This window comes from Aphelocoma coerulescens, unplaced genomic scaffold (assembly GCF_041296385.1).
Source record: "Aphelocoma coerulescens isolate FSJ_1873_10779 unplaced genomic scaffold, UR_Acoe_1.0 HiC_scaffold_274, whole genome shotgun sequence".
Taxonomy (NCBI): domain Eukaryota; kingdom Metazoa; phylum Chordata; class Aves; order Passeriformes; family Corvidae; genus Aphelocoma; species Aphelocoma coerulescens.
The window spans coordinates 3,171-146,046 of record NW_027183618.1 but is presented as its reverse complement, the minus strand read 5'-3'; the positions used below and the strand labels follow the sequence as shown (position 1 = coordinate 146,046).

Below are 142,876 nucleotides of genomic sequence, written 5' to 3'. Positions count from 1 at the left end.
TTTGGGGAATTTTGGGGGCTTTTGGGGGGGATTTTGGGGGATTTTTGCATGAATTTGGGGGATTTTGGGGGATTGGGGGAATTTTGGGAGAATTTTCGGGGATTTTGGGGCGAATTTTGGGGGGATTTTGGGGATTTGGGGAGAATTTTGGAAGGATTTTGGGGAATTATGGGGGAATATTTTGGGGATTTTTGGTGGATTTTGGGGGAATTCGGGGGATTTTGGGGGGATTTTGGGGGAATTTGGGGGAATTTGGGGGAATTTGGGGATTTTTGGGGATTTTGAGGAATTTTTTGGGGATTTTTGGGACAATTCAGGGGCTTTTTTGGAGAATTTTGGGGGATTTTCGGTGATTTTTGGGGGATTTTGGGAGATTTTTGAGGATTTTTGGGAAATTTTTGGGGATTTTGGGATAATTTGGGGAAATTTAGGGGAATTTTGGGGAATTTAGGGGAATTTTTGGGGATTTTGGGAGAATTTTGGGGATTTGGGGGGAATTTAGGGGAATTTAGGGGAATTTTTGGGGAATTTGGAGGATTTTTGGGGAATTTAGGGGAATTTTGGGGGATTTGGGGGATTTTGGGGGATTTGGGGGAATTTTGGGGGAATTTTGGGGGAATTTAGGGGGAATTTGGGGGATTTTTGGGGATTTTTGGAAAATTTTTAGGGAATTTTAGGGGAATTTTGGGGGTTTTTGGGAATTTTGGGGGATTTTTGGGAGAATTTAGGGGCTTTTTTGGAGAATTTTGGGGGATTTTCGGTGATTTTTTGGGGATTTTGGGGGAATTTTGGGGGAATTTTGGGAATTTTGGGGGAATTTTGGGGAATTTTGGGAATTTGGGAGATTTTGGGGGATTTTTGGGGAATTTTGGGGGCTTTTGGGGGGATTTGGGGGGATTTGGGGGGATTTTTGCATGAATTTGGGGGATTTTGGGGAATTTTGGGAGAATTTGGGGGGAATTTTTTGGCATTTTGGGGATTTTGGGGGAATTTGGGGGAATTTAGGGGGAATTTGGGGGATTTTTGGGGAATTTAGGGAAATTTTGGGGATTTTTTTGGAATTTTGGGGGATTTTGGGGAATTTGGGGGAAATTTTGGGGAATTTGGGGGGAATTTTGGGGGACTTTTGGGAAATTTTGGGGGATTTGGGGTGGAATTTTGGGAGATTTCGGGGGATTTTGGGGGATTTGGGGGAATTTTGGGGAATTCTGAGGGATTTTTGGGGGATTTTGGGGGAATTTTGGGCGAATTTTGTGGGAATTTGGGAGATTTTTGGGGATTTGGGGGGATTTTTGGGTGAATTTGGGGGGGTTTTGGCAGAATTTTGGGGGAATTTTGGGGGAATTTAGGAGAATTTGGGGAATTTTAGGGGGGATTTTTGGGGGAATTTGGGGGATTTTGGGGATCCTGGGGGAATTTGGGGGATTTGGGGTGGAATTTTGGGAGATTTTGGGGGATTTTGGGGGAATTTTGGGGGATTTTTTAGGGATTTTGGGGGGAATATTGGGGATTTTGGGGGAATTTTGGGAGGTTTTTGGGAAATTAGGAGAACTATGGGGGATTTTGGGGGGAGTTTAAGGGAATTTTTAAGGAATTTGAGGAAATTTTGGAGACTTTGGGGAATTTGGGGGGAATTTAGGGGATTTTGATGAAATTTTGGGGATTTTGGGGGATTTTTGGACAATTTTGGGGGAATTTGGGGGATTTTGGGAGAATTTTAGGGGAATTTGGGGGATTTGGGGGAATTTTGGGGGATTTTTGGGGATTTTGGGGGAATTTAGGGAATTTTTGGGGGAATTTAGGGGCATTTTTGGGGAATGTTGTGGGATTTTAGGGGAATTTTGGGGGAATTCAGGGGATTTTGAGGAAATTTTGGGATTTTGGGGGAATTTGAGAGGATTTGGGGGGATTTAAGGAGGGTTTTGGGGGGAAATTGGGGGGATTTTGGGGGTTTTTGGGGATTTTTGGGGGATTTAAGGGGTTTTGGGGGATTATTGGGGGAATTTGGGGGATTTTGGGGTGAATTTTGGGGGAATTTTGGTTTTTTTGGGGGGGATTTTGGGGAATTTTGAGCGAATTTGGGGGAATTTTGGAGGATTTTAGGGGCATTTTGGGGGAATTTTGGGAGAATTTTCAGGAGGTTTTGGGGGGAATTTTGGGGGGAATTTTGGGGGTTTTTGGGGTGAATTTTGGGGAATTTTGGGGGATTTTGAGCAAATTTTGAGGAAATTTTGAGGGATTTTGTGGGAATTTGTGGGAATTTTGGGGGATTTGAGGGATTTTGGGTTTTTTTGGGGGGATTTTGGGCGATTTTAGGAGGTTTTTGGGGGATTTGGGGGATTTTGGGGTGAATTTGGGGGATTTTAGGGTCATTATTGGGGGAATTTGGGGGTTTTTGGGGGGAATTTTTTTGGATTTTGGGGTGAATTTTTGGGGGATTTAAGGAGGTTTTTGGGGTGAATTTTTGGGGGATTTTTGGGGGATTTTGGGTTTTTTTGGGGGGAATTTGGGGGTTTTGGGAGAATTTGGGGGATTTTGGGGGAAATTTGGGGAATTTTGGGGGATTTTAGGGTCATTATTGGGGGGAATTTGGGGGATTTTTGGGGGTTTTTGGGCTGAATTTTGGGGGAATTTTGGGGGATTTTAGGAGGTTTTTGGGGGGAATTTTGGGGGATTTTTGGGGGAATTTGTGGGATTTTAGGGGAATTTTGGGGGAATTTGGGGTTTTTTTGGGGGGGAATTTTGGGGGATTTGGGGGTTTTTTGGGGGGGATTTTAGGGGAAATGGGGAGAATTTTGGGGGAATTTGGGGGAAATTCGGGGCTTTTGGGGGGGAATTTTTTTGGATTTTGGGGGGAATTTTGGGGGGATTTAAGGAGGTTTTTGGGGGGAATTTGGGGGACTTTTGGGATGAATTTTTGGGGGAATTTTGGGGGGAATTTGGGGGTTTTGGGGGGAATTTGGGGGATTTTGGGGTGAATTTTGGGGGAATTTTGGGGGATTTTAGGAGGTTTGGGGGGGGAATTTTGGGGGTTTTTGGGGTTAATTTTGGGGGACTAAGATGTCAATTTTTGGGGGAATTTTGGGGGATTTTGGGTTTTTTTGGGGGGAATTTGGGGGTTTTTGGGGTGAATTTTGGGGGATTTTTGGGGGAATTTGTGGGATTTTGGGGGAATTTTGGGGGAATTTGGGGTTTTTTTGGGGGGGAATTTTGGGGGTTTTTGGGGTTTTTTGGGGGGATTTTAGGGGAATTGGGGAGAATTTTGGGGGAATTTGGGGGAAATTTGGGGCTTTTGGGAGGGAATTTTTTTGGATTTTGGGGGGAATTTTGGGGGGATTTAAGGAGGTTTTTGGGGGGGAATTTTGGGGGTTTTAGGGGTGAATTTTGGGGTGATTTTGGGGGATTTTAGGAGGTTTTTGGGGGGAATTTTAGGGGAATTTTTGGGGTGAATTTTGGGGGATTTTGGGGGATTTTGGGGGATTTTGGGGGGAATTTGGGGTAAATTTTGGGGGAATTTGGGGGTTTTGGGGTGAATTTGGGGGATTTTAGGAGGTTTTTGGGGGGGAATTTTGGGGGTTTTTGGGGTTAATTTTGGGGGATTTAGGGGTGAATTTTTGGGGATTTTGGGTTTTTTGGGGGGGAATTTGGGGGTTTTGGGGGGAATTTTGGGGGAATTTTGGGGGATTTTGGGTTTTTTTGGGGGGAATTTGGGGGTTTTGGGGGGAATTTTGGGGGAATTTTGGGGGATTTTAGGAGGTTTTGGGGGGGATTTTGGGGGTTTTTGGGGTTAATTTTGGGGGATTTAGGGGTGAATTTTTGGGGGAATTTTGGGGGATTTTGGGTTTTTTTGGGGGGAATTTGGGGGTTTTGGGGGGAATTTTGGGGGAATTTGGGGGATTTTAGGAGGTTTTTGGGGGAATTTGTGGGATTTTGGGGTGAATTTTTGGGGGAATTTTGGGGGATTTTGGGGGAATTTTGGGGGAATTTTAGGAGGTTTTTGGGGGTTTTTGGGGTGAATTTTGGGGGATTTTGGGTTTTTTGGGGGGATTTTGGGGAATTTTGAGCGAATTTGGGGGAATTTTGGGGGATTTTAGGGGCATTTGGGGGGAATTTTGGGGGATTTCAGGAGGTTTTTGGGGGGAATTTTTGGGGGATTTTAGGAGGTTTTTGGGGGGAATTTTGGGGGTTTTTGGGGTTAATTTTGGGGGATTTAGGGGTGAATTTTTGGGGGAATTTTGGGGGATTTTGGGTTTTTTGGGGGGGAATTTGGGGGTTTTGGGGGGAATTTTGGGGGAATTTGGGGGATTTTAGGAGGTTTTTGGGGGAATTTGTGGGATTTTGGGGTGAATTTTTGGGGGAATTTTGGGGGATTTTGGGGGAATTTTAGGAGGCTTTTGGGGGTTTTTGGGGTGAATTTTGGGGGATTTTGGGTTTTTTGGGGGGATTTTGGGGAATTTTGAGCGAATTTGGGGGAATTTTGGGGGATTTTAGGGGCATTTGGGGGGAATTTTGGGGGATTTCAGGAGGTTTTTGGGGGGAATTTTTGGGGGATTTAAGGAGGTTTTTGGAGGGGAATTTTGGGGGATTTTGGGGTGAATTTTGAGGTGAATTTTGGGGGATTTGGGGATTTTGGGGTCCCCCCTCACCTGGTCCAGGTAGAGCCGGACTCTTTTGGGGTCCCCCTCGATGCAGGCTCGGTGCAGGGGGGTCTCACCCCGCTCGTTCCGACGGTTCCACTGCTGGAATTTCGGGAATTTTGGGGGATTTCGGGAATTTTGGGGAATTTCAGGGGGTGAGGAATTTGGGAAGAGACCCCAAAGCGTTTTTGGGGGGCTCCTGAGCCGTTTTTGGGGGGATAAAGGGGATCTCAAAGCCATTTTTGGGGGTTTTTGGGGGCTCCTGACCCGTTTTTGGGGTTTTTGGGGGGCTCCTGACTCATTTTTGGGGTTTTTGGGGTGACTCCAACCCATTTTTGGGGGGTCCTGACCCATTTTTTGGAGTTTTTGGGGTGACTCCAACCTATTTTTGGGATTTTTTGGGGGCTCCAAATACATTTTTGGGATTTTTGGGGTGACTCCAACCCATTTTTGGGGGGTCCTGACCCATTTTTTGGAGTTTTTGGGGTGACTCCAACCCAATTTTGGGGTTTTTGGGGGACTCCTGACCCATTTTTGGGATTTTTGGGGTGATCTCAGCCCATTTTTGGGAGTTTTGGGGGGTCCTGACCCATTTTTTGGGGGTTTTAGGGTGACTCCAACCCAGTTTTGGGGTTTTTGGGGGGGTTACTGACCCATTTTTGGGGAATTTGGGGACTCCTGACCCTTTTTGGAGTTTTTGGGGTGACCCCCAACTCATTTTTGCGGTTTTTGGGGACTCTTGACCCATTTTTGGGGTTTTTGGGGTGACTCCAACCCATTTTTTTGGGATTTGGGATGACCCCAACAAATTTTTGGGGTGTTTTGGGTTGATCCCAACCCATTTTTGGAGGGAAAAGGGGACCCCAAACCCATTTTTGGGGTTTTTGGGGGCTCCTGACCCAATTTTGGGGTGACCCCAACCCATTTTTGGGGCTTTTGGGAGAATCCCTGACCCATTTTTGGGGTTTTTGGGGTGACTCCAACCCATTTTTGGGGTGACTCCAACCCATTTTTGGGAGGTCCTGACCCGTTTTTGGGGTGATCTCAGCCCATTTTTGGGGGTTTCTGGGGACTCCTGACCCATTTTTGGGGGGATTTTGGGGTCTCCTAACTCATTTTTTGGAGTTTTTTGGGTGACTCCAACCCATTTTTGGGGTTTTTTGGGGGCTCCAAATCAGTTTTTGGGGTTTTTGGGGACTCCTGACCCATTTTTGGGGTTTTTTGGGGGACTCCTGACCCATTTTTGGGGTTTTTGGGGTGACTCCAACCCATTTTTGGGATTTTTTGGGGGCTCCAAATCCATTTTTGGGGTTTTTGGGGTGACTCCAACCCATTTTTGGGGGGTCCTGACCCATTTTTGGGGGATTTTTGGGGTGACCTCAGCCCATTTTGGGGCGTTTGGGGCTCCTGACCCATTTTTTGGAGTTTTTGGGGTGACTCCAACCCATTTTTGGGGGGGTCCTGACCCATTTTTGGGGTTTTTGGGGTGATCTCAGCCCATTTTTGGGGTTTTTGGGTTTTTGGGACCCGTTTTGGGGGGATTTTGGGGTCTCCTAACTAATTTTTTGGAGTTTTTGGGGTGACTCCAGCTCATTTTTGGGGGTTTTGGGGGGGCTCCTGACCCATTTTTGGGGCTTTTGGGGGCTCCTGATCCATTTTTGGGTTGTTTTTGGGGTGACTCCAACTCATTTTTGGGGTTTTTGGGGACTCCTGACCCATTTTTGGGTTTTTTTGGGGTGACTCCAACCCATTTTTGGCGTGACCCCAACCCATTTTTGGGGTTTTTGGGGTGACTCCAACCCATTTTTGGGGGGTCCTGACCCATTTTTGGGGTTTTTGGGGGCTCCTGACCCGTTTTTGGGGGGATTTTGGGGTCTCCTAACTCATTTTTTGGAGTTTTTGGGGTGATTCCAACCCATTTTTGGGGGGTTTTGGGGGGCTCCTGACCCGTTTTTGGGGTTTTTGGGGGCTCCTAACCCATTTTTTGGAGTTTTTGGGGTGACTCCAACCCATTTTTGGGGTGACCTCAACCCATTTTTGGGGTTTTTGGGGTGACTCCAACCCATTTTTGGCGTGACCCCAACCCATTTTTGGGGTTTTTGGGGTGACTCCAACCCATTTTTGGGGGGTCCTGACCCATTTTTGGGGGTTTTTGGGGGCTCCTGACCCGTTTTTGGGGGGATTTTGGGGTCTCCTAACTCATTTTTTGGAGTTTTTGGGGTGATTCCAACCCATTTTTGGGGTTTTTGGGGACTCCTGACCCTTTTTGGGGTTTTTGGGGTGATCTCAGCCCATTTTTGGGGACTCCTGACCCATTTTGGGGTTTTTGGGGGGCTCCTGACCCATTTTTGGGGTTTTTGGGGTGACTCCAACCCATTTTTGGGGGGTCCTGACCCATTTTTTGGAGTTTTTGGGGTGACCTCAACCCAATTTTGGGGTTTTTGGGGGGTTACTGACCCATTTTTGGGGGGATTTTGGGGTCTCCTAACTCATTTTTTGGAGTTTTTGGGGTGACTCCAACCCATTTTTGGGGGCATTTTGGGGTGTCCTGACTCAATCCTGGGGGATTGGAGGGGTCCTGAGCCCCTTTTTGGGGGATTTTGGGGGGATTTTGGGGGAATTTTTGGGGTCCCCCCAAACCTTGTTGCTCCGGCGCCTCCCGGGGATGCTCTGATCCATTTTTAGGGGAATTTGGGGGCTCCTGACCCATTTTTGGGGTGTTTGGGGTGACCCCAACCCATTTTTTTGGGATTTGGGGTGACCCCAACAAATTTTTGGGGTGTTTTGGGTTGATCCCAACCCATTTTTGGAGGGAAAAGGGGACCCCAAACCCATTTTTGGGGTTTTTGGGGGCTCCTGACCCAATTTTGGGGTGACCCCAACCCAATTTTGGGGTTTTTGGGAGAATCCCTGACCCATTTTTGGGGTTTTTGGGGTGACTCCAACCCATTTTTGGGGGGTCCTGACCCATTTTTGGGGTTTTTGGGGTGATCTCAGCCCATTTTTGGGGGTTTTTGGGGGCTCCTGACCCGTTTTTGGGGGGATTTTGGGGTCTCCTAACTCATTTTTTGGAGTTTTTGGGGTGACTCCAGCTCATTTTTGGGGTTTTTTGGGGGGCTCCTGACCCATTTTTGGGGAATTTGGGGGCTCCTGACCCATTTTTGGGGTGTTTGGGGTGACCCCAACCCATTTTTTTGGGATTTGGGGTGACCCCAACAAATTTTTGGGGTGTTTTGGGTTGATCCCAACCCATTTTTGGAGGGAAAAGGGGACCCCAAACCCATTTTTGGGGTTTTTGGGAGAATCCCTGACCCATTTTTGGGGTTTTTGGGGTGACTCCAACCCATTTTTGGGGGGGTCCTGACCCATTTTTGGGGTTTTTGGGGTGATCTCAGCCCATTTTTGGGGGTTTTGGGGGCTCCTGACCCGTTTTTGGGGTTTTTGGGGTGATCTCAGCCCATTTTTGGGGGTTTTTGGGGGCTCCTGACCCGTTTTTGGGGGGATTTTGGGGTCTCCTAACTCATTTTTTGGAGTTTTTGGGGTGACTCCAGCTCATTTTTGGGGTTTTTTGGGGGGCTCCTGACCCATTTTGGGGTTTTTGGGAGAATCCCTGACCCATTTTTGGGGTTTTTGGGGTGACTCCAACCCATTTTTGGGGGGTCCTGACCCGTTTTTGGGGTTTTTGGGGTGATCTCAGCCCATTTTTGGGGGTTTTTGGGGGCTCCTGACCCGTTTTTGGGGGGATTTTGGGGTCTCCTAACTCATTTTTTGGGGATTTTGGGGTGACTCCAGCTCATTTTTGGGGTTTTTTGGGGGCTCCTGACCCATTTTATGGTTTTTGGGGGCTCCTGACCCATTTTGGGGGTTTTTGGGGTGATCTCAGCCCATTTTTGGGGTTTTTGGGGAGCTCCTGACCCATTTTTGGGGTTTTTGGGGGCTCCTAACCCATTTTTTGGAGTTTTTGGGGTGACTCCAACCCATTTTTGGGGGGGTCCTGACCCATTTTTGGGGTTTTTGGGGTGATCTCAGCCCATTTTTGGGGGTTTTGGGGGCTCCTGACCCGTTTTTGGGGTGATCTCAGCCCATTTTTGGGGGTTTTTGGGGGCTCCTGACCCGTTTTTGGAGGGATTTTGGGGTCTCCTAACTCATTTTTTGGAGTTTTTTGGGGGAGTCCTGACCCTTTTTTGGGGTTTTTGGGGTGATCTCAGCCCATTTTTGGGGGTTTTTGGGGACTCCTGACCCTCTTTCGGGTTTTTGGGGTGACTCCAACCCATTTTTGGGGGGTCCTGACCCATTTTTGGGGTTTTTGGGGTGATCTCAGCCCATTTTTGGGGGTTTTTGGGGGCTCCTGACCCGTTTTTGGGGGGATTTTGGGGTCTCCTAACTCATTTTTTGGGGATTTTGGGGTGACTCCAGCTCATTTTTGGGGTTTTTTGGGGGCTCCTGACCCATTTTATGGTTTTTGGGGGCTCCTGACCCATTTTTGGGGTTTTTGGGGTGATCTCAGCCCATTTTTGGGGTTTTTTGGGGGGCTCCTGACCCATTTTTGGGGTTTTTGGGGGCTCCTAACCCATTTTTTGGAGTTTTTGGGGTGACCTCCAACCCATTTTTGGGGTGACCCCAACCCATTTTTGGAGTTTTTGGGGTGCTCCTGACCCGTTTTTGGGGGGATTTTGGGGGCTCCTGACCCATTTTTGGGGTTTTTGGGGTGACCCCAACCCATTTTTGGAGTTTTTGGGGTGCTCCTGACCCGTTTTTGGGGGGATTTTGGGGTCTCCTGACTCATTTTTTGGAGTTTTTGGGGTGACTCCAACTCATTTTGGGGTTTTTTGGGGGGCTCCTGACCCATTTTTGGGGTTTTTGGGGGCTCCTGATCCATTTTTGGGTTGTTTTTGGGGTGACTCCAACTCATTTTTGGGGTTTTTGGGGACTCCTGACCCATTTTTGGGTTTTTTTGGGGTGACTCCAACCCATTTTTGGCGTGACCCCAACCCATTTTTGGGGTTTTTGGGGTGATCCCAACCCATTTTTGGGGTTTTTGGGGTGCTCCTGACCCGTTTTTGGGGGGATTTTGGGGGGATTTGGGGGGGATTTTTGGGGTCCCCCCCAAACCTTGTTGCTCCGGCGCCTCCCGGGGACGCTCTTGGGGTACCCCTCGAGATCCTCGTCCTCGTCCTCTGCAAAAAGAGACCCCAAAACCCCTCAGAGACCCCAAAACCACCCCAAAACGCCCCAAAATCCCAATCAAAACCAGCCCAAAATCCCGCCCAGGGGTCCCCAAATCCCCTCCAGGGACCCCAAAATTTCACTCAGGGTCCCCAAAATCCCGCCCAGGGTCCCCAAAATCCCATCCAGGGACCCCAAAATTTCACTAAAACCCCCCCAAAATTCCCCAAATTTCCAAAAACCCCCCAAAATTCCCCTTAAATCCCACTAAAACCCCCCCAAAACCCCCAAAATTCCCCTTAAACCCCCCGAAATCCTCCCCAAATTCCCCTTAAATCCCACTAAAACCCCCCCAAAATTCCCCAAATTTCCAAAAACCCCCCAAAATCCCCCTTAAATCCCACTAAAACCCCCCCAAATCCTCCCCAAACCCCCCAAAATTCCCCTAAAATCCCCCCAAATCCCCAAAATCCCCCTTAAACCCCACTAAAACCCCCCAAAATTCCCAAAAATTCCCCAAAATCCTCCAAAATCCCCCTAAAATCCTCTAAAATCCCCCAAAATTCCCCCAAAATCCCCCAAAAAATCCCCTAGTTACCTGAAAATCCTCTAAAATCCCCCAAAATCCCCACAAAAATTCCCAAAAATCCTCTAAAATTCCCCCAAAATCCCCAAAACCCCCCCAAAGCCCCTAAAATCCTCCAAAACCCCCCAAAACCTCTCAAAATTCCCCTAAAATCCTCCAAAATCCCCCCAAAAATACCCCAAAATCCCCCAAAAATCCCCCTTAAACCCCACTAAAACCCCCCCAAACCCCCCCCAAATCCCCCCAAAATTCCCCAGAAATCCTCCAAAAATCCCCCAAAATCTCCTAAAATCCTCCAAAATCCCTCAAAACCCCCCCAAAATCCCCCTTAAACCCCACTAAAACCCCCCAAAATTCCCCAAAATTCCCCTTAAACCCCTCTAAAACCCCCCCAAATTCCCCTAAAATCCTCCCAAATCCCCCTTAAACCCCACTAAAACCCCCCCAAATCCCCAAAATTCCCCTTAACCCCCCCCAAATCCTCCCCAAATTCCCCAAAACCCCCCAAAATTCCCCTTCAATCCCCCCAAATCCTCCCCAAATTCCCCAAAATTCCCCTTCAATCCCCCTAAATCCCCCAAAATTCCCCTTAAACCCCACTAAAACCCCCCCAACCCCCCCAAAATTCCCCCAAAAATCCCCCAAAATCTCCTAAAATCCTCCAAAATCCCTCAAAATTCCCCCCAAAATCCCCCTTAAACCCCACTAAAACCCCCCCAAATCCCCAAAATTCCCCTTAACCCCCCCCAAATCCTCCCCAAATTCCCCAAAATTCCCCTTAAATCCCCCCAAAACCCCCCCAAATCCCCCTAAAACCCCACTAAAACCCCCCCAAATCCCCCCCAAACCCCCCAAAATTCTCCTAAATTCCCCCAAATCCCCCAAAATTCCCCTTAAACCCCACTAAAACCCCCCCACCTCCCCCCCAAATCCCCCAAAAATTCCCCAAAATTCCCCAGAAATCCTCCAAAAATCCCCCAAAAAATCCCCCAAAATCTCCTAAAATCCTCCAAAATCCCTCAAAATCCCCCCAAAATCCCCCCCCAATCCCCCTTAAACCCCACTAAAACCCCCCAAAATTCCCCAAAATTCCCCTTAAACCCCTCTAAAACCCCCCCAAATTCCCCTAAAATCCTCCCAAATCCCCCTTAAATCCCACTAAACCCCCCCAAAACCCCCAAAATTCCCCTTAAACCCCCCCAAATCCTCCCCAAATCCTCCCCAAATTCCCCAAAATTCCCCTTCAATCCCCCCAAATCCTCCCCAAATTCCCCAAAATTCCCCTTCAATCGCCCTAAATCCCCCAAAATTCCCCTTAAACCCCACTAAAACCCCCCCAAACCCCCCCAAATCCCCCAAAAATCCCCCAAAATCCCCCCAAAAACCCCCAAAAATCCCCCAAAATCCCCCAAAAATCCCCCAAAATCTCCTAAAAATCCCCCAAAATCTCCTAAAATCCTCCAAAATCCCCCTTAAACCCCACTAAAACCCCCCCAAATTCCCCAAAATCCCCCCCAAAATTCCCAAATCCCGCTCACCGCTCTCCGACAGCTCCGATTCTTCCTCTTCCTCTTCTTCCTCTTCCTCTTCTTCCTCTTCTTCCTCCTCTTCTTCCTCCTCCTCCCCCTCCCCCCCGAGGAGTTTTTGGGTCTCCTCGGCCCCCTCGGGGTCCCCGGCCCGGAGCTGCTGAGCCCGGAGGCGCCTCAGGACCTGGCGCTGGAAAATCGGGAATTTGGGGAATTTTGGGGAATTTTGGGGAATTTTGGGGAATTTCGGGAATTTTGGAATTTCGGACTCGAGGGAACGGGGAATGGCCCCGGAAAAATCCCCCCAAAAATTCACCCAGGAAGGCCAAAAAGAGCCCCAGAAAGGTCAAAATCACCTAAAAGGGCACCCAAAATTTGTCCAAGATCACCTAAAATTCACCCCAAATCCACCAAATTCACCCCAAATCCACCAAATTCATCCCAAAATTTGTCCCACATCACCTAAAATCAACCCAAATTGCCCAAATTCACCCCAAAATCTGTCCCAGATCACCTAAAATCCACCCCAAATCCACCAAATTCACCCCAAAATCTGTCCCAGATCACCTAAAATTCACCCAAATCGCCCAAATTCACCCGAAATCCACCCAAATCCACCCCAAATCCACCAAATTCACCCCAAATCCCTCAAAATCTACCCAAAATCTGTCCCAGATCACCTAAAATTCACCCCAAATCACCCAAATTCACCCGAAATCCACCCAAATCCACCCCAAATCCACCAAATTCACCCCAAAATCTGTCCCAGATCACCTGAAATTAACCCAAAATCACCCAAATTCACCCCAAAATTTGTCCAAGATCACCTAAAATTCACCCCAAATCACCCAAATTCACCCGAAATCCACCAAATTCACCCCAAATCACCCCAAAATCCACCCCAAATCCCTCAAAATCTACCCAAAATCTGTCCCAGATCACCTAAAATTCACCCAAATCACCCAAATTCACCCCAAAATCTGTCCCAGATCACCTAAAATCAACCCAAATCACCCAAATTCACCCGAAATCCACCAAATTTACTGCAAATCACCCAAATTCACCCCAAAATCTGTCCCAGATCACCTAAAATTCACCCAAATCGCCCAAATTCACCCCAAATCCACCCAAATCCACCCGAAATCCACCAAATTCACCCCAAAATCTGTCCCAGATCACCTGAAATCAACCCAAATTGCCCAAATTCACCCGAAATCCACCAAATTCACCCCAAATCCACCAAATTCACCCCAAAATCTGTCCCAGATCACCTGAAATTCAACCCAAATCGCCCAAATTCACCCCAAAATCTGTCCCAGATCACCTAAAATCAACCCAAATCACCCAAATTCACCCGAAATCCACCAAATTCACCCCAAAATCTGTCCCAGATCACCTAAAATTCACCCAAATCGCCCAAATTCACCCAAAATCCACCCAAATCCACCCCAAATCCACCAAATTCACCCCAAAATCTGTCCCAGATCACCTGAAATCAACCCAAATCACCCAAATCCACCCCAAATCCACCAAATTCACCCCAAATCACCCCAAAATCCACCCCAAATCCCTCAAAATCTACTCAAAATCTGTCCCAGATCACCTAAAATCCACCCCAAATCTACCAAATTCACCCGAAATCCACCAAATTCACTGCAAATCACCCAAATTCACCCCAAAATCTGTCCCAGATCACCTAAAATCAACCCAAATCACCCAAATTCACCCGAAATCTACCAAATTCACCCCAAATCCACCAAATTCACCCCAAATCACCCCAAAATCCACCCCAAATCCCTCAAAATCTACCCAAAATCTGTCCCAGATCACCTAAAATCAACCCAAATCACCCAAATTCACCCGAAATCCACCCAAATCCACCCCAAATCCACCAAATTCACCCCAAAATCTGTCCCAGATCACCTAAAATCAACCCAAATTGCCCAAATTCACCCCAAAATCTGTCCCAGATCACCTGAAATCAACCCAAATCACCCAAATTCACCCGAAATCCACCAAATTCACTGCAAATCACCCAAATTCACCCCAAAATCTGTCCCAGATCATCTGAAATTCACCCCAAATCCACCAAATTCACGCGAAACCCACCAAATTCACCCGAAATCCACCAAATTCACCCCAAATCACCCCAAAATCCACCCCAAATCCCTCAAATTCACCCCAAAATCTGTCCCAGATCAACTAAAATCAACCCAAATCACCCAAATTCACCCGAAATCCACCCAAATCCACCCCAAATCCACCAAATTCACCCGAAATCCACCAAATTCACCCCAAAATCTGTCCCAGATCACCTAAAATCAACCCAAATCACCCAAATTCACCCGAAATCCACCAAATTCACCCCAAAATCTGTCCCAGATCACCTAAAATTCACCCCAAATCACCCAAATTCCCCTAAAATCCTCCAAAATCCCCCCAGCAATCCCCCCAAAAATCCCCTAAATCCCAAAATCCCTTAAAATCCCCCCCAAATCCCCCTAAAATCTCTAAAATCCCCCAAAATACCCCCCCAATCCCCCAAAATTCCCCCCAAATCCCCCAAAAATCCCCCAAAATTCACCCAAAATCCCCCAAAAATCCCCCAACAATCCCCCAAACCCCCCCAAAGCCCCAAAAATCCTCCAAATCCCCCCAAAAATCCCCGAAAATCCCCTAAAATCCCCCCAAAATCCCTCAAAATTCCCCTAAAATCCCCCCAAAATTCCCCGAAAATCTCTAAAATCCCCAAACATCCCTCAAAATTCCCCCAAAATCTTTAAAATCCCCAAAAATCCTCCCAAAAAACCCAAAAAATCCCCAAAATTCCCAGAAAATCCTCCAAAATCCACCAAATTTCCCTCAAAATTCCCTTAAACCCCCTCAAAAAGTCCCCAAAAAATCCCCCAAAATCCCCTAAAATCCTCCAAAATCCCCCCAAAATCCTTTAAAATTCCCCAAAATCCCCCCCAAATCCCCCAAAACCCCCCAAAAGCCCCGAAAATCCTCCAAATCCCCCTAAAAATCCTCCCAAAAATCCCCCAAAATCCCCCAACAATCCCCCCAAAAACCCCTGAAAATCCTCCAAAAATCCCCAAAATCCCCCAAAATCCCCCCAAAATCCCTCAAAATCTCCTAAAATCCTCCAAAATTCCTCAAAATTCCCCCCAAAATCCCCCAAAATCCCCTGAAAATCTCTAAAATCCCTAAAACCCCCCTAAAATCCCCCCCAAATCACCTAAAAATCCCCGAAAATCCTCCAAAATCCCCCCAAAAATCCCCTAAAATCCTCTAAAATTCCCCCAAAATCCTCTAAAATGCCCCAAAGGCCCTAAAATCCCCCCAAAATCCCCTAAATTCCCCCCAAAATCCCCCAAAAATCCCTGAAAATCCTCCAAAATCCCCCAAAATCCCCCCCAAATCCCTCAAAATCCCCCAAAAATCCTCCAACATCCCCTAAAAATCCCTCAAAATCGCCCCAAAATCTCCTAAAATCCCCCAAATCCCCTAAAATCCTCGAAAATCCCCCAAAAACCCCCTAAAAATCCCCCAAAATCCCAAAAAAATCCTCCAAAATCCCCTAATAATCCCCCAAAACTCCCCCAAAATCCCCTAAAAATCCTCCAAAATCCCCAAAAAATCCCCAAAAATCCCCCCAAAATCCCCGAAAATCTCTTAAACCCCAAAAATCCTCCCAAAAATCCCCAAAAATCCCCAAAAATCCCTGAAAATCCTCCAAAATTCCCCCAAAATCCCCAAAAAATCCCTCAAAATTCCCCCAAAATCCCCAAAACTCCCTCAAAATCCACCAAAAATCCCTAAAATCCCTCAAAAATCCTCAAAAAATCCCCTAAAAATCCCCCAAAAATCCCTGAAAATCCTCTAAAATTCCCCCAAAATCCCCTAAAATCCCCTAAAAATCCTCCAAAATCTCCTAAAAATCCCACCAAAATCCCCCCCAAATCCCCTAAAAATCCCCGAAAATCCCCCAAAAATCCTCCAAAATCCCCTAAAAATCCCCGAAAATCCTCTAAAAATCCCCCAAAAATCCCTGAAAATCCCCGAAAATCCCCCAAAAATCCATGAAAATCCCCTAAAAATCCTCCAAAATCCTCCAAAATCCCCAAAAAATCCCCAAAAATCCTCCAAAATCCCCAAAAAATCCTCCAAATCCCCAAAAAATCCTCCAAAATCCCCTAAAAATCCCTAAAAATCCCCTAAAAATCCCCCAAAATCCCCTAAAAATCCTCCAACATCCCCTAAAAATCCCTCAAAATCCCCTAAAATCCTCCAAAATCCCCTAAAATCCTCCAAAATCCCCAAAAAATCCCTGAAAATCCCCTAAAAATCCCCCAAAATCCCCTAAAAATCCCCGAAAATCCCCCAAAAATTCCCCAAAAATTCCCCAAAAATCCCCCAAAATCCCCCAAAAATCCCCTAAAATCCCCCTAAAATCCCCCAAAATCCTCCAAAATCCCCTAAAATCCTCCAAAATCCCCTAAAATCCTCCAAAATCCTCCAAAATCCCCAAAAATCCTCCCAAAATCCTCCAAAATCCCCTAAAAATCCCTAAAAATCCCCTAAAAATCCTCCAAAATCCCCAAAAAATCCTCCAAAATCCCCAAAAATCCTCCAAAATCCCCTAAAAATCCCCCAAAATCCCCAAAAAATCCCTGAAAATCCCCAAAAATCCTCCAAAATCCCCAAAAATCCTCCAAAATCCCCAAAAAATCCCTGAAAATCCCCAAAAAATCCCCCAAAATCCCCAAAAAATCCCCCAAAATCCCCTAAAAATCCCCCAAAATCCCCAAAAAATCCCCCAAAATCCCCTAAAAATCCCCCAAAATCCCCTAAAAATCCCCCAAAATCCCCTAAAAATCCTCCAAAATCCCCAAAAATCCTCCAAAATCCCCAAAAAATCCCTGAAAACCCCCTAAAAATCCCCCAAAAATCCCTGAAAATCCCCCAAAATCCCCTAAAAATCCTCCAAAATCCCCCAAAAATCCCTGAAAATCCCCCAAAAATCCTCCAAAATCCCCAAAAAATCCTCCAAATCCCCCAAAAATTCCCCAAAATCCCCAGAAAATCCTCCAAAATCCCCCCAAAATCCTCCAAAATCCCCTAAAAATCCCTGAAAATCCCCTAAAATCCTCCAAAATCCCCCAAAATCCCCCAAAAATCCCCGAAAATCCCCCAAAAATCCTCCAAAATCCCCAAAAAATCCCTGAAAATCCCCTAAAAATCCTCCAAAATCCCCAAAAAATCCTCCAAAATCCCCTAAAAATCCCTAAAAATCCCCTAAAAATCCCCCAAAATCCCCTAAAAATCCTCCAACATCCCCTAAAAATCCCTCAAAATCCCCTAAAATCCCCCCAAAATCCCCTAAAATCCTCCAAAATCCCCCAAAAATCCTCCAAAATCCCCAAAAAATCCCCGAAAATCCCCAAAAAATCCCTCAAAATCCCCTAAAAATCCCCAAAAATCCCCAAAAAATCCCCAAAAATCCCCTAAACATCCCTAAAAATCCCCTAAAAATCCCTCAAAATCGCCCCAAAATCTCCAAAAACCCCCGAAATTCCCCAAACGGCCCCGAAACGCCGGCGTTGCCCACCTGGAGCGGGGCGTGGCCGGCGGCGCGGGCGCAGCCCAGGGCGCTCCGGAGCGGGGCCAGCAGCTGCCCCGGGGCCGAGCCCAAATCCTCCAGGCTCAGAGCCACGTTCAGCCACGTGCGGCACTCCTGGCACCGGGAATGGCACCGGGAATGGCACCGGGAATGAGGGAATGGCACCGGGAATGGCACCGGGAATGAGGGAGGGAATGAGGGAATGGCACCGGGAATGAGGGAATGGCACCGGGAATGGCACCGGGAATGGGGGAGGGAATGAGGGAATGGCACCGGGAATGGCACCGGGAATGAGGGAGGGAATGAGGGAATGGCACTGGGAATGGCACCGGGAATGGCACCGGGAATGGCACCGGGAATGGCACTGGGAATGAGGGAGGGAATGAGGGAATGGCACTGGGAATGAGGGAATGGCACCGGGAATGGCACTGGGAATGAGGGAATGGCACCGGGAATGGCACCGGGAATGGCACCAGGAATGGCACCGGGAATGAGGGAATGGCACCAGAAATGGCACCGGGAATGGCACCGGGAATGGCACCGGGAATGGCACCGGGAATGAGGGAGGGAATGAGGGAATGGCACCGGGAATGAGGGAATGGCACCGGGAATGGCACCGGGAATGAGGGAGGGAATGAGGGAATGGCACCGGGAATGGCACCGGGAATGGCACCGGGAATGGCACCGGGAATGGCACCGGGAATGAGGGAGGGAATCCGGGAATGGCACCGGGAATGAGGGAATGGCACCGGGAATGGCACTGGGAATGAGAGAGGGAATCTGGGAATGGCACCGGGAATGGCACCGGGAATGGCATCGGGAATGGCACCGGGAATGAGGGAGGGAATCCGGGAATGGCACCAGGAATGAGGGAATGGCACCGGGAATGGCACTGGGAATGAGAGAGGGAATCTGGGAATGGCACCGGGAATGGCACCGGGAACGGCACCGGGAATGGCACCGGGAATGGGGGAATGGCACCAGGAATGGCACCGGGAATGAGGGAATGGCACCGGGAATGGCACCGGGAATGAGGGAGGGAATGAGGGAATGGCACCAGGAATGGCACCGGGAATGGCACCGGGAATGGCACCGGGAATGAGGGAGGGAATGAGGGAATGGCACCGGGAATGGCACCGGGAATGAGAGAGGGAATCTGGGAATGGCACCGGGAATGGCACCGGGAACGTCACCGGGAATGGCACCAGGAATGGCACCGGGAATGAGGGAATGGCACCGGGAATGGCACCGGGAGTGGGGGAATGGCACCAGGAATGGCACCGGGAATGGCACCGGGAATGAGGGAGGGAATGAGGGAATGGCACCGGGAATGGCACCGGGAATGAGGGAATGGCACCGGGAATGGCACCGGGAATGGCACCGGGAACGGGGGAATGGCACCGGGAATGGCACTGGGAATGAGAGAGGGAATCTGGGAATGGCACTGGGAATGGCACCGGGAATGGCACCGGGAATGGCACCGGGAATGGGGGAATGGCACCAGGAATGGCACCGGGAATGAGGGAATGGCACCGGGAATGAGGGAATGGCACCGGGAATGGCACTGGGAATGGGGGAGGGAATGAGGGAATGGCACCGGGAATGGGGGAGGGAATGAGGGAATGGCACCGGGAATGGCACCGGGAGTGGCACCGGGAATGAGGGAGGGAATGAGGGAATGGCACTGGGAATGAGGGAATGGCACCGGGAATGGCACTGGGAATGAGGGAATGGCACCGGGAATGGCACCGGGAATGGCACCAGGAATGGCACCGGGAATGAGGGAATGGCACCGGAAATGGCACCGGGAATGGCACCGGGAATGGCACCGGGAATGAGGGAGGGAATGAGGGAATGGCACCGGGAATGGCACCGGGAATGAGGGAATGGCACCGGGAATGGCACCGGGAGTGGGGGAATGGCACCAGGAATGGCACCGGGAATGGCACCGGGAATGAGGGAGGGAATGAGGGAATGGCACCGGGAATGGCACCGGGAATGAGGGAATGGCACCAGGAATTCGGGAATGGCACCGGGAATGGCACCGGGAATGGGGGAATGGCACCAGGAATGGCACCGGGAATGAGAGAGGGAATGAGGGAATGGCAGCGGGAATGGCAGCGGGAATGAGGGAGGGAATGAGGGAATGGCACCGGGAATGGCACCGGGAATGGCACCGGGAATGAGAGAGGGAATCTGGGAATGGCACCGGGAATGGCACCGGGAATGGCACCGGGAATGAGGGAATGGGGAATGGGAATGGGATCAGGGCTGGGATTTGGGATCTGGATTTGGGCTCAGGGATTTGGGATTTGGGCTCAGGATTTGGGATTTGGGCTCAGGATCAGGGATTTGGGCTCAGGCTCCGGGATTTGGGCTCAGGATTTGGGATTTGGGCTCAGGGATTTGGGCTCAGGATTTGGGATTTGGGCTCAGGGATTTGGGCTCAGGGATTTGGGCTCAGGATCAGGGATTTGGGATTTGGGCTCAGAGCTGGGATCTGGGCTCAGGATTTGGGATCTGGATTTGGGCTCAGGGGTTTGGGCTCAGGATCAGGGATTTGGGCTCAGGATTTGGGCTCAGGATTTGGGCTCAGGATCAGGGATTTGGGCTCAGGATTTGGGATTTGGGCTCAGGATTTGGGATTTGGGCTCAGGATCAGGGATTTGGGCTCAGGATCAGGGATTTGGGCTCAGGATTTGGGCTCAGGGTTTGGGCTCAGGGGTTTGGGCTCAGGATTTGGGCTCAGGATTTGGGCTCCGGATTTGGGATTTGGGCTCAGGATTTGGGCTCAGGGATTTGGGCTCAGGATTTGGGCTCAGAGCTGGGATTTGGGCTCAGGGATTTGGGCTCAGAGCTGGGATTTGGGCTCAGGATCAGGGATTTGGGATCAGGATTTGGGATTTGGGCTCAGGGATTTGGGCTCAGAGCTGGGATTTGGGATTTGGGCTCAGGATTTGGGCTCAGGGATTTGGGATTTGGGCTCAGGATTTGGGCTCAGGGATTTGGGCTCAGGATCAGGGATTTGGGATCAGGGATTTGGGATCAGGATTTGGGATCTGGATTTGGGCTCAGGGATTTGGGATCAGGGATTTGGGCTCAGGATCTGGGATTTGGGCTCAGGATCAGGGATTTGGGATCAGGATTTGGGCTCAGGATCAGGGATTTGGGCTCAGGATTTGGGCTCAGGGATTTGGGCTCAGGATTTGGGCTCAGAGCTGGGATTTGGGATCAGGATTTGGGATCAGGATTTGGGCTCAGGGATTTGGGCTCAGGATTTGGATCAGGGTTTGGGCTCAGGATCAGGGATTTGGGCTCAGAGCTGGGATTTGGGATTTGGGATCAGGATTTGGGCTCAGGATTTGGATCAGGATTTGGGCTCAGGGATTTGGGCTCAGGGATTTGGGCTCAGGATCAGGGATTTGGGATTTGGGCTCAGGATTTGGGCTCAGGATTTGGGATTTGGGCTCAGGATTTGGGCTCAGGATTTGGGATTTGGGCTCAGGATTTGGGCTCAGGATTTGGGATTTGGGCTCAGGATTTGGGATTTGGGCTCAGGGATTTGGGCTCAGGATCAGGGATTTGGGATCAGGGATTTGGGATTTGGGCTCAGGATTTGGGATCAGGGATTTGGGCTCAGGATCTGGGATTTGGGCTCAGGATTTGGGCTCAGGGATTTGGGCTCAGGGATTTGGGATTTGGGCTCAGGATTTGGGATTTGGGCTCAGGATCAGGGATTTGGGCTCAGGATTTGGGCTCAGGATCAGGGATTTGGGATTTGGGCTCAGAGCTGGGATTTGGGCTCAGGATCAGGGATTTGGGCTCAGGGATTTGGGCTCAGGATTTGGGCTTTGGGCTCAGGATTTGGGCTCAGGGATTTGGGATCAGGATCTGGGATTTGGGATTTGGGCTCAGAGCTGGGATCTGGGCTCAGGATTTGGGCTCAGGATTTGGGCTCAGGATTTGGGATTTGGGCTCAGAGCTGGGATTTGGGCTCAGGATTTGGGATTTGGGCTCAGGATTTGGGATCTGCATTTGGGCTCAGGGATTTGGGCTCAGGATTTGGGCTCAGGGATTTGGGCTCAGGGATTTGGGCTCAGGATTTGGATTTGGGATTTGGGCTCAGGATTTGGGATTTGGTCTCAGGATCAGGGATTTGGGATCAGGGATTTGGGCTCAGGATCTGGGCTTTGGGCTCAGGATTTGGGCTCAGGGATTTGGGCTCAGGATTTGGGCTTTGGGCTCAGGATTTGGGATTTGGGCTCAGGCTCAGGGATTTGGGCTCAGATCAGGGATTTGGGCTCAGGGATTTGGGATTTGGGCTCAGGATTTGGGCTCAGGATCAGGGATTTGGGCTCAGGATCAGGGATTTGGGCTCAGGGATTTGGGATTTGGGCTCAGGGTTTGGGATTTGGGCTCAGGATCAGGGATTTGGGATTTGGGCTCAGAGCTGGGATTTGGGCTCAGGGATTTGGGATTTGGGCTCAGGATTTGGGATTTGGGCTCAGGATTTGGGCTCAGGATTTGGGATTTGGGCTCAGGATTTGGGCTCAGGATTTGGGATCTGGGCTCAGGATTTGGGCTCAGGATTTGGGATTTGGGCTCAGGGATTTGGGTTTTGGGCTCAGGATTTGAGCTCAGGATTTGAGCTCAGGATTTGGGCTCAGGATTTGGGCTCAGGGATTTGGGCTCAGAGCTGGGATTTGGGCTCAGGATTTGGGCTTTGGGCTCAGGATTTGGGATTTGGGCTCAGGATCAGGGATTTGGGATTTGGGCTCAGGATCTGGGATTTGGGATCAGGATTTGGGCTTTGGGCTCAGGATTTGGGCTTTGGGCTCAGGGATTTGGACTCCGGATTTGGGATTTGGGATTTGGGCTCAGGGATTTGGGCTCAGGATTTGGGCTTTGGGCTCAGGATTTGGGCTTTGGGCTCAGGATCAGGGATTTGGGATTTGGGCTCAGGATTTGGGATTTAGGCTCAGGATTTGGGCTTTGGGCTCAGGATTTGGGATTTAGGCTCAGGATTTGGGCTCAGGATTTGGGATTTGGGCTCCGGGATTTGGGATTTGGGCTCAGGATTTGGGATTTGGGCTCCGGGATTTGGGCTTTGGGCTCAGGATTTGGGATTTGGGCTCAGGCTCAGGGCTTTGGGCTCAGGATTTGGGCTCAGGATCAGGGATTTGGGATTTGGGCTCAGGGATTTGGGCTCAGGATTTGGGATTTGGGCTCAGGATTTGGGATTTGGGCTCAGGATTTGGGCTCAGGATTTGGGCTCAGGATCAGGGATTTGGGCTCAGGATCTGGGATTTGGGCTCAGGGATTTGGGCTCAGAGCTGGGATTTGGGATTTGGGCTCAGGATTTGAGCTCAGGATTTGAGCTCAGGATTTGGGCTCAGGATCAGGGATTTGGGATTTGGGCTCAGGATTTGGGCTCAGGGATTTGGGCTCAGGATCAGGGATTTGGGCTCAGGGATTTGGGCTCAGAGCTGGGATTTGGGCTCAGGATCAGGGATTTGGGATCAGGATTTGGGATTTGGGCTCAGGGATTTGGGCTCAGAGCTGGGATTTGGGATTTGGGCTCAGGATTTGGGCTCAGGATCAGGGATTTGGGATTTGGGCTCAGGATTTGGGATTTGGGCTCCGGGATTTGGGATTTGGGCTCAGGATTTGGGCTTTGGGCTCAGGATTTGGGATTTGGGCTCAGGCTCAGGGCTTTGGGCTCAGGATTTGAGCTCAGGATTTGGGATTTGGGATTTGGGCTCAGGATTTGGGATTTGGGATTTGGGCTCGGGATTTGGGGCCGCACTCCCACCTCCAGGGGCTCCCCGCTGCGCAGCTGCAGCTCCCTCTGGAAGTGCTCCAGGGCCCGGCGGTGCTGGCCCAGGTCCCGGAAGGTCGTGGCCAGCGAGACGTGGATCAGGGCCAGCTCCCGCCTGGGGGCTCCCAGGGACTCGGCCAGGGCCAGCTGGGAGGGAAAATCCCGGGAAAATGGGGAAATTGGGGAAAAAAAAGGGAAATAGGGGGAAAAAAAGGCAACGTTAAAAAAAAAACCCTAAAGGTAGAAACACCAAAAGGACCCGAAATACCCCAAAAATGTGATGAGGATGGGGGGGAAGGCAGGGAAATCCTCCTTAAGAATCTCCACAAAAATCCCCCCAAAAATCCCAAAAAATCCCTGCAAAAATCCTGGAAAAGTTCCCCAAAAGTCCTGGAAAAAAAACCCAAAATGTCCCAAAAAATCCCCCCAAAAATCCAGGAAAACTTCCAAAAAAATCCTGAAAAAATCTCCCAAAAAGCCCCCCAAAAATCAAAAAAAAACCTCAAAAAATGCCCAAAAAATCCCCCCCAAAAAAACCAAAAAATCCCCCCAAAAATCCTGAAAAAATCCCCCCAAGAAATCCCCACAAAAATCCCAAAAAATCCCCCCCCAAATCCTGGAAAAGTTCCCAAAAAATCCTGAAAAAATCCCCCAAAAAATCCCCCCAAAAATCCCCCCAAAAATCCTGGAAAAGTTCCCAAAAAATCCTGAAAAAATCCCCCAAAAATCCCCCCAAAAATCCCAAAATATCCCCACAAAAATTCTGGAAAAGTTCCCAAAAAATCCTGAAAAAATCCTGAAAAAATCCCCCCAAAAATCCTGGAAAAGTTCCCCAAAAAATCCTGAGAAAATCTCCCAAAATCCCCCCAAAAATTCCCCCCAAAATCCCCCCAAAAATCCAGGAAAACTTCCAAAAAAATCCTGAAAAAATCCCCCAAAAAGTCCCCCCAAAAAATCCCCCCAAAAATCCCCCCAAAAATCCTGAAAAACACCTGAAAAAATCCCCCCAAAAATCCTGGAAAAGTTCCAAAAAAATGCTGAAAAAAAAAACCAAACAAAAATCCCCCCCAAAATAAAAAAAAATCCCCAAAAAATCCCCCCAAAAAACCCAAAAAATCCCCCCAAAAATCCTGAAAAAATCCCCCAAAAAGTCCCCCCAAAAATCCTGGAAAATTTCCTAAAAAATCCTGAAAAAATCCCCCAAAAATCCCCCCAAAAATCCCAAAAAATCCCCACAAAAATTCTGGAAAAGTTCCCAAAAAATCCTGAAAAAATCCTGAAAAAATCCCCCCAAAAATCCTGGAAAAGTTCCCAAAAAATGCTGAAAAAAATCTCCCAAAATCCCCGAAAAAAAACCCCCAAAAATCCCCAAAAATCCCCCCAAAAATGCAGGAAAACTTCCAAAAAAATCCTGAAAAAATCCCCCAAAAAGTCCCCCCAAAATCCCAAAAAATCCCCCCAAAATTCTGGAAAAGTTCCCAAAAAATCCTGAAAAAATCACCCAAAAATCAAAAAAAACCCTCAAAAAATGCCCAAAAAATCCCCCCCAAAAAACCCAAAAAAACCCCCCAAAAATCCTGAAAAAATCCCCCCAAGAAATCCCCCCAAAAATCCCAAAAAATCCCCCCCAAAATCCTGGAAAAGTTCCCAAAAAATCCTGAAAAAAATCACCCAAAAATCCCCACAAAAATCCCCCCAAAAATCCCAAAAAATCCCCACAAAAATCCACGAAAACTTCCCAAAAAATCCTGAAAAAATCCCCCCAAAAATCCCCGAAAAAATCCCAAAAATCCCCTCCAAAATAAAAAATAATCCCCAAAAAATCCCCCAAAAAAACCCAAAAAATCCCCCCAAAAATCCTGAAAAAATCCCCCAAAAAGTCCCCCCCAAGAATCCCAAAAAATCCCCCCAAAAATCCTGGAAAAGTTCCCAAAAATCCTGAAAAAATCCCCCAAAAATCCAAAAAATTCCCTAAAAAGTTCGAAAAAATCCCCCAAAAATGCACAAAACATACGAAAAAAATCCCCCAAAAAATTTTTAAACATCCCCTAAAAAATCAAAAAAAAAATCCCCAAAAGTCCCCAAAAAATTCGAAAAAATTCCCCCAAAATCCCCAAAAAATTCGAAAAAAATCCCCCCAAAAAATCTCAAAAAACCTCCCAAAAATTCGAAAAAAATCCCCCAAAATCCCCCCAAAAATTCAAAAAAATCCCCCAAAAATTCCCGCAAAAATCCCCTAAAAATCCCCCCAGAAATCCCCCAAAAATTAAAAAAAAAAATTTTAAAAAAATCCCCCCAAAAATAAAAAAAAATCCCTAAAAATTCCAAAAAAATCCCCCAAAAATTCCCGCGAAAATCCCCTAAAAATCCCCCCAAAAATCCCCCAAAAATTCAAAAAAAAAATTTTAAAAAAATCCCCCCAAAAATAAAAAAAATCCCTAAAAATTCCAAAAAAATCCCCCCAAAATTCCCGCGAAAATCCCCTAAAAATCCCCCCAAAAATCCCCCAAAAATTCGAAAAAAAACCCTCAAAAAATCCCCCCAAACATAAAAAAATTCCCCAAAAATCCCCCCAAAATTCCAAAAAAATCCCCCCCCCAAAATTCCCGCAAAAATCCCCTAAAAATCCCCCAAAAAATCGAAAAAAAAAAAAAAATCTCAAAAAATTCCCCCCCCAAAAAATCCCCCCCAAATCCCCAAAAAATTCGAAAAAAAACCCAAAAAATCTCAAAAAATCCCCCAAAAATAAAAAAAACCCTCAAAGAATCCACAAAAAAAAACCTCCAAAAATCCGCCAAAAAATAAAAAAAAACCTCAAAAAATCCGCCAAAAAATAAAAAAAACCCTCAAAAAATCCGCCAAAAAATCCAAAAAAATCCCCCAAAAATTCGAAAAAAATCCCCAAGAAATCCCCAAAAAACCCCCCAAAATGCCCAAATCCCCAAAATTCCCCCAAAAACCCCCCAAAAAACCCGAAAATCCCCCAAAAATCCCCTCGGTCCCCGCCGTCCCTCACACCTGCCGCTGGTAGTAGTGCGCCGCCTGCTGGAAGAGGCCGAGCCGGGCGAGGCTGTCCCCGAGGCGCTCGCACAGCGACGCCGCCCGAGCCGAGTCCGCCCGAGCCGAGTCCGCCCGAGCCGAGTCCGCCCGAGCCGAGTCTTCCCGAGCCGAGTCCTCCCGAGCCGAGTCTTCCCGAGCCGAGTCCGGCCGAGCCGAGTCCGCCCGAGCCGAGTCCGGCCGAGCCGAGTCCGCCCGAGCCGAATCCGCCCGAGCCGAGTCTTCCCGAGCCGAGTCCTCCCGAGCCGAGTCTTCCCGAGCCGAGTCCGGCCGAGCCGAGTCCGGCCGAGCCGAGTCCTCCCGAGCCGAGTCCGCCCGAGCCGGGTCCTCCCGAGCCGAGTCCGGCCGAGCCGAGTCCTCCCGAGCCGGGTCCGCCCGAGCCGAGTCCGCCCGAGCCGAGTCCGCCCGAGCCGGGTCCGCCCGAGCCGAGTCCGGCCGAGCCGGGTCCGCCCGAGCCGAGTCCGCCCGAGCCGAGTCCGCCCGAGCCGGGTCCGCCCGAGCCGAGTCCGCCCGAGCCGAGTCCGCCCGAGCCGAGTCCTCCCGAGCCCAGTCCGCCCGAGCCGGGTCCTCCCGAGCCGGGTCCGCCCGAGCCGGGTCCGGCCGAGCCGAGTCCGGCCGAGCCGAGTCCGGCCGAGCCGAGTCCTCCCGAGCCGAGTCCGCCCGAGCCGAGTCCGGCCGAGCCGGGTCCGCCCGAGCCGAGTCCGGCCGAGCCGGGTCCGCCCGAGCCGAGTCCGGCCGAGCCGGGTCCGGCCGAGCCGAGTCCGGCCGAGCCGAGTCCGGCCGAGCCGAGTCCGCCCGAGCCGAGTCCGCCCGAGCCGAGTCCGGCCGAGCCGGGTCCGCCCGAGCCGAGTCCGCCCGAGCCGAGTCCGCCCGAGCCGGGTCCTCCTCGGAGTCGCCGGAGAGAGCCGAGAGACAGCGGCAGATGCGGGAGGCTGAGGGGGAGAGTGAGGGGACACTCAGTGAGGGACACTCGGTGAGGGACACTCGGTGAGGGACACTCGGTGAGTGGGGTCACAGTGAGGGGACACACAGTGAGGGACACTCGGTGAGTGGGGTCACAGTGAGGGAAACTCGGGGGCGGAGAGAGCGGACAGACGGTGGGAAACGCGGGAGGCTGAGGGAGAGTGAGGGGACACTCAGTGAGGGATACTCGGTGAGTGGGGTCACAGTGAGGGACACTCAGGGACAGAGAGCCGAGAGAGAGCGGGAAACGCCGGAGGCTGAGGGAGAGAGTGAGGGGACACTCGGTGAGGGACACTCAGTGAGGGACACTCAGGGATGGAGAGAGCAGAGAGAGAGCGGGAAACGGGGGAGGCTGAGGGAGAGAGTGAGGGGACACTCAGTGAGGGGACACTCGGTGAGGGACACTCGGTGAGTGGGGTCACAGTGAGGGACACAGAGAGGGACACTCGGTGAGTGGGGTCACAGTGAGGGGACACTCAGTGAGGGACACTCGGTGAGTGGGGTCACAGTGAGGGAAACTCGGGGGCGGAGAGAGCGGACAGACGGTGGGAAACGCGGGAGGCTGAGGGAGAGTGAGGGGACACTCAATGAGGGATACTCGGTGAGTGGGGTCACAGTGAGGGAAACTCGAGGATAGAGAGAGCAGAGAGAGAGCGGGAAACGCGGGAGGCTGAGGGGGAGAGTGAGGGGACACTCAGTGAGGGACACTCAGTGAGGGACACTCGGTGAGGGACACTCGGTGAGTGGGGTCACAGTGAGGGACACTCAGGGACAGAGAGCAGAGAGAGAGCGGGAAACGCCGGAGGCTGAGGGAGAGAGTGAAGGGACACTCAGTGAGGGACACTCAGGGATGGAGAGAGCAGAGAGAGCGGGAAACAGGGGAGGCTGAGGGGGAGAGAGTGAGGGGACACTCGGTGAGGGACACTGAGTGAGGGACACTCGGTGAGGGACACTCGGTGAGTGGGGTCACAGTGAGGGGACACTCAGGGATGGAGAGCAGAGAGAGCGGGAAACGCCAGAGGCTGAGGGAGAGTGAGGGGACACTCGGTGAGTGGGGTCACAGGGACACTCAGGGAGGGACACTCGGTGAGTGGGGTCACAGTGAGGGACACACAGTGAGGGACACTCAGTGAGTGGGGTCACAGGGACACTCAGGGAGGGACACTCGGTGAGCGACACTCGGTGAGTGGGGTCACAGTGAGGGACACTCAGGGAGGGACACTTGGGGCCATTTGGTGCCCCTGAGGTGCCACTTGGGGCAATTTGGTGCCACCCCGGGGCCATTTGGGGCTGTTTGCTGCCATTTGGGGCCATTTGGTGCCACCCAGGTGCCATTTGGTGCCACTTGGGGCCATTTGGTGCCCCTGAAGTCCCATTTGGTGCCACCCTGGTGCCATTTGGTGCCCCTAAGGTGCCACTTGGGGCAATTTGGTGCCACCCCGGTGCCACTTGGGGCTGTTTGCTGCCATTTGGGGCCATTTGGTGCCCCCCAGGTGCCTTTTGGGGCCATTTGATGCCATTTGGGGCCACCCGGGTGCCATTTGGTGCCCCTGAGGTGCCATTTGGTGCCACCCCGGTGTCACTTGGGGCTGTTTGGTGCCACTTGGTGCCCCCCAGGTGCCATTTGGTGCCCCTGAGATGCCATTTGGTGCCCCCCAGGTGCCATTTGGTGCCCCTGAGGTGCCACCTGGGGCCACTGAGGTGCCTTTTGGTGCCACCCAGGTGCCATTTGGTCCCATTTGGTGCCCCCCAGGTACCATTTGGGGCCATTTGGTGCCACCTAGGTGCCTTTTGGGGCCATTTGGTGCCATTTGGTGCCACCCCGGTGCCACTTGGGGCCATGTGGTGCCACCCGGGTGCCATTTGGGGCCATTTGATGCCACCCAGGAGCCCCTGAGGTGCCATTTGGTGCCCCTGAGGGGCCATTTGGTGCCACCCGGGTGCCATTTGGTGCCCTGTGGTGCCATTTGGTGCCACTTGGTGCCACCTGGGTGCCACTTGGTGCCCCCCTGGTGCCACCCAGGTGCCATTTGGTGCCACTTGGTGCCACCCGGGTGCCACTTAGTGCCACCCAGGTGCCATTTGGCCACATTTGGAGCCCCCCTGGTGCCATTTGGTGCCCCTGAGGTGCCACTTGGTGCCATTTGGTGCCACTTAGTGCCACCCAGGGGCCATTTGGTGCCACTTGGTGCCACTCAGGTGCCATTTGGTGCCATTTGATGCCACCCAGGTGCCACTTGGTGCCCCTGAGGTGCCATTTGGTGCCCCTGGGGTGCCATTTGGTGCCCCTGAGGTGCCATTTGGTGCCACTTAGTGCCACCCAGGTGCCATTTGGGGCCATTTGGTGCCACCCAGGTGCAATTTGGGGCTGTTTGGTACCACCTGGATGCCATTTGGTGCCCCTGAGGTGCCACTTGGTGCCGTTTGGTGCCACTTGGGGCCGTTTGGTGCCATTTGGTGCCACCCAGGAGCCCCTGAGGTGCCACTTGGTGCCACGTGGTGCCATTTGGTGCCACTTGGTGCCATGTGGTGCCATTTGGTGCCACTTGGTGCCCCTGAGGTGCCATTTGGTGCCACTTGGGGCCATTTGGTGCCACTTGGGGCCGTTTGGTGCCATTTGGTGCCACTTGGTGCCACTCAGGTGCCATTTGGTGCCACCCAGGAGCCCCTGAGGTGCCACTTGGGGCCATTTGGTGCCATTTGGTGCCACTTGAGGCCATTTGGTGCCCCTGAGGTGCCACTTGGTGCCACTGAGGTGCCACTTGGTGCCACTTAGTGCCACTCAGGTGCCATTTGGTGCCACTTGGTGCCACTCAGGTGCCATTTGGAGCCACCCAGGTGCCATTTGGTGCTACCTGGGTGCCACTTGTGGCCATTTGGTGCTGTTTGGTGCCATTTGGAGCCCCTGAGGTGCCATTTGGTGCCATTTGGTGCCCCTGAGGTGCCATTTGGTGCCACTCAGGTGCCATTTGGTGCCACTTGGTGCCCCTGAGGTGCCATTTGGTGCCACTTAGTGCCACTCAGGTGCCATTTGGGGCCATCTGGTGCCACTTGGTGCCCCTGAGGTGCCATTTGGTGCCCCTGAGGTGCCATTTGGTGCCACTTGGTGCCCCTGAGGTGCCATTTGGTGCCACTCAGGTGCCATTTGGTGCCACTTGGTGCCACCTAGGTGCCATTTGGTGCCACTTGGTGCCCCTGAGGTGCCATCTGGTGCCACTTAGTGCCACTCAGCTGCCATTTGGTGTCCCCCAGGTGCCATTTGGCCGCACTTGGTGCCCCTGAGGTGCCACTCAGGTGCCATTTGGTGCCACTTGGTGCCCCCCAGGTGCCATTTGGTGCCCCTGAGGTGCCCCCCCGGGTGCCCCCTGGGCCGGTGCCCGCGGTGCCCGGGGGCCACTGACCGTGCCGGAGGCTGTGCCGCAGCTGGCGGCTCTGGGGGTGCCCGGGGGTGCCCAGGGCCAGTGCCCGGCGCAGCGCCCGCCTGGCGGCTCCGAAGTCACCCAGGGCCAGGAACACCTGGAAAAGGAGCCCGGAATGGGCGGGAAATTCCCCAAATTCCAGAGGGAAAGGCCCAAATCCACCCCAAATTCACCCCAAATTCACCCAAAATCTACCCAAAATCCACCCACATTCATCCAAATTTACCAAAAGTCATCCAAATTCACCCCAAATCACCCAAAATCCACCCCAAATTCACCCCAAATCACCCAAAATCCACCCCAAATTCACCCCAAATTCACACAAAATCTACCCAAAATCCACCCCAAATTCAGCCAAAATCGCCCAAAATCACCCAAATTCACCCAAATTTACCAAAAGTCATCCAAATTCACCCCAAATCCACCCAAATTTACCCAAATTCATCTAAATTCACCCAAATTCACCAAAATTCACACAAAATCCACCCAAATTCACCCAAATTTACCAAAATTCATCCAAATCCACCCAAATTTACCAAAATTCATCCAAATTCACACAAAATTCATCCAAATTCACCCAAAATTCACCCAAATTCACACGAAATCACCCAAAATCACCCAAAAACCACCCAAATTCGCCAAAATTCATCCAAATCCACCCAAATCCACCCAAATCCAACCAAATTCACCCAAAATTCACCCAAAATCACCCAAATTCACACAAAATCACCCAAATTCACACAAAATCACCCCAAATCCACCCCAAATTCACCCAAATTTACCAAAATTCAACCAAATTCACCCAAATCCACCCCAAATCCACCCAAATTTACCCAAATTCACCAAAAGTCATCCAAATTCACCCAAAATTCACCCAAATTCACACAAAATCCACCCAAAATTCACCCAAATTCACCCAAATTTACCAAACTTCATCCAAATTCACCCAAATCCACCCACATCCACCCACATTCACCCAAAATCCACCCACATTCACCCATATTTACCAAAATTCATCCAAATCCACCCAAATTCACCCAAATTGACACAAAATCACCCCAAAACCACCCAAAATCCACCCAAATTTACCAAAATTCAACCAAATTCACCCAAATCCACCCAAATTCACCCAAATTTCCAAAATTCATCCAAATTCACCCAAATTCACACAAAATCCACCCAAATTCACACAAATCAATCCAAATTCACCCCAAATCCGCCCCAAATCACACAAAATCACCCCAAATCCACCCAAATTCACCCATATTTACCAAAAGTCATCCAAATTCACCCCAAATCACCCAAAATCCACCCCAAATTCACCCAAAATCTACCCAAAATCACCCAAATTCACACAAAATCACCCCAAATCCACCCAAAATCCACCCAAATTTACCAAAATTCAACCAAATTCACCCAAATTTATCCAAATTCACACAAAATCCACCCAAATTTACCAAAATTCATCCAAATTCACCAAAATCCACCCAAATTTACCCAAATTCATCCAAAATCACCCCAAATTCATCCAAATTTACCAAAATTCACCCAAAATCACCCAAAATTACCAAAATTCACCCAAAATCCACCCAAATTTACCAAAATTCATCTAAATTCACCCAAAATCACCCAAATTCATCCAAATCCACCCAAATCCACCCAAATTCACCCAAATTCACACAAAATCACCCCAAAACCACCCAAAATCCACCCAAATTTACCAAAAGTCAACCAAATTCACACCAAATCCACCCCAAATCCACCCAAATTTACCAAAAGTCATCTAAATTCACCCAAATTCACCAAAAGTCACCCAAATTCACCCAAATTCACCCAAATTTACCAAAAGTCATCCAAATTCACCCAAAATCACCCAAAATCCACCCCAAATTCACCCAAAATCACACAAAATCCACCCAAAATCCACCCAAATTCACCCATATTTACCAAAAGTCATCCAAATTCACCCAAATTCACCAAAAGTCATCCAAATTCACCCAAATTCACACAAAATCACCCCAAATCCACCCCAAATCCACCCAAATTTACCAAAATTCACCCAAATTCACCCAAATCCACCCAAAATCCACCCAAATTCACCCAAATTTACCAAAAGTCATCTAAATTCACCCAAAATTCATCCAAATTCACCCAAAATTCATCCAAATTCATCCAAAATTCACCCAAAATCCACCCAAATTTACCAAAATTCACCCAAATTCACCCAAATCCACCCAAATTTACCAAAAGTCATCCAAAGTCACCCAAATTCACCCCAAATCCACCCAAATTTACCAAAATTCATCCAAATTCACCCAAATTCACACAAAATCACCCAAATTCACCCAAATTCACCCAAGTTCATCCAAATCCACCCAAATTTACCCAAATTTACCAAAATTCACCCAAATTCACCCAAATTTACCAAAAATCATCCAAAATCCAACCGAAATCCACCCAAATTCACCCAAAATTCACCCAAAATTCACCCAAATTCACCCAATATCACACAAAATCACCCAAAATTAACCCAAATTTACCAAAATTCATCCACACACAAAATCACCCCAAATTCACCCAAAATCCACCCAAATTCACACAAGTTCACCCCAAATTCACCCAAAATCACACAAAATCACCCAAAATCCACCCCAAATTCACCCAAATTTACCAAAATTCATCCAAATTCACCCAAATTCACCCAAATTTACCAAAATTCATCCAAAATCCAACGAAATCCACCCAAATTCACCCAAAATCCACCCAAATTCACCCAAAATCACCCAAAATCCACCCAAAATTCACCCAAATTCACCAAAATTCATCCAAATTCACCCAAATTCACCCAAAATCCACCCAAATTCACCCAAAATCACACAAAATCACCCAAAATTCACCCAAATTCATCCAAATCCACCAAAATTCATCCAAAATCCACCCAAATTCATCCAAATCCACCCAAAATCACCCAAATTCATCCAAATTCACCCAAATTTACCAAAATCCATCCAAATTCACCCAAATCCACCCAAATTCACCCAAAATCCACCCCAAATCACCCAAATTCCACCCAAAATCCACCAAAATTCATCCAAATCCACCCAAATTTACCAAAAGTCACCCAAATTCACCCAAATTCACACGAAATCACCCCAAATCCACCCAAATCCACCCAAATTTACCAAAATTCACCCAAATTCACCCAAATCCACCCAAAATCCACCCAAATTCACCCAAATTTACCAAAAGTCATCCAAAGTCACCCAAATTCACCCCAAATCCACCCAAATTTACCAAAATTCATCCAAATTCACCCAAATTCACACAAAATCACCCAAATTCACCCAAATTCACCCAAGTTCATCCAAATCCACCCAAATTTACCCAAATTTACCAAAATTCATCCAAATTCACCCAAATTTACCAAAATTCATCCAAAATCCAACCGAAATCCACCCAAATTCACCCAAAATTCACCCAAAATCCACCCAAATTCACCCAAAATCACACAAAATCACCCAAAATTCACCCAAATTTACCAAAATTCATCCACACACAGAATCACCCCAAATTCACCCAAAATCCACCCAAATTCACCCAAGTTCACCCCAAATTCACCCAAAATCACACAAAATCACCCAAAATCCACCCCAAATTCACCCAAATTTACCAAAATTCATCCAAATTCACCCAAATTCACCCAAAATCCACCCAAATTCACCCAAAATCACACAAAATCACCCAAAATTCACCCAAATTCATCCAAATCCACCAAAATTCATCCAAAATCCACCCAAATTCACCCAAATCCACCCAAAATCACCCAAATTCATCCAAATTCACCCAAATTTACCAAAATCCATCCAAATTCACCCAAATCCACCCAAATTTACCAAAATCCACCCAAACTCACACAAAATCCACCCAAATTCACACAAAATCCACCCAAAATCCACCCAAATTCACCCAAATTTACCAAATTTCATCCAAATTCACCCAAAATTCATCCAAAATTCACCCAAATTCATCCAAATTCCACCCAAATCCACCCCAAATTCCCCCAAATTCACCCAAATTCTCCAAATTCGTCCAAATCCACCGAAATTTACCAAAATTCACCCAAATTCACCCAAAATCCACCCAAATTTACCAAAATTCATCCAATTTCACCCTAAATCCACCCAAGTCCACCCAAATCCCCCCAAATTTACCAAAATTCACCCCAAATCCACCCAAATTTACCAAAATACACCCAAATTCCCCAAATTCATCCAAATCCACCCAAATTCACCCCAAATCCACCCAAAATCACACAAAATCACCCAAATTCACCCAAATCCACCCAAAATCCCCCCAAATTCACCCAAAATTCACTCAAATGTACCCAAAGTCATCCAAAATCCACCCAAATTCACACAAATCCACCCAAAATCTACCCAAAATCACCCAAATTCACACAAAATCACCCCAAATCCACCCAAATTTACCAAAATTCATCCAAATTCACCCAAAATCCACCCATATTCACCCAAAATCACCCAAATTCACACAAAATCACCCAAAATCCACCCAAATTTACCAAAATTCATCCAAATTCACCCAAAATCCACCCATATTCACCCAAATTTACCAAAAGTCATCCAAATTCATCCAAATCAATCCAAATTCACCCCAAATCGCCCAAATTCCACCCAAAATCCACCCAAAAGTCATCCAAATCCACCCAAATCCACCCAAATTTACCAAAAGTCATCCAAATTCACCCAAATTCACCAAAATTCACCCAAAATCACTCAAAATCCATCCAAATTCACCCCAAATCCACCCAAATTTACCAAAATTCATCTAAATTCACCCAAAATCACCCAAAATTCACCCAAATTCACCCAAATTCATCCAAATTCCACCCAAATTCACCCCAATCCACCCCAAATCACCCAAAATCCACCCAAATTCACTCAAAATCCCCCAAAATCCACCCAAAAATCCCCAAAATTCCCCGAAAATCCCCCCAAAATCCCGGAAACCTCCCTGGAATCGCCTCCCGGACCCGCCCGAGCGCGGCCCCGCTCCGCCCTCCGGGGCAACCCCGGCCCCGCCCCCGCTCGCCCCCCGCGGGCCCCGCTCGCCCCCCGCAGCTCCCGCTCTCCAGGGTAGCCCCGGTCCCTCCCCCGCTCGCCCCCCGCAGGCGCCGCTCGCCCCCCGCAGGCCCCGCTCGCCCCCCGCAGGCTCCGCTCGCCCCCCGCAGGCCCCGCTCGCCCCCCGCAGCTCCCGCTCTCCAGGGTAGCCCCGGTCCCTCCCCCGCTCGCCCCCCGCAGCTCCCGCTCGCCCCCCGCAGCTCCCGCTCGCCCCCCGCAGCTCTCGCTCTCCAGGGCAACCCCGGTCCCTCCCCCGCTCGCCCCCCGCAGCTCGCGCTCTCCAGAGCGGCCCCGCTCCCGCCGCTCTCCATGGCGAGCCCGGCCCCGGTCCCGCTGGCCCCCCGCAGGTCCCACTCGCTCTCCAGGGTAGCCCCGCTCCCAGCCCCGCTCTCGGTGACCAGCCCGGCCCCGGTCCCACTCGCCCCCCGCAGGCCCCACTCGCCCCCCGCAGCAGAATCCCCTCCCGTACCTGCCCGAGCGCGGCGCAGCTCTCGCTCTCTGGGGCAACCCCGGTCCCTCCCCCGCTCGCCCCCCGCAGCTCGCGCTCTCCAGAGCGGCCCCGCTCCCAGCCCCGCTCTCCATGGCGAGCCCGGCCCCGGTCCCGCTGGCCCCCCGCAGCTCCCACTCGCTCTCCAGGGTAGCCCCGCTCCCAGCCCCGCTCTCGGTGACCAGCCCGGCCCCGTGGCCGCTCGCCCCCCGCAGGCCCCGCTCGCCCCCCACAGCAGAATCCCCTCCCGTACCTGCCCGAGCGCGGCGCAGCTCTCGCTCTCCAGGGTAGCCCCGGCCCCGCCCCCGCTCGCCCCCCGCAGGCCCCGCTCGCCCCCCACAGGTCCCCACTCGCCCCCCGCAGCTCCCGCTCGCCCCCCGCAGCTCTCGCTCCCCTCCCGTACCTGCCCGAGCGCGGCGCAGCTCTCGCTCTCCAGGGTGGCCCCGCTGGCCCCGCTGTCGGTGGCCAGCCCGGCCCCGGTCCCACTCGCCCCCCGCAGGTCCCGCTCGCCCCCCGCAGGTCCCGCTCGCCCCCCGCAGCAGAGTCCCCTCCCGTACCTGCCCGAGCGCGGCGCAGCTCTCGCTCTCTGGGGCAACCCCGGTCCCTCCCCCGCTCGCCCCCCGCAGCTCGCGCTCTCCAGAGCGGCCCCGCTCCCGCCGCTCTCCGTGGCGAGCCCGGCCCCGGTCCCGCTGGCCCCCCGCAGCTCCCACTCGCTCTCCAGGGTAGCCCCGCTCCCAGCCCCGCTGTCGGTGGCCAGCCCGGCCCCGTCCCCGCTCGCCCCCCGCAGCTCTCGCGCTCCAGGGCAGCCCCGCTGGCCCCGCTCCCCAGGGCGAGCCCGGCCCCGTGGCCGCTCGCCCCCCGCAGGCCCCGCTCGCCCCCCACAGCAGAGTCCCCTCCCATACCTGCCCGAGCGCGGCGCAGCTCTCGCTCTCCAGGGTAGCCCCGCTCCCAGCCCCGCTCTCCGTGGCCAGCCCGGCCCCGTGGCCGCTCGCCCCCCGCAGGCCCCCGCTCGCCCCCCGCAGCTCTCGCTCTCCAGGGTAGCCCTGCTCCCAGCCCCGCTCTCCGTGGCCAGCCCGGCCCCGGTCCCGCTCGCCCCCCGCAGCTCTCGCTCCCCTCCCGTACCTGCCCGAGCGCGGCGCAGCTCTCGCTCTCCAGGGTAGCCCCGCTCCCGGCCCCGCTGTCGGTGGCCAGCCCGGCCCCGGTCCCGTTCGCCCCCCGCAGTTCCCGCTCGCCCCCCGCAGGCCCCGCTCGCCCCCCACAGCAGAGTCCCCTCCCGTACCTGCCCGAGCGCGGCGCAGCTCTCGCTCTCCAGGGCGGCCCCGCTCCCGGCCCCGCTGTCGGTGGCCAGCCCGGCCCCGTGGCCGCTCGCCCGCCGCAGTCGCCGCGCGCAGTCCCGCGCGCGCTCGAGGCTCCGCAGCGCCCCCCGGAGGTCGCGGCCGCGCTGCTGCAGCAGCCCCAGGTTGAAATGGGCCCGGAACTGATCCTCCAGCAGCTGCCACTGCCTGGGGGGAAGGGAAACAGCGCGACACCCGCAGTGGGATTGGGGATTAAAGGGATTTGGGGATTAAAGGGATTGGGGATTTGGGATTTGGGGATTGGGGATTGGGGATTTGGGATTTGGGGGATTGGGGATTGGGGTTGGGGGGATTGGGGATTGAGGGGATTGGAGATTTGGGATTTTGGATTTGGGGGATTTGGGATTGAGGGGATTTAGGGGATTGGGGATTTAGGGGATTTGGGATTGGGGTTGGGGATTTGGGATTGGGGGATTTGGGATTGGGGATTTGGGATTGAAGGGATTGAGGATTTGGGATTGAGGGGATTGGGGATTGGGGGGATTGGGGATTTGGGATTGTGGATTTGGGGATTTGGGATTGGGGATTTGGGATTGAGGGGATTGGGGGGAATTGGGGATTTGGGATTGGGGATTTGGGATTGAGGGGATTGGGGATTTGGGGATGGGGGATTTGGGGATGGGGGATTTGGGATTGAGGGGATTGGGGGGATTGGGGATTTGGGATTGGGGATTTGGGATTGGGGATTTGGGATTGAGGGGATTGGGGATTTTGGATTGGGATTGAGGGGATTGGGATTTGGGATTGGGGATTTGGGATTGAGGGGATTGGGGGGATTGGGGATTTAGGATTGGGGGGATTGGGGATTTGGGATTGGGATCGAGGGGATTGGGGATTTGGGATTGAGGGGATTTGGGATTGGGGATTTAGGGGATTTGGGGATTGAAGATTTGGGATTGGGGATTTAGGATTGAAGGGATTGGGGATTTGGGATGGAGGGGATTGGGGATGGAGGGGATTGGGGATTGAGGGGATTGGGGATTGGGGATTTGGGATTTGGGGGATTGGGGATTGAGGGGATTGGGGATTGGGGATTTGGGATTTGGGGGATTGGGGATTGAGGGGATTGGGGATTTTGGATTGGGATTGAGGGGATTGGGATTTGGGATTGGAGATTTGGGATTGAGGGGATTGGGGATTTGGGATTGGGAGGCTTTGGGATTGGGGATTTGGGATTGAGGGGATTGGGGGATTGGGATTGAGATTGAGGGGATTTGGGATTGGGGATTAAAGGGATTGGGGATTTGGGATTGAGGGGATTTGGGGATTTGGGATTGGGAATTTGGGATTGAGGGGATTGGGGATTTGGGGATTTAGGATTGAAGGGATTGGGGATTGAGGGATTTTGGGATTGGGGATTTGAGGATTGGGGGCATTGGGATTGAGGGGATTGAGGGGATTGGGGATTGGGATTGGGGATTGGGGATTGGGGATTTGGGGGATTTGGGATTGAGGGGATTGGGGATTTGGAGATTGAGGGGATTGGGGATTTGGGATTGGGGATTTGGGATTGAGGGGATTGGGGGGATTGGGGATTTAGGATTGAAGGGATTGGGGATTGGGATTGGGGTTTGGGATGGGGGATTTGGGATTGAGGGGATTTGGGACTGAGATTGGGGATTGGGAATTGGGATTGAGGGGACTGGGATTTGGGATTGAAGATTTGGGATTTGGGGATTGAGGGGATTGGGGATTTGGGGATTGAGGGGATTTGGGATTGGGGATTTAGGGGATTTGGGGATTGGGGATTTGGGATTGGGGATTTAGGATTGAAGGGATTGAGGATTTGGGATTGAGGGGATTGGGGATTGAGGGGATTGGGGATTTTGGATTGGGATTTGGGATTGAGGGGATTGGGATTGGGGATTTGGGATTTGGGGATTGAGGGGATTGGGGATTTGGGGATTGGGGGAATTGGGGATTTGGGGATTGGGGGAATTGGGATTGAGGGGATTTGGGATTGAGGGGATTGGGGATTTGGGATTGGGGATTTAGGATTGAAGGGATTGGGGATATGGGATTGAGGGGATTTGGGATTGGGGATTTGGGGATTGAGGGGATTGGGGGATTGGGGATTTGGGATTGGGGATTTGGGATTGGGGATTTGGGATTGAGGGGATTTGGGGATGGGAGATTTGGGATTGAGGGGATTGGGGGATTGGGGATTTGGGGATTGGGGATTGAGATTGAGGGGATTTGGGATTAGGGATTTAGGATTGAAGGGATTGGGGATTTGGGATTGAGGGGATTTGGGATTGGGGATTTGGGGATTGAGGGGATTGGGGGGATTGGGGATTTGGGATTGGGGATTTGGGATTGAGGGACTGGGATTGAGATTGAGGGGATTTGGGGACTGGGGATTTAGGATTGAAGGGATTGGGGATTTAGGATTGGGGTTGGGGATTTGGGATTGAGGGATTGGGATTGAGATTGAGGGGATTTGGGGATTGGGGATTTAGGATTGAAGGGATTGGGGATTTGGGATTGGGGTTGGGGATTTGGGATTGAGGGATTGGGATTGAGATTGAGGGGATTTGGGGATTGGGGATTTAGGATTGAAGGGATTGGGGATTTGGGGATTTGGGATTTGGGATTGGGGATTTGGGGATGGGGGATTTGGGAATTTGGGGATTTGGGGATTTGGGGATGGGGGATTTGGGATTGAGGGGATTGGGGATTGAGGGGATTGGGGATTTGGGATTGCGAGGCTTTGGGATTGAGGGGATTTGGGATTAAGGGGATGGGGGGGATTGGGATTGAGGAATTTGGGATTGAGGGGATTGGGGATTTGGGATTGGGGATTTGGGATTGGGATTGAGGGGACTGAGGGGATTTGGGATTGAGAGGATTTGGGATTGAGGGGATTTGGGATTGGGGATTTGGGATCGAAGGGATTGGAGATTGAGGGGATTGGGGATTGGGAATTTGGGGGATTTGGGATTGAGGGGATTGGGATTTGGGATTGGAGATTTGGGATTTGGGGATTGAGGGTATTGGGGTATTTTGGACTCCAAAATCCAATCCCGAACTCCTCAAATCCAATCCCAGATTCCCAAATCCAATCCCAGATTCCCAAATTCCAATCCCAGATTCCCAAATCCCCTCCCAGACTCCCAAATTCCAATCCAACATTCCCAAATCCAAATCCCAGATCCCCAAATCCCGGCATTCCCACATTCCCAAACCCCGGCATTCCCAAATCCCAGTGTTCCCAGCATTCCCACATTCCCAAATCCCGGAATTCCCGGAATTCCCGCTCACTCCGCCAGGCGGCCGCTCTTCCCCAGCAGCTCCCAAATCCCAAATCCATTCCCAAATCCCGGAATTCCCGGAATTCCCGCTCACTCCGCCAGGCGGCCGCTCTTCCCCAGCAGCTCCCAAATCCCAAATCCATTCCCAAATCCCGGAATTCCCGGAATTCCCGCTCACTCCGCCAGGCGGCCGCTCTTCCCCAGCAGCTCCCAAATCCCAAATCCATTCCCAAATCCCGGAATTCCCGGAATTCCCGCTCACTCCACCAGGCGGCCGCTCTTCCCCAGCAGCTCCCAAATCCCAAATCCATTCCCAAATCCCGGAATTCCCGGAATTCCCGCTCACTCCGCCAGGCGGCCGCTCTTCCCCAGCAGCTCCCAAATCCCAAATCCATTCCCAAATCCCGGAATTCCCGGAATTCCCGCTCACTCCGCCAGGCGGCCGCTCTTCCCCAGCAGCTCCCAAATCCCAAATCCATTCCCAAATCCCGGAATTCCCGGAATTCCCGCTCACTCCGCCAGGCGGCCGCTCTTCCCCAGCAGCTCCCAAATCCCAAATCCATTCCCAAATCCCGGAATTCCCGGAATTCCCGCTCACTCCGCCAGGCGGCCGCTCTTCCCCAGCAGCTCCCAAATCCCAAATCCCGGAATTCCCGGAATTCCCGCTCACTCTGCCAGGTGGCCGCTCTTTCCCAGCAGCTCCCAAATCCCGACATTCCCAAATCCCGGAATTCCCGGAATTCCCGCTCACTCCGCCAGGCGGCCGCTCTTCCCCAGCAGCTCCCAAATCCCAAATCCATTCCCAAATCCCGGAATTCCCGGAATTCCCGCTCACTCCGCCGGGCGGCCGCTCTTCCCCAGCAGCTCCCAAATCCCAAATCCATTCCCAAATCCCGGAATTCCCGGAATTCCCGCTCACTCCGCCAGGCGGCCGCTCTTCCCCAGCAGCTCCCAAATCCCAAATCCATTCCCAAATCCCGGAATTCCCGGAATTCCCGCTCACTCCGCCAGGTGGCCGCTCTTCCCCAGCAGCTCCCGGCAGCGATTCCCGGGATCTCCCAGCGAGTCCAGCACCAGCCCCAGGTTGAGGAAGAGGCGGCTCCGCATGGCGGCCACTTCCCGGCCCGGCAGCAGCCCTGGGAATGTCGGGAGAGGGGGTTGGGAATGATGGGAATGCGGGAATTTGGGGAATTCGGGGAATACTGGGAATACTGGGAATACTGGGAATGGAGAATGGGGGATGGGGATGGGGAATGGGGGATGGGAATGGGGAGTTGGGGGAATTGGGAATGCGGGAGTTGGGAAGAGAATGCGGGAATTGGGAATGCTGGGAATTGGGGCAGGAATCCCAAATCCCCCTCTCCCACCCCATTCCCAGACCCCAAATTCCCAAATCCCACCATTCCCAAATCCCTCCCCACCCCTCTCCCACCATTCCCAGACCCCAAATTCCCAAATCGCCCATTCCCAAATCCCCAAATCCCATTCCCAGAGCCCAAATCCCATTCCCAGAATCCCCAAATCCCACTCCCAGACCCCAAATTCCATTCCCAAATCCCCAAATCCCATTCCCAGAGCCCAAATTCCCAAATCCCACCATTCCCAAATCCCTCCCCACCCCTCTCCCACCATTCCCAGAGCCCAAATTCCCAAATCCCACCATTCCCAAATCCCTCCCCACCCCTCTCCCACCATTCCCAGACCCCAAATTCCCAAATCGCCCATTCCCAAATCCCCAAATCCCATTCCCAGAGCCCAAATCCCATTCCCAGAATCCCCAAATCCCACTCCCAGACCCCAAATTCCATTCCCAAATCCCCAAATCCCATTCCCAGACCCCAAATTCCCAAATCCCACCATTCCCAAATCCCTCCCCACCCCTCTCCCACCATTCCCAGACCCCAAATTCCCAAATCCCACCATTCCCAAATCCCTCCCCACCCCTCTCCCACCATTCCCAGATCCCCAAATCCCATTCCCAGACCCCAACCCCAATTCCCACCATTCCCAAATCCCTCCCCACCCCTCTCCCACCATTCCCAGATCCCCAAATCCCATTCCCAGACCCCAACCCCAATTCCCACCATTCCCAAATCCCTCCCCACCCCTCTCCCACCATTCCCAGACCCCAAATTCCCAAATCCCACCATTCCCAAATCCCTCCCCACCCCTCTCCCACCATTCCCAGACCCCAAATTCCCAAATTGCCCATTCCCAGATCCCCAAATCCCATTCCCAAATCCCTCCCCACCCCTCTCCCACCATTCCCAGATCCCCAAATCCCATTCCCAGACCCCAAATTCCATTCCCAAATCCCTCCCCGCCCCTCTCCCACCATTCCCAGAATCCCCAAATCCCATTCCCAGACCCCAATCCCCATTTCCCACCACTCCCAAATCCCTCCCCACCCCTCTCCCACCATTCCCAGATCCCAAATCCCCAATTCCCACCATTCCCAAATCCCTCCCCACCCCTCTCCCACCATTCCCAGACCCCCAAATCCATTCCCAGACCCCCAAATCCCATTCCCAAATCCCTCCCCACCCCTCTCCCACCATTCCCAGATCCCAAATCCCCAATTCCCACCATTCCCAAATCCCTCCCCACCCCTCTCCCACCATTCCCAGACCCCCAAATCCCATTCCCAGACCCCCAAATCCATTCCCAAATCCCCAAATCCCACTCCCAGACCCCAAATCCCATTCCCAGACCCCAACCCCACTTCCCACCATTCCCAAATACCTCCCCACCCCTCTCCCACCATTCCCAGATCCCCAAATGCCATTCCCAGATCCCCAAATCCATTCCCAAATCCCCAAATCCCATTCTCAGACACCCAAATCCCATTCCCAGACCCCAATCCCCATTTCCCACCATTCCCAAATCCCTCCCCACCCCTCTCCCACCATTCCCAAATCCCCAAATCCCATTCCCAGACCCCAAATTCCAAAATCCCACCATTCCCAAATCCCTCCCCACCCCTCTCCCACCATTCCCAGACCCCCAAATCCATTCCCAGATCCCCAAATTCCATTCCCAAATCCCCAAATCCCATTCCCAGAGCCCAAATTCCCCAATCCCACCATTCCCAGATCCCTCCCCACCCCTCTCCCACCATTCCCAGACCCCAAATTCCCAAATCCCACCATTCCCAAATCCCTCCCCACCCCTCTCCCACCATTCCCAGACCCCAAATTCCCAAACTGCCCATTCCCAGATCCCCAAATCCCATTCCCAAATCCCTCCCCACCCCTCTCCCACCATTCCCAGATCCCCAAATCCCATTCCCAAATCCCCAAATCCCATTCCCAAATCCCTCCCCGCCCCTCTCCCACCATTCCCAGATCCCCAAATCCATTCCCAGATCCCCAAATCCCATTCCCAGACCCCAAATTCCATTCCCAAATCCCTCCCCGCCCCTCTCCCACCATTCCTAGATCCCCAAATCCCATCCCAAATTCCATTCCCAAATCCCTCCCCGCCCCTCTCCCACCATTCCTAGATCCCCAAATCCCATTCCCAGATCCCCAAATCCCATTCCCAGACCCCAATCCCCAATTCCCACCATTCCCAAATCCCTCCCCACCCCTCTCCCACCATTCCCAGATCCCCAAATCCCATTCCCAGACCCCAAATCCCATTCCCAGACCCCAAACCCCAATTCCCACCATTCCCAAATCCCTCCCCACCCCTCTCCCACCATTCTCAGATCCCCAAATCCCATTCCCAGACCCCAAATCCCATTCCCAGACCCCAATCCCCAATTCCCACCATTCCCAAATCCCTCCCCACCCCTCTCCCACCATTCCCAGACCCCAAATTCCCAAACTGCCCATTCCCAGATCCCCAAATCCCATTCCCAAATCCCTCCCCACCCCTCTCCCACCATTCCCAGATCCCCAAATCCATTCCCAGATCCCCAAATCCCATTCCCAGACCCCAAATCCCATTCCCAAATCCCTCCCCGCCCCTCTCCCACCATTCCCAAATCCCCAAATCCCATTCCCAAATCCCCAAATCCCATTCCCAGACCCCAAATCCCATTCCCAGACCCCAAATCCCCAATTCCCACCATTCCCAAATCCCTCCCCGCCCCTCTCCCACCATTCCCAGATCCCCAAATATCATTCCCAGACCCCAAATTACATTCCCAGACCCCAAATCCCATTCCCAGACCCCAACCCCAATTCCCACCATTCCCAAATCCCTCCCCGCCCCTCTCCCACCATTCCCACCCCCATTCCCGAATTCCCCAAAATCCCCCTTCCCACCTTCCAGCTGCGTGTCCACGATGTCCAGGCTGGTCTGGAAAGCCTCCAGGGCCTGGCGCAGCGCGGCCACTCCGGAGCCTTGGGATCCCTGGGGATCCTGGGGATCCTGGGGATCCGGCGGAGCCTCGGGATCCTCGGCCATGAACATGAAGGTGCGGCCGATGGTGGCCCAGGCTCGCTGCTGCTCCGCCGGATCGGCCAAATCCTGAGCCAGGGAAAGGTGCTGCCGCTGGTGCTGAGGTGGGAAAAGGGCCCGGAGAGAGGGGGGAGAGGGAGAGGGAGAGAGGGAGAGAGGGAGAGAGGGAGAGAGGGGAGGGAAAGCGGGAGAGAGGAGGGAAAGAGGGAGAGAGGGAGAGAGGGAGAGAGGGAGAGGGAAAGGTCGGGAAAGAGGGAGGAGGGAGATGTCGGGAAAAGCGGGAGAGAGAGGAGGGAAAGAGGGAGAGAGGGAGAGAGAGGGGGGAGAGGGAGAGAGGGAGAGAGAGGAGAGAGGGGAGGGAAAGAGGGAGAGAAGGAAAGGGAAATGTCGGGAAACAGGGAGAGGGAGATGTCGGGAAAAGCGGGAGAGAGAGGAGGGAAAGAGGGAGAGAGAGGAGGGAAAGAGGGAGAGAGGGAGGGAAATGTTGGGAAAGACGAGGAAAAGTGGAAGAGAGAGGAGGGAAATGTTGGGAAAGAGGGAGAGGGAAATGTTGGGAAAGAGGAGGAAAAGCGGGAGAGAGAGGAGGGAAAGAGGGAGAGATTGGAGGGAAAGAGGGAGAGAGAGAGGAAAATGTGGGGGAAGAGGAGGGAGAGGGAGAGAGAGAGGAAAAGTGGGAGAGAGAGGAGGGAAAGCGGGAGAGAGAAGAGGGAAATGTCGGGAAAGAGGAGGAAAAGCAGGAGAGAGAGGGAGGAAAAGAGGGAGAGAGAGGAGGGAAAGTGGGAGAGAGAGAAGGGAAAGTGGGAGAGAGAGGAGGGAAAGTGGGAGAGAGAGGGAGGGAAATGTTGGGAAAGACGAGGAAAAGTGGAAGAGAGAGGAGGGAAATGTTGGGAAAGAGGGAGAGGGAAATGTTGGGAAAGAGGAGGAAAAGCGGGAGAGAGAGGAGGGAAAGAGGGAGAGAGAGGAGGGAAAGAGGGAGAGAGGGAGGGAAATGTTGGGAAAGACGAGGAAAAGTGGGAGAGAGAGGAGGGAAATGTTGGGAAAGAGGGAGAGAGAGGGAGGAAAAGAGGGAGAGAGGGAGGAAAAGAGGGAGAGAGAGGGAGGGAAATGTCAGGAAAGAGGGAGACGGAAATGTCGGGAAAGAGGAGGAAAAGCGGGAGAGAGAGGAGGGAAAGGGGGAGAGAGAGGAGGGAAAGAGGGAGAGGGGGAGGAAAAGCGGGAGAGAGAGGGAGGAAAATGTGGGGAAAGAGGGAGAGAGAGAGAAGGGAAAAAGGGAGAGAGGGAGAGGGAAATGTCGGGAAAGAGGGAGGAGGGAGATGTCAGGAAAAGCGGGAGAGAGAGGAGGGAAAGTGGGAGAGAGGGAGGGAAATGTTGGGAAAGACGAGGAAAAGTGGGAGAGAGAGGAGGGAAATGTTGGGAAAGAGGGAGAGAGAGGAGGAAAAGTGGGAGAGAGAGGGAGGAAAAGAGGGAGAGAGGGAGGGAAAGAGGGAGAGAGGGAGGGAAAGCAGGAGAGAGAGGGAGGGAAATGTGGGGAAAGAGGGAGAGAGAGGGGGAAATGTCAGGAAAGAGGGAGGAGGGAGATGTCGGGAAAGAGGGAGAGGGAGATGTCGGGAAAGAGAGGAGGGAAAGAGGGAGAGAGGGAGAGGGAAATGTCAGGAAAGAGGAGGAAAAGTGGGAGAGAGAGGAAGGAAAGTGGGAGAGGGAGGAGGGAAATGTTGGGGAAGAGGGAGAGGGAAATGTCGGGAAAGAGGAGGAAAAGTGGGAGAGAGAGGAGGAAAAGAGGGAGAGAGAGAGGGAAAGAGGGAGAGGGGGAGGAAAAGCGGGAGAGAGAGGGAGGAAAATGTGGGGAAAGAGGGAGAGAGAGGAGGGAAATGTCGGGAAAGAGGGAGAGAGAGAAGGGAAAGAGGGAGAGAGGGAGAGGGAAATGTTGGGAGAGAGGGAGAGGGAAATGTCGGGAAAGAGGGAGGAGGGAGATGTCGGGAGAAGCGGGAGAGAGAGGAGGGAAAGATGGAGGGGGGAGGAAAAGTGGGAGAGAGAGGAGGGAAAACGGGAGAGAGAGGAGGGAAAGTGGGAGAGAGAGGGAGAGAAATGTTGGGAAAGAGGCAGAAAAGTGGGAGAGAGAGGAGGGAAAGAGGGAGAGAGGGAGAGAGAAACGTCGGGAAAGAGAAGGAAAAGCGGGAGAGAGAGAAGGGAGAGGGAGAGAGAGAAATGTTGGGGTAGAGAGGGAGGAAAATGTGGGGAAAGAGGAGGAAAAGCGGGAGAGGGGAGGAAAAGCAGGAGAGAGGGAGGGAAAGAGGGAGAGAGGAGGGAAAGAGGGAGAGGGGGAGGAAAGGCGGGAGAGAGAGGAGGGAAAGCAGGAGAAGGGGAAGGAAAAGCAGGAGGGGGGAGGAAAAGCGGGAGAGAGGGAGGAAAGAGGGAGAGAGAGGGAGGAAAGAGGGAGAGAGGGAGAGGGAAATGTCGGGAAAGAGGAGGAAAAGTGGGAGAGAGGAGGGAAAAGTGGGAGAGAGGAAGGAAAGTGGGAGAGAGAGGGAGGGAAAGTGGGAGAGAGGGAGGAATGGAGGGAGAGAGGGAGGGAAATGTTGGGAAAGAGGGAGGAAAAGTGGGAGAGAGAGGAAAAGTGGGAGAGAGGGAGAGGGAGATGTTGGGAAAGAGGGAGAGAGAGGAGGGAAAGAGGGAGAGATGGAAAAACGGGAGAGAGAGGAAAAGTGGGAGGGAGAGGAGGGAAAGTGGGAGAAAGCGGGAGGGAAATGTCGGGAAAGAGGAGGAAAAGCAGGAGAGAGAGGGAGGGAAAGAGTGAGAGAGAGGAGGAAAAGAGGGAGAGAGGGAGGGAAATGTCGGGAAAGAGGGAGAGGGAGAGGTCGGGAAAGAGGAGGAAAAGTGGGAGAGAGAGGAGGGAAAGCAGGAGAGAGGGAAGAAAAGTGGGAGAGAGAGGGAGGGAAATGTCGGGAAAGAGGGAGAGGGAAACGTTGGGAAAGAGGGAGAGAGAGGAGGAAAAGCGGGAGAGATGGAAAAACGGGAGAGAGAGGAAAAGTGGGAGGGAGAGGGAGGAAAAGAGGGAGAGAGGGAGGGAAATGTCGGGAAAGAGGGAGAGGGAAATGTGGGGAAAGAGGAGGAAAAGCAGGAGAGAGAGGGAGGGAAAGAAGGAGAGAGAGAGGAGGAAAAGCAGGAGAGAGAGGGAGGAAAAGAGGGAGAGAGAGGGAGGGAAAGAGGGAGAGAGAGGGAGGGAAATGTCGGGAAAGAGGGAGAGGGAAAGGTCAGGAAAGAGGAGGAAAAGCAGGAGAGAGGGAGGGAAAGCGGGAGAGGGACGAGGGAAATGTTGGGGAAGAGGGAAAGGGAAAGGTCGGGAAGGAGGAGGAAAAGCGGGAGAGAGAGGAAGGAAAGAGGGAGGGGGGAGGAAAAGCGGGAGAGAGAGGGAGGAAAATGTGGGGAAAAAGGGAGAGAGAGAAGGGAAAGAGGGAGAGAGGGAGAGGGAAATGTTGGGAGAGAGGGAGAGAGAGAAGGGAAAGAGGGAGAGAGGGAGAGGGAAATGTTGGGAGAGAGGGAGAGGGAAATGTTGGGAAAGAGGGAGGAGGGAGATGTCGGGAAAAGCGGGAGAGAGAGGAGGGAAAGTGGGAGAGAGAGGACGGAAAACGGGAGAGAGAGGAGGGAAAGTGGGAGAGAGAGGGAGAGAAATGTTGGGAAAGAGGCAGAAAAGTGGGAGAGAGAGGAGGGAAAGAGGGAGAGAGGAAGGAAAGAGGGAGAGGGGGAGGAAAGGCGGGAGAGAGAGGAGGGAAAGAGGGAGAGAGGGAGAGAGAAACGTCGGGAAAGAGAAGGAAAAGCGGGAGAGAGAGGAGGGAGAGAGGGAGAGAGAAATGTTGGGGTAGAGAGGGAGGAAAATGTGGGGAAAGAGGAGGAAAAGCGGGAGAGGGGGAGGAAAAGCAGGAGAGAGGGAGGGAAAGAGGGAGAGAGGAGGGAAAGAGGGAGAGGGGGAGGAAAGGCGGGAGAGAGAGGGAGGAAAGAGGGAGAGAGAGGGAGGAAAGAGGGAGAGAGAAATGTCGGGAAAGAGGAGGAAAAGTGGGAGAGAGAGGAGGGAAAAGTGGGAGAGAGGAAGGAAAGTTGGGAGAGAGAGGGAGGGAAAGTGGGAGAGAGAGGGAGGAATGGAGGGAGAGAGGGAGGGAAATGTTGGGAAAGAGGGAGGAAAAGTGGGAGAGAGAGGCAAAGTGGGAGAGAGGGAGGGGGAGATGTCGGCAAAGAGGGAGAGAGAGGAGGGAAAGAGGGAGAGATGGAAAAACGAGAGAGAGAGGAAAAGTGGGAGGGAGAGGAGGGAAAGTGGGAGAAAGCGGGAGGAAAATGTGGGGAAAGAGGAGGAAAAGCAGGAGAGAGAGGGAGGGAAAGAGTGAGAGAGAGGAGGGAAAGAGGGAGAGTGGGAGGAGGGAAATGTCGGGAAAGAGGGAGAAGGAAATGTCGGGAAAGAGGAGGAAAAGCAGGAGAGAGAGGAGGGAAAGAGGGAGAGAGGGAGGAAAGTGGGAGAGAGGGAGAGGAAAGAGGGAGAGAGGGAGGGAAATGTCGGGAAAGAGGGAGAGGGAAATGTGGGGAAAGAGGAGGAAAAGCAGGAGAGAGAGGGAGGGAAAGAAGGAGAGAGAGAGGAGGAAAAGCAGGAGAGAGAGGGAGGAAAAGAGGGAGAGAGAGGGAGGGAAAGAGGGAGAGAGAGGGAGGGAAATGTCGGGAAAGAGGGAGAGAGAAAGGTCGGGAAAGAGGGAGAGGGAAAGGTCGGGAAAGAGGAGGAAAAGCGGGAGAGAGGGAGGGAAAGTGGGAGAGGGACGAGGGAAATGTTGGGGAAGAGGGAAAGGGAAAGGTCGGGAAGGAGGAGGAAAAGTGGGAGAGAGAGGGAGGGAAATGTCGGGAAAGAGGGAGAGGGAAATGTCGGGAAAGAGGAGGAAAAGCGGGAGAGAGAGGAGGGAAAGAGGGAGAGAGGGAGGAAAGTGGGAGAGAGGGAGAGGGAGAGAGAGGAGGAAAAGCAGGAGAGAGGGAGGAAAGTGGGAGAGAGGGAGGGAAATGTCGGGAAAGAGGGAGAGGGAAATGTCGGGAAAGAGGAGGAAAAGCAGGAGAGAGGGGAGGGAAAGTGGGAGAGGGACGAGGGAAATGTTGGGGAAGAGGGAAAGGGAAAGGTCGGGAAGGAGGAGGAAAAGTGGGAGAGAGAGGGAGGGAAATGTCGGGAAAGAGGGAGAGGGAAATGTCGGGAAAGAGGAGGAAAAGCGGGAGAGAGAGGAGGGAAAGAGGGAGAGAGGGAGGAAAGTGGGAGAGAGGGAGAGGGAGAGAGAGGAGGAAAAGCAGGAGAGAGGGAGGAAAGTGGGAGAGAGAGGGAGGAAAGAGGGAGAGAGGGAGGGAAACGTCGGGAAAGAGGGAGAGGGAAAGGTCGGGAAAGAGGAGAAAAAGCAGGAGAGAGAGGAGGGAAAGTGGGAGAGGGACGAGGGAAATGTTGGGAAAGAGGAGGAAAAGTGGGAGAGAGAGGGAGGGAAAGAGGGAGAGAGAGGGAGGGAAATGTCAGGAAAGAGGAAAAAACATCAAGAACCAACAAAACCCGGGAGAATCCACCCCAAAAATCCCCAGGGAAAAGGGGCAAAGTCCCAGGGAGGCGGCTCTGAAGGGATTCCGGACTGGCCGAGATTCCTGGATCCCAAAATCCCGGCCCAGGTTCCAAAATCCAATCCCAGATTTCCAAATCCAGTCCCAGACTCCCCAAATCCAATCCCAGATTCCCAAAATCCAATCCCAAAAACCCCAAATCCAATCCCAGATTCCCAAATCCCATCCCAGATTTCCAAATCCGGTCCCAGACTCCCCAAATCCAATCCCAGATTCCCAAAATCCAATCCCAAAAACCCCAAATCCAATCCCAGATCCCAAAATCCAGTCCCAGGTTCCCAAATCCAGTCCCAGACTCCCCAGATCCAATCCCAGATCCCCAAAATCCAATCCCAGGTTCCAAAATCCAATCCCAGATTCCCAAAATCCTGTCCCAGGTTCCCTAAATCCAATCCCAGATTCCCCAAATCCAATCCCAGGTCCCCAAAATCAATTCCAGATTCTCAAAATCCATTCCCAGACTCCCCAAATCCAATCCCAGATTCCCGAAATCCATTCCCAGATTCCCAGATCCAATCCCAAAAACCCCAAATCCAATCCCAGACTCCCCAATTCCAATCCCAGATTCCCAAAATCCCATCCCAGGTTCCCCAAATCCAATCCTATATCCCCAAAATCCTCTCCCAGATCCTCAAATCCACTCCCAGATTCCCAAAATCTGCTCCCAAAAACCCCAAATCCAATCCCAGATTCCCAAATCCAATCCCAGATCCCCCAAATCCAATCCCAGATTCCCAAATCCAATCCCAGATTCCCCAAATCCAATCCCAGGTTCCCAAATCCAATCCCAGGTCCCCAAAATCAATTCCAGATTCCCAAAATCCATTCCCAGACTCCCCAAATCCAATCCCAGATCCTCAAATCCAATCCCAGATTCCCAAAATCTGCTCCCAAAAACCCCAAATCCAATCCCAGATTCCCAAAATCCAATCCCAGATTCCCCAAATCCAATCCCAGGTTCCAAAATCAATGCCCAGATTCCCAAAATCCATTCTCAGAACTCCCCAAATCCAATCCCAGATCCCCAAAATCTGCTCCCAGATCCTCAAATCCCATCCCAGATTCCCAAAATCCAATCCCAGATTCCCCCAAATCCAATCCCAGATCCCAAAATCCAGTCCCAGGTTCCCAAATCCAGTCCCAGACTCCCCAGATCCAATCCCAGATCCCCAAAATCCAATCCCAGATTCCCCAAAATCCAATCCCAGGTTCCAAAATCCAATCCCAGATTCCCAAAATCCATTCCCAGATTCCCAAATCCAATCCCAGATTCCCCAAAATCCCGTCCCAGGTTCCCAAATCCAATCCCAGATTTCCAAATCCAGTCCCAGACTCCCCAAATCCAATCCCAGATTCCCAAAATCCAATCCCAAAAACCCCAAATCCAATCCCAGATCCCAAAATCCAGTCCCAGGTTCCCAAATCCAGTCCCAGACTCCCCAGATCCAATCCCAGATCCCCAAAATCCAATCCCAGATTCCCCAAAATCCAATCCCAGATCCCCAAAATCCAATCCCAGATTCCCCAAAATCCAATCCCAGGTTCCCTAAATCCAATCCCAGATCCCAAAATCCCGTCCCAGGTTCCCAAATCCAATCCCAGATTCCCCAAATCCAATCCCAGGATCCCAAATCCAATCCCAGGTCCCCAAAATCAATTCCAGATTCCCAAAATCCATTCCCAGACTCCCCAAATCCAATCCCAGATCCTCAAATCCAATCCCAGATTCCCGAAATCCATTCCCAGATTCCCAGATCCAATCCCAAAAACCCCAAATCCAATCCCAGACTCCCCAATTCCAATCCCAGATTCCCAAAATCCCATCCCAGGTTCCCCAAATCCAATCCCATATCCCCAAAATCCTCTCCCAGATCCTCAAATCCACTCCCAGATTCCCAAAATCCGCTCCCAAAAACCCCAAATCCAATCCCAGATTCCCAAAATCCAATCCCAGATTCCCCAAATCCAATCCCAGGTTCCAAAATCAATGCCCAGATTCCCAAAATCCATTCTCAGAACCCCCCAAATCCAATCCCAGATCCCCAAAATCTGCTCCCAGATCCTCAAATCCCATCCCAGATTCCCAAAATCCATTCCCAGACTCCCCAAATCCAATCCCAGATTCCCAAATCCAGTCCCAAACTCCCCAAATCCAATCCCAGGTTCCAAAATCAAATCCCAGATTCCCAAAATCCATTCCCAGACTCCCCAGATCCAATCCCAGACTCCCAAAATCCAGTCCCAGATTCCCAGATCCAATCCCAAAAACCCCAGAACCAATCCCAGATTCCCAAAATCCAATCCCAGATCCTCAAATCCAATCCCAGATTCCCAAAATCTGCTCCCAAAAACCCCAAATCCAATCCCAGATTCCCAAAATCCCGTCCCAGGTTCCCCAAATCCAATCCCAGGTTCCCAAATCCAATCCCAGACCCCCCAAAATCCAATCCCAGGTTCCAAAATCCAATCCCAGGTCCCCAAAATCGTCTCCCAGATTCCCAAATCCAGTCCCAAACTCCCCAAATCCAATCCCAGGTTTCAAAATCAATTCCCAGATTCCCAAAATCCATTCTCAGACTCCCCAAATCCTCTCCAAATCCCCCCAAATCCCCTCCCAATCTCCCCAAACCCCATCCCAATCCCCCAAATTCCCCCCCAATCCCCCAAATCCCCTCCCAATCCCCCCAAATCCCATCCCAAACTTCCCAAATCCATTCCCAGTTCCCCAAAATCCATTCCCAATTCCCCCAAATCCCCTCCCAATCCTCCAAAATCCCCTCCAGTCCCCCAAACCCCATCCCAATCCCCCCAATCCCCTCCCAGTCCCCCAAAATCCCTTCCCAGACTTCCCAAATCCCCTCCCAATCCCCCCAAATCCCCTCCCAGTCCCCCCAAATCCCCTCCCAATCCCCCCAAATTCATTCCCAGTCCCCCAAATCCATTCCCAATCCCCCCAAATCCCATCCCAATCCCCTCCCACCCCCTCCAACCCCACTCCCAACCTCTCCAAACTTCTCCCAGCTTCCCCAAAATCCTTCCCCAAACCCCTCTGTCCCCTCACCTCGAGGGCAGCCTGGAACCTGCCGAGCTCGGCCAGGCGCCCCCAAATCCCCTCCCAAACCCCAAAATCCCATCCCAATCCCCCCAAATCCCATCCCAGTCCCCCCAAATCCTCTCCCAGTCCCCCCAAACCCCATCCCAATCCCCCCCAAATCCATTCCCAGTCCCCCAAATTCCATCCCAGTCCCCCCAAATCCCCTCCCAGACCCCCAAATCCCATCCCAGACTTTCCAAATCCCATCCCAGTCCCCCCAAATCCCCTCCCAATCCCCCCAAATCCATTCCCAGTCCCCCAAATCCCCTCCCAATCCCCCCAAATCCCCTCCCAATCCCCAAAATCCCCTCCCAATCCCCCCAAATCCATTCCCAGTCCCCCCAAATCCCCTCCCAATCCCCCAAATCCCCTCCCAGTCCCCCCAAATCCCCTCCTAATCCCCCCAAATCCCCTCCCAATCCCCCAAATCCCCTCCCAATCCTCCCAAATCCCCTCCCAGTCCCCCCAAATCCATTCCCAGTCCCCCCAAATCCCCTCCCAATCCCCCCAAATCCATTCCCAATCCCCCCAAATCCCCTCCCAGTCCCCCCAAATCCATTCCCAATCCCCCCAAATCCCCTCCAGTCCCCCCAAATCCCATCCCAGACTTCCCAAATCCCCTCCCAATCCCCCCAAATCCCCTCCCAGTCCCCCCAAATCCCCTCCCAATCCCCCCAAATTCATTCCCAGTCCCCCAAATCCATTCCCAATCCCCCCAAATCCCCTCCCAATCCCCCCAACTCCCCTCCCAGTCCCCCCAAATCCATTCCCAATCCCCCCAAACCCCTTTATCCCCCCCTCTGTCCCCTCACCTCGAGGGCAGCCTGGAACCTGCCGAGCTCGGCCAGGCGCTCCCCGATTTTCCGATGGGCCACGGCGCATCCCAAGGGATCCCCGGCCCCTTCCAGCAGCCTCAGCTCTTCCCGGTGCTCCTCCAGAGCCTCCTCGTAGCGCCCTGGAGGAGGGGAGAGCGTTCCAGGAATATTCCAGAGGGGGTTTTTTTGGGTTTTTTTCCAAGGATTTCAGGGATTTGGGACTCACCGTGAGAGGCCAGAAGCTCGCCCAGGCGGTTGCAGGCGGCGGCTGCGTCGGCGGCGTTGCGGAGGCGCCGGGATTTTTCCTTGGATTTTTGGAGGTCTGGGATGAGGGGGGGAAGGGAGAAGGGAGAGTTGGGAAAAATTGGGAATTTCTATTTTTTTGGGGGTTTTTTGTTTTTTTTTTTGTTTTTTTTTTTTTTGGTGGGGTTGCGGAAAGAGGTTTTAGGGAGGAGGGGGGGTTGGGATGCGGGAGATGCTTCCAAAGATCTGAGGAATCTCCTCAAGGATTCCCCCCACCAAGGAGCTGAGGGATCTTTTGAAGGATCCAGGGAATCTCCCCAGAGGTCCAAGAGCCCCCCCAAGGACCCAAAAAAATCCCAAGGATCCAGGGAATTCCCCCAAGGATTCAGGGAATCCCTTGAAGGATCCAGGGAATCACCCCAGGGATCCAGGGAATTCCCCCAAGGATCCAGGGAATCCCCTCAGGGATCCAAGAACTTTCCTGAAGGATCCAGGGAATCCTCCCAGGGATCCAGGGGATCTTCCCAAGGGTGCCAGGAGCCTCCTGAGCATCCCTGGGAATTCCCCCAAGGATCCAAGGATTCCCCAAGGATCCAGGAAATCACCACAAGGATCCCAGGGAATCCCCTCCCCCCCCCCCCCCAAGGATCCAAGGAATCCCCCAAAGGACCCCAAAATCCCCACAAGGATCCAGGGAATCCCCTCAAGGATCCAAGGAGCCCTCCAGGACTTCAGGAATCTCCTGAAGGATCCAGGAAATCACTGAAAGATCCAGGGAATCCCCCCCAAGGATCCAAGGAATCCCTTAAGGTTCCAGGGAATCCAATAAAGATCCAGGGAATTCCCCCATAGGAATTCAGGGAGTCCCCCAAAGGATCCAAGGAATCCCTTGAAGGATCCAAGGAATCCCCTCAAGGACCCCCCCAAGGAGCTGAGGGATCTTTTGAAGGATCCAGGGAATCTCCCCAGAGATCCAAGAACCCCCCAAGGACCCCAAAAAATCCCAAGGATCCAGGGAATCCCCCAAGGAATCCCTTAAGGTTCCAGGGAATCCAATAAAGATCCAGGGAATTCCCCCAAAGGAATTCAGGGAGTCCCCCCCAAGGATCCAAGGAATCCCTTGAAGGATCCAAGGAATCCCCTCAAGGACCCCCCCAAGGACCTGAGGGATCTTTTGAAGGATCCAGGGAATCCCCCCAGAGATCCAAGAACCCCCCCATGGACACCAAAAAATCCCAAGGATCCAGGGAATCCCCTCAAGGATCCAAGGAAACCCCAAAAGGATCCAGGAAATCTTCCCAAGGGTCCTGGGAATTCCCCCAAAAATCCAAGGAATCCCCGAGGATCCAGGAAAGCCCCACAAGGATCCCAGGGAATCTCCTCAGGGATCCAAAAAACCCCGTAAGGATCAAGGGGATTCCCTCAAAGGATCCAGAGAATTCCCACAAGGATCCAAGAACTTCCCCCAAGGATCCAGGGAATTCCCAAAAGGATCCAGGGAATCCCCTCAAGGATCCAAGGAGCCCCCCAGGGACTCCCCAAAACCCCCTTAAGGATCCAAGGAATCCCTCAAGGATCCTGGGAATCATCCCAAGGGTCCCAGGAGCCTCCCAAGGATCCAGGGAATCATCCCAAGGATCCAGGGAATCCCTTGAAGGATCCAGGAAATCCCCACAAGGATCCAGGGAATCCCCTCAAGGATCCAAGGAGCCCCCCAAGGACCCCAGAAACTCCCAAAGGATCCAGGGAATCCCCTCAAGGATCCAGGGAATCCCTTTAAGGATCCAAGAACCCTCCCAGGACCTGGACGATCCCTTTAAGGATCCAAGGAATCCCCTCAAGGATCCCCCCAAGGACCTGAGGGATCTTTTGAAGGATCCAGGGAATCCCCCCAGAGATCCAAGAACCCCCCCAAGGACCCCAAAAAATCCCAAGGATCCAGGGAATCATCCCAAGGATTCAGGGAATCCCTTGAAGGATCCAGGGAATCCCCCCAGGGATCCAGGGAATTCCCCCAAGGATCCAGGGAATCCCCTCAGGGATCCAAGAACTTTCCTGAAGGATCCAGGGAATCCTCCCAGGGATCCAGGGGATCTTCCCAAGGGTGCCAGGAGCCTCCTGAGCATCCCTGGGAATTCCCCCAAGGATCCAAGGATTCCCCAAGGATCCAGGAAATCACCACAAGGATCCCAGGGAATCCCCTCCCCCCCCCCCCCAAGGATCCAAGGAATCCCCCAAAGGACCCCAAAATCCCCACAAGGATCCAGGGAATCCCCTCAAGGATCCAAGGAGCCCTCCAGGACTTCAGGAATCTCCTGAAGGATCCAGGAAATCACTGAAAGATCCAGGGAATCCCCCCCAAGGATCCAAGGAATCCCTTAAGGTTCCAGGGAATCCAATAAAGATCCAGGGAATTCCCCCATAGGAATTCAGGGAGTCCCCCAAAGGATCCAAGGAATCCCTTGAAGGATCCAAGGAATCCCCTCAAGGACCCCCCCAAGGAGCTGAGGGATCTTTTGAAGGATCCAGGGAATCTCCCCAGAGATCCAAGAACCCCCCAAGGACCCCAAAAAATCCCAAGGATCCAGGGAATCCCCCAAGGAATCCCTTAAGGTTCCAGGGAATCCAATAAAGATCCAGGGAATTCCCCCCAAAGGAATTCAGGGAGTCCCCCCGAAGGATCCAAGGAATCCCCTCAAGGACCCCCCCAAGGAGCTGAGGGATCTTTTGAAGGATCCAGGGAATCTCCCCAGAGGTCCAAGAACCCCCCCATGGACCCCAAAAAATCCCAAGGATCCAGGGAATCCCCCAAGGAATCCCTTAAGGTTTCAGGGAATCCAATAAAGATCCAGGGAATTCCCCCCAAAGGAATTCAGGGAGTCCCCCGAAGGATCCAAGGAATCCCCTCAAGGACCCCCCCAAGGAGCTGAGGGATCTTTTGAAGGATCCAGGGAATCTCCCCAGAGGTCCAAGAACCCCCCCATGGACCCCAAAAAATCCCAAGGATCCAGGGAATCCCCCAAGGAATCCCTTAAGGTTCCAGGGAATCCAATAAAGATCCAGGGAATTCCCCCCAAAGGAATTCAGGGAGTCCCCCCGAAGGATCCAAGGAATCCCCTCAAGGACCCCCCCAAGGACCTGAGGGATCTTTTGAAGGATCCAGGGAATCTCCCCAGAGGTCCAAGAACCCCCCCATGGACCCCAAAAAATCCCAAGGATCCAGGGAATCCCCCAAGGAATCCCTTAAGGTTCCAGGGAATCCAATAAAGATCCAGGGAATTCCCCCAAAGGAATTCAGGGAGTCCCCCCGAAGGATCCAAGGAATCCCCTCAAGGATCCCCCCAAGGAGCTGAGGGATCTTTTGAAGGATCCAGGGAATCTCCCCAGAGGTCCAAGAACCCCCCCATGGACCCCAAAAAATCCCAAGGATCCAGGGAATCCCCCAAGGAATCCCTTAAGGTTCCAGGGAATCCAATAAAGATCCAGGGAATTCCCCCCAAAGGAATTCAGGGAGTCCCCCGAAGGATCCAAGGAATCCCTTGAAGGATCCAAGGAATCCCCTCAAGGACCCCCCCAAGGACCTGAGGAATCTTTTGAAGGATCCAGGGAATCTCCCCAGAGGTCCAAGAACCCCCCCATGGATACCAAAAAATCCCAAGGATCCAGGGAATCCCCCAAGGAATCCCTTAAGGTTTCAGGGAATCCAATAAAGATCCAGGGAATTCCCCCCAAAGGAATTCAGGGAGTCCCCCGAAGGATCCAAGGAATCCCTTGAAGGATCCAAGGAATCCCCTCAAGGACCCCCCCAAGGAGCTGAGGGATCTTTTGAAGGATCCAGGGAATCTCCCCAGAGGTCCAAGAACCCCCCCATGGACCCCAAAAAATCCCAAGGATCCAGGGAATCCCCCAAGGAATCCCTTAAGGTTCCAGGGAATCCAATAAAGATCCAGGGAATTCCCCCCAAAGGAATTCAGGGAGTCCCCCCGAAGGATCCAAGGAATCCCCTCAAGGACCCCCCCAAGGAGCTGAGGGATCTTTTGAAGGATCCAGGGAATCTCCCCAGAGGTCCAAGAGCCCCCCCAAGGACCCCAAAAAATCCCAAGGATCCAGGGAATCCCCCAAGGAATCCCTTAAGGTTTCAGGGAATCCAATAAAGATCCAGGGAATTCCCCCCAAAGGAATTCAGGGAGTCCCCCCCAAGGATCCAAGGAATCCCTTGAAGGATCCAAGGAATCCCCTCAAGGATCCCCCCAAGGACCTGAGGAATCTTTTGAAGGATCCAGGGAATCCCCCCAGAGATCCAAGAACCCCCCCATGGACACCAAAAAATCCCAAGGATCCAGGGAATCCCCTCAAGGATCCAAGGAAACCCCAAAAGGATCCAGGAAATCTTCCCAAGGGTCCTGGGAATTCCCCCAAAAATCCAAGGAATCCCCGAGGATCCAGGAAAGCCCCACAAGGATCCCAGGGAATCTCCTCAGGGATCCAAAAAACCCCGTAAGGATCAAGGGGATTCCCTCAAAGGATCCAGAGAATTCCCACAAGGATCCAAGAACTTCCCCCAAGGATCCAGGGAATTCCCAAAAGGATCCAGGGAATCCCCTTAAGGATCCAAGGAGCCCCCCAGGGACTCCCCAAAAACCCCTTAAGGATCCAAGGAATCCCTCAAGGATCCTGGGAATCATCCCAAGGGTCCCAGGAGCCTCCCAAGGATCCAGGGAATCATCCCAAGGATCCAGGGAATCCCTTGAAGGATCCAGGAAATCCCCACAAGGATCCAGGGAATCCCCTCAAGGATCCAAGGAGCCCCCCAAGGACCCCAGAAACTCCCAAAGGATCCAGGGAATCCCCTCAAGGATCCAGGGAATCCCTTTAAGGATCCAAGAACCCTCCCAGGACCTGGACGATCCCTTTAAGGATCCAAGGAATCCCCTCAAGGATCCCCCCAAGGACCTGAGGGATCTTTTGAAGGATCCAGGGAATCCCCCCAGAGATCCAAGAACCCCCCCAAGGACCCCAAAAAATCCCAAGGATCCAGGGAATCATCCCAAGGATTCAGGGAATCCCTTGAAGGATCCAGGGAATCCCCCCAGGGATCCAGGGAATTCCCCCAAGGATCCAGGGAATCCCCTCAGGGATCCAAGAACTTTCCTGAAGGATCCAGGGAATCCTCCCAGGGATCCAGGGGATCTTCCCAAGGGTGCCAGGAGCCTCCTGAGCATCCCTGGGAATTCCCCCAAGGATCCAAGGATTCCCCAAGGATCCAGGAAATCACCACAAGGATCCCAGGGAATCCCCTCCCCCCCCCACCAAGGATCCAAGGATTCCCCAAAGGACCCCAAAATCCCCACAAGGATCCAGGGAATCCCCTCAAGGATCCAAGGAGCCCTCCAGGACTTCAGGAATCTCCTGAAGGATCCAGGAAATCACTGAAAGATCCAGGGAATCCCCCCCAAGGATCCAAGGAATCCCTTAAGGTTCCAGGGAATCCAATAAAGATCCAGGGAATTCCCCCCAAAGGAATTCAGGGAGTCCCCCCCAAGGATCCAAGGAATCCCTTGAAGGATCCAAGGAATCCCCTCAAGGACCCCCCCAAGGAGCTGAGGAATCTTTTGAAGGATCCAGGGAATCCCCCCAGAGATCCAAGAACCCCCCATGGACACCAAAAAATCCCAAGGATCCAGGGAATCCCCTCAAGGATCCAAGGAAACCCCAAAAGGATCCAGGAAATCTTCCCAAGGGTCCTGGGAATTCCCCCAAAAATCCAAGGAATCCCCGAGGATCCAGGAAAGCCCCACAAGGATCCCAGGGAATCTCCTCAGGGATCCAAAAAACCCCGTAAGGATCAAGGGGATTCCCTCAAAGGATCCAGAGAATTCCCACAAGGATCCAAGAACTTCCCCCAAGGATCCAGGGAATTCCCAAAAGGATCCAGGGAATCCCCTCAAGGATCCAAGGAGCCCCCCAGGGACTCCCCAAAAACCCCTTAAGGATCCAAGGAATCCCTCAAGGATCCTGGGAATCATCCCAAGGGTCCCAGGAGCCTCCCAAGGATCCAGGGAATTCCCCCAAGGATTCAGGGAATCCCTTGAAGGATCCAGGAAATCCCCACAAGGATCCAGGGAATCCCCCCAAGGATCCAAGGAGCCCCCCAAGGACCCCAGAAACTCCCAAAGGATCCAGGGAATCCCCTCAAGGATCCAGGGAATCCCTTTAAGGATCCAAGAACCCTCCCAGGACCTGGATGATCCCTTTAAGGATCCAGGGAATCCCTCTCAAGGATCCAGGGAATCATCCCAAGGATTCAGAGAATTCCTTTAAAGATCCAGGAAATCCCTCCAAGGATCCTGGAAATCCCCCGGGGATCCAGGGAATCCCTTTAAGGATCCAAGAACCCTCCCAGGACCTGGAGAATCCCTTTAAGGATCCAGGGAATCCCCTCAAGGATCCAGGGAATCCCCCCCAGGACCCAAAAAAACCCCTTAAGGATCCAGGGAATCCCCTCAAGGATCCAGGGAATCCCCCCCAGGACCCAAAAAAACCCCTTAAGGATCCAGGGAATCCCCCCCAGTGATCCAGAGAATTCCCAAAAGGATCCAGGGAATCCCTTTAAGGATCCAAGAACCCTCCCAGGACCTGGAGGATCCCTTTAAGGATCCAGAGAATCCCCTCAAGGATCCAGGGAATCCCCCTCAAGGATCCAGGGAATCATCCCAAGGATTCAGAGAATTCCTTTAAAGATCCAGGAAATCCCTCCAAGGATCCTGGAAATCCCCCGGGGATCCAGGGAATCCCTTTAAGGATCCAAGAACCCTCCCAGGACCTGGAGAATCCCTTTAAGGATCCAGGGAATCCCCTCAAGGATCCAGGGAATCCCCCCCAGGACCCAAAAAAAACCCCCCTTAAGGATCCAGGGAATCCCCTCAAGGATCCAGGGAATCCCCCCCAGGACCCAAAAAAACCCCTTAAGGATCCAGGGAATCCCCCCCAGGGATCCAGAGAATTCCCCAAAGGATCCAGGGAATCCCTTTAAGGATCCAAGAACCCTCCCAGGACCTGGAGAATCCCTTTAAGGATCCAGGGAATCCCCTCAAGGATCCAGGGAATCCCCCCCAGGACCCAAAAAAACCCCTTAAGGATCCAGGGAATCCCCCCCAGGGATCCAGAGAATTCCCAAAAGGATCCAGGGAATCCCTTTAAGGATCCAAGAACCCTCCCAGGACCTGGAGGATCCCTTTAAGGATCCAGGGAATCCCCTTAAGGATCCAGGGAATCCCCCCCAGGACCCAAAAAAACCCCTTAAGGATCCAGGGAATCCCCCCCAGGGATCCAGGGAATCCCCCCAGGGATCCAGGGAATCCCTTTAAGGATCCAAGAACCTTCCCAGGACCTGGAGGATCCCTTTAAGGATCCAGGGAATTCCCAAAAGGATCCAGGGAATCCCCCCCAGGACCCAAAAAAAAACCCCTTAAGGATCCAGGGAATCCCCCCCAGGGATCCAGGGAATCCCCTCAGGGATCCAGGGAATCCCTTTAAGGATCCAAGAACCCTCCCAGGACCTGGAGGATCCCTTTAAGGATCCAGGGAATCCCCTTAAGGATCCAGGGAATCCCCCCCAGGACCCAAAAAAACCCCTTAAGGATCCAGGGAATCCCCCCCAGGGATCCAGGGAATCCCCCCAGGGATCCAGGGAATCCCTTTAAGGATCCAAGAACCTTCCCAGGACCTGGAGGATCCCTTTAAGGATCCAGGGAATTCCCTCAAGGATCCAGGGAATCCCTCTCAAGGATCTAGGGAATCATCCCAAGGATTCAGGGAATTCCTTTAAAGATCCAGGAAATCCCTCCAAGGATCCTGGAAATCCCCCAGGGATCCAGGAAATCCCTTTAAAGATCCAAGAACCCTCCCAGGACCTGGAGGATCCCTTTAAGGATCCAGGGAATCCCCTCAAGGATCCAGGGAATCCCTGAGGGACTCAAGAAGAGCGGGATGGGAGGAATTCGGGGGGATTTGGAGGAGATCAGGACACGGGGAAGGGGCTGAGGGAGAATTTGGGATGAATCTGAGATGGAAAAACGGAGGGAGAACCTGAGGGGGGAGGGGAATTTGAGGGGAAAACTGGGGGGGATTTAAACTCCCCTTGGATTAAAATTTGGGGGGGAATTCGATCTTCTGAGGGGGAAAAAAAGGAGATTTTGGGGGGGATTTGAGCCCCTCTGGAGGGGTTTGAGGGATCCTTGGGGGGATTTGAGCTTCTGAGGGGGGAAAAAAAAGGAGAATTTGGGGATTGAGGGGGATGGGGGGGGGGTGTGAATACTTTGAGCGCCTCTGGGGCTATTTGAGCCCGTGAGGGGGAATTTGAGTCCCTATGAGGGGTTTGAGGACTCCCAGGAGGGTTTGAAGACCCGAACCCAGAGTGAGGATTAAAACTCCTGTGAGGGGAATTGGAGCCCATGGCGGCCTGAGGGAGAGAAAACCTGAGGGGACCGCGGGGCCGCCTGAGGACGCCCCAGGGCGGGGGAGGCTCCTCGAGCTCTCAGGGTCCCCGTGCCCCCTTCCAGCCCTCATTAAAGCCTTTTAAGCCCGGGTTAAACCCCGTTAAACGCCATTAAAGCCCCAACTCACGGCGGATCTCCCGCGCCGCCTCAGCGCCGAGCTCGCCCGCCATTCCCGCCGCTCGCAGAAACCACGCCCCCCCCTCGCGTTCTGATTGGCTGAGTGCCGCCGCTTCTACCAATCAGCGCCCGGAACGGCGGGAAGGGCAGCTCCTATTGGTCAATGCGGGCCGAGGTCCCGCCTCCCCCCGTGAGGCGGGAAAAGGCGCTTCCGCCCTCCCCTCAGGGGCCGCGGGGAAGGTGGTGGCGCCCCCTGGTGGCGCCCAGTAGCTCCCAGTTCGCTCCCAGTAGCTCCCAGTAGCTCCCAGTAAATCCCAGTTCACTTCCAGTAAATCCCAGTGACTCCCAGGGCACTCCCAGTATCCCCCAGTAAATCCCAGTTCGCTCCCAGTAGCTCCCAGCAAATCCCAGTTCACTCCCAGTAGCTCCCAGTTCACTCCAGTGGCCCCAGTAACTCCCAGTTCACTCCCAGTAGCTCCCAGTAAATCCCAGTTCAATCCCAGTAGCCCCCAATAAATCCCAGTGACTCCCAGTGACTCCCAGTGACTCCCAGTAAATCCCAGTAGCTCCCAGTAAATCCCAGGGCACTCCCAGTAGCTCCCAGTTCACTCCAGTGGCCCCAGTAACTCCCAGTTCAATCCCAGTAACTCCCAGTTCAATCCCAGTAGCTCCCAGTGACTCTCAGTAGCTCCCACTAAATCCCAGTTTGCTCCCAGTAGCTCCCAGTAAATCCCAGTTCACTTCCAGTAAATCCCAGTGACTCCCAGTAAACCCCAGTAGCTCCCAGTTCACTCCAGTAGCTCCCAGTAGCTCCCAGTTCATTCCCAGTTTGCTCCCAGTAGCTCCCAGTTCGCTCCCAATAGCTCCCAGTAAATCCCAGTAGCTCCCAGCAAATCCCAGTTCACTCCCAGTAGCTCCCAGTGACTCCCAGTAAACCCCAGTAAATCCCAGTTCACTCCCAGTAAATCCCAGTTCACTCCCAGTAGCTCCCAATTCACTCCAGTGGCCCCAGTAACTCCCAGTGAATCCCAGTAGCTCCCAGTAAATCCCAGTGACTCCCAGTAAATCCCACTTCACTCCCAGTAGCTCCCAGTTCACTCCAGCAGCTCCCAGTAGCTCCCAGTAACTCCCAGTTCACTCCCAGTAGCTCCCAGTGACTCCCAGTAAATCCCAGTAGCTCCCAGTTCACTCCCAGTAGCTCCCAGTTCACTCCAGTAGCTCCCAGTAGCTCCCAGTAGCTCCCAGTTCACTCCAGTAGCTCCCAGTAGCTCCCAGCAAATCCCAGTTCACTCCCAGTATCCCCCAGTGCCTCCCAGTGCTCCCAGTTCCCCCAGTTAAACATCCCAGTGCCCCTCAGCAGCTCCCAGTATCCCCAGTAACTCCATCCCAGAGCTCCCAGTATCCCCAGTAACTGCCATCCCAGTGCTCCCAGTATCCCCAGTAACTGCCACCCCAGTGCTCCCAGTATTCCCAGTATCCCCAGTATCCCCAGCCCAGTCTCCCCAGTAACCTCAGTCCCAGTGCTCCCAGTATTCCCAGTGACCCCATCCCAGTGCTCCCAGTATCCCCAGTAACCCCATCCCAGTGCTCCCAGTATCCCCAGTATCCCCACCCCAGTGCTCCCAGTATCCCCAGTAACCTCGACCAGTGCTCCCAGTATGCCCTACATGCAGCCCAGTGCTCCCAGTGCTCCCAGTATCCCCATCCCAGCGCTCCCAGTATCCCCACTACCCTCAGCCATCTTCCCAGTAACTCCCAGTATCCCCATCCCAGTGCTCCCAGTATCCCCAGTAACCCCATCCCAGTGCTCCCAGTAACTCCAGTACCCCCATCCCAGTGCTCCCAGTATGACCATTCCAGTGCTCCCAGTTCTCCCAGTATGACCATTCCAGTACTCCCAGTAATCCCAGTATCCCCCTCCCAGTGCTCCCAGTGCTCTCAGTGCTCCCAGTGCTCCCAGTGCTCCCAGTGACGCCATCCCAGTGCTCACAGTATCCCCATCCCAGTGCTCCCAGTGCTCCCAGTGCTCCCAGTGACGCCATCCCAGCGCTCCCAGTATCCCCAGTATCCCCATCCCAGTGCTCCCAGTATCCCCATCCCAGAGCTCCCAGTATCCCCAGTAACCCCAGCCCAGTGCTCCCAGTGCTCCCAGTAACCCCCTCCCAGTGCTCCCCAGTATTCCATCCCAGTGTTCCCAGTGCTCCCAGTGCTCCCAGTTATCCCAGTAACCCCCTCCCAGTGCTCCCAGTGCTCCCAGTAACCCCATCCCAGTGCTCCCAGTATCCCCAGTAACCCCCTCCCAGTGCTCCCAGTGCTCCCAGTAACCCCATCCCAGTGCTCCCAGTATCCCCAGTAACCCCATCCCAGTGCTCCCAGTGCTCCCAGTGACGCCATCCCAGTGCTCCCAGTATCCCCAGTATCCCCATCCCAGTGCTCCCAGTGCTCCCAGTATGACCATTCCAGTGCTCCCAGTTCTCCCAGTATGACCATTCCAGTACTCCCAGTAATCCCAGTATCCCCCTCCCAGTGCTCCCAGTGCTCTCAGTGCTCCCAGTGCTCCCAGTGCTCCCAGTGCTCCCAGTATCCCCATCCCAGTGCTCCCAGTTCTCCCAGTATCCCCAGTATCCCCATCCCAGTGCTCCCAGTTCTCCCAGTATGACCATTCCAGTGCTCCCAGTAATCCCAGTATCCCCATCCCAGTGCTCCCAGTTCTCCCAGTATCCCCCTCCCAGTGCTCCCAGTGCTCCCCGTACACCTATCCCAGTGCTCCCAGTGCTCCCCAGTATCCCCATCCCAGTGCTCCCAGTGCTCCCAGTATCCCCCTCCCAGTGCTCCCAGTGTTCCCAGTGCTCCCAGTATCCCCAGTATCCCCATCCCAGTGCTCCCAGTTCTCCCAGTATGACCATTCCAGTGCTCCCAGTAATCCCAGTATCCCCATCCCAGTGCTCCCAGTTCTCCCAGTATGACCATTCCAGTGCTCCCAGTAATCCCAGTATCCCCATCCCAGTGCTCCCTGTGCTCCCAGTATCCCCCTCCCAGTGCTCCCAGTGCTCTCAGTGCTCCCAGTGCTCCCAGTGCTCCCAGTATCCCCATCCCAGTGCTCCCAGTGCTCCCAGTATCCCCAGTATCCCCATCCCAGTGCTCCCAGTTCTCCCAGTATGACCATTCCAGTACTCCCAGTATCCCCAGTATCCCCAGTATCCCCATCCCAGTGCTCCCAGTATCCCCAGTATCCCCCTCCCAGTGCTCCCAGTGCTCCCAGTGCTCCCAGTGCTCCCAGTATCCCCAGTATCCCCATCCCAGTGCTCCCAGTGCTCCCAGTATCCCCAGTATCCCCATCCCAGTGCTCCCAGTTCTCCCAGTATGACCATTCCAGTGCTCCCAGTTCTCCCAGTATCCCCCTCCCAGTGCTCCCAGTTCTCCCAGTATGACCATTCCAGTGCTCCCAGTGCTCCCAGTATGACCATTCCAGTACTCCCAGTATCCCCAGTATCCCCATCCCAGTGCTCCCAGTTCTCCCAGTATGACCATTCCAGTGCTCCCAGTGCTCCCCAGTATGACCATTCCAGTACTTCCAGTATCCCCATCCCAGTGCTCCCAGTATCCCTAGTATCCCCATCCCAGTGCTCCCAGTTCTCCCAGTATGACCATTCCAGTGCTCCCAGTGCTCCCCAGTATGACCATTCCAGTACTTCCAGTATCCCCATCCCAGTGCTCCCAGTATCCCCAGTATCCCCCTCCCAGTGCTCCCAGTGCTCCCAGTGCTCCCAGTGCTCCCAGTATCCCCATCCCAGTGCTCCCAGTGCTCCCAGTATCCCCAGTATCCCCATCCCAGTGCTCCCAGTTCTCCCAGTATGACCATTCCAGTACTCCCAGTATCCCCAGTATCCCCATCCCAGTGCTCCCAGTATCCCCAGTATCCCCCTCCCAGTGCTCCCAGTGCTCCCAGTGCTCCCAGTGCTCCCAGTATCCCCAGTATCCCCATCCCAGTGCTCCCAGTGCTCCCAGTATCCCCAGTATCCCCATCCCAGTGCTCCCAGTTCTCCCAGTATGACCATTCCAGTGCTCCCAGTTCTCCCAGTATCCCCCTCCCAGTGCTCCCAGTTCTCCCAGTATGACCATTCCAGTGCTCCCAGTTCTCCCAGTATGACCATTCCAGTACTCCCAGTATCCCCAGTATCCCCATCCCAGTGCTCCCAGTGCTCCCAGTATGACCATTCCAGTGCTCCCAGTGCTCCCCAGTATGACCATTCCAGTACTCCCAGTATCCCCATCCCAGTGCTCCCAGTATCCCCAGTATCCCCATCCCAGTGCTCCCAGTGTCCCCAGTATCCCCATCCCAGTGTTCCCAGTGCTCCCAGTAACCCCAGCCCAGTGCTCCCAGTGCTCCCAGTGCTCCCAGTGCTCCCAGTGCTCCCAGTAACCCCAGCCCAGTGCTCCCAGTGCTCCCAGTGCTCCCAGTGCTCCCAGTACCCCCCAGCCTTGCCCCCCAAGTTCCCGCTCTGTTTCCAACCCTTCACATTTGGGTAAAAAAACCCCAAAATCGCCAATTTTGGGGCCCCCAAAAAAATGCGAATTTCGGTGAAAACCCAAATTTCTCCAATTTTGGGGTCAAAAATTCCAATTTTGGGGTCCAAAAAAATCCCTGAAATTTTGGGTTAAAAAAAAAAAAGAGAAACCAATCCCAATTTTGGGTTAAAACCGCCCGATTTTGGTTAAAAAAATCCATCCGAATCCGCCCATTTTGGTTAAAAAAAAAATCTCCAAAATTCTCAAATTTTGGGGTCAAAAAACCTGATTTTGGTGAAAATCGAATTCCTCCAATTTTGATCTTAAAAAAAAATGAAATTAAATCCAATTTTGGGTTAAAACCATCAAATATTGGTTAAAAATCCATCCAAAATCGTCACGTTTTGGGAAAAAAAAATCCCCGAACCCTCCAATTTTGGGGTCAAAAAATCGAATTTTGGTTAAAACCCCGAATTTCTCAAATATTTGTTGAAAAAGTGAAACAAATTCCAATTTTGGGTTAAAAACCTCCAATTTTGGTTAAAAAAATCCATCCAAGCTTTCAAATTTTGGTTTAAAAACCCCCCAAACGCTCAAATTTTGGGGTCAAAAATGATGATTTTGAATAAAACCCAAATTTCTCCAATTTTAGGAAAAATCCAAAGTGAGAAATTCAAATTTTGGGTAAAAACCGTCAAATTTTGGTTAAAAAAATCCCCAAAACCTTCAAATTTTGGGATAAAATCCTCAAATTTTGGTTAAAAATCCCAAATACTTTAAATATTGGGGTAAAACCCTCAAATTTGGGTTAAACCCCCCCCAAAATTTCAAATATTGGGGTAAAACCCTCAAATTTTGGTTAAAATACCCCAAATATTTCAAATATTGGGGTAGAACCCTCAAATTTTGGTTAAAAACCCCCCAAATACTTCAAATTTTGGGGTAAAATCCTCAAATTTTGGTTAAAACCCCCCAAAAACTTCAAATCTTGGGGTAAAACCCTCAAATTTTGGTTAAAAAAACCCCAAAACTTCAAATATTGGGGTAAAATCCTCAAATTTTGGTTAAAAATGCCTCAAATTTTAAAGAAAAACGGAAATTCCAATTTTGGGTTAAAACCGTCAAATATTGGTTGAAAAATCCACCAAAATCTTCAAATCCTGGTTCAAAAAAACCCTCAAAAATCTCAAATTTCGGGGTTAAAAAATCTGATTTTTATTTAAAAAAAAATCCTTCAAATTTTGGGTAAAAAAAGCAACAAATCCAAACTTTGGGTCCGAAAAGTCAAATTTTGGTTTAAAAGCCTCAAAACCTTCAAACTTTGGTTAAAAATCCCCCAAAGTCTCCAATTTTGGGTCCAAAAAAATCGAATTTTGATTAAAACCAAATTTCTCCAAGTTTGGTTAAAACCAACCAAATTCAAATTTTGGGTTAAAACCGTCAGATTTTGGTTCCAACCCCCCCCAAGAACCCCAAATTTTGGTTTTAAAACATCAAATTTTGGTTCAAAAATCACAAATCCCTCAAATTTGGGTCAAAACCACCCCAAAATCCTCAAATTTGGGTCAAAAGCACCCCAAAATCCTCAATTTGGGTCAAAAGCACCCGAAAATTCTGAAATTTGGGTCAAAACCACCCCAAAATCTTCAAATTTGGGTCAAAATCACTCGAAAATCCTCAAATTTGGGTCAAACCCACCCCAAAATCCTCAAATTTGGGTCAAAATCCTCAAATTTGGAACTAAAACCCCCCAAACCTTCAATTTTGGATCAAAACCACCAAATTTGGGTCAAAGGCACCCCAAAATCCTCAAATTTGGGTCAAAACCACCCCAAAATGCTCAAATTTGGTCCAATAACCTCAATTTTTGCCCCAAACCACCCCAAAACATTCAAATTTTGGTCAAAACCTGCAAATTTTGGTCAAAACCACCCCAAGAACCTCAAAATTTCACCCAAACCACCCCAAAACTTCCAATTTTTGGTCAAAACCACTCCAAAAACCTCAAAATTTCACCCAAACCACCCCAAAACTTCGATTTTTGGTCAAAACCACCCCAAGAACCTCAAAATTTCATCCCAACCACCCCAAAACTTCGATTTTTGGTCAAAACCACCCCAAGAAACTCAAAATTTCATCCAAACCACCCCAAAACTTCCAATTTTGGTCAAAACCACCCCAAAAACCTCAAAATTTCACCCAAACCACCCCAAAACTTCCAATTTCGGTCAAAACCACCCCAAAAACCTCAAAATTTCACCCAAACCACCCCAAAACTTCGATTTTTGATCAAAACCACCCCAAGAACCTCAAAATTTCATCAAAAACCACCCCAAAACTTCCAATTTTTGGTCAAAACCACCCCCAAAACCTCAAATTTTCACCCAAACCACCCCAAAACTTCCAATTTTGGTCAAAACCACCCCCAAAACCTCAAAATTTCACCCAAACCACCCCAAAACTTCCAATTTTGGTCAAAACCACCCCAAGAACCTCAAAATTTCACCCAAACCACCCCAAAACTTCGATTTTTGGTCAAAACCACCCCAAGAACCTCAAAATTTCACCCAAACCACCCCAAAACTTCGATTTTTGGTCAAAACCACCCCAAAAACCTCAAAATTTCACCCAAACCACCCCAAAATTTCCAATTTTTGGTCAAAACCACCCCAAGAACCTCAAAATTTCACCCAAACCACCCCAAACCCCTCAAATTTTCCCAAACCCTCCCGATTTCGACCCCACCCCCACCCCAAAAAACCCCAAAAACCCCAAAAAACTGGAAAACTCCCCCAATTTTTATTCTCTACTAAAACGGGCGGCGGCCGCACCGCCCCTCCCCCAAAACCATCCCAAAATCATCCCAAAATCCCCCAAAATCGCCCAAAATCCCCCAAATCATCCCAAAATCATCCCAAAATCCCCCAAAATCTCCCCAAATCCCCCCAAATCATCCCAAAATCCCCCAAAATCATCCCAAAATCCCCCAAAATCCCCCAAAATCATCCCAAAATCACCCCAAAATCCCCCAAAATCACCCCAAAACCCCCCAAAATCCCCCCAAATCACCCCAAATCATCCCAAAATCCCCCAAAATCCTCCCAAAATCCCCCAAAATCATCCCAAAATCACCCCAAAATCATCCCAAAATCCCCCAAAATCATCCCCAAATCCCCCAAAATCCCCCAAAATCATCCCAAATCATCCCAAAATCCCCCAAAATCATCCCAAAATCCCCCAAAATCCCCCAAAATCATCCCAAAATCTCCCAAAATCCCCCAAAATCATCCCAAAATCCCCCAAAAATCATCCCAAAATCTCCCAAAATCCCCCCAAATCATCCCAAAATCCCCCAAAATCATCCCAAAATCCCCCCAAATCATCCCAAAATCTCCCAAAATCCCCCAAAATCCCCCAAAATCATCCCAAAATCACCCCAAAATCTCCCAAAATCACCACAAAATCGTCCCAAAATCTCCCAAAATCCCCCAAAATCATCCCCAAAATCCCCCAAATCCCCCAAAATCATCCCAAAATCGTCCCAAAATCTCCCCAAATCCCCCCAAATCATCCCAAAATCCCCCAAAATCCCCCAAAATCATCCCAAAATCCCCCAAAATCCCCCAAAATCCCCCAAAATCACCCCAAAATCATCCCAAAATCCCCCAAAATCCCCCAAAATCATCCCAAAATCATCCCAAAATCCCCCCAAATCACCCCAAAATCATCCCAAAATCTCCCAAAATCACCCCAAAATCATCCCAAAATCTCCCAAAATCCCCCAAAATCCCCCAAAATCATCCCAAAATCCCCCAAAATCCCCCAAAATCATCCCAAAACCCCCAAAATCATCCCAAAATCTCCCAAAATCCCCCAAAATCATCCCAAAATCTCCCAAAATCCCCCAAAATCCCCCAAAATCATCCCAAAATCCCCCAAAATCTCCTCAAATCCCACCAAATCATCCCAAAATCTCCCAAAATCCCCCAAAATCTCGCCAAATCCCCCAAAATCATCCCAAAATCCCCCCAAATCATCCCAAAATCCCCCAAAATCTCCCCAAACCCCCCCAAATCATCCCCAAATCCCCCAAAATCTCCCCCAAAATCCCCCAAAATCATCCCAAAATCCCCCAAAATCTCCCCAAATCCCCCCAAAATCATCCCAAAATCCCCCAAAATCCCCCAAAATCATCCCAAAATCCCCCAAAATCTCCCCAAATCCCCCCAAATCATCCCAAAATCCCCCAAAATCATCCCAAAATCATCCCGGCCGCCGCCGGCGCCGCCGAATTCCGCCGCTTCCGGGACCTTCTCTCGTCTTTCGGGGCCCTTTTTGGGCGATTTCGGGACGGTTCCGAGATTTTCGCCGCCGCCGCCGTCGGATTTTTTTTTTGTCCCGCCGGTTTTTTGGGGATTCGGGGTCGGGTTGGGGTGGGGTGGGGGGGTGGAGATTTTGGGGGGGTTCAAGACCTTTCTGTTGGGTTTGGAGCGATTTTGGGTGGGTTTAGGCCAAGTTTGGGTGGATTTAGGCCAAGTTTTGGTGGGTTTAGGCCAAGTTTTGGTGGGTTTCATCCATTTTGGGTGGTTTTAAGCCCATTTTGGGTGGGTTCAAGACCTTTCTGTTGGGTTTGGAGCGATTTTGGGTGGGTTTAGGCCAAGTTTGGGTGGGTTTAAGCCCATTTTGGGTGGGTTTAGGCCAAGTTTGGGTGAGTTTAAGCCAAGTTTTGGTGGGTTTAGGCCAAGTTTGGGTGGGTTTCATCCATTTTTGGTGGGTTTAGGCCAATTTTGGGTGGGTTCAAGACCTTTGTGTTGGGTTTGGAGCGATTTTGGGTGGGTTTAGGCCAAGTTTGGGTGGGTTTAGGCCAAGTTTGGGTGGGTTTTATCCATTTTTGGTGGTTTCAAACCAATTCTTGATGGTTTCAAGACCTTTCTGTTGGGTTTCATCCATTTTGGTGGTTTTAAGCCCATTTTGGGTGGGTTCAAGACCTTTGTGTTGGGTTTGGAGCCATTTTGGGTGGGTTTAGGCCAAGTTTGGGTGGGTTTAAGCCAAGTTTTGGTGGGTTTAAGCCCATTTTGGGTGGGTTTAGGCCAAGTTTTGGTGAGTTTAGGCCAAGTTTTGGTGGTTTCATCCATTTTTGGTGGTTTTAAGCCCATTTTGGGTGGGTTCAAGTCCTTTGTGTTGGGTTTGGAGCAATTTTGGGTGGGTTTAGGCCAAGTTTGGGTGGGTTCCATCCATTTTTGGTAGTTTTAAGCCCATTTTGGTGGATTCAAGACCGTTTGGTTGGGTTTACACCAATTTTGGGTGGATTTAGGCCAAGTTTTGGTGGGTTTAGGCCAAGTTTTGGTGGTTTCATCCATTTTGGGTGGTTTTAAGCCCATTTTGGGTGGGTTCAAGACCTTCGTGTTGGGTTTGGAGCGATTTTGGGTGGGTTTAGGCCAAGTTTGGGTGGGTTTAGGCCAAGTTTGGGTGGGTTTAAGCCAAGTTTGGGTGGATTTAGGTCAAGTTTGGGTGGGTTTCATCCATTTTGGGTGGTTTTAAGCCCATTTTGGGTGGGTTCAAGTCCTTTGTGTTGGGTTTGGAGCAATTTTGGGTGGGTTTAGGCCAAGTTTTGGTGGGTTTCATCCATTTTTGGTGGTTTTAAGCCCATTTTGGGTGGGTTTAGGCCAAGTTTGGGTGGGTTTCATCCATTTTTGGTGGTTTCAAACCAATTTCTGATGGTTTCAAGACCTTCCTGTTGGGCTTGGGGCCATTTTGGGCGGATTTAGGCCAAGTTTGGGTGGGTTTAAGCCAAGTTTTGGTGGGTTTAGGCCAAGTTTTGGTGGGTTTCATCCATTTTTGGTGGTTTTAAGCCCATTTTGGGGGGGTTCAAGACCTTTGTGTTGGGTTTGGAGCCATTTTGGGTGGGTTTAGGCCAAGTTTGGGTGGGTTTAAACCAAGTTTGGGTGGGTTTAAGCCAAGTTTGGGTGGGTTTAGGTCAAGTTTGGGTGGGTTTAAGCCAAGTTTTCGTGGGTTTAGGCCAAGTTTGGGTGGGTTTCATCCATTTTTGGTGGTTTTAAGCCCATTTTGGGTGGGTTCAAGACATTTCTGTTGGGTTTGGAGCCATTTTGGGTGGGTTTAGGCCAAGTTTGGGTGGGCTTAGGCCAAGTTTGGGTGGGTTTAAGCCAAGTTTTGGTGAGTTTAGGCCAAGTTTTGGTGGTTTCATCCATTTTTGGTGGTTTTAAGCCCATTTTGGGTGGGTTCAAGACCTTTGTGTTGGGTTTTGAGCCATTTTGGGTGGGTTTAGGCCAAGTCTGGGTGGGTTCAAGCCAAGCTTTGGTGGGTTTAAGCCAAGTTTTGGTGGGTTTAAGCCAAGTTTGGGTGGGTTTCATCCATTTTTGGTGGTTTCAAACCAATTCTTGATGGTTTCAAGACTATTCTGTTGGGTTTGGAGCCATTTTGGGTGGTTTTAAGCCCATTTTGGGGGGGTAAAAGACCTTTCTGTTGGGTTTGGAGCGATTTTGGGTGGGTTTAGGCCAAGTTTCGGTGGGTTTAAGCCAAGTTTGGGTGGGTTTCATCCATTTTTGGCGGTTTCAAACCAATTCTTGATGGTTTCAAGACCTTTCTGTTGGGTTTCATCCATTTTGGGTGGTTTTAAGCCCATTTTGGGTGGGTTCAAGACCTTTGTGTTGGGTTTGGAGCGATTTTGGGTGGGCTTAGGCCAAGTTTGGGTGGGTTTAAGCCAAGTTTGGGTGGGTTTAGGCCAAGTTTTGGTGGTTTCATCCATTTTTGGTGGTTTTAAGCCCATTCTGAGTGGGTACAAGACCTTTCTGTTGGGTTTGGAGCGATTTTGGGTGGGTTTAAGCCCATTTTGGGTGGGCTTAGGCCAAGTTTTGGTGGGTTTAGGCCAAGTTTGCGTGGGTTTAGGTCAAGTTTTGGTGGTTTCATCCATTTTTGGTGGTTTTAAGCCCATTTTGGGTGGGTTCAAGACCTTTGTGTTGGGTTTGGAGCCATTTTGGGTGGGTTTAGGCCATGTTTGGGTGGGTTTAAGCCAAGTTTGGAGGTTTTAAGCCCATTTTGGGTGGGTTCAAGACCTTTCTGTTGGGTTTGGAGCAATTTTCGGTGGATTTAGGCCAAGTTTGGGTAGGTTTCATCCATTTTTGGGGGTTTCAAGGCAATTTTTGATGGTTTCAAGACCTTTCTGTTGGGTTTGGAGCCATTTTTGGTGGTTTTAAGCCCATTCTGGGTGGGTTCAAGACCTTTGTGTTGGGTTTGGAGCCATTTTGGGTGGGTTTAGGCCAAGTTTGGGTGGGTTTAGGCCAAGTTTGGGTGGGTTTAGGCCAAGTTTGGGTGGGTTTCATCCATTTTTGGTGGTTTTAAGCCCATATTGGGTGGGTTCAAGACATTTCTGTTGGGTTTGGAGCCATTTTGGGTGGGTTTAGGCCAAGTTTGGGTGGGCTTAGGCCAAGTTTGGGTGGGTTTAAGCCAAGTTTTGGTGGGTTTAGGCCAAGTTTTGGTGGGTTTCATCCATTTTGGGTGGTTTTAAGCCCATTTTGGGTGGGTTCAAGACCTTTGTGTTGGGTTTGGAGCCATTTTGGGTGGATTTAGGCCAAGTTTGGGTGGGTTTGAGCCAAGTTTTGGTGGGTTTAAGCCCATTTTGGGTGGGTTTAAGCCAAGTTTGGGTGGGTTTAGGCCAAGTTTTGGTGGGTTTCATCCATTTTTGGTGGTTTTAAGTCCATTTTTGGTGGGTTCAAGTCCTTTGTGTTGGGTTTGGAGCGATTTTGGGTGGATTTAAGCCAAGTTTGGGTGGGTTTCATCCATTTTTGGTGGGTTTAGGCCAATTTTTGGTCGGTTCAAGACCTTTGTGTTGGGTTTGGAGCCATTTTGGGTGGGTTTAGGCCAAGTTTGGGTGGGTTTAGGCCAAGTTTCGGTGGGTTTAAGCCAAGTTTTGGTGAGTTTAGGCCAAGTTTTGGTGGTTTCATCCATTTTTGGTGGTTTTAAGCCCATTTTGGGTGGGTTCAAGACCTTTCTGTTGGTTTTGGAGCGATTTTGGGTGGGTTTAGGCCAAGTTTGGGTGGGTTTAAGCCAAGTTTTCATGGGTTTAGGTCAAGTTTGGGTGGGTTTAAGCCAAGTTTTGGTGGGTTTAAGCCCATTTTGGGTGGGTTTAGGCCAAGTTTGGGTGGGTTTAAGCCAAGTTTTGGTGGGTTTAAGCCCATTTTGGGTGGGTTTAGGCCAAGTTTGGGTGGGTTTAAGCCAAGTTTTCGTGGGTTTAGGTCAAGTTTTGGTGAGTTTCATCCATTTTTGGTGGTTTTAAGCCCATTTTGGCGGGGTTCAAGACCTTTGTGTTGGGTTTGGAGCGATTTTGGGCGAGTTTAAGCCAAGTTTGGGTGGCTTTAAGCCAATTTTTGGTGAGTTTCATCCATTTTTGGTGGGTTTAGGCCAATTTATGTTGGGTTCAAGACTGTTCTGTTGGGTTTACACCGATTTTGGGTGGGTTTAGGCCAAGTTTTGGTGGGTTTCATCCATTTTTGGTGGTTTTAAGCCCATTTTGGGTGGGTTCAAGACCTTTCTGTTGGGTTTACACCGATTTTTGGTGGTTTCAAACCCATTTTTGGTGGTTTCAAACCCATTTTTGGTGGTTTCAAGGCAATTTTTGGTGGGTTCAAGACCTTTCTGTTGGGTTTGGAGCCATTTTGGGTGGGTTTAGGCCAAGGTTGGGTGGGTTTAGGCCAAGTTTGGGTGGGTTCCATCCATTTTTGGTAGTTTTAAGCCCATTTTGGTGGATTCAAGACCGTTTGGTTGGGTTTACACCAATTTTGGGTGGATTTAGGCCAAGTTTTGGTGGCTTTAAGCCCATTTTTGGTGGTTTCAACCACTTTTTGTCACTTTCAAGCCAACTTTGGACCGTTTCAAGACCTTTCTGGGGAATTCCCACCACTTTTGACGCTTTCAAGCCAATTTTTGGTGGTTTCAAGACCTTTCTGTTGCTTTTGGACCGATTTTTGCCGGTTTCAAGCCATTTTTTGATGCTTTCAAGACCTTTCTGTTGGGATTAGAGCATTTTTTTGGCCAATTTTGGTGGTTTCGAGACTCTTTTGTTGGTTTTAAGACAATTTTTGATGGTTTCAAGCCAAACCTCTTGGTTTACCACCAATTTTTGTCATTTTCCCACCAATTTTTGTCGCTTTCCCACCAATTTTTTTCTCTTTCCCACCAATTTTTGTCACTTTCTCACCAATTTTTGTCACTTTCCCACCAAATTTTTTCCCTTTCCCACCAATTTTTGTCACTTTCCCACCAATTTTTGTCCCTTTCCCACCAATTTTTCTCTCTTTCCCACCAATTTTTGTCGCTTTCCCACCATTTTTGTCGCTTTCCCACCAAGTTTGTCACTTTCTCACCATTTTTGTCCCTTTTCCACCAATTTTTGTCGCTATCCCACCAATTTTTGTCGCTATCCCACCATTTTTGTCGCTTTCCCAACAGTTTTTGTCACTTTTTTACCAATTTTTGTCATTTTCTCACCAATTTTTGTCACTTTCCCACCAATTTTTGTCACTTTCCCACCAATTTTTGTCGTTTTCCCACCATTTTTTGTCACTTTCCCACCAATTTTTGTCACTTTCTCACCAATTTTTGTCACTTTCCAACAATTTTTGTCACTTTTGAGCCAATTTTTGTCACTTTCCACCAATTTTTGTCTCTTTCCACCAAATTTTGTCAATTTCCCACCAACTTTTGTCGCTTTCCCACCAATTTTTGTCACTTTCCCACCAATTTTTGTCACTTTCCCACCAATTTTTGCCACTTTCCCACAATTTTTGTCACTTTCTCACCAATTTTTGTCGCTTTCCCCCAATTTTTGCCAATTTCCCACCAATTTTTGTCACTTTCCCACAATTTTTGTCACTTTCCCACCGATTTTTGTCACTTTCCCACCAATTTTTGTCACTTTCTCACAATTTTTGTCCCTTTTCCACCAATTTTTGTCGCTTTCCCACCAATTTTTGTCGCTTTCCCACCAATTTTTGTCACTTTTGAGCCAATTTTTGTCACTTTCCCACCAATTTTTGTCATTCCTCACCAATTTTTGTCACTTTCCCACCAATTTTTGTCACTTTCTCACCAATTTTTGTCACTTTCTCACCAATTTTTGTCACTTTCTCACCAATTTTTGCCAATTTCCCACCAATTTTTGTCACTTTTTTACCAATTTTTGTCACTTTCCCACCAATTTTTGTCATTCCTCACCAATTTTTGTCGCTTTCGAGCCAATTTTTGCCACTTTCCACCAATTTTTGTCTCTTTTCCACCAATTTTTGTCTCTTTCCCACCAATTTTTGTCACTTTCTCACCAATTTTTGTCACTTTCCCACCAATTTTTGTCATTTTTTCACCAAATTTTGTCACTTTTCCACCAATTTTTGTCACTTTCCCACCAATTTTTGACGGTTGCACCAATTTTTGATGGTTTCAAGCCATTTTGGGTGCTTTCAAGTCAAATTTTGTTGCTTTCAAACCACTTCTGATCTTTCCCACCATTTCTGGTCATTTCCAGGTCATTTTTGATGCTCCAAAGCCCAATTTTCACTCAATTTCACCCATTTTTGCCACTTCCAACCCATTTTTGACGCTCTCAACCCCAATTTTCACTCAATTTCACCCATTTTTACCATTTCCAACCCATTTTTGACGCTCTCAACCCCAATTTTCACTCAATTTCACCCATTTTTACCATTTCCAACCCATTTTTGACACTCTCAACCCCAATTTTGGTCACTTTCACCCATTTTTACCACTTCCAACCCATTTTTGACAATCTCAACCCCAATTTTCCCTCCTTTCACCCATTTTTGCCATTTCCAACCCATTTTTGACGCTCTCAACCCCAATTTTCCCTCAATTTCTCCCATTTTTGCCACTTCCAACCCATTTTTGACGCTCTCAACCCCAATTTTCACTCAATTTCACCCATTTTTACCACTTCCAACCCATTTTTGACGCTCCCAAGCCCAATTTTCCCTCCTTTTTCACCCATTTTTGCCACTTCCAACCCATTTTTGACAATCTCAACCCCAATTTTCCCTCTTTTCACCCATTTTTGCCATTTCCAACCCATTTTTGACGCTCTCAACCCCAATTTTCCCTCAATTTCTCCCATTTTTGCCACTTCCAACCCATTTTTGACGCTCTCAACCCCAATTTTCCCTCCTTTCACCCATTTTACCCCTTCCAACCCATTTTTGATGCTCTCAACCCCAATTTTCCCTCCTTTCACCCATTTTTACCACTTCCAACCCATTTTTGACGCTCTCAACCCCAATTTTCCCTCCTTTTTCTCCCATTTTTACCATTTCCAACCCATTTTTGACGCTCTCAACCCCAATTTTCCCTCCTTTTTCACCCATTTTTGCCATTTCCAACCCATTTTTGACGCTCTCAACCCCAATTTTCCCTCCTTTCACCCATTTTTACCACTTCCAACCCATTTTTGATGCTCTCAACCCCAATTTTCCCTCCTTTTTCTCCCATTTTTACCATTTCCAACCCATTTTTGACGCTCCCAACCCCAATTTTCCCTCCTTTCACCCATTTTTACCATTTCCAACCCATTTTTGACGCTCTCAACCCCAATTTTCCCTCAATTTCTCCCATTTTTGCCACTTCCAACCCATTTTTGACGCTCTCAAGCCCAATTTTGGTCACTTTCACCCATTTTTGCCATTTCCAACCCATTTTTGACGCTCTCAACCCCAATTTTCACTCAATTTCACCCATTTTTACCATTTCCAACCCATTTTTGACGCTCTCAACCCCAATTTTCCCTCCTTTCACCCATTTTTACCATTTCCAACCCATTTTTGACGCTCTCAACCCCAATTTTCCCTCCTTTCACCCATTTTTACCACTTCCAACCCATTTTTGACGCTCTCAAACCCAATTTTGGTCACTTTCACCCATTTTTACCACTTCCAACCCATTTTTGACGCTCTCAACCCCAATTTTCCCTCCTTTCACCCATTTTTACCATTTCCAACCCATTTTTGACGCTCTCAACCCCAATTTTCCCTCAATTTCCCCCATTTTTACCACTTCCAACCCATTTTTGACCCTCTCAAGCCCAATTTTGGCCACTTTCACCCATTTTTACCACTTCCAACCCATTTTTGATGCTCCCACCCCACTTCCAGCTCTCCCCCACCATCTCAACCCAACTCAACCCAACTCAACCCAACCCAACCCAACTCAACCCAACCCAACTCAACCCAACCCAACTCAACCCAACCCAACTCAACTCAACCAACCCAACCCAACTCAACCCAACCCAACTCAACCCAACCCAACTCAACCCAACTCAACCCAACCCAACCCAACCCAACCCAACTCAACCCAACTCAACCCAACCCAACCCAACTCAACCCAACCCAACCCAACCCAACCCAACTCAACTCAACCCAACTCAACCCAACCCAACCCAACCCAACCCAACTCAACTCCACCCAACTCAACCCAACCCAACCCAACCCAACCCAACCCAACCCAACCCAACCCAACTCAACCCAACTCAACTCAACCCAACTCAACTCAACCCAACCCAACCCAACTCAACCCAACCCAACTCCACCCAACCCAACTCAACCCAACCCAACCCAACTCAACCCAACCCAACTCAACTCAACCAACCCAACCCAACCCAACCCAACCCAACTCAACCCAACCCAACTCAACCCAACTCAACCCAACTCAACCCAACCCAACCCAACTCAACCCAACCCAACTCAACCCAACTCAACTCAACTCAACCAACGCAACTCAACTCAACCCAACCCAACTCAACTCAACCCAACTCAACCCAACCCAACTCAACTCAACCCAACCCAACTCAACTCAACCCAACTCAACCCAACTCAACCCAACCCAACCCAACTCAACCCAACCCAACCAACCCAACTCAACCCAACTCAACCCAACTCAACCCAACCCAACTCAACTCAACCCAACCCTACCCAACCCAACCAACCCAACCCAACCCAACCCAACTCAACCCAACTCAACCCAACCCAACTCAACTCAACTCAACCCAACTCAACCCAACCCAACTCAACCCAACCCAACTCAACCCAACCCAACTCAACTCAACCCAACCCAACTCAACCCAACTCAACTCAACTCAACCCAACCCAACCCAACTCAACCCAACCCAACCCAACTCAACCCAACCCAACTCAACCCAACTCAACCCAACTCAACCCAACTCAACTCAACCCAACCCAACCCAACCCAACTCAACCCAACTCAACTCAACCCAACTCAACCCAACCCAACTCAACCCAACTCAACCCAACTCAACCCAACCCAACTCAACTCAACCCAACCCAACTCAACCCAACTCAACTCAACCCAACTCAACCCAACCCAACCCAACTCAACCCAACTCAACCCAACCCAACTCAACTCAACCCAACCCAACCCAACTCAACCCAACTCAACCCAACTCAACCCAACCCAACCCAACTCAACTCAACTCAACCCAACCCAACTCAACCCAACTCAACCCAACCCAACCCAACCCAACTCAACCCCACCCAACCCAACCCAACCCAACCCAACTCAACCCAACCCAACCCAACCCAACCCAACTCAACTCAACCCAACTCAACCCAACCCAACTCAACCCAACCCAACCCAACTCAACCCAACCCAACCCAACCCAACTCAACTCAACCCAACTCAACTCAACCAACCCAAGTCAACCCAACCCAACCCAACCCAACCCAACTCAACCCAACCCAACCCAACCCAACTCAACTCAACCCAACTCAACTCAACCAACCCAAGTCAACCCAACCCAACCCAACCCAACCCAACCCAACCCAACCCAACCCCGCCGCCGGCCAACGTCGGAACCCGAGGCAGAGAACGAAGGCGGGAGGGGGAAGAGGAAAATCTTTGCGACGCGGCCGTAAAATCTTTTTTTTTTCCCGTTTTTCCTGGTTTTTTTTTTTCCTCCTTTCCTCCCGAGTCCATTTTTTTGTTTGTTTTGGTTTTTTTTTTTGGTTTTTTTGTTGTTTTTTTGTTTTTTTTTTTTATTTTTGGATCTGGAATATAAAAAGCCGGAGGTTGATGTTCTTGGCCGCCAGCAGTTTGTTACACTCCACCGAGTCGACGATGGGCAGCGCCATGTAGTCGGTCTCGTTGCTCTCGTTGCTGAAGACGAAGTGGTAGATGACGGGGTTGATCTTGACGTCGTCGTAGGGCCCCTCGAGGAGCAGGAAGGAGCATTCCATGGGCGAGTTGACCTTGCTCTTGAGGATGAGCTGGAAGCTCAGCGTGCGCTTGCACGACAGGTTGGGGTTGCGCTCGGAGTCGTTGACGCGCGCCTTCAGCACCCAGGTCTGGTTGAGCACGGTGAGGCGCGGCGTCTCGTAGTAGAGGCGCGTGATGAAGTCGTCGGTGCGGTACGGGCGGAATTGGACCTCTGGGGGAGGGGGGAAAAGAGGAAAAAAAAGTGGGAGAAACGGTCGGAGTCGGGTCGGAATTCTGCCAGGAGGAGGTGGAGGGGGCAGGGGGAGAGGGGAGGGGATTCCAGGTTGGAGGGAGATGTTAAAACGGGCGTGGGAGTGGTGGGGGATGGGAAAGAGGTGAGGGGGAGGTCTGAAAAAATTGCGGGAATGAGAAGGGGACGCCTAAGAGGGTTCGTGGATGTCCGAAAAAAATCCTGGAATTAGCACCGGATCCTAAGAAAATTTATGGATATCCTAAAAAATTCCCGGAATTAAAACTGGATCAAAACAGGATTCATGGATATCCGAAAAAATTCCTGGAATTAAAACTGGATCCCAACAGGATTCATGGATATCCTAAAAAATTCCCGGAATTAAAACTGGATCCCAACAGGATTCATGGATATCCTAAAAAATTCCTGGAATTAAAACTGGATCCCGACAGGATTCATGGATATCCAAAAAAATTCCTGGAATTAAAACTGGATCCTGACAGGATTCTTGGATATCCTAAAAAATTCCCGGAATTAAAACTGGATCCCGACAGGATTCATGGATATCCTAAAAAATTCCTGGAATTAAAACTGGATCCTGACAGGATTCATGGATATCCTAAAAAATTCCTGGAATTAAAACTGGATCCTGACAGGATTCATGGATATCCTAAAAATTTCCTGGAATTAGCCCCAGATCCCGACAGGATTCATCCTTATCCCACAGAATTCCCAAAATTCCCCCCAGCCCTCCCTTACAAAATTCCCGGAATTCCCCTCCCCCCACCAAAAAAACAGGAAAAACCTTGGAAAAAACGGGAATGCCGCGAGCAGATCCCCGAAAAACCCCGGAATTCCCGCCGAACCCAATTCCCGCCCTTTTTCAACCCCAAAGCCCCAAACTCCCTCCGCCCCTCCCCTAAAAAATCCCAAATTCTCCTCCCCCACCCCAACCCCACCAAAAAACCGGGAAAAACCTTGGGAAAAACAGGAATACCCCGAGGAGATCCCCGAAAAACCCCGGAATTCCCGCCGAACCCAATTCCCGCCCTTTTCCAACCCCAAACCCCCAAATTCCCTCCGCCCCTCCTTTACAAAATTCCTGGAATTCCCCTCCCCTACAAAATTCCCAGAATTCTCCTCCTCCCCTCCCCCACCCCAACCCCACCGGAAAACCGGGAAAACCCTTGGAAAAAACAGGAACGCCCCGAGCAGATCCCTGAAAAACCCCGGAATTCCCGCCGAACCCAATTCCCGCCCTTTTCCAACCCCAAACCCCCAAATTCCCTCCGCCCCTCCTTTACAAAATTCCCGGAATTCCCCTCCCCCCACCAAAAAACCGGGAAAAAACCCTTGGAAAAAACAGGAATGCCCCGAGCAGATCCCCAAAAAACCCCGGAATTCCCGCCGAACCCAATTCCCGCCCTTTTCCAACCCCAAACTCCCAAATTCCCTCCACCCCTCCTTTACAAAATTCCCGGAATTCCCCTCCCCCCACCAAAAAACCTGGAAAAAACCCTTGGAAAAAACGGGAATGCCGCGAGCAGATTCCCAAAAAACGCCGGAATTCCCGCCGAACCCAATTCCCGCCCTTTTCCAACCCCAAACTCCCAAATTCCCTCCGACCCTCCCCTACAAAATTCCCAGAATTCTCCTCCTCCCCTCCCCCACCCCAACCCCACCAGAAAACCGGGAAAACCCTTGGAAAAAATGGGAATGGCGCGAGCAGATCCCCAAAAAACCCCGGAATTCCCGCCGAACCCAATTCCCGCCCTTTTCCAACCCCAAACTCCCAAATTCCCTCCGCCCCTCCCCTACAAAATTCCCAGAATTCTCCTCCTCCCCCACCCCCACCCCAACCCCACCGGAAAACCGGGAAAACCCTCGGAAAAAACCGGAATGCCGCGAGCAGATCCCCGAAAATCCCTGGAATTCCCGTTGAACCCAATTCCCGCCCTTTTCCAACCCCAAACCCCCAAGTTCCCTCCACCCCTCCCCTACAAAATCCCAAATTCTCCTCCTCCCCCCTCCCCCCACCGGAAAACCGGGAAAACCCTTGGGAAAAGCGGGAATGCCGCGAGCAGATCCCCGAAAAACCCCGGAATTCCCGCCGAACCCAATTCCTGCCCTTTTCCAACCCCAAAGCCCCAAATCCCCTCCGCCCCTCCTTTACAAAATTCCCGGAATTCCCCTCCCCCCACCAAAAAACCGGGAAAAAACCCTTGGAAAAAACAGGAACGCCACGAGCAGATCCCCGAAAAACCCCGGAATTCCCGTGAACCCAATTCCCGCCCTTTTCCAACCCCAAACCCCCAAATTCCCTCCACCCCTCCCCTAAAAAATCCTAAATTCTCCTCCTCCCCCCTCCCCCCACCGGAAAACCGGGAAAACCCTTGGAAAAAACGGGAATGCCGCGAGCAGATCCCCGAAAAACCCCGGAATTCCCGTGAACCCAATTCCCGCCCTTTTCCAACCCCAAACCCCCAAATTCCCTCCACCCCTCCCCTAAAAAATCCTAAATTCTCCTCCTCCCCCCTCCCCCCACCGGAAAACCGGGAAAACCCTTGGAAAAAACGGGAATGCCGCGAGCAGATCCCCGAAAAACCCCGGAATTCCCGTGAACCCAATTCCCGCCCTTTTCCAACCCCAAACCCCCAAATTCCCTCCACCCCTCCCTTATAAAATTCCCAGAATTCTCCTCCTCCCCTCCCCCACCCCAACCCCAGCAGAAAACCGGGAAAACCCTTGGAAAAAACCGGAATGCCCCGAGCAGATCCCCGAAAAACCCCGGAATTCCCGCCGAACCCAATTCCCGCCCTTTTCCAACCCCAAAGCCCCAAATCCCCTCCACCCCTCCTTTACAAAATTCCCGGAATTCCCCTCCCCCCACCAAAAAACCGGGAAAAAACCCTTGGAAAAAACCAGGAACGCCCCGAGCAGATCCCCCAAAAAACCCCCGGGCAATCGCAGCGACTCGGAACTCGGCAAGGCGAACGGATCCCGCTCGGCGTCGTTTCCGCGGCGGCGCCGGGGATTTTCGGGAATGCCGCGAATTCCCGATTTTTTGGTGGTGTTTTTCCCCCTGTATCCGTACCGGTGTATCCGATTTTCTCGAAGCTGAGCAGGCTGAAGATGCTGTTGTAGAGCTGCATCTCCTTCTGGCGCGTTTGGTCCATCTCGTCCAGGATGTCCATGAGCTCGTTGCCGGTTTTGGTGGGATGCGTGCACTCGGATTCGTGCACGGAGAGCTCGTGGAAAGGGCCCTGCCAGGGGCAGCCGATGCGTTTGTACCTGCACTGCGTCACCCTGAGGGGGGGGAAAAGAGGGAACGATGGGAAACGGCGGGAAGAGACGGGAATGGTGGGAAAGGGCGGGAAAAGAGGGAAAGGAGGGAATGGTGGGAAATGGAGGGAAGAGACAGGAATGGTGGGAAAGGGCGGGAAGAGAAGGAAAGGAGGGAAATGGAGGGAAGAGAGGGAAAGGAGGGAATGGTGGGAAAGGGCGGGAAGAGAGGGAAAGGAGGGAATGGTGGGAAGAGAGGGAAAGGAGGGAATGCTGGGAAGAGAGGGAAAGGAGGGAATGGTGGGAAAGGGCAGGAAGAGGCGGGAATGGTGGGAAAGAGTGGGAAAAGAGGGAAAGGAGGGAATGGTGGGAAAGGGCGGGAAGAGAAGGAAAGGAGGGAATGGTGGGAAAGGGCGGGAAGAGGAGGGAATGGTGGGAAATGGTGGGAAACGGCGGGAAGAGACGGGAATGGTGGGAAATGGAGGGAAGAGGGGGAAAAGAGGGAATGCTGGGAAATGGAGGGAAGAGACGGGAATGGTGGGAAATGGAGGGAAGAGAGGGAAAGGAGGGAATGGTGGGAAATGGAGGGAAGAGAGGGAATGGTGGGAAATGGAGGGAAAGGAGGGAATGTTGGGAAATGGAGGGAAGAGAGGGAATGCTGGGAAATGGAGGGAAAGGAGGGAATGGTGGGAAAGGGCGGGAAGAGACAGGAATGGTGGGAAATGGAGGAAAGAGCCGGAAAGGAGGGAATGGTGGGAAATGGAGGAAAGAGCCGGAAAGGAGGGAATGCTGGGAAACGGCGGGAAGAGAGGGAAAGGAGGGAATGGTGGGAAAGGGCGGGAAGAGAAGGGAATGCTGGGAAATGGCGGGAAGAGGAGGAAAAGAGGGAATGTTGGGAAATGGCAGGAAGAGAGGGAAAGGAGGGAATGGTGGGAAATGGCGGGAAGAGGAGGAAAGGAGGGAATGCTGGGAAATGGCGGGAAAAGACGGGAATGGTGGGAAATGGAGGGAAGAGAGGGAAAGGAGGGAATGGTGGGAAATGGAGGAAAGAGACGGGAATGGTGGGAAATGGAGGGAAGAGACGGGAATGGTGGGAAAGGGCGGGAATAGAAGGAAAGGAGGGAAATGGAGGGAAGAGAGGGAAAGGAGGGAATGGTGGGAAATGGCGGGAAGAGGAGGGAAAGGAGGGAATGGTGGGAAATGGCGGGAAGAGACGGGAATGGTGGGAAATGGCAGGAAGAGCCGGGAATGGTGGGAAATGGAGGGAAGAGAAAGAAAAGAGGGAATGGTGGGAAATGGCGGGAAGAGGAGGGAATGGCGGGAAATGGAGGGAAGAGACGGGAATGGTGGGAAAGGGCGGGAAGAGGAGGAAAGGAGGGAATGGTGGGAAATGGCGGGAAAGGAGGGAATGGTGGGAAATGGCGGGAAGAGAGGGAAAGGAGGGAATGGTGGGAAAGGGCGGGAAGAGAAGGGAATGCTGGGAAATGGCGGGAAGAGGAGGAAAAGAGGGCATGTTGGGAAATGGCGGGAAGAGAGGGAAAGGAGGGAATGGTGGGAAATGGCGGGAAGAGGAGGAAAGGAGGGAATGCTGGGAAATGGCGGGAAAAGACGGGAATGGTGGGAAATGGAGGGAAGAGAGGGAAAGGAGGGAATGGTGGGAAACGGCGGGAAGAGACGGGAATGGTGGGAAATGGAGGGAAGAGGAGGGAATGGTGGGAAATGGAGGGAAAGGAGGGAATGGTGGGAAAGGGCGGGAAGAGACAGGAATGGTGGGAAATGGAGGAAAGAGCCGGAAAGGAGGGAATGGTGGGAAACGGCGGGAAGAGACGGGAATGGTGGGAAATGGAGGGAAGAGAAAGAAAGGAGGGAATGGTGGGAAATGGCGGGAAGAGAAGGGAATGCTGGGAAATGGCGGGAAGAGGAGGAAAAGAGGGAATGTTGGGAAATGGCGGGAAGAGAGGGAAAGGAGGGAATGGTGGGAAATGGCGGGAAGAGGAGGAAAGGAGGGAATGCTGGGAAATGGCGGGAAAAGACGGGAATGGTGGGAAATGGAGGGAAGAGAGGGAAAGGAGGGAATGGTGGGAAATGGAGGAAAGAGACGGGAATGGTGGGAAATGGAGGGAAGAGACGGGAATGGTGGGAAATGGAGGGAAGAGACGGGAATGGCGGGAAAGGGCGGGAAGAGAGGGAAAGGAGGGAATGGACGGGAAGAGAGGGAAAGGAGGGAATGGTGGGAAAGGGCGGGAAGAGGAGGGAATGGCGGGAAATGGAGGGAAGAGAAGGAAAGGAGGGAATGGTGGGAAAGGGCGGGAAGAGACAGGAATGGTGGGAAATGGCGGGAAGAGGAGGGAATGGTGGGAAACGGAGGGAAGAGAGGGAAAGGAGAGAATGGCGGGAAATGGAGGGAAGAGACGGGAATGCTGGGAAAGGGCGGGAAGAGCGGGAGAGAAGGGAATGCTGGGAAATGGCGGGAAGAGGAGGAAAGGAGGGAATGGTGGGAAATGGCGGGAAGAGGAGGGAATGGTGGGAAATGGAGGGAAGAGAGGGAAAGGAGGGAATGGTGGGAAACGGCGGGAAGAGACGGGAATGGTGGGAAACGGAGGGAAGAGGAGGAAAGGAGGGAATGGTGGGAAAGGGCGGGAAGAGAGGGAAAGGAGGGAAATGGAGGGAAGAGAGGGAAAGGAGGGAATGGTGGGAAATGGCGGGAAGAGGAGGGAAAGGAGGGAATGGTGGGAAATGGCGGGAAGAGACGGGAATGGTGGGAAATGGAGGGAAGAGAAAGAAAAGAGGGAATGGTGGGAAATGGCGGGAAGAGGAGGGAATGGCGGGAAATGGAGGGAAGAGACGGGAATGGTGGGAAAGGGCGGGAAGAGGAGGAAAGGAGGGAATGGTGGGAAATGGCGGGAAAGGAGGGAATGGTGGGAAATGGCGGGAAGAGAGGGAAAGGAGGGAATGGTGGGAAAGGGCGGGAAGAGAAGGGAATGCTGGGAAATGGCGGGAAGAGGAGGAAAAGAGGGCATGTTGGGAAATGGCGGGAAGAGAGGGAAAGGAGGGAATGGTGGGAAATGGCGGGAAGAGGAGGAAAGGAGGGAATGCTGGGAAATGGCGGGAAAAGACGGGAATGGTGGGAAATGGAGGGAAGAGAGGGAAAGGAGGGAATGGTGGGAAATGGAGGAAAGAGACGGGAATGGTGGGAAATGGAGGGAAGAGACGGGAATGGTGGGAAAGGGCGGGAAGAGGAGGGAATGGTGGGAAATGGAGGGAAAGGAGGGAATGGTGGGAAAGGGCGGGAAGAGACAGGAATGGTGGGAAATGGAGGAAAGAGCCGGAAAGGAGGGAATGGTGGGAAACGGCGGGAAGAGAGGGAAAGGAGGGAATGGTGGGAAAGGGCGGGAAGAGAAGGGAATGCTGGGAAATGGCGGGAAGAGGAGGAAAAGAGGGAATGTTGGGAAATGGCGGGAAGAGAGGGAAAGGAGGGAATGGTGGGAAATGGCAGGAAGAGGAGGAAAGGAGGGAATGCTGGGAAAGGGCGGGAAGAGGCGGGAATGGTGGGAAATGGAGGGAAGAGAGGGAAAGGAGGGAATGGTGGGAAAGGGAGGGAAGAGACGGGAATGGTGGGAAAGGGAGGGAAGAGAGGGAAAGGAGGGAATGGTGGGAAAGGGCGGGAAGAGAGGGAAAGGAGGGAAATGGAGGGAAGAGAGGGAAAGGAGGGAATGGTGGGAAATGGAGGGAAGAGAGGGAATGGTGGGAAATGGAGGGAAAGGAGGGAATGTTGGGAAATGGAGGGAAGAGAGGGAATGTTGGGAAATGGAGGGAAGAGAGGGAATGCTGGGAAATGGAGGGAAAGGAGGGAATGGTGTGAAAGGGCGGGAAGAGACAGGAATGGTGGGAAATGGAGGAAAGAGCCGGAAAGGAGGGAATGGTGGGAAATGGAGGAAAGAGCCGGAAAGGAGGGAATGCTGGGAAACGGCGGGAAGAGAGGGAAAGGAGGGAATGGTGGGAAAGGGCGGGAAGAGAAGGGAATGCTGGGAAATGGCGGGAAGAGGAGGAAAAGAGGGAATGTTGGGAAATGGCAGGAAGAGAGGGAAAGGAGGGAATGGTGGGAAATGGCGGGAAGAGGAGGAAAGGAGGGAATGCTGGGAAATGGCGGGAAAAGACGGGAATGGTGGGAAATGGAGGGAAGAGAGGGAAAGGAGGGAATGGTGGGAAATGGAGGAAAGAGACGGGAATGGTGGGAAATGGAGGGAAGAGACGGGAATGGTGGGAAAGGGCGGGAATAGAAGGAAAGGAGGGAAATGGAGGGAAGAGAGGGAAAGGAGGGAATGGTGGGAAATGGCGGGAAGAGGAGGGAAAGGAGGGAATGGTGGGAAATGGCAGGAAGAGCCGGGAATGGTGGGAAATGGAGGGAAGAGAAAGAAAAGAGGGAATGGTGGGAAATGGCGGGAAGAGGAGGGAATGGCGGGAAATGGAGGGAAGAGACGGGAATGGTGGGAAAGGGCGGGAAGAGGAGGAAAGGAGGGAATGGTGGGAAATGGCGGGAAAGGAGGGAATGGTGGGAAATGGCGGGAAGAGAGGGAAAGGAGGGAATGGTGGGAAAGGGCGGGAAGAGAAGGGAATGCTGGGAAATGGCGGGAAGAGGAGGAAAAGAGGGCATGTTGGGAAATGGCGGGAAGAGAGGGAAAGGAGGGAATGGTGGGAAATGGCGGGAAGAGGAGGAAAGGAGGGAATGCTGGGAAATGGCGGGAAAAGACGGGAATGGTGGGAAATGGAGGGAAGAGAGGGAAAGGAGGGAATGGTGGGAAATGGAGGGAAGAGACGGGAATGGTGGGAAATGGAGGGAAGAGGAGGGAATGGTGGGAAATGGAGGGAAAGGAGGGAATGGTGGGAAAGGGCGGGAAGAGACAGGAATGGTGGGAAATGGAGGAAAGAGCCGGAAAGGAGGGAATGGTGGGAAACGGCGGGAAGAGACGGGAATGGTGGGAAATGGAGGGAAGAGAAAGAAAGGAGGGAATGGTGGGAAATGGCGGGAAGAGAAGGGAATGCTGGGAAATGGCGGGAAGAGGAGGAAAAGAGGGAATGTTGGGAAATGGCGGGAAGAGAGGGAAAGGAGGGAATGGTGGGAAATGGCGGGAAGAGGAGGAAAGGAGGGAATGCTGGGAAATGGCGGGAAAAGACGGGAATGGTGGGAAATGGAGGGAAGAGAGGGAAAGGAGGGAATGGTGGGAAATGGAGGAAAGAGACGGGAATGGTGGGAAATGGAGGGAAGAGACGGGAATGGTGGGAAATGGAGGGAAGAGACGGGAATGGCGGGAAAGGGCGGGAAGAGAGGGAAAGGAGGGAATGGACGGGAAGAGAGGGAAAGGAGGGAATGGTGGGAAAGGGCGGGAAGAGGAGGGAATGGCGGGAAATGGAGGGAAGAGAAGGAAAGGAGGGAATGGTGGGAAAGGGCGGGAAGAGACAGGAATGGTGGGAAATGGCGGGAAGAGGAGGGAATGGTGGGAAACGGAGGGAAGAGAGGGAAAGGAGAGAATGGCGGGAAATGGAGGGAAGAGACGGGAATGCTGGGAAAGGGCGGGAAGAGCCGGAGAGAAGGGAATGCTGGGAAATGGCGGGAAGAGGAGGAAAGGAGGGAATGGTGGGAAATGGCGGGAAGAGGAGGGAATGGTGGGAAATGGAGGGAAGAGAGGGAAAGGAGGGAATGGTGGGAAACGGCGGGAAGAGACGGGAATGGTGGGAAACGGAGGGAAGAGGAGGAAAGGAGGGAATGGTGGGAAAGGGCGGGAAGAGAGGGAAAGGAGGGAAATGGAGGGAAGAGAGGGAAAGGAGGGAATGGTGGGAAATGGCGGGAAGAGGAGGGAAAGGAGGGAATGGTGGGAAATGGCGGGAAGAGACGGGAATGGTGGGAAATGGAGGGAAGAGAAAGAAAAGAGGGAATGGTGGGAAATGGCGGGAAGAGGAGGGAATGGCGGGAAATGGAGGGAAGAGACGGGAATGGTGGGAAAGGGCGGGAAGAGGAGGAAAGGAGGGAATGGTGGGAAATGGCGGGAAAGGAGGGAATGGTGGGAAATGGCGGGAAGAGAGGGAAAGGAGGGAATGGTGGGAAAGGGCGGGAAGAGAAGGGAATGCTGGGAAATGGCGGGAAGAGGAGGAAAAGAGGGCATGTTGGGAAATGGCGGGAAGAGAGGGAAAGGAGGGAATGGTGGGAAATGGCGGGAAGAGGAGGAAAGGAGGGAATGCTGGGAAATGGCGGGAAAAGACGGGAATGGTGGGAAATGGAGGGAAGAGAGGGAAAGGAGGGAATGGTGGGAAATGGAGGAAAGAGACGGGAATGGTGGGAAATGGAGGGAAGAGACGGGAATGGTGGGAAAGGGCGGGAAGAGGAGGGAATGGTGGGAAATGGAGGGAAAGGAGGGAATGGTGGGAAAGGGCGGGAAGAGACAGGAATGGTGGGAAATGGAGGAAAGAGCCGGAAAGGAGGGAATGGTGGGAAACGGCGGGAAGAGAGGGAAAGGAGGGAATGGTGGGAAAGGGCGGGAAGAGAAGGGAATGCTGGGAAATGGCGGGAAGAGGAGGAAAAGAGGGAATGTTGGGAAATGGCGGGAAGAGAGGGAAAGGAGGGAATGGTGGGAAATGGCAGGAAGAGGAGGAAAGGAGGGAATGCTGGGAAAGGGCGGGAAGAGGCGGGAATGGTGGGAAATGGAGGGAAGAGAGGGAAAGGAGGGAATGGTGGGAAAGGGAGGGAAGAGACGGGAATGGTGGGAAAGGGAGGGAAGAGAGGGAAAGGAGGGAATGGTGGGAAAGGGCGGGAAGAGAGGGAAAGGAGGGAATGGTGGGAAAGGGCGGGAAGAGACGGGAAAGGAGGGAAATGGAGGGAAGAGAGGGAAAGGAGGGAATGGTGGGAAATGGAGGGAAGAGAGGGAATGGTGGGAAATGGAGGGAAAGGAGGGAATGTTGGGAAATGGAGGGAAGAGAGGGAATGTTGGGAAATGGAGGGAAGAGAGGGAATGCTGGGAAATGGAGGGAAAGGAGGGAATGGTGTGAAAGGGCGGGAAGAGACAGGAATGGTGGGAAATGGAGGAAAGAGCCGGAAAGGAGGGAATGGTGGGAAATGGAGGAAAGAGCCGGAAAGGAGGGAATGCTGGGAAACGGCGGGAAGAGAGGGAAAGGAGGGAATGGTGGGAAAGGGCGGGAAGAGAAGGGAATGCTGGGAAATGGCGGGAAGAGGAGGAAAAGAGGGAATGTTGGGAAATGGCAGGAAGAGAGGGAAAGGAGGGAATGGTGGGAAATGGCGGGAAGAGGAGGAAAGGAGGGAATGCTGGGAAATGGCGGGAAAAGACGGGAATGGTGGGAAATGGAGGGAAGAGAGGGAAAGGAGGGAATGGTGGGAAATGGAGGAAAGAGACGGGAATGGTGGGAAATGGAGGGAAGAGACGGGAATGGTGGGAAAGGGCGGGAATAGAAGGAAAGGAGGGAAATGGAGGGAAGAGAGGGAAAGGAGGGAATGGTGGGAAATGGAGGGAAGAGACGGGAATGGTGGGAAATGGAGGGAAGAGACGGGAATGGTGGGAAAGGGCGGGAATAGAAGGAAAGGAGGGAAATGGAGGGAAGAGAGGGAAAGGAGGGAATGGTGGGAAAGGGCGGGAAGAGACAGGAATGGTGGGAAATGGAGGAAAGAGCCGGAAAGGAGGGAATGGTGGGAAACGGCGGGAAGAGACGGGAATGGAGGGAATGGTGGGAAAGGGCGGGAAGAGAAGGGAATGCTGGGAAATGGCGGGAAGAGGAGGAAAAGAGGGAATGTTGGGAAATGGCGGGAAGAGAGGGAAAGGAGGGAATGGTGGGAAATGGCAGGAAGAGGAGGAAAGGAGGGAATGCTGGGAAATGGCGGGAAAAGACGGGAATGGTGGGAAATGGAGGGAAGAGAGGGAAAGGAGGGAATGGTGGGAAAGGGCGGGAAGAGAGGGAAAGGAGGGAATGGTGGGAAAGGGCGGGAAGAGAAGGGAATGCTGGGAAATGGCGGGAAGAGGAGGAAAAGAGGGAATGCTGGGAAATGGCGGGAAGAGCCGGGAATGCTGGGAAACAGAGGGAAGAGGCGGGAATGCTGGGAAACGGCGGGAAGAGACAGGAATGCTGGGAAACGGCGGGAAGAGCCGGAGAGGAGGGAATGCTGGGAAACGGCGGGAAGAGCCGGAGAGGAGGGAATGCTGGGAAATGGCGGGAAGAGACGGAGAGGAGGGAATGGTGGGAAAGGGCGGGAAGAGAGGGAAAGGAGGGAATGCTGGGAAATGGAGGGAAGAGCCGGGAATGCTGGGAAATGGCGGGAAGAGCCGGAAAGGAGGGAATGCTGGGAAATGGCGGGAAGAGCCAGAGAGGAGGGAAGGCTGGGAAATGGCGGGAAGAGCCGGGAATGCTGGGAAATGGCGGGAAGAGCGGGAAGAGGAGGGAATGCTGGGAAATGGCGGGAAGAGCCGGAAAGGAGGGATTCGAGAGGAGGAGGGGGATTCTGGGGAATGGGGAGGGGGGGAGGGGAGAGGAGGGGAGGGCAGGGGAATCCCGGGAAATGCGGAGGGGGGAGCTGGGAGAGGAGGGCGGGAAGTGGGGGAGGAAAGGGGGGAAGAAGAGGGGGAAATGTGGGGAAAATCTGGGAAAAGTAGGGAAAGGGAGATTGGAAAATCTGGGAGGAAAGCGGGAAAGCAGAGTAGGAAATTTTGGGAAAAATCCAGGAAAAGCAGAGAGGGAAATGTGGGAAAAATCTGGGAAAAATATGGAAAAATAGATTGGAAAATCTGGGAGAAAAGTGGGAAATTTGGGAAAAATGGGGGAAATTTGGGAGAGATTTGGGAAAAGGAGATTGGAAAATCTGGGAGAAAAGTGGGAAATTGGAGTGGGAAATTTGGGAAAAATGGGGGAAATTTGGGAGGAAAGTGGGAAATTGGAGTGGGAAATTTGGGAAAGGGATGTGGAAAACCAAAGTGGGAAATTGGGGAAAAATGGGGGAAATTTGGGAGAAATTTGGGAAAAACTGATTGGGAAACCTGAGAGAAAAGTGGGAAAATGGAGTGGGAAATTTGGGAAAAATGGGGAAAAGCAGAGAGGGAAATGTGGGAAAAATCTGGGAAAAATATGGAAAAGGAGATTGGAAAATTTGAGAGGAAAGTGGGAAATAGGAGCGGGAAATTTTGGGGAGAAATGGGGAAAATTTGGGAGGAAAGTGGGAAATTGGAGTGGGAAATTTGGGAAAGGGATGTGGAAAACCAGAGTGGGAAATTTGGGAAAAATGGGGGAAATTTGGGAGAAATTTGGGAAGAACAGATTGGGAAACCTGAGAGAAAAGTGGGAAATTGAAGTGGGAAATTTGGGAAAAATGGGGGAAATTTGGGAGAAATTTGGGAAAATCAGATTGGGAAACCTGAGAGAAAAGTGGGAAATTGGAGAGGGAAATTTGGGAAAAATGGGGAAAAGCAGAGAGGGAAAAGTGGGAAAAATCCAGGAAAAATATGGAAAAGGAGATTGGAAAATCTGGGAGAAAAGTGGGAAATTTGGGAAAAATGGGGGAAATTTGGGAAAAGGAGATTGGAAAATCTGGGAGAAAAGGGGGAAATTGGAGTGGGAAATTTGGGAGAGAATTGGAAAATTTGGGAGAAATTTGGGAAGAACAGATTGGAAAACCTGGGAGAAAAGTGGGAAATTGGAGTGGGAAATTTGGGAAAAATGGGGAAAAGCAGAGAGGGAAATGTAGGAAAAATCTGGGAAAAATATGGAAAAGGAGATTGGAAAATCTGGGAGAAAAGGGGGAAATTGGAGTAGGAAATTTTGGGGAGAAATGGGGAAAATTTGGGAGGAAAGTGGGAAATTGGAGTGGGAAATTTGGGAAAGGGATGTGGAAAACCAGAGTGGGAAATTTGGGAAAAATGGGGAAAATTTGGGAGAAATTTGGGAAGAACAGATTGGAAAACCTGAGAGAAAAGTGGGAAATTGGAGTGGGAAATTTGGGAGAGAATTGGAAAATTTGGGAGGAAACTGGGAAATTGGAGTGGGAAATTTGGGAAAGGGATGTGGAAAACCAGAGTGGGAAATTTGGGAAAAATGGGGGAAATTTGGGAGAAATTTGGGAAAATCAGATTGGGAAACCTGAGAGAAAAGTGGGAAATGAGAGTGGGAAATTTGGGAAAAATGGGGGAAATTTGGGAGGAAAGTGGGAAATTGGAGTGGGAAATTTGGGAAAAATGGGGGAAATTTGGGAAAGGGATGTGGAAAACCAAAGTGGGAAATTGGGGAAAAATGGGGAAAATTTGGGAGAAATTTGGGAAAAACAGATTGGGAAACCTGAGAGAAAAGTGGGAAATTGGAGTGGGAAATTTGGGAGAGAAATGGGGAAAAGCAGAGAGGGAAATGTGGGAAAAATCTGGGAAAAATATGGAAAAAGAGATTGGAAAATCTGGGAGAAAAGGGGGAAATTGGAGCGGGAAATTTGGGAGAGAATTGGAAAATTTGGGAGGAAAGTGGGAAATTGGAGTGGGAAATTTGGGAAAGGGATGTGGAAAACCAGAGTGGGAAATCTGGGGAAAATGGGGAAAATTTGGGAGAAATTTGGGAAAAACTGATTGGGAAACCTGAGAGAAAAGTGGGAAATTGGAGTGGGAAATTTGGGAAAAATGGGGAAAAGCAGAGAGGGAAATGTGGGAAAAATCTGGGAAAAATATGGAAAAAGAGATTGGAAAATCTGGGAGAAAAGGGGGAAATTGGAGTGGGAAATTGGGGAGAGAATTGGAAAATTTGGGAGGAAAGTGGGAAATTGGAGTGGGAAATTTGGGAAAGGGATGTGGAAAACCAGAGTGGGAAATTTGGGAAAAATGGGGGAAATTTGGGAGAAATTTGGGAAAAACTGATTGGGAAACCTGAGAGAAAAGTGGGAAATTGGAGTGGGAAATTTGGGAAAAATGGGGAAAAGCAGAGAGGGAAATGTGGGAAAAATCCGGGAAAAATATGGAAAAAGAGATTGGAAAATCTGGGTGAAAAGGGGGAAATTGGAGTGGGAAATTTGGGAAAAATGGGGGAAATTTGGGAGGAAAGTGGGAAATTGGAGTGGGAAATTTGGGAAAGGGATGTGGAAAACCAGAGTGGGAAATTTGGGAAAAATGGGGAAAATTTGGGAGAAATTTGGGAAGAAGAGATTGGAAAACCTGAGAGAAAAGTGGGAAATTGGAGTGGGAAATTTGGGAAAAATGGGGAAAAGCAGAGAGGGAAATGTAGGAAAAATCTGGGAAAAATATGGAAAAGGAGATTGGAAAATCTGGGAGAAAAGTGGGAAATTGGAGTGGGAAATTTTGGGAGAAATGGGGAAAATTTGGGAGGAAAGTGGGAAATTGGAGTGGGAAATTTGGGAAAGGGATGTGGAAACCCAGAGTGGGAAATTGGGGAAAAATGGGGAAAATTTGGGAGAAATTTGGGAAAAACTGATTGGGAAACCTGGGAGAAAAGTGGGAAATGAGAGAGGGAAATTTGGGAGAGAATTGGAAAATTTGGGAGGAAAGTGGGAAATTGGAGTGGGAAATTTGGGAAAAATTGGGAAAATTTGGGAGAAATTTGGGAAAATCAGATTGGGAAACCTGAGAGAAAAGTGGGAAATTGGAGTGGGAAATTTTGGGAGAGAACTGGAAAAGAGGAATGGAAAATTTGGGAGAGAAATTTGGGAAAATCTGGGAGAGAAATTTGGGAAAATTTGGGAGAAAGGTGGAAAACCAGGCTGGGAAATCCGGGAAAAGCTGAGTGGGAAATGTGGGAGAGCCCAATCCCTCCAAAAGGCACCGGGATGAATCCCAGCCCAAAAAGCAGCCGGGATTTCCTTGGAAAAAATCCCAAATTTCCCCCAAAAGCAGCCGGAATTCCCGCGAAATTCTCTGGGAGGGAATCCCAGCGCAAAACCCGACCAGAATTCCATCAAAACCACCCCAAAACGTCCCGAAATCCCAAGAAATTCCCCCAAAATCCATCCAGGATCGATGCCAGCCCTCACCTATCCTGGCACTTCTCCTTCTGGGGCCGATCCAGGAGGGATTTCAGGGATTTTTTGGCACAAAACCTGCCAGAAATCCCCAGAAACGGCCCCAAAATCCCTCTAAATCCCACCAAACCCATCCTAAATCCCACAAAAACCATCCCAAATCCCACAAAAACCATCCCAAATCCCACAAAAACCATCCCAAATCCCACAAAAACCATCCCAAATCCCACAAAAACCATCCCAAATCCCACAAACCCATCCCAAATCCCACAAAACCATCCCAAATCCCGCAAAACCATCCCAAATCCCATAAAAACCATCTCAAATTCCACAAAAACCATCCCAAATCCCATAAAAACCATCCCAAATCCCATAAAAACCATCACAAATCCCACAAAAACCATCCCAAATCCCACAAAACCCATCCCAAATCCCATAAAACCCATCCCAAATCCCACAAAAACCATCCCAAATCCCACAAAAACCATCTCAAATTCCACAAAAACCATCCCAAAACCCACAAAAACCATCCCAAATCCCATAAAAACCATCCCAAATCCCACAAGAACCATCCCAAATCCCATAAAACCATCCCAAATCCCATAAAACCCATCCCAAATCCCACAAAACCCATCCCAAATCCCATAAAAACCATCCCAAATCCCATAAAACCCATCCCAAATCCCACAAAAACCATCCCAAATCCCACAAAAACCATCCCAAATCCCACAAGAACCATCCCAAATCCCAAAAAACCATCCCAAATCCCAAAAAAATCATCCCAAATCCCACAAAACCCATCTCAAATTCCACAAAACCCATCTCAAATCCCACAAAAACCATCCCAAATCCCACAAAAACCACCCCAAATCCCACAAAAACCATCCCAAATCCCATAAAACCCATCCCAAATCCCACAAAAACCATCCCAAATCCCACAAAAACCATCCCAAATCCCACAAAAACCATCCCAAATTCCACAAAACCCATCCCAAATCCCATAAAACCCATCCCAAATCCCATAAAAACCATCCCAAATCCCACAAAAACCATCCCAAATCCCATAAAACCCATCCCAAATCCTATAAAAACCATCCCAAATCCCACAAAAACCATCCCAAATCCCACAAAACCATCCCAAATCCTATAAAAACCATCCCAAATCCCACAAAAACCATCCCAAATCCCACAAAAACCATCCCAAATCCCATAAAAACCATCCCAAATCCCACAAAAACCATCCCAAATCCCACAAAACCATCCCAAATCCTATAAAAACCATCCCAAATCCCACAAAAACCATCCCAAATCCCATAAAAACCACCCCCAATCCCATAAAAACCATCCCAAATCCCACAAAACCCATCCCAAATCCCACCAAACCCATCCCAAATCCCACAAAAACCATCCCAAATCCCACAAAACCCATCCCAAATCCCACAAAAACCATCTCAAATCCCATAAAAACCATCCCAAATCCCACAAAAACCATCCCAAATCCCACAAAAACCATCCCAAATCCCACAAAACCCATCCCAAATTCCAACAAACCCATCCCAAATCCCACAAAAACCATCCCAAATCCCATAAAAACCATCCCAAATCCCACAAAACCCATCCCAAATCCCATAAAAACCATCCCAAATCCCATAAAACCCATCCCAAATCCCACAAAGACCATCTCAAATTCCACAAAAACCATCCCAAATCCCATAAAAACCATCCCAAATCCCACAAAGACCATCACAAATTCCACAAAAACCATCCCAAATCCCATAAAAACCATCCCAAATCCCACAAAGACCATCACAAATTCCACAAAAACCATCTCAAATCCTACAAAAACCATCCCAAATCCCATAAAAACCATCCCAAATCCCACAAAAGCCATCCCAAATCCCATAAAACCCATCCCAAATCCCACAAAAACCATCCCAAATCCCATAAAAATCATCTCAAATCCCACAAAAACCATCCCAAATCCCATAAAAACCATCCCAAATCCCACAAAAACCATCCCAAATCCCACAAAAACCATCCCAAATTCCAACAAACCCATCCCAAATCCCATAAAAACCATCACAAATCCCACCAAACCCATCCCAAATCCCACAAAAACCATCCCAAATCCCATAAAAACCATCCCAAATCCCACAAAAACCATCCCAAATCCCATAAAAACCATCCCAAATTCCACAAAAACCATCCCAAATCCCACAAAACCCATCCCAAATCCCATAAAAACCACCCCAAATCCCACAAAAACCATCCCAAATCCCATAAAACCCATCTCAAATCCCATAAAAACCATCCCAAATTCCACAAAAACCACCCCAAATCCCATAAAAACCATCACAAATCCCATAAAAACCACCCCAAATCCCATAAAAACCACCCCAAATCCCATAAAAACCATCCCAAATCCCACAAAAACCATCCCAAATCCCATAAAAACCATCCCAAAACCCCTCCAGGACCCCTCCCACCCCTCACCTATCCTGGCACTCCTCCTGCTGCTGCCAATCCAGGTTGGATTTCAGGAATTTTTGGCTGCAGAATCACCCCGAAAACACCCAAAACCACCCCAAAACCACCCCGAAACCTCCCGAAATCCCAAAAAATCTCCCCAAAACCCCTCCAGGACCGATGCCAACCCCTCACCTATCCTGGCACTCCTCCTTCTGGTGCCAATCCAGGATGGATTTCAGGAATTTTTGGCTGCACAATCACCCCGAAAACACCAAAAACCACCCCGAAACCTCCTGAAATCCCAAAAAATCCCCCCAAAACCCCTCCAGGACCACTCCCACCCCTCACCTATCCTGGCACTCCTCCTTCTGCTGCCAATCCAGGATGGATTTTGGGAACTTTGAAGCACCAAACCACCCCAAACCCATCCCAAATCCCCTCCAGGACCGATGCCACCCCTCACCTATCCTGGCACTCCTCCTTCTTCTGCCAATCCAGGATGGATTTCAGGAATTTTTGGCTGCAGAATCACCCCGAAAACACCCAAAACCACCCCAAAACCACCCCAAAACCTCCCGAAATCCCAAGAAATCCCCCCAAAACCCCTCCAGGACCCCTCCCACCCCTCACCTATCCTGGCACTGCTCCTGCTGGTGCCAATCCACGATGGATTTCGGGAATTTTTGGCTGCAGAATCACCCCGAAAACACCCAAAACCACCCCAAAACCTCCCAAAATCCCAATAAAATCCTACTGGGACCCCTCCCACCCCTCACCTATCCTGGCACTCCTCCTTCTGCTGCCAATCCAGGATGGATTTTGGGAACTTTGAAGCACCAAACCAACCCGAAAACACCCAAAACCACCCCAAAACCTCCCGAAACCCCAAGAAATCCCAATAAAATCCCACTGGGATCGCTGCCACCCCTCACCTATCCTGGCACTCCTCCTTCTGGTGCCACTCCAGGATGGATTTTAGGAAACTTTGAAGCACCAAACCACCCCAAAACCTCCCGAAACCCCAAAAAATCCCCCCAAAACCCCTCCAGGATCGATGCCACCCCTCACCTATCCTGGCACTCCTCCTGCTGGTGCCAATCCACGATGGATTTCAGGAATTCATGGACACAAAACCAACCCAAAACCTCCCGAAATCCCAAAAAATCCCCCCAAAACCCCTCCAGGACCCCTCCCAGCCCCTCACCTATCCTGGCACTCCTCCTCCTGCTGCTGCCAATCCACGATGGATTTTGGGAACTTTGAAGCACCAAACCAACCCGAAAACACCCAAAACCACCCCGAAACCTCCCGAAATCGCCCCAAAACCCCTCCAGGACCACTCCCACCCCTCACCTATCCTGGCACTCCTCCTGCTGCTGCCAATCCAGGATGGATTTTGGGAACTTTGAAGCACCAAACCACCCCAAACCCATCCCAAATCCCATCCAGGACCGATGCCACCCCTCACCTATCCTGGCACTCCTCCTGCTGGTACCAATCCAGGATGGATTTTGGGAAATTTTGAAGCACCAAACCAACCCGAAAACACCCAAAACCACCCCAAAACCTCCCGAAATCCCAAGAAATCCCAATAAAATCCTACTGGGATCGCTCCCACCCCTCACCTATCCTGGCACTCCTCCTGCTGGTGCCAATCCAGGATGGATTTTGGGAACTTTGAAACACCAAAAACCACCCAAAACCTCCCGAAATCCCCCCAAAACCCCTCCAGGATCGCTCCCACCCCTCACCTATCCTGGCACTCCTCCTTCTGCTGCCAATCCAGGATGGATTTTGGGAACTTTGAAGCACCAAACCACCCCAAACCCATCCCAAATCCCATCCAGGACCGATGCCACCCCTCACCTATCCTGGCACTCCTCCTGCTGCTGCCAATCCAGGATGGATTTTGGGAAACTTTGAAGCACCAAACCAACCCGAAAACACCCAAAACCACCCCAAAACCTCCCGAAATCGCCCCAAAACCCCTCCAGGACCGCTGCCACCCCTCACCTATCCTGGCACTCCTCCTGCTGGTGCCACTCCACGATGGATTTCAGGAATTCATGGACACAAAACCACCCCAAAACCCCTCCAGGACCCCTCCCAGCCCCTCACCTATCCTGGCACTCCTCCTTCTGCTGCCAATCCACGATGGATTTTGGGAAACTTTGAAGCACCAAACCAACCCGAAAACACCCCAAACCACCCCGAAACCTCCCGAAATCGCCCCAAAACCCCTCCAGGACCGCTGCCACCCCTCACCTATCCTGGCACTCCTCCTTCTGCTGCCACTCCACGATAAATTTTAGGAACTTTGAAGCACCAAACCACCCCAAAACCTCCCGAAATCGCCCCAAAACCCCTCCAGGACCACTCCCACCCCTCACCTATCCTGGCACTCCTCCTTCTGCTGCCAATCCAGGATGGATTTAGGGAATTTTTGGCTGCAGAATCATCCAGAAAACACCAAAAACCACCCCGAAACCTCCCGAAATCGCCCCAAAACCCCTCCAGGACCCCTCCCACCCTTCACCTATCCTGGCACTCCTCCTTCTGCTGCCAATCCACGATAAATTTTAGGAATTTTGGCTGCAGAAATCCCCCAAAACCACCCCAAAACCTCCCGAAACCTCCCAAAATCCCAATAAAATCCTACTGGGATCGCTGCCACCCCTCACTTATCCTCGCACTCCTCCTTCTGCTGCCAATCCAGGATGGATTTTGGGAACTTTGAAGCACCAAACCACCCCAAACCCATCCCAAATCCCATCCAGGACCGATGCCACCCCTCACCTATCCTGGCACTCCTCCTTCTGCTGCCAATCCAGGATGGATTTTGGGAAACTTTGAAGCACCAAACCAACCCGAAAACACCCCAAACCACCTCGAAACCTCCCGAAATCGCCCCAAAACCCCTCCAGGACCACTCCCACCCCTCACCTATCCTGGCACTCCTCCTTCTGCTGCCAATCCAGGATGGATTTAGGGAATTTTTGGCTGCAGAATCATCCAGAAAACACCCAAAACCACCCCAAAACCTCCCGAAATCCCAAGAAATCCCAATAAAATCCTACTGGGATCGCTGCCACCCCTCACCTATCCTGGCACTCCTCCTGCTGCTGCCAATCCAGGATGGATTTTGGGAACTTTGAAGCACCAAACCACCCCAAAACCTCCTGAAATCCCAAAAAATCTCCCCAAAACCCCTCCAGGACCACTCCCACCCCTCACCTATCCTGGCACTCCTCCTTCTGCTGCCAATCCAGGATGGATTTTAGGAACTTTGAAGCACCAAACCAACCCGAAAACACCCAAAACCACCCCGAAACCTCCCGAAATCGCCCCAAAACCCCTCCAGGACCGCTGCCACCCCTCACCTATCCTGGCACTCCTCCTGCTGGTGCCAATCCAGGATGGATTTTGGGAACTTTGAAGCACCAAACCCACCCCAAAACCTCCCGAAACCCCAAAAAATCCCCCCAAAACCCCTCCAGGATCGATGCCACCCCTCACCTATCCCGGCACTCCTCCTTCTGGTGCCACTCCACGATGGATTTCAGGAATTTTTGGCTGCAGAATCACCCCGAAAACACCCAAAACCACCCCGAAACCTCCCGAAATCCCCCCAAAACCCCTCCAGGATCGATGCCAACCCCTCACCTATCCTGGCACTCCTCCTTCTGGTGCCTCTCGAGCAGCGAGCGGGGGAACTGGCGGGCGCAGAAGCCGCACTCGGCCGGCAGCTCGCTGACCGCCTTCTCCACGGCCAGGTTGCGGCAGCAGAGGCTCTTGGAGATCTCGCAGCGGCAGTTGGGGCACGTGGCCTGCTCCTCCTTGAGCCGCGAGTCCGCCAGCAGGTGGATGAAGCAGCCGGCGCACATCAGGTGCCCGTTGGTGCACTGGCAACAACGGGGGAAAGGGGTCGGAAAATTCCCCCAAAAAAGTTCCCGCCAAGGGGTATGGGGTGGGAGAGGGGCGGTGGGATGGATCCCGAATTGTTCCCAAATTATTCCCAAATTATTCCCAAATTATTCCCAGGGTTTATCCCGAATATTCGGGATTTATTCTCGTTTTTTTGGGGTTTTTATTGTCTTTTTCCCAGCTTTTTCGTCATTTTTTCATCTTATTTATTAACATTTTTTCCCATTATTTATCCCTAATATTCCTAATTTATCGTTATTTTCCCATCCCATTTATTGCCATTTTTCCATATTTTTATTGCCCTTTTTCCCTATTATTTATCCCAAATATTCCTCATTTATTCTCATTTTTCCACATTTTTCATCGCCATTTTCCTGCCTTATTTATTAACATTTCCCCAATTATTTATCCCTAATATTCCTAATTTATCGTTATTTTCCCACCCCATTTATTCCCATTTTTCCATCTTATTTTTTCCCTTTTTTCCCTATTATTTCTCCCAAATATTCCTCATTTATTCTCATTTTTCCGCTTTTTTTATTGCCATTTTTCCACCTATTTCGTCATTTTTTCATCTTATTTATTAGGATTTTTCCCAATAATTTATCCCTAATATTCCTCATTTATCACTCTTTTCCCACCCCATTTATTCCCATTTCCCACCTCATTTATGACCCTTTTCCCCAATTCTTTCTCCCCAAATTCCCTCATTTCTCAGCGTTTCCCAGCCCAGCCGGTGCCCAGCAGGTGCCCCTTGGTGCCCTGGCAACAACGGGGAAAGGGGCGGAAAATTCCCCCAAAAAAGGTTCCCGCCAAGGGGTATGGGGTGGGGGAGGGGCGGTGGGATGGATGCTGAATTGTTCCCAAATTATTCCCAAATTATTCCCAAATTATTCCTGGGGTTTATCCCGAATATTCGGGATTTATTCACTTTTTTTTTGCTTTTTTGATCATCATTTTCCCACCTTTTTTGTCATTTTCCCATCTTATTTTTTCCCAATTATTTATCCCTAATATTCCTAATTTACCATTATTTTCCCATCCCATTTATTCCCATTTTCCCACCTTATTTATTAAGATTTTTCCCAATTATTTATCCCTAATACTCCTCATTTATTGTTATTTTCCCACCCCATTTATTCCCATTTTTCCATCTTATTTTTTCCCTTTTTTCCCTATTATTTCTCCCAAATATTCCTCATTTATTCTCATTTTTCCGCTTTTTTTATTGCCATTTTTCCACCTATTTCGTCATTTTTTCATCTTATTTATTAGGATTTTTCCCAATTATTTATCCCTAATATTCCTCATTTATCACTCTTTTCCCACCCCATTTATTCCCATTTCCCACCTCATTTATGACCCTTTTCCCCAATTCTTTCTCCCCAAATTCCCTCATTTCTCAGCCTTTCCCAGCCCAGCCGGTGCCCAGCAGGTGCCCCTTGGTGCCCTGGCAACAACGGGGAAAGGGGTCGGGAAATTCCCCCAAAAAAGTTCCCGCCAAGGGGGTATGGGGTGGGGGAGGGGCGGTGGGATGGATGCTGAATTGTTCCCAAATTATTCCCAAATTATTCCCAAATTATTCCTGGGGTTTATCCCGAATATTCGGGATTTATTCACTTTTTTTTTGCTTTTTTGATCATCATTTTCCCACCTTTTTTGTCATTTTCCCATCTTATTTTTTCCCAATTATTTATCCCTAATATTCCTAATTTATCGTTATTTTCCCATCCCATTTATTGCCATCTTCCACCTTATTTATTAAGATTTTTCCCAATTATTTATCCCTAATATTCCTAATTTTTCACTATTTTCCCATCCCCATTTATTGCCATTTTTCCGTCTTATTTTTTCCCTTTTTTCCCTATTATTTATCCCAAATATTCCTCATTTATTCTCATTTTTCCGCTTTTTTTATCGTCATTTTTCCACCTTTTTCGTCATTTTCTCTCTTATTTATTAAGATTTTTCCCAATTATTTATCCCTAATATTCCTAATCTACCATTATCTTCCCATCCCATTTATTGCCATTTTTCCATATTTTTATTGCCCTTTTTCCCTATTATTTATCCCTAATATTCCTAATTTATCACTATTTTCCCATCCCATTTATTGTCATTTTCCACCTTATTTATTAAGATTTTCCCCAATAATTTATCCCTAATATTCCTCATTTATCACTCTTTTCCCACCCCATTTATTCCCATTTCCCACCTCATTTATGACCCTTTTCCCCAATTCTTTCTCCCCAAATTCCCTCATTTCTCAGCCTTTCCCAGCCCAGCCGGTGCCCAGCAGGTGCCCCTTGGTGCCCTGGCAACAACGGGAAAGGGGCGGAAAATTCCCCCAAAAAAGTTCCCGCCAAGGGGGTATGGGGTGGGGGAGGGGCGGTGGGATGGATGCTGAATTGTTCCCAAATTGTTCCCAAATTGTTCCCAAATTATTCCTAAATTATTCCCGGGGTTTATCCCGAATATTCGGGATTTATTCACTTTTTTTTTGCTTTTTTGATCATCATTTTCCCACCTTTTTTGTCATTTTCCCATCTTATTTTTTCCCAATTATTTATCCCTAATATTCCTAATTTACCATTATTTTCCCATCCCATTTATTCCCATTTTCCCACCTTATTTATTAAGATTTTTCCCTATTATTTATCCCTAATACTCCTCATTTATCGTTATTTTCCCACCCCATTTATTCCCATTTTTCCATCTTATTTTTTCCCTTTTTTCCCTATTATTTCTCCCAAATATTCCTCATTTATTCTCATTTTTCCGCTTTTTTTATCGCCATTTTTCCACCTTTTTCGTCATTTTTTCAACTTATTTATTAACATTTTTTCCTATTATTTATCCCTAATATTCCTAATTTACCATTATTTTCCCATCCCATTTATTCCCATTTTCCCACCTTATTTATTAAGATTTTCCCCAATTATTTATCCCTAATATTCCTAATTTATCGTTATTTTCCCATCCCATTTATTCCCATTTTCCCACCTTATTTATTAAGATTTTCCCCAATTATTTATCCCTAATATTCCTAATTTATCGTTATTTTCCCATCCCATTTATTCCCATTTTCCCACCTTATTTATTAAGATTTTTCCCTATTATTTATCCCTAATATTCCTAATTTATTGTTATTTTCCCACCCCATTTATTCCCATTTTTCCATCTTTTTTATTCCCTTTTTTCCCTATTATTTCTCCCAAATATTCCTCATTTATTCTCATTTTTCCACATTTTTCATCGCCATTTTCCTGCCTTATTTATTAACATTTCCCCAATTATTTATCCCTAATATTCCTCATTTATCGTTATTTTCCCATCCCATTTATTGTCATTTTTCCATCTTATTTATTAAGATTTTCCCCAATTATTTATCCCTAATATTCCTAATTTACCATTATCTTCCCATCCCATTTATTGCCATTTTCCACCTTATTTATAAAGATTTTTCCCTATTATTTATCCCTAATATTCCTAATTTATCACTATTTTTCCACCCCATTTATTGCCATTTTTCCATCTTATTTTTTCCCTTTTTTCCCTATTATTTCTCCCAAATATTCCTCATTTATTCTCATTTTTCCACATTTTTTATCGCCATTTTTCCACCTTTTTCGTCATTTTTTCATCTTATTTATTAACATTTTTCCCAATTATTTCTCCCTAATATTCCTAATTTACCGTTATTTTCCCATCCCATTTATTCCCATTTTTCCATCTTTTTTATTCCCTTTTTTCCCTATTATTTCTCCCAAATATTCCTCATTTATTCTCATTTTTCCACATTTTTTATCGCCATTTTCCCACCTTTTTTGTCATTTTCCCTTCTTATTTATTAACATTTTTCCCAATTATTTATTCCCTAATATTCCTCATTTACCATTATTTTCCCATCCCATTTATTCCCATTTTCCCACCTTATTTATTAAGATTTTCCCCAATTATTTATCCCTAATATTCCTAATTTATCACTATTTTCCCATCCCATTTATTCCCATTTTTCCATCTTATTTTTTCCCTTTTTTCCCTATTATTTCTCCCAAATATTCCTCATTTATTCTCATTTTTCCGCTTTTTTTATTGCCATTTTTCCACCTTTTTCGTCATTTTTTCATCTTATTTATTAAGATTTTTCCCAATTATTTCTCCCTAATATTCCTCATTTATCACTCTTTTCCCACCCCATTTATTCCCATTTCCCACCTCATTTATGACCCTTTTCCCCAATTCTTTCTCCCCAAATTCCCTCATTTCTCAGCCTTTCCCAGCCCAGCCGGTGCCCAGCAGGTGCCCCTTGGTGCCCTGGCAACAACGGGAAAGGGGCGGAAAATTCCCCCAAAAAAGGTTCCCGCCAAGGGGGTATGGGGTGGGGGAGGGGCGGTGGGATGGATGCTGAATTGTTCCCAAATTGTTCCCAAATTGTTCCCAAATTATTCCCAGGGTTTATCCCGAATATTCGGGATTTATTCGGATTTTTTTCACGTTTTTATCGTCATTTTCCCACCTTTTTCGTCATTTTCCCATCTTATTTTTTCCCAATTATTTATCCCTAATATTCCTAATTTATCGTTATTTTCCCATCCCATTTATTGCCATCTTCCACCTTATTTATTAAGATTTTTCCCAATTATTTATCCCTAATATTCCTAATTTTTCACTATTTTCCCATCCTCATTTATTGCCATTTTTCCATCTTTTTTATTCCCTTTTTTCCCTATTATTTATCCCAAATATTCCTCATTTATTCTCATTTTTCCGCTTTTTTTATCGCGATTTTTCCACCTTTTTCGTCATTTTTTCATCTTATTTATTAAGATTTTTCCCAATTATTTCTCCCTAATATTCCTCATTTATCACTCTTTTCCCACCCCATTTATTCCCATTTCCCACCTCATTTATGACCCTTTTCCCCAATTCTTTCTCCCCAAATTCCCTCATTTCTCAGCCTTTCCCAGCCCAGCCGGTGCCCAGCAGGTGCCCCTTGGTGCCCTGGCAACAACGGGAAAGGGGTCGGAAAATTCCCCAAAAAAGTTCTGCCCCCAAAGGGGTATGGGGTGGGGGAGGGGCGGTGGGATGGATCCCGAATTGTTCCCAAATTATTCCCAAATTATTCCCAAATTATTCCTGGGGTTTATCCCAAATATTCGGGATTTATTCTCGTTTTTTTGGGGTTTTTATTGTCTTTTTCCCACCTTTTTCGTCATTTTTTCATCTTATTTATTAACATTTTTTCCCATTATTTCTCCCTAATATTCCTAATTTATCGTTATTTTCCCATCCCATTTATTGCCATTTTTCCGTCTTTTTTATTCCCTTTTTTCCCTATTATTTATCCCAAATATTCCTCATTTATTCTCATTTTTCCGCTTTTTTTATCGCCATTTTCCCACCTTTTTCGTCATTTTTTCATCTCATTTATTAACATTTTTTTCCCTATTATTTATTCCTAATATTCCTAATTTATCCCCATTTTTCCATCCCATTTATTGCCATTTTTCCATCTTAGTTATTAAGATTTTCCCCAATTATTTATCCCTAATATTCCTCATTTATCGTTATTTTCCCATCCCATTTATTCCCATTTCCCACCTCATTTATTAACATTTTTCCCAATTATTTATCCCTAATATTCCTAATTTACCGTTATTTTCCCACCCCATTTATTCCCATTTTTCCATCTTTTTTATTCCCTTTTTTCCCTATTATTTATCCCAAATATTCCTCATTTATTCTCATTTTTCCACATTTTTTATCCCCATTTTTCCACCTTTTTCGTCATTTTCCCTTCTTATTTATTAACATTTTTTCCTATTATTTATCCCTAATATTCCTAATTTATCCCCATTTTTCCATCCCATTTATTGCCATTTTTCCATCTTACTTATTAATATTTTCCCCAATTATTTATTCCTAATATTCCTCATTTATCGTTATTTTCCCACCCCATTTATTGCCATTTTTCCGTCTTATTTTTTCCCTTTTTTCCCTATTATTTATCCCAAATATTCCTCATTTATTCTCATTTTTCCACATTTTTATCACCATTTTCCCACCTTTTTCGTCATTTTTTCATCTTATTTATTAACATTTTTTCCCATTATTTATTCCTAATTTTCCTCATTTATCGTTATTTTCCCATCCCATTTATTGCCATTTTTCCATCTTTTTTATTCCCTTTTTTCCCTATTATTTCTCCCAAATATTCCTCATTTATTCTCATTTTTCCGCTTTTTTTATCGCCATTTTTCCACCTTTTTCGTCATTTTTTCATCTTATTTATTAAGATTTTCCCCAATTATTTCTCCCTAATATTCCTCATTTATCACTCTTTTCCCACCCCATTTATTCCCATTTCCCACCTCATTTATGACCCTTTTCCCCAATTCTTTCTCCCCAAATTCCCTCATTTCTCAGCATTTCCCAGCCCAGCCGGTGCCCAGCAGGTGCCCCTTGGTGCCCTGGCAACAACGGGAAAGGGGGCGGAAAATTCCCCCAAAAAAGTTCCCACCAAGGGGTATGGGGTGGGGGAGGGGCGGTGGGATGGATGCTGAATTGTTCCCAAATTGTTCCCAAATTATTCCCAAATTATTCCTGGGGTTTATCCCGAATATTCGGGATTTATTCTCGTTTTTTTGGGGTTTTTATTGTCTTTTTCCCATTTTTTTTATCGTCATTTTCCCACCTTTTTTATCGCCATTTTCCCACCTTTTTCGTCATTTTTTCATCTTATTTATTAACATTTTTCCCAATTATTTCTCCCTAATATTCCTAATTTTTCACTATTTTCCCACCCCATTTATTGCCATTTTTCCGTCTTATTTTTTCCCTTTTTTCCCTATTATTTATCCCTAATATTCCTCATTTATCGTTATTTTCCCATCCCATTTATTGCCATTTTTCCATCTTATTTATTAAGATTTTCCCCAATTATTTATCCCTAATATTCCTAATTTACCGTTATCTTCCCATCCCATTTATTGCCATTTTTCATCTTATTTATTAATATTTTCCCCAATTATTTCTCCCTAATATTCCTAATTTATCGTTATTTTCCCATCCCATTTATTGCCATTTTTCCATCTTATTTTTTCCCTTTTTTCCCTATTATTTCTCCCAAATATTCCTCATTTATTCTCATTTTTCCGCTTTTTTTATCGCCATTTTTCCACCTTTTTCGTCATTTTCTCTCTTATTTATTAACATTTCCCCAATTATTTCTCCCTAATATTCCTAATTTATCGTTATTTTCCCATCCCATTTATTGCCATTTTTCCGTCTTATTTTTTCCCTTTTTTCCCTATTATTTCTCCCAAATATTCCTCATTTATTCTCATTTTTCCACATTTTTTATCGCCATTTTTCCACCTTTTTCGTCATTTTTTCATCTTATTTATTAACATTTTTCCTATTATTTATCCCTAATATTCCTCATTTTTCACTATTTTCCCATCCCATTTATTGCCATTTTTCCACCTTTTTTATTCCCTTTTTCCCCAATTATTTATCCCTAATATTCCTAATTTATCACTATTTTCCCATCCCATTTATTCCCATTTTCCCACCTCATTTATTAAGATTTTTCCCAATTATTTATCCCAAATATTCCTCATTTTTCACTCTTTTCCCACCCCATTTATTCCCATTTCCCACCTCATTTATGACCCTTTTCCCCAATTCTTTCTCCCCAAATTCCCTCATTTCTCAGCCTTTCCCAGCCCAGCCGGTGCCCAGCAGGTGCCCCTTGGTGCCCTGGCAACAACGGGAAAGGGGGCGGAAAATTCCCCCAAAAAAGTTCCCGCCAAGGGGGTATGGGGTGGGGGAGGGGCGGTGGGATGGATGCTGAATTGTTCCCAAATTATTCCCAAATTATTCCCAAATTATTCCTAAATTATTCCTGGGGTTTATCCCGAATATTCGGGATTTATTCTCGTTTTTTTGGGGTTTTTATTGTCTTTTTCCCACCTTTTTCGTCATTTTTTCATCTTATTTATTAACATTTTTTCCCATTATTTCTCCCTAATATTCCTAATTTATCGTTATTTTCCCATCCCATTTATTGCCATTTTTCCATCTTTTTTATTCCCTTTTTCCCCAATTATTTATCCCTAATATTCCTCATTTATCACTATTTTCCCACCCCATTTATTCCCATTTTTCCACCTTATTTATTACCTTTTTCCCCTATTATTTATCCCTAATATTCCTAATTTATCACTATTTTCCCATCCCATTTATTCCCATTTTTCCACCTCATTTATTAACATTTTTCCCAATTATTTATCCCTAATATTCCTAATTTATCACTATTTTTCCACCCCATTTATTCCCATTTTTCCATCTTTTTTATTCCCTTTTTTCCCTATTATTTCTCCCAAATATTCCTCATTTATTCTCATTTTTCCGCTTTTTTTATCGCCATTTTTCCACCTTTTTCGTCATTTTCTCTCTTATTTATTAAGATTTTTCCCAATTATTTCTCCCTAATTTTCCTAATTTATCACTATTTTCCCATCCCATTTATTGCCATTTTTCCATCTTTTTTATTCCCTTTTTTCCCTATTATTTATCCCTAATATTCCAGATTTATTCTCATTTTTCCACATTTTTCATCGCCATTTTCCTGCCTTATTTATTAATATTTCCCCAATTATTTATCCCTAATATTCCTCATTTATCGTTATTTTCCCATCCCATTTATTGCCATTTTTCCATCTTTTTTATTCCCTTTTTTCCCTATTATTTATCCCAAATATTCCTCATTTATTCTCATTTTTCCACATTTTTTATCGCCATTTTCCCACCTTTTTCGTCATTTTTTCATCTTATTTATTAACATTTTTTCCTATTATTTATTCCTAATATTCCTAATTTATCCCCATTTTTCCATCCCATTTATTGCCATTTTTCCATCTTAGTTATTAAGATTTTCCCCAATTATTTATTCCTAATATTCCTCATTTATCGTTATTTTTCATCCCATTTATTGCCATTTTCCCACCTCATTTATTAATATTTTTTCCCAATTATTTATCCCTAATATTCCTCATTTATCATTATTTTCCCATTTTATTCACTCCCATTTTCCCACCTCATCCATTAATATTTCCCCAATTATTTATTTCCCCATTTTTTATTAATATATTTATTAATTATTAATATCATTATTTATCCTTATTTTTCCATTTTTTCTTATTTTTCAATATTATTTACCAATACTTTTCCCAATTATTAACCCCTAATACTCCTTATTAATTCCTATTTTCCCTATTATTAATCCCCAATATTTTTCTTCTCCTTTTCCCATTTTTCCCCCTTCTTTATCAATATTTTTCCCAATTATTAATCCCTAATATTCCTTATTATTCCCTAATTTTCCCTATTATTAGTCCCCAATATCTTTATCCTTCTTTTCCCATTTTTCCCCCCTTTTTTTCCCAATTCCCCCCCTTATTTATTAATATTTTTCCCAATTATTAATCCCTAATATTCCTTATTCATTCATATTTTTCTATATTATTTATCAATATTTTTCCCAATTATTAATCCCTAATATTCCTCATTAATCCCTAATTTTCCCTATTATTAATCCCCAATATTTTTCTTCTCCTTTTCCCATCTTTCCCCCTTATTTATCAATATTTTTCCCAATTATTAATCCCTAATATTCCTTATTAATCCCTAATTTTCCCTATTATTAATCCCCAATATTTTTCTTCTCCTTTTCCCATTTTTCCCCCTTTTTTCCCCAATTTCCGTCCCTTATTTATTAATATTTCTTCCAATTATTAATCCCTAGTATCCCTTATTTATTAATACTTTTCCTATTATTTATTAATATTTTTCCCTAATTTTTACCCTAATATTTCTTCTTTTTCCACCTTTTTCCCCCATTTTCCCCCCTTATTTATTAATATTTTTCCCAATTATTAATCCCTAATATTCCTCATTAATTCCTATTTCTCTATATTATTTATTAATATTTTTCCCAATTATTAATCCCTAATATTCCTTATTAATCCCGAATTTTCCCTATTATTAATCCCCAATATTTTTCTTCTCCTTTTCCCATTTTTCCCCCTTTTTTCCCCAATTTCCCTCCCTTATTGATTAATATTTTTCCCAATTATTAATCCCCAATATCCCTTATTTATTAATACTTTTCCTATTATTTATTCATATTTTTCCCTATTTTTTCTTAATATTTCTTCTTTTTCCACCTTTTTTCCCCATTTTCCCCCCTTATTTATTAATATTTTTCCCTATTATTAATCCCTAATATTCCTCATTAATTCCTATCTCTCTATATTATTTATTAATATTTTTCCCAATTATTAATCCCTAATATTCCTTATTAATCCCGAATTTTCCCTATTATTAATCCCCAATATTTTTCTTCTCCTTTTCCCATTTTTCCGCCTTTTTTCCCCAATTCCCCTCCTTATTAATTAATATTTTTCCCAATTATTAATCCCTAATATTCCTTATTGATTAACATTTTTCCTATTATTTATTCATATTTTTTCCCTAATTTTTTCTTAATATTTCTTCTTTTTCCACCTTTTTTCCTCTTATTTTTCCCCCTTATTTATTAATATTTTTCCCAATAATTAATCCCTAATATTCCTTATTAATCCCGAATTTTCCCTATTATTAATCCCCAATATTTTTCTTCTCCTTTTCCCATTTTTTCCCCTTATTAATTAATATTTCTCCCAATTATTAATCCCTAATATTCCTTATTTATTAATACTTTTCCTATTATTTATTCATATTTTTTCCCTAATTTTTTCTTAATATTTCTTCTTTTTCCACCTTTTTTCCTCTTATTTTTCCCCCTTATTTATTAATATTTTTCCCAATAATTAATCCCTAATATTCCTTATTAATCCCTAATTTTCCCTATTATTAATTCCCACTATTTTTCTTCTCCTTTTCCCATTTTTCCCCCTTATTTATCAATATTTTTCCCAATTATTAATCCCTAATATTCCTTATTAATCCCTAATTTTCCCTATTATTAATCCCCAATATTTTTCTTCTCCTTTTCCCATTTTTCCCCCTTTTTTCCCCAATTTCCGTCCCTTATTTATTAATAATTCTTCCAATTATTAATCCCTAGTATCCCTTATTTATTAATACTTTTCCTATTATTTATTAATATTTTTTCCCTAATTTTTACCCTAATATTTCTTCTTTTTCCACCTTTTTCCCCCATTTTCCCCCCTTATTTATTAATATTTTTCCCAATTATTAATCCCTAATATTCCTTATTAATCCCGAATTTTCCCTATTATTAATCCCCAATATTTTTCTTCTCCTTTTCCCATTTTTCCCCCTTTTTTCCCCAATTCCCCCCCTTATTGATTAATATTTTTCCCAATTATTAATCCCAAATATCCCTTATTTATTAATACTTTTCCTATTATTTATTAATATTTTTTCCCTAAATTTTTTCTTAATATTTCTTCTTTTTCCACCTTTTTTCCTCTTATTTTTCCCCCTTATTTATTAATATTTTTCCCAATTATTAATCCCTAATATTCCTTATCAATTCCTATTTCTCAATATTATTTATTAATATTTTTCCCAATTATTAATCCCTAATATTCCTTATTAATCCCGAATTTTCCCTATTATTAATCCCCAATATTTTTCTTCTCCTTTTCCCATTTTTCCCCCTTTTTTCCCCAATTTTCCCCCTTATTTATTAATATTTTTCCCAATTATTAATCCCTAATATTCCTTATCAATTCCTATTTCTCAATATTATTTATTAATATTTTTCCCAATTATTAATCCCTAATATTCCTTATCAATTCCTATTTCTCAATATTATTTATTAATATTTTTCCCAATTATTAATCCCTAATATCCCTTATTAATCCCGAATTTTCCCTATTATTAATCCCCAATATTTTTCTTCTCCTTTTCCCATTTTTTCCCCTTATTAATTAATATTTCTCCCAATTATTAATCCCTAATATTCCTAATTTATTAATACTTTTCCTATTATTTATTCATATTTTTTCCCTAATTTTTTCTTAATATTTCTTCTTTTTCCACCTTTTTTCCTCTTATTTTTCCCCCTTATTTATTAATATTTTTCCCAATAATTAATCCCTAATATTCCTTATTAATCCCTAATTTTCCCTATTATTAATCCCCAATATTTTTCTTCTCCTTTTCCCATTTTTCCCCCTTATTTATCAATATTTTTCCCAATTATTAATCCCTAATATTCCTTATTAATCCCCAATTTTCCCTATTATTAATCCCCAATAGTTTTCTTCTCCTTTTCCCATTTTTCCCCCTTTTTTCCCCAATTCCCCCCCCTTATTTATTAATAATTCTCCCAATTATTAATCCCTAATATCCCTTATTTATTAATACTTTTCCTATTATTTATTAATATTTTTTCCCTAATTTTTACCCTAATATTTCTTCTTTTTCCACCTTTTTCCCCCATTTTCCCCCCTTATTTATTAATATTTTTCCCAATTATTAATCCCTAATATTCCTCATTAATTCCTATTTCTCTATATTATTTATTAATATTTTTCCCAATTATTAATCCCTAATATTCCTTATTATTCCCTAATTTTCCCTATTATTAATCCCCAATATTTTTATCCTTCTTTTCCCATTTTTCCCCCCTTTTTTTCCCAATTCCCCCCCTTATTTATTAATATTTTTCCCAATTATTAATCCCCAATATTCCTTATTCATTCATATTTTTCTATATTATTTATCAATATTTTTCCCAATTATTAACCCCTAATATTCCTTATTAATTCCTATTTTCCCTATTATTAATCCCCAATATTTTTCTTCTCCTTTTCCCATTTTCCCCCTTATTTATCAATATTTCTCCCAATAATTAATCCCTAATATTCCTTATTATTCCCTAATTTTCCCTATTATTAGTCCCCAATATCTTTATCCTTCTTTTCCCATTTTTCCCCCCTTTTTTTCCCAATTCCCCCCCTTATTTATTAATATTTTTCCCAATTATTAATCCCTAATATTCCTTATTCATTCATATTTTTCTATATTATTTATTAATATTTTTCCCAATTATTAATCCCTAATATTCCTCATTAATCCCTAATTTTCCCTATTATTAATTCCCACTATTTTTCTTCTCCTTTTCCCATTTTTCCCCCTTATTTATTAATATTTCTCCCAATTATTAATCCCTAATATCCCTTATTCATTAATATTTTTCCTGTTATTTATTAATATTTTTCCCAAATTTTTTTCGTAGCATTTCTTCTTTTTCCACCTTTTTCCCCCATTTTCCCCCCTTATTTATTAATATTTTTCCCAATTATTAATCCCTAATATTCCTCATTAATTCCTATTTCTCTATATTATTTATTAATATTTTTCCCAATTATTAATCCCTAATATTCCTTATTAATCCCGAATTTTCCCTATTATTAATCCCCAATATTTTTCTTCTCCTTTTCCCATTTTTCCCCCTTTTTTCCCCAATTTCCCTCCCTTATTGATTAATATTTTTCCCAATTATTAATCCCCAATATCCCTTATTTATTAATACTTTTCCTATTATTTATTCATATTTTTTCCCTATTTTTTCTTAATATTTCTTCTTTTTCCACCTTTTTTCCCCATTTTCCCCCCTTATTTATTAATATTTTTCCCTATTATTAATCCCTAATATTCCTCATTAATTCCTATCTCTCTATATTATTTATTAATATTTTTCCCAATTATTAATCCCTAATATTCCTTATTAATCCCGAATTTTCCCTATTATTAATCCCCAATATTTTTCTTCTCCTTTTCCCATTTTTCCCCTTTTTTCCCCAATTCCCCCCCTTATTTATTAATAATTCTCCCAATTATTAATCCCTAATATCCCTTATTTATTAATACTTTTCCTATTATTTATTAATATTTTTTCCCTAATTTTTACCCTAATATTTCTTCTTTTTCCACCTTTTTCCCCCATTTTCCCCCCTTAATTATTAATATTTTTCCCAATTATTAATCCCTAATATTCCTCATTAATTCCTATTTCTCTATATTATTTATTAATATTTTTCCCAATTATTAATCCCTAATATTCCTTATTATTCCCTAATTTTCCCTATTATTAATCCCCAATATTTTTATCCTTCTTTTCCCATTTTTCCCCCCTTTTTTTCCCAATTCCCCCCCTTATTTATTAATATTTTTCCCAATTATTAATCCCTAATATTCCTTATTCATTCATATTTTTCTATATTATTTATCAATATTTTTCCCAATTATTAATCCCTAATATTCCTCATTAATCCCTAATTTTCCCTATTATTAATTCCCAATATTTTTCTTCTCCTTTTCCCATTTTTCCCCCTTATTTATCAATATTTTTCCCAATTATTAATCCCTAATATTCCTTATTAATCCCTAATTTTCCCTATTATTAATCCCCAATATTTTTCTTCTCCTTTTCCCATTTTTCCCCCTTTTTTCCCCAATTTCCGTCCCTTATTTATTAATATTTCTTCCAATTATTAATCCCTAGTATCCTTTATTTATTAATACTTTTCCTATTATTTATTAATATTTTTTCCCTAATTTTTACCCTAATATTTCTTCTTTTTCCACCTTTTTCCCCCATTTTCCCCCCTTATTTATTAATATTTTTCCCAATTATTAATCCCTAATATTCCTCATTAATTCCTATTTCTCTATATTATTTATTAATATTTTTCCCAATTATTAATCCCTAATATTCCTTATCAATTCCTATTTCTCAATATTATTTATTAATATTTTTCCCAATTATTAATCCCTAATATTCCTTATTAATCCCGAATTTTCCCTATTATTAATCCCCAATATTTTTCTTCTCCTTTTCCCATTTTTCCCCCTTTTTTCCCCAATTCCCCCCCCTTATTTATTAATAATTCTCCCAATTATTAATCCCTAATATCCCTTATTTATTAATACTTTTCCTATTATTTATTCATATTTTTTCCCTATTTTTTCTTAATATTTCTTCTTTTTCCACCTTTTTCCCCCATTTTCCCCCCTTATTTATTAATATTTCTCCCAATTATTAATCCCTAATATCCCTTATTAACTCCTATTTTTCCTATTATTTATTCATATTTTTTCCCTAATTTTTCCCCTAATATTTCTTCTTTTTCCACCTTTTTTTTCCCATTTCCCACCTTATTTATTAATATTTTTCCCAATTATTAATCCCTAATATTCCTTATTAATCCCGAATTTTCCCTATTATTAATCCCCAATATTTTTCTTCTCCTTTTCCCATTTTTCCCCCTTTTTTCCCCAATTCCCCCCCTTATTAATTAATATTTTTCCCAATTATTAATCCCTAATATCCCTTATTAACTCCTATTTTTCCTATTATTTATTCATATTTTTCCCTAATTTTTCCCCTAATATTTCTTCTTTTCCCACCGTTTTTCCCCATTTTTCCCCCTTATTTATTAATATTTTTCCCAATTATTAATCCCTAATATTGCTTATTAACTCCTACTTTTTAATATTATTTATTAATATTTTTCCCAATTATTAACCCCTAATATTCCTTATTAATCCCGAATTTTCCCTATTATTAATCCCCAATATTTTTCTTCTCTTTTTCCCATTTTTCCCCCTTTTTTCCCCAATTCCCCCCTTATTAATTAATATTTTTCCCAATTATTAATCCCTAATATCCCTTATTTATTCATATTTTTTCCCTAATTTTCCCCTAATATTTCTTCTTTTTCCACCTTTTTTTTTCCCCATTTTCCCCCTTCTTTATTAATTTGGGATTATCCCAAATTTTTGGGGGATTATCCCAAATTTTTGGGGGGAATTTCCAGGAGAAAAATCCTCAAATCCAGCGGGGGCTGGGAATTCCCGGAAATTCCGGATTTGGGATTTTCCAAGTTGGGATTTGGGGTCGGGAATGGGAAAATCCAGGGAATTTTTTGGGGGGGGGGATCCCGGTGGAAATCCCGGCCAAAAAAAAGTGGGAATGAGGGGAAAAAAAAAATGGGAATTCCTAAAAAAATGGAAATGAGGAGAATTCCGAGGAATTGAGGGAGAATTCCAAGGGAAAAAAAGGGAATTCCAAGGAAAAAGGTGGGAATTGAGAAGAAAAGAAATGGGAATTCCAGAAAAAAGAAAAGAATTCCAAGGAATTGAGGGGAATTCCGAGGAAATTGAGGAGAATTCCAAGAAAAAAAGGTGGGAATTCCAAAAAAAAGAAGGGAATTCCTAAAAAATCAAAGGGAATTCCAAGGAATTGAGGAGAATTCCCAAAAAAAAGGTGGGAATCCCAAAAAAAAGAAGGGAATTCCAAAAAAGAGAGGAGAATTCCAAGAAATTGAGGAGAATTCCAAGGAAATAGAGGAGAATTCCAAAAAAAAAAGAGACGGAAATTCCCAAAAAAAGAGATGGAAATTCCCAAAAATTGGAAGGGAATTCCCAAAAAATTGAGGGGAATTCCAAAGAATTTGGGGGAATTCCAAGGAATTGAGGAGAATTCCCAGAAAAAAGATGGGAATGCCAAGAAAAAGAAGGGAATTCCAAAAAAGAGAGGAGAATTCCAAGAAATTGAGGGGAGAATTCCAAGAAAAAAGATGGGAATGCCAAGAAATAAATGGGAATTCCAAGGAATTGAGAGGAATTCCAAGGAAATAGAGGAGAATTCCCAGAAAAAAAGGTGGGAATTCCACAAAAAATAAATGGGAATCCCAAAAAATTGAGGGGAATTCCAAGGAATTGAGGGGAAATCCCAAAAAAAGAGACGGAAATTCCTAAAAAATGGAAGGAAATTCCCAAAAAATTGAGGGGAATTCCAAGGAACTGAGGAGAATTCCCAGAAAAAAAAGACGGGAATGCCAAGAAATAAACGGGAATCCCCAAAAAAAATATGGGAATTCCAAGGAATTGAGGGGAGAATTCCAAGAAAAAAGATGGGAATTCCAAAAAAAAGAAGGGAATTCCAAAAAAGAGAGGAGAATTCCAAGAAATTGAGGAGAATTCCAAGGAAATAGAGGAGAATTCCCAAAAAAAAAAGAGACGGAAATTCCCAAAAAAAGAGGGAAATTCCCAAAAATTGGAAGGGAATTCCCAAAAAATTGAGGGGAATTCCAAAGAATTCGGGGGAATTCCAAGGAATTGAGGAGAATTCCCAGAAAAAAAGATGGGAATGCCAAGAAATAAATGGGAATTCCCAAAAAAATATGGGAATTCCAAGGAATTGAGGGGAGAATTCCAAGAAAAAAGATGGGAATCCCCAAAAAAAGAAGGGAATCCCAAAAAAAATAAGGGAATTCCAAAAAAAAGAAGGGAATTCCAAAAAAAAGAAGGGAATTCCAAAAAAGAAATGGGAATTCCAAGAAATTGAGGAGAATTCCAAGGAAATAGAGGAGAATTCCAAAAAAAAAAGAGACGGAAATTCCCAAAAAAAGAGATGGAAATTCCCAAAAATTGGAAGGGAATTCCCAAAAAATTGAGGGGAATTCCAAAGAATTCGGGGGAATTCCAAGGAATTGAGGAGAATTCCCAGAAAAAAAAGATGGGAATGCCAAGAAATAAACGGGAATCCCAAAAAAATATGGGAATTCCGAGGAATTGAGAGGAATTCCAAGGAAATAGAGGAGAATTCCCAGAAAAAAAGGTGGGAATTCCACAAAAAATAAATGGGAATTCCCAAAAAAAGATGGGAATTCCAAGGAAATTGAGGAGAATTCCCAGAAAAAAAGATGGGAATGCCAAAAAAAAGAAGGGAATTCCAAAAAAGAGAGGAGAATTCCAAGGAAATAGAGGAGAATTCCCAAAGAAAAGAGATATAAATTCCCAAAAAATGGAAGGGAATTCCCAAAAAATGGAAGGGAATTCCCAAAAAATTGAGGGGAATTCCCAAGAATTCGGGGGAATTCCAAGGAATTGAGGAGAATTCCCAGAAAAAAAGATGGGAATGCCAAGAAATAAATGGGAATTCCCAAAAAAATATGGGAATTCCAAGGAATTGAGGAGAATTCCAAGGAATTGAGGGGAGAATTCCAAGAAAAAAGATGGGAATGCCAAGAAATAAATGGGAATTCCAAGGAATTGAGAGGAATTCCAAGGAAATAGAGGAGAATTCCCAGAAAAAAAGGTGGGAATTCCACAAAAAATAAATGGGAATCCCAAAAAATTGAGGGGAATTCCAAGGAATTGAGGGGAAATCCCAAAAAAAGAGACGGAAATTCCTAAAAAATGGAAGGAAATTCCCAAAAAATTGAGGGGAATTCCAAGGAATTGAGGAGAATTCCCAAAAAATAGAGGAGAATTCCCAAAAAAAAGATGGGAATGCCGAAAAATAAATGGGAATTCCCAGAAATTGAGAGGAATTCCAAGAAATTGAGGAGAATTCCAAGAAAAAAGATGGGAATGCCAAAGAAAATAAATGGGAATCCTAAAAAAATAGAGGGGAATTCCAAGGAATTGAGGGGAATTCCCAAAAAAAAAGAGACGGAAATTCCCCAAAAAAAAGAGACGGAAATTCCCCAAAAATGGAAGGGAATTCCCAAAAAAAAGATGGGAATTCCAAGAAATTGAGAGGAATTCCCAAAAAATGGAAGAGAATTCCAAGGAATTGAGGGGAGAATTCCAAGGAAATAGAGGAGAATTTCCAAAAAAAGAGATGGGAATTCCCAAAAAAATTGGAAGGGAATTCCCGAAAAAAGAGAGGAGAATTCCCAAAAAAGGTGGGAATTCCCCCAAAATTGATGGGAATTCCTCCAAAAAAAATGGGAATTCCCAAAAAAGAAGGGAATTTCCCCCCCAAAAAGATGGGAATTCCCAAAAATCGATGGGAATTCCCAAAAAAAGATGGGAATTCCCAAAAATCGATGGGAATTCCCCAAATATTGATTGCAATTCCCAAAAATCGATGGGAATTCCCCCCAAAAAAGGTGGAAATTCCCCAAAAATCGATGGGAATTCCCAAAAAAAAGATGGGAATTCCCAAAAAAGGTTGGGAATCGCCCCCAAAAAGGTGGGAATTCTCCCAAAAAATCGGAATTTCCCCCCAAAAAAGATGGGAATTCCTCCAAAAAAAAGGGGAATTCCCAAAAAATCGATGGGAATTCCCAAAAAAAGGTGAAAATTCCCCAAAAATCGATGGGAATTCCCAAAAAAAAGATGGGAATTCCCCAAAAATCGATGGGAATTCCTCCAAAAAAAAGGGGAATTCCCAAAAAAAGGTGGGAATTCCCCAAAAATCGATGGGAATTCTCAAAAAAAGATGGGAATTCCCCAAAAAAGGTGAAAATTCCCCCAAAATCGATGGGAATTCCTCCAAAAAAAATGGGAATTCCCCAAAAATCGATGGGAATTCCCAAAAAAAAATGGGAAATCCCCCCAAAAAAATGGGAATTCCCAAAAAAAAGATGGGAATTCCCAAAAAAAGATGGGAATTCCCAAAAAAAGGGGGAAATTCCCCAAAAATCGATGGAAATTCCCCCAAAAAAATGGGAATTCCCCAAAAAAGATGGGAATTCCCAAAAAAAAGGCGGAAATTCCCCAAAAATCGATGGGAAATCCCAAAAAAAAAAGGGAATTCCCAAAAATCGATGGGAATTCCCAAAAAAAGGTGGAAATTCCCCAAAAATCGATGGGAATTCCTCCAAAAAAAATGGGAATTCCCAAAAAAAAGATGGGAATTCCCAAAAAAAAGGGGAATTCCCAAAAAAAGGTGGGAATTCCCCCAAAATCGATGGGAATTCCTCCAAAAAAAGTGGGAAATCCCCCCAAAAAAAGATGGGAATTCCCAAAAAATCGATGGGAATTCCCAAAGAAAGGTGAAAATTCCCCCAAAAAAAGGTGGGAATTCCCAAAAAAAGGTGAAAATTCCCCCAAAAAAAGGTGGGAAATCCCCCCCAAAAAATGGAAATTCCCAAAAAAAGGTGGAAAATTCCCCCCCCAAAAAAAAAGAATTCCCAAAAAATCCATGGAAATTCCCAAAAAAAGATGGGAATTCCCCAAAAAAAGGTGGAAATTCCCAAAAAAATCGATGGGAATTCCCAAAAAAAGGTGAAAATTCCCCCAAAATCGAGGGGAATTCCCCAAAAAAAAGATGGGAATTCTCAAAAAAGGTTGGGAATCTTCCCCAAAAAATCAGAATTTCCCCCCCAAAAAAGATGGGAATTCCCTAAAAAGGTGGAAATTCCCCCCAAAATCGATGGGAATTCCCAAAAAAAAGGTGGGAATTCCCAAAAAAAAAATGGAAATTCCCCAAAAAAGATGGAAATTCCTCCAAAAAAAAGGTGGGAATTCCCAAAAAATCCATGGAAATTCCCCAAAAAAAGGTGAGAATTCCCCAAAAAATCCATGGAAATTCCCAAAAAAAAGATGGAAATTCCCAAAAAAAAATGGGAATTCCCAAAAAAGGTTGGGAATCACCCCCAAAAAATCGGAATTCCCCCCAAAAAAGATGGGAATTCCCAAAAAAAGGTAAAAATTCCCCCAAAATCGATGGAAATTCCTCCAAAAAAAAGGGGAATTCCCAAAAAATCGATGGTGATCCCCAAAAAAAAGATGGGAATTCCCAAAAAAAGGTGGAAAATTCCCCCCAAAAAAAAAGAATTCCCAAAAAATCCATGGAAATTCCCAAAAAAAGATGGGAATTCCCCCAAAAAAGGTGGAAATTCCCAAAAAAATCGATGGGAATTCCCAAAAAAAGGTGAAAATTCCCCCCAAAAAAAGATGGGAATTCCTCCAAAAAAAGGTGGGAATTCCCCAAAAAAGATGGAAATTCCTCCAAAAAAAAGGGGAATTCCCAAAAAATCGATGGGAATCCCCAAAAAAAAGATGGGAATTCCCAAAAAAAGGTGGGAAATTCCCCAAAAAAAAGGGAATTCCCAAAAAATCCATGGAAATTCCCCAAAAAAAGATGGGAATTTTCAAAAAAGATGGGAATTCCCCCAAAATCGATGGGAATTCCCAAAAAAAAGGTGGGAATTCCCAAAAAATCCATGGAAATTCCCCAAAAAAAGGTGAGAATTCCCCAAAAAATCCATGGAAATTCCCAAAAAAAAGATGGAAATTCCCAAAAAAAAGGGGAATTCCCAAAAAAAGGTGGGAATTCCCCCAAAATCGATGGGAATTCCTCCAAAAAAAGTGGGAAATCCCCCCAAAAAAAGATGGGAATTCCCAAAAAATCGATGGGAATTCCCAAAGAAAGGTGAAAATTCCCCCAAAAAAAGGTGGGAAATCCCCCCCAAAAAATGGAAATTCCCAAAAAAAGGTGGAAAATTCCCCCCCCAAAAAAAAAGAATTCCCAAAAAATCCATGGAAATTCCCAAAAAAAGATGGGAATTCCCCAAAAAAAGGTGGAAATTCCCAAAAAAATCGATGGGAATTCCCAAAAAAAGGTGAAAATTCCCCCAAAATCGAGGGGAATTCCCCAAAAAAGATGGGAATTCCCAAAAAAAGGTGGAAATTCCCCAAAAAATCGATGGGAATTCCCAAAAAAAAGATGGGAATTCTCAAAAAAGGTTGGGAATCTTCCCCAAAAAATCAGAATTTCCCCCCCAAAAAAGATGGGAATTCCCTAAAAAGGTGGAAATTCCCCCCAAAATCGATGGGAATTCCCAAAAAAAAGGTGAAAATTCCCCCAAAATCGATGGGAATTCCCAAAAAAAAGGTGGGAATTCCCAAAAAAAAAATGGAAATTCCCCAAAAAAGATGGAAATTCCTCCAAAAAAAAGGTGGGAATTCCCAAAAAATCCATGGAAATTCCCCAAAAAAAGGTGAGAATTCCCCAAAAAATCCATGGAAATTCCCAAAAAAAAGATGGAAATTCCCAAAAAAAAATGGGAATTCCCAAAAAAGGTTGGGAATCACCCCCAAAAAATCGGAATTCCCCCCAAAAAAGATGGGAATTCCCAAAAAAAAGGTGGGAATTCTCAAAAAAGGTTGGGAATCGTCCCCAAAAAATCGGAATTTCCCCCCAAAAAAGATGGGAATTCCCAAAAAAAGGTGAAAATTCCCCCAAAAAAAGATGGGAATTCCTCCAAAAAAAGGTGGGAATTCCCCAAAAAAGATGGAAATTCCTCCAAAAAAAAGGGGAATTCCCAAAAAATCGATGGGAATCCCCAAAAAAAAGATGGGAATTCCCAAAAAAAGGTGGGAAATTCCCCAAAAAAAAGGGAATTCCCAAAAAATCCATGGAAATTCCCCCAAAAAAGATGGGAATTCTCAAAAAAGGTGAAAATTCCCCAAAAATCGATGGAAATTCCCAAAAAAAAGGTGGGAATTCCCAAAAAATCCATGGAAATTCCCCAAAAAAAAGGTGAGAATTCCCCAAAAAATCCATGGAAATTCCCAAAAAAAAGATGGAAATTCCCAAAAAAAAATGGGAATTCCCAAAAAAGGTTGGGAATCACCCCCAAAAAATCGGAATTCCCCCCAAAAAAGATGGGAATTCCCAAAAAAAGGTGAAAATTCCCCCAAAATCGATGGAAATTCCTCCAAAAAAAAGGGGAATTCCCAAAAAATCGATGGGAATCCCCAAAAAAAAGATGGGAATTCCCAAAAAAAGGTGAAAATTCCCCCAAAATCGATGGGAATTCCCCAAAAAAGGTGGAAATTCCCCAAAAATCGATGGGAAATCCCAAAAAAAAAAGGAAATTCCCAAAAAAAGGTGGAAAATTCCCAAAAAAAAAAAGGAATTCCCAAAAAATCCATGGAAATTCCCAAAAAAAGGTGGAAATTCCCCAAATTAATGGCAGGGTTAATGAGAGGCCAGGGTTAATTAGGGCCAGGGTTAATTAATCCCGGGATTAATTAATGCCAGGGTTAATGAAGCCCTGGATTCATTCCCAGTCTGGGATTAATTAATCCCAGGGTTAATGAGATCCCAGGATTAATTAATGCCAGGGCTAATGAAATCCCAGGATTAATTAATGCCAGGCTTAATGAGATCCCAAGGTTTAATTAATCCCAGGTTTAATGAGATCCCTGGATTCGTTCCCAGTCTGGGATTAATTAATCCCAGGGTTAATGAAATCCCAGGATTAATTAATGCCAGGTTTAATGAGATCCCAAGGTCTAATTAATGCCAGGTTTAATGAGATCCCAGGTTTAATTAATCCCAGGTTTAATGAGATCCCTGGATTCATTCCCAGTCTGGGATTAATTAATCCCAGGGTTAATGAGATCCCAGGTTTAATTAATGCCAGGCTTAATGAGATCCCAGGATTAATTAATCCCAGGGTTAATGAGATCCTTGGATTCATTCCCAGTCTGGGATTAATTAATCCCAGGGTTAATGAGATCCCAGGATTAATTAATGCCAGGGCTAATGAAATCCCAGGATTAATTAATGCCAGGTTTAATGAGATCCCAAGGTTTAATTAATGCCAGGCTTAATGAGATCCCAAGGTTTAATTAATGCCAGGCTTAATGAGATCCCAGGATTAATTAAACCCAGGGTTAATGAGATCCTTGGATTCATTCCCAGTCTGGGATTAATTAATCCCAGGGTTAATGAGATCCCAAGGTTTAATTAATCCCAGGATTAATTAAACCCAGATTTAATTAATGCCCGGGTTAACGAAGCCCTGGATTCATTCCCAGTCTGGGATTAATTAATCCCAGGGTTAATGAAATCCCAGGATTAATTAATGCCAGGTTTAATGAGATCCCAAGGTCTAATTAATGCCAGGCTTAATGAGATCCCAAGGTTTAATTAATGCCAGGCTTAATGAGATCCCAGGATTAATTAATCCCAGGGTTAATGAGATCCTTGGATTCATTCCCAGTCTGGGATTAATTAATCCCAGGGTTAATGAGATCCCAGGTTTAATTAATGCCAGGCTTAATGAGATCCCAGGATTAATTAATCCCAGGGTTAATGAGATCCTTGGATTCATTCCCAGTCTGGGATTAATTAATCCCAGGGTTAATGAGATCCCAGGATTAATTAATGCCAGGGCTAATGAAATCCCAGGATTAATTAATGCCAGGTTTAATGAGATCCCAAGGTTTAATTAATGCCAGGCTTAATGAGATCCCAAGGTTTAATTAATGCCAGGCTTAATGAGATCCCAGGATTAATTAATCCCAGGTTTAATGAGATCCCTGGATTCATTCCCAGTCTGGGATTAATTAATCCCAGGGTTAATGAGATCCCAAGGTTTAATTAATCCCAGGATTAATTAAAGCCAGATTTAATTAATGCCAGGTTTAACGAAGCCCTGGATTCGTTCCCAGTCTGGGATTAATTAATCCCAGGGTTAATGAGATCCCAGGATTAATTAATGCCAGGTTTAATGAGATCCCAAGGTTTAATTAATGCCAGGATTAATTAATACCAGGTTTAATGAGATCCCAGGATTAATTAATGCCAGGTTTAATAAGATCCCAAGGTTTAATTAATGCCAGGATTAATTAATACCAGGTTTAATGAGATCCCAGGATTAATTAATGCCGGGTTTAATGAGATCCCAAGGTTTAATTAATCCCAGGATTAATTAATGCCAGGTTTAATTAATGCCATGTTTAATGAGATCCCAGGATTAATTAATCCCAGGCTTAATGAGATCCCAGGATTAATTAAACCCAGGTTTAATCCTATGCCAGAATTAATTAATGCCAGGATTAATGAGATCCCTGGATTTGTTCCCAGTCTGGGATTAATTAATGCCAGGATTAATGAGATCCCAGATTCAATTAATCCCAGGCTTAATGAGATCCCAGGTTTAATTAACGCCAGGATTAATTAATGCCAGGTTTAATTAATCCCAAATTTAATGAGATCCCTGTATTCGTTTCCCAGTCTGGGATTAATTAATCCCAGATTTAATTAAATCCAGAATCAATTAATCCCAGATTGGATCAGGTCTGGGGATTAATTAATCCCAGATTTAATTAATCCCAGATTTAATCAAACCATAAAATCAATTAATCCCGGGATTAATTAACCCCCGATTTAATCAATCCCAGATTTAATCAAGCCATAGAATTAATTAATCCTGGGATTAATGAAGCCAAGATTTGATCCCATCTGTGAATTATATTAAAGCCAGGTTTAATTAATCCCCGGTTTAATTAATCCCAGGTTTAATTAATCCCAGATTTACTTAAATCCCAGATTGGATCAAGTCTGGGGATTAATTAATCCTAGATTTAAATAATCCCAGATTTAATTAATCCCAGATTGGATCCGGTCTGGGGATTAATTAATCCCCGATTTAATTAATCCCAGATTTAATCAAACCATAAAATTAATTAATCCCGGGATTAACGAACCCCAAATTTGATCCCATCTGTGAATTATACTAAAGCCAGGTTTAATCAATCCCAGGTTTAATTAATCCCAGGTTTAATTAATTCCAGGTTTAATTAATTCCAGGTTTAATTAACCCCAGGTTTAATTAATGCCCGGTTTAATTAATCCCCGGTTTAATTAACTCCTTGGTTTAATTAGTCCCTGGATGTGATCCCACCCCGGGATTAATTAATCTCAGGTTTAACGAGCTCCAAGGTTTAATTAAACCCAGGTTTGATCCCGCCCGGGGATTAATTAAACCCCGGAGTTAATGAGGCCCCTGGACTTAATTCCAACCCAGGATGAATCCCAGATTTAACTGGGAGGGACTGGGAGGGACTGGGAGGGAACTGGGACGGAACTGGGAGGGAAATGGGATGGACTGGGATGGACTGGGAGGGACTGGGAGGGAACTGGGAGGGACTGGGAGGGAACTGGGAGGGACTGGGATGGACTGGGATGGACTGGGAGGGAACTGGGAGGGACTGGGAGGGAACTGGGAGGGACTGGGATGGACTGGGAGGGACTGGGAGCAAACTGGGATGGACTGGGAGGGACTGGGAGGGAACTGGGAGGGACTGGGAGGGAAATGGGAGGGAAATGGGATGAACTGGGAGGGACTGGGATGGAACTGGGAGGGACTGGGAGGGAACTGGGAGGGACTGGGAGGGACTGGGAGGGAACTGGGAAGGAACTGGGAGGGACTGGGAGGGAAGTGGGAGGGACTGGGATGGACTGGGAGGGACTGGGAGGGAAGTGGGAGGGACTGGGAGGGAACTGGGAGGGAAATGGGAGGGAAATGGAATGGACTGGGAGGAACTGGGAGGGACTGGGAGGGAACTGGGAGGGACTGGGAGGGAAATGGGAGGGAAATGGGAGGGACTGGGATGGACTGGGAGGGAACTGGGAGGGACTGGGAGGGACTGGGAGGGAACTGGGAGGGAACTGGGAGAAAACTGGGAGGGAACTGGGAGGGACTGGGAGGGAACTGGGAGGGACTGGGATGGAACTGGGATGGACTGGGAGGGATTGGGAGGGAACTGGGAGGGAACTGGGAGAGACTGGGAGGGAAGTGGGATGGACTGGGATGGACTGGGAGGGAACTGGGAGGGACTGGGAGGGAACTGGGTTGGACTGGGAGGGACTGGCAGGCAAGTGGGAGGGACTGGGAGGGAACTGGAAAGGAACTGGGATGGACTGGGAGGGACTGGGAGCAAACTGGGATGGACTGGGAGGGACTGGGAGGGAACTGGGAGGGACTGGGAGGGACTGGGAGGGACTGGGAGCGAACTGGGAGGGAACTGGGAGGGACTGGGAGGAACTGGGAGGGAACTGGGAGGGAACTGGGAGGGACTGGGAGGGAAGTGGGAGGGACTGGGAGGGAACTGGGAGGGAACTGGGAGCGAACTGGGAGGGAACTGGGAGGGACTGGGAGAAACTGGGAGGGAACTGGGAGGGACTTGGAGGGAACTGGGAGGGAACTGGGAGGGACTGGGAGGGAAATGGGATGGACTGGGATGGACTGGGAGGGAACTGGGAGGGAACTGGGAGCGAACTGGGAGGGAACTGGGAGGAACTGGGAGGAACTGGGAGGGAACTGGGAGGGACTTGGAGGGAACTGGGAGGGAACTGGGAGGGACTGGGAGGAACTGGGAGGGACTGGGAGGGACTGGGAGGGACTGGGAGCGAACTGGGAGGGAACTGGGAGGGACTGGGAGGAACTGGGAGGGAACTGGGAGGGAACTGGGAGGGACTGGGAGGGAAGTGGGAGGGACTGGGAAGGAACTGGGAGGGAAGTGGGAGGGAACTGGGAGCGAACTGGGAGGGAACTGGGAGGGACTGGGAGGAACTGGGAGGGAACTGGGAGGGACTTGGAGGGACTGGGAGGGACTGGGAGCGAACTGGGAGGGAAATGGGAGGGAACTGGGAGGGACTGGGAGGGAAGTGGGAGGGACTGGGAAGGAACTGGGAGGGAAGTGGGAGGGACTGGGAGGGAACTGGGAGGGAACTGGGAGCGAACTGGGAGGGAACTGGGAGGGACTGGGAGGAACTGGGAGGGAACTGGGAGGGACTTGGAGGGACTGGGAGGGACTGGGAGCGAACTGGGAGGGAACTGGGAGGGAACTGGGAGGGACTGGGAGGGAAGTGGGAGGGACTGGGAAGGAACTGGGAGGGAAGTGGGAGGGACTGGGAGGGAACTGGGAGGGAACTGGGAGCGAACTGGGAGGGAACTGGGAGGGACTGGGAGGAACTGGGAGGGAACTGGGAGGGACTTGGAGGGAACTGGGAGGGAACTGGGAGGGACTGGGAGGGAAATGGGATGGACTGGGATGGACTGGGATGGACTGGGAGGGACTGGGATGGATTGGGAGGGAACTGGGAGGGAACTGGGAGGGAACTGGGAGGGAAATGGGAGGGACTGGGAGGGAACTGGGAGGGAACTGGGAGGGAACTGGGAGGGACTGGGAGGGAACTGGGTTGGACTGGGAGGGACCAGGAGGGCACAGGGACACCCTGGGGGGGGTTTGGTGGCCCTGGGCTGGGTTTGGTGGCCCAGGAGGGCACAGGGACACCCTGGGGGGGGGTTGGTGGCCCCTGGGCTGGGTTTGGTGGCCCAGGAGGGCACAGGGACACCCTGGGGGGGGTTTGGTGGCCCTGGGCTGGGTTTGGTGGCCCAGGAGGGCACAGGGACACCCTGGGGGGGGGGGTTGGTGGCCCTGGGCTGGGTTTGGTGGCCCAGGAGGGCACAGGGACACCCTGGGGGGGGTTGGTGGCCCCCAGCAGGGGTTTGGTGGCCCAGGAGGGCACAGGGACACCCTGGGGGGGGGTTTGGTGGCCCTGGGCTGGGTTTGGTGGCCCAGGAGGGCACAGGGACACCCTGGGGGGGGTTGGTGGCCCTGGGCTGGGTTTGGTGGCCCAGGAGGGCCCAGGGACACCCTGGGGGGGGTTTGGTGGCCCCTGGGCTGGGTTTGGTGGCCCAGAAGGGGACAGGGACACCCTGGGGGGGGTTTGGTGGCCCCCAGCAGGGGTTTAGTGGCCCAGGAGGGCACAGGGACACCCTGGGGGAGTTTGGTGGCCCCTGGGCTGGGTTTAGTGGCCCAGGAGGGCACAGGGACACCCTGGGGGGGTTTGGTGGCCCCTGGGCTGGGTTTGGTGGCCCAGGAGGGCACAGGGACACCCTGGGGGGGTTTGGTGGCCCTGGGCTGGGTTTGGTGGCCCAGGAGGGCACAGGGACACCCTGGGGGGGGTTTGGTGGCCCCTGGGCTGGGTTTGGTGGCCCAGGAGGGCACAGGGACACCCTGGGGGGGTTTGGTGGCCCTGGGCTGGGTTTGGTGGCCCAGGAGGGCACAGGGACACCCTGGGGGGGGTTTGGTGGCCCCCAGCAGGGGTTTGGTGGCCCAGGAGGGCACAGGGACACCCTGGGGGGGTTTGGTGGCCCCTGGGCTGGGTTTGGTGGCCCAGGAGGGGACAGGGACACCCTGGGGGGGGGTTTGGTGGCCCTGGGCTGGGTTTGGTGGCCCAGGAGGGCACAGGGACACCCTGGGGGGGGTTTGGTGGCCCCTGGGCTGGGTTTGGTGGCCCAGAAGGGGACAGGGACACCCTGGGGGGGGTTTGGTGGCCCCTGGGCTGGGTTTGGTGGCCCAGGAGGGCACAGGGACACCCTGGGGGGGGTTTGGTGGCCCCTGGGCTGGGTTTGGTGGCCCAGGAGGGCACAGGGACACCCTGGGGGGGGTTTGGTGGCCCTGGGCTGGGTTTGGTGGCCCAGGAGGGCACAGGGACACCCTGGGGGGGGGGTTTGGTGGCCCCTGGGCTGGGTTTGGTGGCCCAGGAGGGCACAGGGACACCCTGGGGGGGGTTTGGTGGCCCTGGGCTGGGTTTGGTGGCCCAGGAGGGCACAGGGACACCCTGGGGGGGGGTTTGGTGGCCCTGGGCTGGGTTTGGTGGCCCAGGAGGGCACAGGGACACCCTGGGGGGGGGTTGGTGGCCCCTGGGCTGGGTTTGGTGGCCCAGGAGGGCACAGGGACACCCTGGGGGGGTTTGGTGGCCCTGGGCTGGGTTTGGTGGCCCAGGAGTGCACACGGACACCCTGGGGGGGTTGGTGGCCCTGGGCTGGGTTTGGTGGCCCAGGAGGGCACAGGGACACCCTGGGGGGGGGTTGGTGGCCCCTGGGCTGGGTTTGGTGGCCCAGGAGGGCACAGGGACACCCTGGGGGGGTTTGGTGGCCCCTGGGCTGGGTTTGGTGGCCCAGGAGGGCACAGGGACACCCTGGGGGGGGGTTTGGTGGCCCCTGGGCTGGGTTTGGTGGCCCAGAAGGGGACAGGGACACCCTGGGGGGGGTTTGGTGGCCCCTGGGCTGGGTTTGGTGGCCCAGGAGGGCACAGGGACACCCTGGGGGGGTTTGGTGGCCCCCAGCAGGGGTTTGGTGGCCCAGGAGGGCACAGGGACACCCTGGGGGGGGTTTGGTGGCCCTGGGCTGGGTTTGGTGGCCCAGGAGGGCACAGGGAAGGTCTGGAGGAGCGAATTTGGTGGCCCTGAGGGGGCTTTTAGTGGCCCAGGAGGGCACAGGGACACCCTGGGGGGGGTTTGGTGGCCCCTGGGCTGGGTTTGGTGGCCCAGGAGGGCACAGGGACACCCTGGGGGGGGGTTGGTGGCCCTGGAGGGGACAAAAACCTCCAGGGGGTGACACTTGGTGGCCCAGGGGTGTCCCAGTGTCCCCAAAGTGGTCCCAGTGTCCCCAAAGGGGTCCCAGTGTCCCCCAAAGGGTCCCTGTCCCCAAAGGGGTCCCAGTGTCCCCCAAAGGGGTGTCCCGGTGTCCCCAAAAGGGGTCCCAATGTCCCCAAAAGGGTCCCGGTGTCCCCAAAGGGGTCCCGCTGTCCCCAGGGGTGTCCCGGTGTTCCCACAAGGGTCCCTGTCCCTAAAGGGGTGTCCCAGTGTCCCCCAAAGGGGTGTCCCAGTGTCCCCAAAGGTGTCCCGGTGTCCCCAAAGGGGTCCCTGTCCCCAGGGGGGTGTCCCTGTCCCCAAAGGTGTCCCTGCCACCATGGGGTGTCCCAGTGTCCCCAAAAGGGTGTCCCGGTGTCCCCAAAATGGTCCCTGTCCTCAAAAGGGGTCCCAGTGTCCCAAAAGGGGTCCCAGTGTCCCCCAAAGGGTCCCTGTCCCCAAAGGGGTGTCCCAGTGTCCCCCAAAGGGGTGTCCCGGTGTCCCCAAGGGGGTCCCAATGTCCCCCAAAGGGTCCCTGTCCCCAAAGGTGTCCCAGTGTCCCCAAAAGGGGTCCCAGTGTCCCCCAAAGGTGTCCCTGTGTCCCCAAAAGGGTGTCCCTGTCCCCAAAGGGTCCCTGCCACCATGGGGTGTCCCAGTGTCCCCAAAAGGGTGTCCCGGTGTCCCCAAAAGGGTCCCAGTGTCCCCAAAGTGGTCCCAGTGTCCCAAAAGGGGTCCCAGTGTCCCCCAAAGGGTCCCTGTCCCCAAAGGGGTGTCCCGGTGTCCCCAAAAGGGGTCCCAGTGTCCCCAAAAGGGGTCCCTGTCCCCAAAGGGGTGTCCCGGTGTCCCCCAAAGGGGTGTCCCGGTGTCCCCCAAAGGGGTGTCCCAGTGTCCCCAAAGGTGTCCCAGTGTCCCCAAGGGGGTCCCAATGTCCCCCAAAGGGTCCCTGCCACCATGGGGTGTCCTGGTGTCCCCAAAGGGGTCCCTGTCCCCAGGGGGGTGTCCCTGTCCCCAAAGGTGTCCCTGTCCCCAAAGGGGTGTCCTGGTGCCCCCAAAGGTGTCCCGCTGTCCCCAAGGTGTCCCGCTGTCCCAAAAGGGGTGTCCCAGTGTCCCCAAAAGGGTGTCCCTGTCCCCAAAAGGGTCCCTGTCCCTAAAGGGGTGTCCTGGTGTCCCCAAAGGTGTCCCTGTCCCCAGGGGGGTGTGATGGTGTCTCCAAAGGGGTGTCCCAGTGTCCCCAAGGGGGTCCCAGTGTCCCCCAAAGGGTCCCTGTCCCCAAAGGGGTGTCCCGGTGTCCCCAAAAGGGGTCCCAATGTCCCCAAAAGGGTCCCGGTGTCCCCAGGGGTGTCCCGGTGTCCCCACAAGGGTCCCTGTCCCTAAAGGGGTGTCCCAGTGTCCCCCAAAGGGGTGTCCCGGTGTCCCCAAAGGTGTCCCGGTGTCCCCAGAGGGGTCCCTGTCCCCAGGGGGGTGTCCCTGTCCCCAAAGGTGTCCCTGCCACCATGGGGTGTCCCAGTGTCCCCAAAAGGGTGTCCCGGTGTCCCCAAAATGGTCCCTGTCCCCAAAAGGGGTCCCAGTGTCCCAAAAGGGGTCCCAGTGTCCCCCAAAGGGTCCCTGTCCCCAAAGGGGTGTCCCAGTGTCCCCCAAAGGGGTGTCCCGGTGTCCCCAAGGGGGTCCCAATGTCCCCCAAAGGGTCCCTGTCCCCAAAGGTGTCCCGGTGTCCCCAAAAGGGGTCCCAATGTCCCCAAAGGTGTCCCTGTGTCCCCAAAAGGGTGTCCCTGTCCCCAAAGGGTCCCTGCCACCATGGGGTGTCCCAGTGTCCCCAAAAGGGTGTCCCGGTGTCCCCAAAAGGGTCCCAGTGTCCCCAAAGTGGTCCCAGTGTCCCAAAAGGGGTCCCAGTGTCCCCCAAAGGGTCCCTGTCCCCAAAGGGGTGTCCCGGTGTCCCCAAAAGGGGTCCCAGTGTCCCAAAAGGGGTCCCAGTGTCCCCCAAAGGGTCCCTGTCCCCAAAGGGGTGTCCCGGTGTCCCCAAAAGGGGTCCCAGTGTCCCCAAAAGGGGTCCCTGTCCCCAAAGGGGTGTCCCGGTGTCCCCCAAAGGGGTGTCCCAGTGTCCCCAAAGGTGTCCCAGTGTCCCCAAGGGGGTCCCAATGTCCCCCAAAGGGTCCCTGCCACCATGGGGTGTCCTGGTGTCCCCAAAGGGGTCCCTGTCCCCAGGGGGGTGTCCCTGTCCCCAAAGGTGTCCCTGTCCCCAAAGGGGTGTCCTGGTGCCCCCAAAGGTGTCCCGCTGTCCCCAAGGTGTCCCGCTGTCCCAAAAGGGGTGTCCCAGTGTCCCCAAAAGGGTGTCCCTGTCCCCAAAAGGGTCCCTGTCCCTAAAGGGGTGTCCTGGTGTCCCCAAAGGTGTCCCTGTCCCCAGGGGGGTGTGATGGTGTCTCCAAAGGGGTGTCCCGGTGTCCCCAAGGGGGTCCCAGTGTCCCCCAAAGGGTCCCTGTCCCCAAAGGGGTGTCCCGGTGTCCCAAAAGGGGTCCCAATGTCCCCAAAGGTGTCCCGGTGTCCCCAAGGGGTCCCGGTGTCCCCAAAAGGGTCCCTGTCCCTAAAGGGGTGTCCCAGTGTCCCCAAGGGGTGTCCCAGTGTTCCCAAAAGGGTCCCTGTGTCCCCAAGGGGGTCCCAATGTCCCCCAAAGGGTCCCTGCCACCATGGGGTGTCCCGGTGTCCCCAAAGGGGGTGTCCTGGTGTCCCCAAAGGGGTCCCTGTCCCCAAAGGGGTGTCCCGGTGTCCGCAAAGGTGTCCCGGTGTCCCCACAAGGGTCCCTGTCCCTAAAGAGGTGTCCCAGTGTCCCCCAAAGGGGTGTCCCAATGTCCCAAAAGGGGTCCCTGTGTCCCCAAGGGGGTCCCAATGTCCCCAAAGGGTCCGTGCCACCATGGGGTGTCCTGATGTCCCCAAAAGGGGTCCCAGTGTCCCCAAGGGGGTCCCAATGTCCCCCAAAGGGTCCCTGTCCCCAAAGGGGTCCCAGTGTCCCCAAGGGGTCCCGGTGTCCCCAAAAGGCTCCCTGTCCCTAGGGGGGTGTCCCGGTGTCCCCCAAAGGGGTGTCCCAGTGTCCCCAAAGGGGTGTCCTGGTGTCCCCAAAAGGGTCCCTGTCCCCAAGGGGTGTCCCAATGTCCCCAAAGGTGTCCCTGTGTCCCCAAAGGTGTCCCGGTGTCCCCACAAGGGTCCCTGTCCCTAAAGGGGTGTCCCACTGTCCCCCAAAGGGGTGTCCCAGTGTCCCCAGAGGGGTGTCAATGTCCCCAAAGGAGTCCCGGTGTCCCCAAGGGGGTCCCAATGTCCCCCAAAGGGTCCCTGCCACCATGGGGTGTCCCACTGTCCCCAAGGGGGTCCCAATGTCCCCAAAAGGGTCCCTGTCCCCAAAGGGGTGTCCCGGTGTCCCCAGTGGGGTGTGATGGTGCCACCATGGGGTGTCCCAGTGTCCCCAAAGGGGTCCCTGTCCCTAAAGGGGTGTCCCGGTGTCCCCAAGGGGTGTCCCAGTATCCCCAAAAGGGTCCCTGTCTCCAAAGGGTGTCCCAATGTCCCCAAAGGGGTCCCTGTCCCCAGGCGGGTGTCCCTGTCCCCAAAGGGGTGTCCTGGTGCCCCCAAAGGTGTCCCGCTGTCCCCAAGGTGTCCCGCTGTCCCAAAAGGGGTGTCCCAGTGTCCCCAGGGGGGTGTCCCAGTGTCCCCAAAAGGGTGTCCCTGTCCCCAAAAGGGTCCCTGTCCCTAAAGGGGTGTCCTGGTGTCCCCAAAGAGGTGTCCCTGTCCCCAGGGGGGTGTGATGGTGTCCCCAAAGGGGTGTCCCGGTGTCCCCAAGGGGGTCCCAATGTCCCCAAAAGGGTCCGTGTCCCCAAAGGGGTGTCCCTGTCCCCAGAGGGGTCCCAGTATCCCCAAAGGGGTCCCTGCCACCGTGGGGTGTCCCGGTGTCCCCAAAGGGGTGTCCCTGTCTCCACAGGGGTGTCCCTGTATCCCCAAAGGGGTCCCTGTCCCCAAAGGGTGTCCCAGTGTCCCCAAGGGGTGTCCCGGTGTCCCCAAAAGGGTCCCTGTCCCTAAAGGGGTGTCCCTGTGTCCCCAAGGGGGTCCCAATGTCCCCAAAGGGTCCCTGCCACCATGGGGTGTCCTGGTGTCCCCAAAGGGGTCCTGGTGTCCCAAAAGGGGTCCCAATGTCCCCAAAGGTGTCCCGGTGTCCCCAAAAAGGTGTCCCTGTCCCCAAAGGGTCCCTGCCACCATGGGGTGTCCCGGTGTCCCCAAAGGGGTGTCCCGGTGTCCCCAAGGGGGTCCCAATGTCCCCAAAGGGGTCCCAGTGTCCCCCAAAGGGGTGTCCTGGTGTCCCCAAAGGGGTGTCCCTGTCCCCAAGGGGGTCCCAATGTCCCCAAAAGGGTGTCCCTGTCCCCAAAGGGGTGTCCCGGTGTCCCCAGGGGGGTGTGACGGTGCCACCATGGGGTGTCCCGGTGTCCCCAAAAGGGTCCCTGTCCCCAAAGGGGTGTCCCGGTGTCCCCAGAGGGGTCCCAGTGTCCCCCAAAGGGGTCCCTGCCACCGTGGGGTGTCCCGGTGTCCCCAAAGGGGTGTCCCTGTCTCCACAGGGGTGTCCCTGTATCCCCAAAGGGGTCCCTGTCCCCAAAGGGTGTCCCAGTGTCCCCAAGGGGTGTCCCGGTGTCCCCAAAAGGGTCCCTGTCCCTAAAGGGGTGTCCCTGTGTCCCCAAGGGGGTCCCAATGTCCCCAAAGGGTCCCTGCCACCATGGGGTGTCCTGGTGTCCCCAAAGGGGTCCTGGTGTCCCAAAAGGGGTCCCAATGTCCCCAAAGGTGTCCCGGTGTCCCCAAAAAGGTGTCCCTGTCCCCAAAGGGTCCCTGCCACCATGGGGTGTCCCGGTGTCCCCAAAGGGGTGTCCCGGTGTCCCCAAGGGGGTCCCAATGTCCCCAAAGGGGTCCCAGTGTCCCCCAAAGGGGTGTCCTGGTGTCCCCAAAGGGGTGTCCCTGTCCCCAAGGGGGTCCCAATGTCCCCAAAAGGGTGTCCCTGTCCCCAAAGGGGTGTCCCGGTGTCCCCAGGGGGGTGTGACGGTGCCACCATGGGGTGTCCCGGTGTCCCCAAAAGGGTCCCTGTCCCCAAAGGGGTGTCCCGGTGTCCCCAGAGGGGTCCCAGTGTCCCCCAAAGGGGTCCCTGCCACCGTGGGGTGTCCCGGTGTCCCCAAAGGGGTGTCCCTGTCTCCACAGGGGTGTCCCTGTCTCCCCAAAGGGGTCCCTGTCCCCAAAGGGTGTCCCAGTGTCCCCAAGGGGTGTCCCGGTGTCCCCAAAAGGGTCCCTGTCCCTAAAGGGGTGTCCCTGTGTCCCCAAGGGGGTCCCAATGTCCCCAAAGGGTCCCTGCCACCATGGGGTGTCCTGGTGTCCCCAAAGGGGTCCTGGTGTCCCAAAAGGGTGTCCCTGTCCCCAAAGGGTCCCTGCCACCATGGGGTGTCCCGGTGTCCCCAAAGGGGTGTCCCTGTCCCCAAGGGGTGTCCCAGTGTCCCCAAAAGGGTGTCCCTGTCCCCAAAGGGGTGTCCCGGTGTCCCCAGGGGGGTGTGACGGTGCCACCATGGGGTGTCCCAGTGTCCCCAAAAGGGTCCCTGTCCCTAAAGGGGTGTCCCAGTGTCCCCCTAAGGGGTGTCCCGGTGTCCCCAAAGGTGTCCCGGTGTCCCCAGAGGGGTGTCCCTGTCCCCAAAGGGTGTCCCAGTGTCCCCCAAAGGGTCCCTGCCACCGTGGGGTGTCCCGGTGTCCCCAAAGGGGTGTCCCTGTCCCCACGGGGGTGTCCCTGTGTCCCTAAAGGGGTCCCTATCCCCAGGGGGGTGTCCCGGTGTCCTCAGGGGTGTCCCTGTCCCCAAGGGGGTCCCAATGTCCCCAAAAGGGTCCTTGCCACCATGGGGTGTCCCATTGTCCCCAAAGGGGGTGTCCCGGTGTCCCCAGGGGGTGTCCCTGTCCCCACGGGGGTGTGACGGTGCCACCATGGGGTGTCCCGGTGTCCCCAAGGGGGTCCCAATGTCCCCCAAAGGTGTCCCTGTCCCCAGGGGGGTGTCCCAGTGTCCCCCAGGGGGTGTCCCTGTCCCCAAAGGGGTTTCCCTGTCCCCACGGGGGTGTCCCGGTGCCACCACGGGCATGTCCCGGTGCCACCGCGGCGTCGTCCCCGTGTCCCCGAGGGCTGCCCGTACCTGATAGACGGAAGCCTTGGGCAAATCGAGGCACACGGTGCAGCAGAGCACGGAGTAGAGGCGCTCCTCCAGCTTCACGCTGCCCGCCGCCCCCTCAGCCCCGCCGGGGCCGCTCCCGGCCGCCCTCAGCCGCTTCTTGGGCGGCGCGTCGGGGTCGGCGCCCGCCTCCAGCAGCAGCGCCGCCGCTTCTTCGGCGCCGCCGCTTTCGCTCCCCACCGCCGCCGGAACCGCGGGGCCGGGCGGGGCGGCGGAAGGAGCGGCGGGGGCGGCGGGGCCGCCGCCGGCATCGCGCTCCTCCGCCCCGGACATCGCCGCCATCGCCGCCGCCTCACCCCGCCGCCATCTTGGCCGCCCTCACGGCCTCCCCTCAGGGTCGCAGCCAATCAGCGCGCGCGGGAGGCGGGGCGGGAGGGGAGGCGGCCAATGAGAGGGCGAGGAGGGAGGAGCGAAGGGTGAGGCAGCCAATGGGAGGCGGCGTTTCGGGATTGGGGCGGGGACCTCAACGGCAGCGCCGTCAGCTGCTGGTGGAGGGGCGTGGTTTTGTGACGTCACGAGGAAATGGGCCAATGGGAGCGCGGAGTGGGGGCGGGGCTTGAGGGAGGGCGGGGCTTGGGGCGGGGGGGGCGCGCGCGGGGCCACCAGTACGGACCAGTATGGACCAGTATGGACCAGTATGGGCCAGTATGGACCAGTACGGGTAAATACAGACCAGTACGGACCAGTACGGACCAGTACGGGACAGTGTGGGGCGGTATGGACGACTACGGCAGTATGGGGCACTACAGACCTGTGTGGGCCAGTATGGACCAGTATGGACCAGTATGGACCAGTACTGGTAAATACAGACCAATACAGACCAGTACGGACCAGTACGGACCAGTACGGGACAGTGTGGGGCGGTATGGACGACTACGGCAGTATGGGGCACTACAGACCTGTGTGGGCCAGTATGGACCAGTATGGACCAGTATGGACCAGTATGGACCAGTACTGGTAAATACAGACCAATACAGACCAGTACGGACCAGTACGGACCAGTACGGGACAGTGTGGGGCGGTATGGACGACTACGGCAGTATGGGGCACTACAGACCTGTGTGGGCCAGTATGGACCAGTATGGACCAGTATTGGTAAATACAGACCAGTACAGACCAGTATGGACCAGTATGGGACAGTGTGGGGCAGTGTGCACCAGTATGGACCAGTATGGGACACTACGGACCTGTGTGAACCAGTATGGGCCAGTATGCACCAGTACGGGTAGATACAGACCAGTATGGGCCAGCATAGACCAGTATGGGCCAATATGGACCAGTATGGGCCAGTATGGACCAGTATGGGCCAGCATGGACCAGTATGGGGCACTACGGATCCGTGTGAACCAGTATGGGCCAGCATGGACCAGTACGGGTAGATACAGACCAGTATGGGCCAGCATAGACCAGTATGGGCCAATATGGACCAGTATGGGCCAGTATGGACCAGTATGGGGCACTATGGACCTGTGTTAACCAGTATGGGCCAGTACAGGGCAGTGCAGACCAGTATGGACCAGTATGGGCCAGCAGAGACCAGTATGGGGCACTATGGACCCGTGTGAACCAGTATGGACCAGTATGGACCAGTACAGGTAGATACAGACCAGTATGGGCCAGTATGGGGCACTACAGACTTGTGTGAACCAGTATGGACCAGTATGCACCAGTACGGGTAGATACAGACCAGTATGGACCAGTATGGGCCAGCAGAGACCAGTATGGGCCAGTATGGACCCGTGTGAACCAGTATGGACCAGTATGGACCAGTATGGGTAAATACAGACCAGTATGGACCAGTACAGGTAAATACAGACCAGTATGGGCCAGTATGGGCCAGTATGAGGCACTACGGACCCGTGTGAACCAGTATGGACCAGTGTGGACCAGTACAGGTAGATACAGACCAGTATGGGCCAGTATGGGGCACTACAGACTTGTGTGAACCAGTATGAACCAGTATGGACCAGTACAGGTAAATACAGACCAGTATGGACCAGTGTGGGGCACTACAGACCTGTGTGAACCAGTATGGACCAGTATGGACCAGTATGGACCAGTACGGGCCAGTATGGACCAGTATGGGTAAATACAGACCAGTATGGACCAGTATGGGCCAGCATGGACCAGTATGAGCCAGTATGGACCAGTAGGGGTAAATACAGACC

At 49.4% G+C, this 142,876-nt stretch overlaps 1 protein-coding gene across 1 annotated transcript; it reads right to left on the bottom strand.

The window, feature by feature from the left end:
- Positions 1 to 82,274: 82,274 nt before the first annotated feature.
- Positions 82,275 to 141,031, bottom strand: LOC138101393 (zinc finger TRAF-type-containing protein 1-A-like). Its single transcript, XM_068999197.1, has 4 exons — positions 140,673 to 141,031; positions 104,223 to 104,461; positions 85,902 to 86,113; positions 82,275 to 82,789 (listed from the first exon to the last, which is right to left on the bottom strand). The coding sequence occupies exons 1-4, from the start codon at positions 140,988 to 140,990 to the stop codon at positions 82,398 to 82,400; spliced, it is 1,161 nt and encodes a 386-aa protein (XP_068855298.1). The 5' UTR covers positions 140,991 to 141,031; the 3' UTR covers positions 82,275 to 82,397.
- Positions 141,032 to 142,876: the final 1,845 nt, after the last annotated feature.

Bases quoted from the DNA above. Each gene is read 5' to 3' on its own strand.
- LOC138101393 (XM_068999197.1), bottom strand. From the start codon at position 140,990: ATGGCGGCGATGTCCGGGGCGGAGGAGCGCGATGCCGGCGGCGGCCCC. The intron at 104,462-140,672 runs GTACGGGCAGCC...CGTTGTTGCCAG, and splicing joins CCAAGGCTTCCGTCTATCAG to TGCACCAACGGGCACCTGAT. The intron at 82,790-85,901 runs GTACGGATACAG...CCCCTCCCCCAG, and splicing joins CGAGAAAATCGGATACACCG to AGGTCCAATTCCGCCCGTAC.